The 144,179-nt window shown below is 40.7% G+C and overlaps 3 protein-coding genes and 1 long non-coding RNA gene across 4 annotated transcripts in view; 2 read left to right on the forward strand and 2 right to left on the reverse strand.

Moving 5' to 3' along the window:
- Window positions 1-7,555: 7,555 nt before the first annotated feature.
- On the forward strand, window positions 7,556-90,299 carry LOC128442265 (uncharacterized). The gene is made up of 3 exons (XR_008338816.1): window positions 7,556-7,588; window positions 30,147-30,227; window positions 90,263-90,299. It is a non-coding gene; the product is annotated as an uncharacterized LOC128442265 (long non-coding RNA).
- On the reverse strand, window positions 8,146-21,431 carry LOC128442262 (Krueppel-like factor 15). Its single transcript, XM_053424643.1, has 3 exons — window positions 21,156-21,431; window positions 17,858-19,467; window positions 8,146-11,404 (listed from the first exon to the last, which is right to left on the reverse strand). Exons 2-3 carry the CDS (start codon window positions 19,366-19,368, stop codon window positions 11,236-11,238), a joined length of 1,680 nt encoding a protein of 559 aa, XP_053280618.1. The 5' UTR covers window positions 19,369-19,467; window positions 21,156-21,431; the 3' UTR covers window positions 8,146-11,235.
- On the reverse strand, window positions 83,722-116,185 carry LOC128442263 (copine-8). The gene is made up of 6 exons (XM_053424644.1): window positions 115,888-116,185; window positions 112,679-112,719; window positions 90,224-90,270; window positions 86,809-86,912; window positions 85,669-85,708; window positions 83,722-83,802 (listed from the first exon to the last, which is right to left on the reverse strand). Exons 1-6 carry the CDS (start codon window positions 115,965-115,967, stop codon window positions 83,722-83,724), a joined length of 393 nt encoding a protein of 130 aa, XP_053280619.1. The 5' UTR covers window positions 115,968-116,185.
- Window positions 116,186-127,746: 11,561 nt separating this feature from the next.
- Window positions 127,747-144,179, forward strand: part of LOC128442786 (LHFPL tetraspan subfamily member 4 protein-like) — a 23,905-nt gene continuing 7,472 nt past the window's right edge. The window contains exon 1 of the mRNA XM_053425361.1: window positions 127,747-128,155. Coding sequence (XP_053281336.1) covers window positions 127,747-128,155 — 409 coding nt within the window. The remainder of the gene's footprint in view (window positions 128,156-144,179) is intronic.

Below are 144,179 nucleotides of genomic sequence, written 5' to 3' on the forward strand. Positions count from 1 at the left end.
ATATATTTCAGTTAATTTTGAAGTATTAATGTACTAGTTGTGGCTTTCTGTTATTGTGCTTATGTGTGTGAGATGACTCAATAGGCATGTCTTACTGAGATACTTGACAAGTGACATGATTAATGTCGATGATAACAGAAGCTTTTTTTTTCCTTGTCCACTGTGAAGCGAGACTGTTCACTTCTATGCTGTTTTTCTGGGGCCCATTTTGATCACGTTCCAAACAGACATATTTTTGCCAGTCCTTCTTTTGATGAATGTAGCATGTGACAAAGGAAAACAGTAACAGATGAATGGAAGCTATTGAGCAATGTCTCATCTGTATGTGTTTTTGCATCTCGCTAGTGCTAACTTGATTTCTAGAATTTGCTTTTTAAACTTCAGCTTCAGAGGAGATAATGTAAGTGTTGTATGTTGCTTGTCATTGCCGCTCCCCGAATAGCTTTGAAAAATGGTTGGGGGAGGTTTGGGTTATTACATTTCATTTTCCCTGAGAATTGACACCTTAATATGGTGGCAGGGTGTGTGTATATCCCGGTTACTTGGGGCTCAAGCTCCGAGTTGGATGTCCAGTCACCTTCCTGCTACAGGAGGAGCAGGAGTTGGTGCGGGAGCTGGCGCTGCACCAATTAGATGTAGTTGGTCATATTGTCCCAGACAGCACTGACTCTGGAACCTAACTCTCGGAGAATGCTAAGTTAGCTCCTTTTCTGGAGTTGAGTTAGGTGGGTGTAGGAATAAAGCTGAGGTAAGAAAGGTCTGCCTGATTTGAGCCTATGTGATGTTTTGTTTTTGGACTCCTGTCCTCTTCAAGGTTTGGCCAAAGCAACACTGTGTTTGAGCTCAGGATGCCGCCAAAACACCCTTGGCCTAACATCAATGATAAACTTTTTGGATATATTATCTGATTGGCCATATCTGTTTGACTCTTGGGAGAACAGAGGGGCAGAGTGACCACAGAACATGCTGGAAACGTTATAAACAATGTAAACTGTATTTCATCTGGCCTGGAAACACCTCGGGGTCCCCCTGGAGGAACTAAAAAACATTACTGTGGAGAGACACGCCTGGACTACCTGGACTAGCTGTTTCCACAACAACCCAACCCTAGATAAGGAGCAGTCAATCTATGGATTTATTTCACACTTGATAGCTGCCAAAAACCTAAGTAGCTCGGAGCTAGCTTTCACTAGTTTAAAGTAAAACTACAATTTATGGTTTCCAGTGATACCACAACAGCATGTCACACCAGTTAGAAATGCTTTGAAAGTCTTCAGCCTTGGCTTGGCGGTCACGCTCCAATCCCAACCTCATGAACGCCTGGCCTCTCTGGCCATCTGCCCACTGACTCTGAGACAGCTAGAGGTGATTTTAATGAAGCAGAACAAACTTGCAAAGACAGAGAAAGAGAGAGAAATAGGAAAAGAAGGAAGAGAGAAAATGATTGATTTCTCCTCTCTACTCTGCCTACCTCACTGGTCAATGCCTGAAATATAAAACATATGTGAATGTGGACTGAGAGATGGGGGAAAGAAAAATATAAAGAGGAAGACACATAATGGGGACAGATGTTTGTAGTGAAAATGATTGAAAATGGTTTAAAAGCAGTACAATCAATGAAAAATACAAAAATAGACCAGAGAAAGTGAAGGTATGTGGGATTGTCAAGTCTAGTTGGGGGCTCTGCATGTCGACAGCCCAGTCCTTTTGCATTTATCACATAGGACATTTTGACTCCTTTGACTGAACTGGGCTTTGTTGACTTTACCTCTCGTCCAGTGGGTTAGTGTCAGACACCTCAGAGACACATTGTCACTGTGCTGAACTACTTCATCTACAGTTTATGTTGAATGAGTTTGCCAAAATCATGCATTTCTTATAAATGTCTCTCTCCCCTCCCACTTCAACGAAGTAAATGCATTAAGGTAACATTTTATGGGGCTAATTTCATCGAGAGTGGTAAAAGCGTCCTACATGAGGTCATTTCAATGATTAGAAGTATGTGTTTCATTGCCAAAGAAAGCTAATATTTTACAATGTTAAGTAAAACATCATTACATTACATAAGATTTTCTTTAGCTGACGCTGTTGTCCAACTTACAATAAGTGCATTTAACATTTTTCTTAGGTCGACAAGGTCTGTAGCTCTGATTGAGTCATGAGCTACAGGGGTTCCATCCGCTGGAAGGCCCTTTGGCTGTGCTCTGATCGCCTAATAGCTCCCTGCCAGGTGAACTCTACAGGATATGAACTGTAAGCAGTTAACATGTCTGAATGATATTATTATTGACTGTACTATTTAAGTGCTCAAATAATAATGATCAATAGTTACTCTTGACAATTTCAGAGTAAACGCAATGTGTAGTTAAGGCTCTAGTATTTTGGCTTGTTTTACATCAGAAAAGCAAGTTTGTCTCTGGTGACGACAGCAGGGTGCAAAAAAACAGGCATTAATAGTGTTCGTTAATCATTATTACATTTCAGAATGGTACGTTTTAAATAGATGAACAGTAATATTACATAATAATCTGTAAATAATCTGCATCATAGTTTATTAGTATTTTAAGGAGGGTACATCTTGTTTCAAATCACATTATGTTGTACATTCATTTTTATATGTTTTTTAATAGTATAATATCTTTCAACGTAAAAATGCCCACAGCAATAGCACTAGGTATCCAAAGTGCTTCATTATGCTAGAGTAACGCACAGAGGATGAGGTCAGTGTGGGATGACATTTAACATGTGTGTCTCCCCAGAGGGTCCTGAGGGAATTATTTAAAACACGTAGCATCTCTGATGCACAGGAATAGGCAAACTGCTGGAGAGTGGAGTTCATCCCTTCGTGCTGTCATAAACTCGGCATGCAGTAGACTGGCAGGCTTCCTATAGCTGACGCGATATATATGTCTACACTTATAATTTATCACCCATTCGTGCACCTGGTGTATAAGGTGTGCAAGCGGATGAGTGTGCTTTTTCTTTTAAGTGTGTGAGGGGGTTACACCAGCTTGCGCTTGTATGTTTAAAAGAAGCACTGTTTACCAATCCCATTGTTGCAGCCTAATAAAATGAGCAATGGTGGCATTTCAGTGGGTGCATGGAGCAGAAAAAAGGAACATTGTGTACCTGGGATCCAACCCCATATCCCCCAAAAACTTATTAGAATTTGTTTTTCATATGCCGTACAAAAGTGTTCAAACACATGTTTCATTTTCTTAGACCTCTGACACTAATGTTAAGAGATGCATCTGTAAAACACAACCCAAGAAAGATAAACGAGACAAAGGGACAGAAACTGGGTCAAGCTGTCAGGGCAGTTTGAGCCAAACTGAACAGCTGTAGTGGATATAATGTTCCACATCATCATGAGGAAGCATAAAGACAAACAGAATAATTAATCATCATGAAAAAATAATAGATAAAAAGAAACTGGGTTGAGATGACACTGAACCCAAAGTATTGCAATGTGTAAAAATACAGCGTGCAAACACACGCACATATACACATACACACAAACACACACACACACACAAACAGACATACAAATACCTCTCTTTTGCTGAAAGTCTGATTTCACTGACGTTGCAACACACTTGTTACACGTGTTCTCATTTGTTCTTTCATTAGCATTTCATCCCTTTCATTCTCTCACTCTCTCAAGTACACACACCACCACACACACACACACACACACACTACAACTGAACTTGGCTAAGAGTTGTAAGCTGTTACGTAACAGATATCACCTGATCCCACATGTCAAATCGGCACATGGGCTGTTGTAGTTCGCTGCAGGGTAACTTGCGGCTGACCTTCATATTTATGTAGGGTATCTGTTACTCCTGCTCCCTCAAACACATTGACTCACATTGAATACCTTTATATTTAATACAATACTTATTTGCACTATATCTATATTCCTAAAATATTAGTCGAAACTTTTTTTTAATAAATTAAGAAGTAGTAATCTTTATATATATACAAAGATTGCTACTTACTATTGATACTGTATTCATCAATACAATATATATATGAATAAATTACCCTTATATCGCTATCACCCTGAACTTTCCGCCCTATCCTGTCAATTTTTTTTTGAATTTTAATGAGACCCAGAATGGGCTGTATTAAGTTATTCTTCACACTAGTCACTAATGATGAATGGGGCAGCTTTTCTTTGGTGAAGTATCTGATGTCAGATGGTATTGACGATGATGCTACTATCCGCTGGTTTTCTAGGTTTGAGTCAGTTAGTCTTGCGCAGAAAATAAGTATTTGCAAAAGTCAGTCCGGAAAAGACCTCCTGACAGCAGTAGTCTGTGACAAACATGTTCTAAATCCCGAGGACGTCGTCATTTTTAAAACTTGAGCAGAGGGGGGTTGTTTAACCAAGCTTTAGGCTCATTAATGCTCTGAAGCCAAATGATCACATGTTGTAGGTTGTTTGACATTCAACGGCTTACCAAATAATTTTATTTACTTTTATTTACTTTTCACGTCCTGAAACCTATCTTCAAATGCATGAAGTCTCACTACCATATTCAGATGTCACAACAGGTTTTTGTATTTGCAGAGTAGGAAAATGCACTTTCCAGTTTCACTTGTCACAGCATGCACATGGCTTCCAAAGACCGCAATTGGAAAAATTTTATTTTGTCCGGTGCAAGCAGCCCACTAGACGCAACAAGGTTCTCCTTCACAAATTCTCTCTCTGAATGATGTTTCAGCGTCTTAGCTATTGGCTCACTCACCACAAAACTTGCCTGTAAAACATTGTCCCTGTCAGAATGTGGTCTTGTGAAAGCTGCCTGTTGGGCACCCAATGTCCGCCCAAGAGCAGTTACGTTTTCCAGCCCATTTGTCCTTGAAACTCATCCAGTCTGGCTCCATGCTTCCAGCTGTTATGACCCTCGAGATTGGCCTCTTTCATCACTGTAGGTATGTTCAAAAAAACAATAATAGTTTTTTTTGCAAGTTCAATATATATGTCCTTTGTTGTTCTTTGCCATGATGCTTGCCAGCGATGATGTGTACACCTGACCATGATTTGGACATGCACACAGCTGGAACGGACTGTCTTGAAGGACATATTTGTGTACTTATTAACTATGTAATGTAATCCTCATTAATCACACAAACATCAAATTATTATTGTCAGGAGATGTATTTGTTGTTTTTTTGTCTTTAAGAATGTGCCCCGCTGGCCAGATTAAACGTTCTCATGGGCTATATATCCCCCAGAGGGCGGACATTCCCCTAAACTGTACTACACGTATATCACAATATCCACAAATTATTTCTCAAGTTTCCAGTTGTCTGTACATCTATGGCTACAGCACAGTGAAGAAATGCTAGTATAGTTAATGCTGTATGGCAATCCATGCTAGCCTTATTAGCCATATTGTAAAAAGCTTTAAGATGAAAACATAGGGATTCAGTAAAGCTCACATCTTACTCACTTACTCTAAGAAAACGTTGTATAAGAACTTTACATATTCATCTTTTGATAAAAATATCTATTTTAGGGTTTAACATTGGAAAGGAACACTCCCCTCCTTCTTAAGTTAAATGGTTTGTCATCGTGGTTTATGATTGCAAATTTCCAGGTGCTAGCTAAGGATTGACATAGTAAATCTGTTCCCTAACTTATTCTGCCAAGAACAATAAATATAATATGCCTGTTCCACACATGTAATTGGAAGGAGGTGAAGACAATTAAGGTTTCAAAGGTTAATTCAGAACTTGTTCGCTGAAAATCCTGATCTCGGAAATAGCTGCGAGTCAACCTCAAGTTCACGTTGTTTTTCCTTGCCAGAGATTCATGGCTTGCTTTGTAAACACACATTCACAAAAAGAGCTACAATTACCCTTATGTGTATCTCTAGTGACTGTCTCACTTTTTCTGTGTATACCTGTAAAACAGTAACATCTACCCAGTTCTCAATCAGGTTCTTAATTGATCTGTGGAAGATAACCGTCCTACTTTTGATAAATGGACTCAAACAAATTAATATGTGAATAAACATGCGCAATGTTAACCTTTCTGGGTATTATTATTATTATTTTTTTTTACCTTTAACTCATCATTGTGTGCTGTGCCAACATTCATACATTAAGCTACCAGTATTTTATCAGACTGTGATTTAATCCTGCCGTTGCATGTTCTTGCATGCTCAGTCTGGCAGTTACATCCATGGTGTGCAGTTTAGGTCCAGATGTGCTGAATTAAATACTCCTGCTTCATCCCAGAATGTCTCTGAGCCTGCACCGGCTCATAAATTAACATGATCTATATCCAAAACAGACTCTGCAAAAGAGAGACACAGCTTGCTCTTGCTCTTTGCTGCTACCTCTTTCTTGGCCGCTACATCTCGGCTTTTACAAAATGACTCAGCAAACACCCTTACAGACAGAAAACAGTCAGGACCATTTTTTTTTAATGTTGTAAGGAAGGGGGAGGAAGTAGTGAGCAGGAAAAGAGGCTGGATGAAAGGAGAGCAGAAAATGGGGCTGTAATTTCCATGCAAATTTACCATGTGGTACAAATCTTACACTGAAATTCCTCACATTTTCCAGCTTCATCTTCCCTCGGCAAACTACGGGAAACGGTTTGTTTTGTACTTCTTGCTGAGCTACATCCGGATTAAAAGCACAAGGACAATGTATCTGATTGAGTTAGGCTACTGTTCAAAGCAGCTTTTGAAGCCTGTTTAAATGTCAAATAGAACTGAATGTTTTGGTTGTGTGACCCTAAGGCCAGGGAGAGCGCTCCCTGAGTTACGTTTCTGTGGCGGACACAGAACATCTTGGTTTTCGTTTTGTTGCCGATGACATGTGTATCTCACACTTCGTTGCAGCAACTCGTTACTGACAGATTCTGCGTTTTGAGTATTTTTATGTTGGATGAACAGACAGAGAAAATATCTTATGTTAGTCATGTTGAAATCATATTAACTTAACTTTTAGCACTGCTGATCACCAGTAGACCAATAGAAAGAGGAGTATTGACGTGTGAAAACACGTGTGAGCCGCCTATGTTCAGCGAGTTATCCATCATGAACATGCAGCACAGACTACATTGTGGGTGGAAGAAAACTTTTCCATACCAGTGAACCGGAACTGTTACCAAAATGTTACAGGCAGTGAAATCAGAAATACAGTATGAGCTGACTGACACTATGCTCCGGTAATAGATGGTTTTGTACTCGATAGATAGAAGATACATAGGGTGTATTACCTGCTTGTAAAATTGTAGTTCTAAATCTGAAATATACTAAAATAGTAGAATTGTATCTTCAAGACTTTAATATCATGTTGTCAGTAGCAGAATTGACGTCAATACTGGCTTTGACTGCACATTCAGGGCTGTGCTTATACATCATATCAATGTAGTAGCAGTATTGTCCTGACATAATGATCAAGTTCAAAATTATAAATTTTACAATTAGTGTTGTGACCTATGACGTCCTTCCCTCACCCAAAAATCTACAGCAGTGGCTACACGAAGATCCATCCTGCCCACTTTGCTCAGGTCCAGCTACCCTCAGGCACCTCCTCACTGGTTGCAGAATAAGTCTCTCCAAAGGTAGGTTAACTAGGTACTCAAATGCCTTGCAGCAACTATATTAACATAGAGAACTGTTATGCCTTGCTATCCAACACATACGTCCCTAACATCCGCTGGTGGTCACTGGTGGTAGGCATTCATTTGTAAGGTAGAACATACAAAGGATATTCTCCATCTTGTCCTATGTTCTAAAATTTAAAAATTATTAGGTGTCTGATCTACTCAGTGGCAAAAAAGTTAGTCTTTCCAAAATTATAGAGAAATCACCCAAAATGATAGATGTTAGCATCATATATCAAGCTATTTCAGGTTGTTTTAGATTTAGCAGAATAACATAATTAGACTATGCTCTGTAAAACAAAAAGAGGAGGATGAATGGAGTATTCTATTAGACACTTGTGTAAAAATCGAAATCTGAAATTATGTCATCCTGTTCATCTCATCAAAGAACTAAAACAATAACATTGACTTTTTGTAACTTTAATTATTCCAGATTTAACATGACCTGAATCTTACATTACTTCACTCACAAAATCATTGACTTGTTCTAAAGGATACAAGGGCGGCAACACATCTTTGCTTTAAATGGTTTTATTGTAAATGTATTTTACATAGTAGAACAAAAGCAAAAATATAACATTTCTTTAGCAACTATTTTTGTGCAGTGTTTACAGGACATAATTTAAAATGACTCATGATTCATGATACAAAATGCTACACTGCTGTGTTGACCTGTTTTAAATCATTCCAGTCAAGAAACCATTAGATAAAATGTTGATTCATGGATTCAGCATGAAATCTTTCACGAGTCTTTTTAACAATATGTCGTGTAAACACTCGACAGAACTTAAGTTGCTAAAATCTCTCACTATATATTTGAATTATCATGTTATGTACACTTTCTTTACATATTTTTTAAAAATCTTTCATAATCGCAGAAATCACTAGAAGAATATTTCTGTTCTCTTTTCAGATGCATATACATTATTTACATACATTCATGGGCTCACATATGGCTCCCATTCAGAAAAGTGTTTCTTCTGATCGTGTGGAAGGAATGCCTGCCAGAGTTAATACACTTCCTCCACACAGCGTCACGTGCTGCAGACCCAACAACACTCAAAAAGGTTATAGGTTTTGGCACATCAAATATTTCCAGGAACATTTCTTTTTCACATCCCTTCCTCGAACCATTTCAATACTGACTGACGCCAACCGATCCTGGTGGCACAGTGAACCATCTCGGTGCAGCAGTTCGTGTCCCTTCAGTCACTCGTTTGGTTTAATTCAGCTGAGATGCAGATACATAGACACGTAATAGCACAACAATAAGCAAAACACTCACGGTTCCCTTACAGTACAGGACAAAGGCAAGAGATTTGATTTACTTGACAACAACAATTTTCAGTTTTCTATTAACCTTTGAGAAAATTGCAATAAGTCACAGAAGGTAAGAGCAAAGACAATTAACGAAGGGAACCTTTACATTTGTCCTTTTTGGAAAGAAATAGGAGGGGAGGGGGGAACCTGATATTTGTTAGAGAACAGGCTTCGGTGGCAGCGAGTTGAGCCGCTGATCCCCTCTGAGAAACAACAGGTGCAAAATATTCCACATATTGGGACCAGTCTGTATCACCTTTGCAAGACAAATAGAAAATCCCTTTCTTTTAAAATGAAACGTTTCATTCATAAGAAATTAAACAATCCTGCATGTTTAATTACAGCCTTTCTCAGTCTAGGGTGACCAGTAGCTTATGGTGGCTTTTGTTAGCTCGTGTGAGCATATGTGTTGACTCATTTGTGCTTCCTTTACATATGAAAATAGATAACGTCCATTTAAAACAATGTCCACATACTTCCATGCATCCTTTACATTGAATCCATTTGAGGGCAGCACTGATTCAGTTGTTTCTGACAACAACAAAGGTGGAGATAGAGGCAGTGGAAAAAAGAGAGGAAAAATTAGACGCATCACTGTACACAGCAGTTTAATATTTCTGACAAACTTCAAATCGTAGATCAAGCATAAAAACTACTATAAAAATGTTGCAATTTTTTTATTTCTATGCATCTCTCTCTCTTGAACTATTGGGGACACTTTCCCTATGATGTTTAAGTGGTACTGCACCGCTACATCCCAATCAGTGAGCTTTCAGACAGCGTGCACTCAAATGGACAAAGTTCACTCAGGAAACAGAGAGAAGACTCTGCGCACAACCACATTTAACGCTGAGCCTTTAGTTTTGGTTTAATGCTTGTATTTAGTGGTGGTGGGGTGATTTGTCATTTGATATTTTAATGAAAGACGTCTGGTCTCAACAAATGGTCAACAAGTTCAAGATAAATTCATTTAAATAGAATAAGAAAATGTTTAATTTCATTTAATATGAAAAATGTATGACATTTTTCTGTGTGAAGAAGGGGAGAAACTAGATTTGATTCCTACTGACACCGTACTTTCCCTTTGTCTTTTAGCTGAATTAACCATGTAGCATTATTTTACATATTTTTAACAACAGTGAACAAGGCGAAATAAAGTAATGGCTACATGATTTGTCTTTACCTAACAGAAGAAAACTAGAACATAAAGGTTGTGATTTATCATGAGTTGAAAACAGAGACGCGGACGTGCTTCTATAAATACTTGTTTTCGACCTTGGCTTGGAATATTTTGCAGATAATCATGGGATGTAGCTGCAAACCTCACTCTGTTTGATCCCCCAAAAAAGGGCCATAAAAATGACAACTATTCTGATAGACGGTCGTGTTTAACTAAATGAGAACCAAAAAAAAACATTGCTGTATGTTAGTGAAGTCAGACCACAACACAACTACTCTAAATACTGAAAATACTCACTCACCAGTGCAAATTAGACATTAAAATGATCTTTGTTGGTGGGAGCAGTAATTCAACATGAGCTTTGTTCTTGTGTACTAACAACACTGTTGTTTTCCTGTAACGAGACTCAAAGGCTACAAAGACACAGAATGAAAGATGAAGGAATGTCGAGGCGTCATTTAGTCTGCCAACTATCGAGAAAGAAACCGCCTCATAGATCACAATGCGTCTTGATAGGTTCTTATTGCTGGTGAGGCATTAAAGTTTAAACCAGACTTTTTAACTAATATTACTTTAAAACAACGGTTGGCTCCAGAAAAGGGAAAAACTGAGGGTTTAAATAGTAGCACACTCCCCCGTCTCACAACCTTTACCGATATAAGGCTTAAGGCTCGAGCATCAGTAATCACACACACTTCAGAGTGTCAAATTCCTCTGAATGGCAGTTTTCTTCAAATTGGATTAACTACAGGATTCGAGTGAGACAAATAAATGTTGTATATACAAGAAGCTTATTCCACCTGTGAGGGTGTTAGGTCAAGTAACAGTTTTCTGCTTTAGTTTAGGTTTTACAGTCTTTTCCTCACCACCCAATAAATTATCACAGTACCATGAATGTACGTCACACGCACATATTCGAACATAAACACACATGAGCTTTAAGAGTCCAGCACAGACTTCTTTAAAGGGCGTTTGGACTTTCACCTCCTCCTCTGTCTCTCCCCTCTCTTGCTCTCTCTCTCACGCACACACACAAACACACACACACACACACACGCCACCTGCCCCCTGCTTTGCGTCAGTCTTTTTGAGTGGGTCAGGGGGGTCAGTTTGCAGAGCGTCCTGTCCTACTGCTTCGTGGAAAGCGGTGGACTTTGAGGTGTTTCGACAGGTGATCGCTGCGGGCAAACTTCTTCTCGCACACGATGCACTGGTACGGTTTCACCCCCGAATGGGAGCGCCGGTGTCGGGACAGCTCGTCGGACCGGGAGAACCTGTCAGGAGGAAACCCAGGGGCTTTAATTAATGACTTACTACTCAGTACTGGTGTTATATTGCATAATCACAGTTAGCGAAGCAAATCAGTGATATTTCACAAAGGAAAATACATTTTCAGTTTCAAATCATCCACTTCTGAGCATTAATGCACCAATCAGTATTTTTGCGGTGTTTCCTATATTTGAACAAAATATTATATTCGATGCTCAACCTGCAAACTGACATGGAAGCCATGTCAAGCTGTTTTATATGAGGGTAATTGGAGAGGTGTACGTGTTTTGCCCTTTGTCTCTGTGAAGTTAAAGCGGCGTCCCGTATTTAGCTCCACACATAGGCACCGCAAATCTGAGCCCGGTCTATTCCTGGCCTGCTCTGCTCTGGGTCTCTATGGGCTGTGTCCAGCTTGGATATCATGACCGTGAAGGGTTAAGTAGATGATAAACCACAGGGCCTATTGTATGTGTACGTGTTTGCACACGTGTCTTTGTGTATATCTCTGTGAAGCTGTTAAAATCAGATTAATCTGTATCACGGATTGATTTCTGGGCGCATTTCCAGTAGCAGCGGCGGCGGCGGCAGGCTGACGGCATGAAGGAGATAATTCACTGAGATGTGAAGACGTCACTCACAGTTATGTCAAACCATTTCCACTCCAGACACGGATTACACAACTGGCCTATTCATCATTTTAATGGCCTGGTAATAAAAGGAAGATAACCGACACGGCTTATACAGATAAGCTGTGGAATGTAAAAGGCCAAGAACAAAATACAAACACTAAGTCCTTCATTCAGACTCATCTGCTTCTAGAGTTGACGCACATTTGGCTGCTAAATGTGTGCTGTTCTGACATTAGCTCTTAAGGGTATGCGCAGGGAAACTGACCAAAACATTACAGGGTTCGCCACAAGATGCAAAAAGATGTAAAACTCAGAAACAAAAAGGCCAGACTAGAGTTCACAAAAATGATCCCCAAAAAAGTTCTGCTGACCCTAACAAAAGTCGACATCTGTCAAAATAATGGAAAGAGGAACATGTGGAGATAAACGCAGGAGCAGCTCACGACCCAGAGCCCCCAGCTCATCTGTCTGACATGGGGCTGGTGCTGCTACAGCTCGAGCACGGCGGAAGTGACAGGATGAGTACATCATCAGTCTGTGCTCAGGATCAACCAGAGCCTGATAAAACAAAATTTGCAACTGTTCAAACACTCGGTGTGGACTGTAGATTACTGCTGTTGACAGGGAGGGCACGGCCACGCACGAATACTTCAGCGGTGAACTTCCATCTTCCGGTCACTTCCAACCTATCAGAGCGAGGAGGCGAATAAAACAATCACTTCGTGTGGCGAGGCAAATCTAAGCTTGGCTTAACGTGCAGTGAACTTCGACCTGAGCGATTCGCTTCACGTTCGTGCATGTGTGACCTGCTGTCGTGCACTGGTAAAAGGACTGCTGCCTCAAGGATGCTGCACTGCTCCAGTCTCTGTAAACACATTTTCTACATAGAAGCTGTTCCTAAGTCCAATCATTTGCTCTGCCGAGAAGGTGATCGGCTGCAAACCCGCCTTCCCTCCGGGACCTGTACTCCTCCTGGAGTCTGAAGCGTGCAGATAAGATTGTGGCCGTCCCCTCTCACCCCGGACACAAACTCTTTAGCTGCTTCCAGACATGCAATGAACTCTGGAGATCCTCCGTCTTTAGACACAAATGTCCGGGTGAGAGCCTCCGGAGTTACTGCCTATAGAGAATTTGGTGTTGTAACTGCGTCTGATCAGAGAACCCCTGGCTGCATTGTGAATGTGTGAAAGGAAAACTGCAGGGAAGTAGATTTATTGTATTTGTAAACCTACTTGGCAACAAAACCTAATGGTGATATGGTTCAGTGCATTTTAACACTTCTCCACATCTACTACAGGTGACAAAACAAGTGTGAGTTGCCTTTTAATCAAACCTTAATTAAGGGATTGTAGAAACACCAAGAGGCACGGTATTATTAGAAGATGAGTCAGAGACCGCATCAGTCTCTTTATGTTGGATTTTATGTGACAGCACATTTGTTCCTCTAGGTAATCACACTGTGAGGCTGTATCTGCTTCAAGCTGCAGCATGATACATGCGATGTGCATGGCTATTCTTATGACCCAAACTGGGCCTGAGCCCAACTACAACATAATGTACCGGAGAGGATCTTTCAACAGAAACGTATTAAAATATGCAACCTGGGTTATGTTCTTCCAATCCACCTATTACCGGAGAAGTTCGATCCTGTGCCAGTTCTCGTTAACAGCCTCGCCATCAGCCTCCCTAAACTCGCTACAGCTCACCCCCCCGTTTCTCTTTACCTCCCACTCCTCTTCCAACTTCTGTGACTTCCCTCTGCTCTGTTCTAGCGAGGCCGGTGGAGGAGGTCACTAAGTTCATTACTTGGAGGGTGGAGGACGCTTGTGTTGATCACACGAGTGTGTGTGTGTTTTTCACATGAGGACTGTTGGTTTTTGCACATAAAGTCCTCCAGGCGGTTTGGCGTGGCTACGGCTCTACACACGAGTGTGGGGCCTGTGGGAAACACATATGCAGGTTTTGTTCTAGCTTGTCCCTACAGTCTGCTCGGCAGCCAACGGAGAACTGGGAAAACAGCCTGGAAGGTGGGGCAACAGGGTGGTTGCACACCTGGAAAATTACAGTAACAGAGATTTATTTTTCCTGTCAGCTCAAAGCTCTTTGTGTCACCTGTCACTGTGTTTATAAAGGACTCAATTTCAACTGTGTATGCATTCACAGAAAGATCACATTAATGCATGTCTGCACTAATCCGTGACAGAAGTTTGCCTCATGCATGCAAAGCTACATGCAGCATAAATACATATTTGACTGGTTCCCCTTTTTTTTTTTTTTTACTAGAGGAACCAGATTCTTTCTAGCTCCACAGAGGCTGTTTTCTTTATTCTCTCAATTTCACTGACCTTCCTGAAGAGGTCAGAAATCGAGAGGATGCTGATTTCCCTGATGGCTCAATAATACAGTTTAAATATTGCACAGGTAAATGGTCCCTTTTACTCTCTCTCTTTCTCTCTCTCTCTCTCTCTTTCTCTCTCTGTCAGTGTCAGTAGCTAAAGGTAAATCAAACTGTGGCAGCTCTGTCACCACTTAAAAACACTGTTTTGTTAAAATGAATATATCAGCTGACAAGTACAACAAGCCACTGCCCTGACGACAGACGTCGGGTGTTTTTACAGTAAACTGTTTGTGTTTGAGCCCTGTCGTCCCATACAAACCCCCATGCAGGTCTAACATACTGCATGCTTGTGTGTGTGTGTGTGTGTGTGTGTGTGTGTGTGTGTGTGTGTGTGTGTGTGTGTGTGTGTGTGTGTGTGTGTGTGTGTGTGTGTGTGTGTGTGTGTGTGTGTGACTTACTTTAAGTGTTTACATGTGGCTTTGTCTGTGTCTGTACATCATCCGACCATCACCAGAAAAAATACAGTTAGAGAAAAAGAAAGGGGTAAAGGCAGAAAATGCTTTAAAGAAAAGGCCGGAAAACGGGTTGGCGTCGAAGGAGATATAACTTTCACTGAGTTATGTGTTGAGTAGAATTCCAGCCAATGAAATACGCTCCTCATGACTTCAGAGGAGCCAACACATGCATCTAAGGTTACCGAGGGTGAGGGGTGCTCAGCTCACCTCCCTTTCCTGGCCCAGAGGGAGAGGAACAAGGAAAGGGCAACTTTATATGTACTTTACTGCTGCTCTCATGTAAAGATTATAGAGGTGCAGCTTTGAGAGGAGTTGGAGTATTATGTTTCAAGGTCAGCTGAAGAAAATGCACTGCCCTCTGTGCGTTTCTTCATAAAAGACTAATGCAACCATTTCAAAGGTGCAAATATACATCATTATTATTAGCATAAAACAAATCTGTCTTCCTGAAATACCGGAAATACGCTTTTGTAATGTTTTTTTTTGTAATGACAGTAGGAATGCAGTGGGTGTGTGAAAGAACAGACAAATCTGAGGTATAGTTTCCCATAAATATAGTATGGTTAAGATATAGAGGCCTAAGAACCTACATTGGGTACTTTCTAATCTAGCGTTGACGGATCTAAAGACAAATCATCATGTGCACTGCAAGAGACTTGCGTGGCACAAACATGAACTACTGTTGACTACGACTGAATGTATTGACTCATGAAAGCAGTTTGTGAAAACACAGCAGCGGATATAGACAGGGGATCAGGTAACAGTTTTTTTCCTCAGTTGATATCTAATAGTGGCCATGACGATACAGCTACTACTGGAGTGTGTATTGCATTTCATCGTTTAGATATTTTCATGGGTAAAGCTAAATGACATCTGCGATCAGCAAGATATATTTTTTTCATCTCAGATTTATGGATCCACATGTCAGCTAAAATAACACAGATACTCTGCATTCAAATGATACTGCATCCTCAGTGACAGGATTCCTGAAGATAGAGAATATCTGACAAGCGTAGCTCTGGTGCTGAATATGGTCATTTCAGACTTTTACCATTGAATAAATAAAAGACACATATAAAATCAGACACAGCTCTCCACAGTTTGCTGGAAGATGCAGCTTCCTATTAATTCACATTCATACTGTATACAGTGATTCATTTTAATCAGTATATTTTTCTACAATTTGTGACTCCCAAGAGTTCAAGGATTTCCAGTAAAAATATTTTAAAGATGCAATGAGCTCATTTAAATTTCCCTTTTTGCTGCCTCACTGAGAGACTAATAAGATGATTGAGACTCGTCACATGTCTGTGAAGTCAGGAGTCAGTTAGCTTAGCTTAGCATAAAGACACAAGGTGAAAACAGCAAGCCCTGGCTCTGTCCAAAGTTTTAAAATCTACCCACCACCACCTCCTCTAAACCTCACTTTTAAACACATTATATTGTATTTGTTGAAGCAGCGCACAAACAAAAAGAGTAAAACGAGAGTTGTGTTTCTTTAACATTGAGTTAGGAGCTTTAACACTTCCTGGGCAAGGAGCACCAGAGCGCAGTGACTTGGAATCGATATTTTCCCAGATTCACTGCAGGATAGTGTATTAAAGTATTTCCAGACATGTGGAACTATTCCTTAAAGTTCCATGCAAGTGTAGTATACACTATACACTATAATAGTGTATGTTGCTCTCAGGAAGTACCCTGATCACTGACCTACCTGACCACTACTACCTGAACTTAACATGTTTCTAACTTCACATTTAAATCAATCCTTACCATGATTAAACCTTGACCGCTTGCCCTGCCTTAACCCTGCCTCTGTGTGGACACAAACTATAGCTCCCTTGGGCAATACCTGCATGCATAGAGGTGTAATCCATTGACCAACATGATAAAAGTTGGCATTTTTGATAGAACAGTTCAAATTAAGGTTTTTCTTACGTGGATGACGGTAAATATAACAGAAGACAAAAAAGCAGCTTGAGTTAGTTTGTTAGTGTTAGTCTTTTAAAATGTGTCACGGAACAAAAATGAATTCTGGGTGCTCTGAAGTGAAAACTTATAACTGGATTCTGCACTAATCCAGTGTATCTCTACTGTGGCTGCAGACAGTGAGCAAACAAGTGGAATAACTAACAGGGTACAAAGTCTGAAAGCAACTTCAAAAGGAGCTCTATCTAATCTACAACTTTACCATGGTACGAAAACACAAAGATAATGGGACACACAGCCGGTGTGTATGAGAGAGCAAGTTCTAACCATCTCAACTGGACTTAAATATTACTTCCCTGAAGATGGGCTGTTACCTTTCCTCTATGAACTAAACTAGGCCTTGTGAATCCTTTATTGTATATGCCCTAATGAATCTGTTCTACTCTTCTGCTAAACAACATTATCAAATCAAACTGGTGCCAATCAAAGGCACTCACTGTGAATGAAGTTAAAGACTTGGAACCAGTTTCCTTTTGGGTAAAAAGGATGACAACCTTGCGGAATGTTTTAGCCTCAACAAAAAAAGACAACTGCACAGTGTCATTGCAAGATCTTAAATGAAGCACCAGGCTGTTCGAAGCTGCAATGACCCCTCACAATACAAATCATGGTTCTTTATTTGACAAACTAATGTGCAGCACTCTGTATATGACTGTAAAGTCTAGGCACATCTGGGACAGTCAATTATCATCTTCTGTCTGTCTGTAAGTGTGTCCACAGCGGAAGTTGATAACTGTGGTTGCTCTCTTTAATCTCTGAAGTTCACATAAACATATAGAAGAGTTCACGCTGAAGAGGCATTCAATATAATCTCACCACATCCTTTCATCTCCATCCCCTTATCCAAACTTTGAACAGAAAAAAAAAAAGAAATGTAACTACGTTCTAATTTGCGCAAGTCTGAAGAAATGAAGAATGGTCTGATATACTCTAGTTTATTTTTGACTCGTTACTTTAATTTGATCTTAAGTTAGGACACTTTCTCACCTCCATCCACAGCCAGGCCACGTGCAGGCGAAGGGCTTCTCCCCTGTGTGCCTCCTCAGGTGAGCTTTCAGATGGCTGCTTTTGGTGTACATCTTGTTACAGCCAGGAAAAGAACACTTGTGCATTTTAATTAGGTCTGCTACAGCACTCTTCTGGTACCTCTGACCTCCAACAAGGACCCCTGCAGCCGAGCCCCCCAGCCCAGCTTCTCCAAGGCCATTGGGTTTAGCTGCAATGGGCACTGGCGCAATCCGGACAAATTTGGATGAGGTAGCGCTTCCGGTTTTACTCGAGCTACTCATGTTCGTTGGGGAAACAAGCTGAGGCACCAAAGCAAAGGTCTGTCCCTGGATGTTCACCAGGAGCTGCGCAATTTTGATATCCGATGGGGCCTGAGTTGGCTGGGACTGGGTTTTCTGTGGTTGGGTTTGCTGGGTGACGGCATCTGATATGGCACTGGGGTTGGGTTCTTGTTTGATCTGTATGGGCTGGATTTGTAGGATGACTGGCACATTGGAGGCACTGGTATCTTCTGATAAGGAGGGCAATGATTCATGGTCCTCCTGTTTGATCCCATCAACTTGACTACTAGAATAAGTATAACTACTAATGCAAGTAGCATCCACTGTTGATGGTGGGCTGTCCATGTCAGACGCACATGGTGAATGTTTGGTCTTTGTGTCAACAGGAACAGTCTGATCTGAGTTCTGAAACATTGATAGAATTTCTCCCGCTAATGTCCTTGAACGTTTCGCCTCAGCGTCCTCTGATGTTGGTGACATTGCCTCATCACTCCCCTCCTCCTCTTTCTCCATTGCCACCATCATGTTTTCCTCGAGGAACTCCTCAATCTCCTCCAGCGTGGGCTGAAAAAGGAGCGCCGCAGGATCCTGCAGCTCATCAAGGAAGACGGGGAACTCGTAACAGTCCTCCTTGGCCTGCTGCTGGAGGAGACTCAACCGCTGCTCCCTCTTGGACTCCCAAGCCAGGCCCATGGGTAAAAGGGGGGGAGTGAGAGATGAAAAGGAAGAGAGAGGTGGAGAGGAAACATATATGGAGGAAGAAAGAGGGGAATTGAGAGAGCTGCTGTGGCTGGCATTTTGGTTTAATGAGGTGCTAAGGGAGTTCTGTGAGAGCAGGAGGTCCAGCAAGCTTTCCTGACTCTCTCCTCCAGATGAAGAGCTGGAGCTCCCACTGCTTCTGCTGCTCCTGCTATCGGAGCTCGAGCCGAAAGCGTGCCGCGAGGCTGGCGATGAGGACTCTGGGCTGGAGCAGAGGGAGGATCGAGGGCTTGAGGAGTCACTGAGGTCATCCTCTGAGAGACGAGACGAGGAAGAGACCATCAACCCTTGGTAAGGATGGTGGTGGCGATGGTAAATGCATGCATCAGTTACCATGATGCCCGGCGACACGCCACCATTGGCGTGGCGACAGAGGCAGTTGTAGTCAGAGCCTAGAGAGCCAGTGTAATACAGGAAGGTCTCGTCACCAAGCGGCAAGTGATCCACCATTCCTGTTCGGATGGGTGGCAGCTGACTCCGGTCTGCTCTGAAGATCAAGCTGTTCTGCTGGAGATCCACTGAATGCTGATGAAAAAGTCTTTATTTTTCCTGCAAAAGAAATAGTATTGTGTTTATCATTTATTCCAATGAAATAAATTATCTTTAACTGCATTGCAGGAAAAACCACATGATTTTTTTTTTTATTGAATTTAAAGACATATCCACCATCAGGTGGCACCTACTCTGACTGAGATTATATTTATGTATATTTCAATCAAAAGTGATTTTAGATTTTACAGGTTTGTGATCTTCATGACTACACAGTGACACTGGGAGGCTGTCTTAAACTGTGAGATTACTGTTTCTCGAGTCCCTCAAGTTTCTATGAACATGAAAATAAAGGCCCCCTTAGTGTCTTTCAACTACCTGCTGCTTTTGCAAAAGAGCTGCAGCTGATGGCACTTCAAAAGGAAAGTCCACCACGTGTGAAGGAATTTGAAGACTGTGTGTGTCTGTGAGTGTGTGTGTGTGTGTGTGTGTGTGTGCGCGTGTGTGTAGACGGTGCAGCTGCTGGATCAGTCTTCAAGCTGACTATGTGGAATCAGGGCTTCCCACTTCTCCCCACTGAAGATACATGTTTCATGCTGTCATTTAATATGGTCTTCCTATTAAATTCCCTCCTCTAGTCCATATATCAGCTTTATCTGAATGAACAATCAAATACTTTCAGTGATACATAACTCATAGATACATGCAGGACATAGTTATATACTCTCAGAGGTTAGAATAAAGATGCAACCTTAAAACTCCCTGCAGAGCATCAAGAGGCACAGTTAGCACGCAAAGGGTTCAGTCAGTCACTCAGTGGAAGATCAGCAGATTTCACCAGGATGATGACTGAAGGATTTAGTGTCTATTTTTATCCATAAACAATGCACAAACAATGCACCACGTCCACACTGACCTGGATTAGAAACAATGCTTGACGTAATCAAACGGCCTCACATGCAGGGAACAATAAACATGACAATATAATCTCCTTTAAAACCTTAAAAAGGCCACATGTGTTTTGCAAAATAAAGATGACTGAGTGGATGAAAACAAAATGAGTGTGCGCCCTCTTGTGTAAAGTTAGGAAGCAGGTCTTTCCTAAGTGAGGTCCGGGGACCTGAAAAGGACTCCATCTGGTTTTAGAAATATATTCATTCTGTTACCGCTTCAATTAATCAAAGGTTTGTTTAATTCAATATATAATCGGTAACTTTAAAGGTTCATTAAATGTCTGTGTGCTGCTGCTAGACAACTACAGTGAAATACCGATCTAACGCCAACAATCTGATATGGTTTCTAACGTGATAACATCACATGACATGGAGGGTCTGGGATCAGCTGCTGCTGGATTCCTGATGAGAGGAAAATAGTTTGTGTATACTTTGGCTTGACCAGGTGTTAAGTCATTTGCCCTGAAGTAACCCTGAAACACCAGCCGCAAAGCTCTGACAGCAGTGAGATGCGCTCCTGCTCTTCGACAACCGATTACACATGGCCAGCTGTGACATCGGGTCAAATCCCAAAGAATAAAAATGATCAGTATAAGTTTCAGATGAGGTGGATATGAAGTTAGCCCTGCCGCATATATGATATGCGCCCCCGAGGGTATCTTTTTCCAGAGGGACGCAGCGTCGTGTTCAGAGCCCGCCGCGCTGTGCCATGCGTCTCCACAGTGCTCCACAAATACAGACAGAAAACACGCACTCAGGCTACGGTTCGATCACACCACCTTCATCTGCTCTTACCTGTGCATGTGAGGAATCCAAAATCGCGCTCCTCTGCGCACAGTGCTCCTCTCTGGAAAGTAGCTGTCAGTGCGTAACAGTGCGTAATGGCTATAACACCGCCTGACACGGTCTCTTCATAACTATGTCTCCAAACACACACATACACGCGCTCTCCCTCTCTCTCTCACTCACTCTCTCGCTCTCTCTCACTCTCTCTCTCTCTCTAACACACACACGCACACTGTCACTCTCCCTCTCTCCAGAGGACTGGTGGTTCGCTTAAACGTCACATGATCGGAGCTGGGTACATTAAACCAGTCAAATTAGGGGGTCGGCTCATGAAGGCTCGCCTGCTCGGCCCGGCGCCATTGGCTTACGGTGAAGGGAGGCCGGCCTCAGGGTATGGCGTCAATGGAAAGAAGGAGAGAGAGTGTGTCTGTATGTTTTTGTGAAAGAAGGAGGTAGGATGTGTACTACTGAGACCTGATCATAAAGCCACCTTCATATCCCTGTAGCAACAACAGATGACGTGTGGATTGTGTTGACACTCCGTAACATTTTACTATTGAATACCAGTGAATAATATGACCTTTAAGGCTTCCAGTGAGTGTGTCGTTGTGTTGATTGTTGGTTCAACGACTCTCTAATAAATATAATAATCAGCACGGCTTACAGTGCAGTTTCATTCCCTCCATAGGAATGAGTAGTTTCCATTGAATATTACTACAGAAATCTACTTTATTTAATACTTATCGTACCAGTGCAGTGCCTGTTCTAAACCAGTTTCTTTTTAATGTTCTGCTCTCTTGTCCTTTGTTAAAGATTCGGAGGTACCTCAGAATTATTCCTTGTCATTAGTGAGTCATCCTCAAACAGTTTTACTATAAACTGTCACTTTTTATGTTTAATTGTGCTGGATGTTGTGTGCAGAGGTTTTCATAAACAGTCTATGGTGCAGAGTGAAGTAAGAACACTTTGTGTTGATTCTACCTGCTTTATCTGCACTGTTTTTCATTCAATTAAACATTATTTGCTTTATTATTCTTCATGTATGGGGTCCATATGTAAGTTTGAAGGATTTCCTAAACTGTTGTTATTTTGTTATATACTTGATATAAAGCATTGCAGCAAGGCTCTTACTTTCAAGACAAATTGCCAAACAGAATTTTTTTGTATTTTTGAATGTTCTGGCAATTTACAATAGACACACCAAGTGTGGAGCTGATAAGATGGATGGTTCTCAAGATATTTTTTAAATGGTGTCTTTATATTATGGTATTCAATTAGAAATCTAAGAAGATTATATTCCTGAAAAAAACAGAAGAACACAAACATCGACATTTTGCTTTCGTGAGAGACTCTTATACCATTCGAGCACACCGAGCTTTTATTGCTTGTTACAGATAACCATTGCTAAATAAGTGGCTGAGTGACCAAGTGGATGAGTGATTCCATTCACTAGGTAAGTGAGTGTGTTTACATGCTGCTTAATAACATCAGTAATAGAAGTTTTGCTTTCATTCCAGCTGAGCAGACCTCGTATAAACACCTCCGCCCGGGCTGAAGTAACTTCACTGGCTCCAGCCTAATTTGATTTGCCCACGTATAGGTCTGATTACCTCTCAGTGTGCTTGGATAAATGATCTACCTTCAACTTGCTTGTAAACATCAAGAGTGTTTCATTGTGTACATGTGTACAGCACAGATACAGTGGCTGTTATATTGTGTGGGTACACAATGTTGCACTGAGGACCCGTGTTTTGTATGACAGATTACTGCTACTACTGCTCACTGCTGCTGTGCTGTGATACTATTACCAGTGCTTCTGTTAGTACTGAAACTTAAGTGTTAGCAGGGATAGCTGTAGCAGTAGTAGTTGTAGTTGCACTATTCATGGTACCTGTTACTTTACATAAGGCCTGCTAGCAGACACATTTAGTAATAGTTGAAGTGTCGTATTGAAACAATATAAGCAGTATTTGTACTTGCCTAATAGTAGTAGTACAAATACTGCTACCGCTGTTTCAGTATGACACCATACTATGCTCCTGTGGCTCTCACTACTAGTACAGTACAAATGCCACAAGTACTATGCATACTGAAACTACTTACTATTACTTCTACAACTATATATCTGCCCCTGTTATTAAGACGACCATTTAGTTAATGGCTGTACTGCTACTGTTAAAGTGTCCAGCACCAAGCCTACTGGCAGGTATAGTTGTAGGTGTAATATCAAAACATCAATATTAGTATTTGTATTTCTCCAGCAGTAGCTTGCATATGTTTAGCCATTATAGTTGTAATTGTATTATTTGTGGCACTTGTTATAGTACATTAAATGTATTGGTTTGACAGACATTGTATGCAATCACTAGGCCTATTTCTACTTCTCCTCTGGCTATACTGCCACTTTAAATGTTACCACCATCACCACACCGCTCACTGAAAATAAAGGAATCTCTGTCTGTTTGACTGTATTTAGATTTTTCTCAACAGCCGCCCATTCAATCAACTTCAAACTTGGCGGTCTCAAGTTGAAGGTTTTTGGATGAGTAGTCATCCATTATTTGGGGCGGAGCTGCAAGATTGAGGTTCTGCTAATGCAACTACCAGGCAATCTCCTGTTTCTTGCTTCGAATAGCAATAAAGAACATTTTTTAACTAGAACATATATAGATCAGCATGATAACAACTAGCTACAATGACAGAAACCATCTTTGGAAAACTGTCTTTTTTTAAGTTTGCTCCAGGTCCTGTTTGTTAACATGGTAGGATATATGAGCGTTACTGAAGCCGACAAACAGGGGGAGATCAAGATATTTTTGCTTGACTTTTTGGTAACTGACATGTCGACCGTCTTCTAAATTCCATTTAGCTGCTTCAGTTTCAGGGTCCTGGTATTGCTGGCGCCCTGTCAAACAGCCAGGAATAGAATGAAGCTATTTATTCATTTAGTTGATCACACCTCTGCTTTTTCTGCTGGGACTTGAGTCAAATTAACTGCTGTGAAAAAGAGCCGGCTTGTATGATTCCTCCCGTTGCTGCTCTAGCACATGAATACCTTTCAGGATTTTGTCACAGATAAGAGTTTGAGCAAAAACATTTTTCTGTGTGTTTTTGCTTTCCTCCCAAATTGAATGGAGTATGGCTCATTTAACAAACTCTCAGACTCTCTCAGTTGATACTGACCCTGAATCAGAGGTCCTGCGAGGTTGCTCATGAAAAAGTTCTTACAGAGAAGCAGGGCCGCTGCTGTTCACTGTGTCCAGTCAACACTTCTCTGTTTTACCCCACAGATTACATCTTTGCTCATAATAGTTGGCTTGTTAAAGATATTAAGAAGTCCTGGTATCTTGTTAGGCTAGTTTTTACTGAAGCCACTGTATCTACGCGAACACTTTAAGAGATATTTTTAAGTGTGATTTGACGTTGTGTTTGAGGAAATGCTGGGCTCAGGGTGATTACTCACTCGCACAGTCTCATGTCCACAGAGGTTCTTTTCTCTACTAATTGGTTTCGGCTGCTCTATTCAAACTCACAAACACCTACACATATGCATATTATGTAAGCCCCAGATGAACTTAATGGATCAAATTGATTTATTTCCTCTGGTAATGTTTGCAAATTGCCAAAAGTATAATGGTAAAAGTCTGTACTTCTTGGGTGCATTTTGTAAGGTTGTAACGACCATAGATAATATTCATAAGAAGGCTGGCAGCACTTGAAGGGAGATTTGGGTAAATACTCATTAAGCAGTGTGTCAAGCCAGGGCAAGCTGCTTGTCAAGGTTATTATTTCACCCAAAAATAAAATCAAAGAAAAGCATCAGAGGGCCTATGAATACCATTTTAACATACAGTATACCCCCAATCAGGCTTTACTAACCTTTTATCTTGTAATAATCCTATTGCATAGATACATCATCAAACTTTTTTGATCCCGCGCCTGGGAAATTCACTCTTTACAGCAGCAGATAGTCAGAATGGGGTAGACAGGAGAATACTTGAGAGTATGAAACAGAATAATAAATTAAATCAAATAAAAATACAGAGAATACAATCATAATATTCACCTATCATTACTTGAGTGAAGTGCAGTGGCTGATGATGATCCCACGAAGATGCTTACTGTGTTTGTGCATTATCATGAGAGTAAAAATAGAATGTAGAAAATAGAAAGAGACGCATATACATATAAATGCAGACTATTATAATTTTATAGGCAAATAAAAGTGCAATTACAAAATATATATTTGGTGATAAACCCATTTGGAATTAAGGTTTTAGATTAAAGTTTTTTTTTCCAACTGTTTGGTGTCTTGTCCTGAGTGTTTGAGCTGTAACCAGCGTTCAGCTCAGCAGCTGACGGACCCCTGCAGTTTTACACCCTGTCACGTAAACAGGAGTTCACTGGGTGATTGGAGCAGGTATGATGTTGTGTCCGCGTGGATTATTTCGCTTACCCTAACACTTGATACAAAACTGTCACTGACACACAGAGTATAAACAGCAATAAACGTGATTTGTTGTTTTCATGTGGTGCTGATTGGTATATGATCACATCTTTGCCACATAAGTGGAAAAAACAGATTGTGGAAGGCTTATATTTGGCTTTTCTCCTCTGAGACGTTAAAAATACTATTCCAGGAAAAACAGTTTTTGCAGGGTAGTAAATCTATTACAGGACACTTCACCCTTTGCCTGAAGTTTCTGCTTTTCTCAAGTACCAACACACACACACATACACATTTTCAGACACTCTCCTGAGACGTCCGCAGCACCAACGTGAAATGTTTATAAAAAACCAGGTCGTTGTTGGGAACAAAAGCTCCCTCTGAGAATTTCGCAATGAGTTTTTAATAAAGCTGTGAAGGTTCCAACTCCCCCCCCCCCCCCCAACACAGAAATCACTACCACTGCCACCGACACAAACACAAACACCCCTTCTGTGTCTAATGCACTTCTTACACAGCTACGTTGGCTCTTAGTTACACTGGCAAGTCTCATCCTGTTTGATGGATTAAGTGTCTTTGCCTTTTGCTACCTTGGCTTCTATACTGACGCACATTCAGCACATAGCAGGGGTTCTCAAGCTTTTGCAAGCTGGGCCCCCCCAAAGCTGGTTAGGGGCATTTGGGGCCCCCCCGCCCCTCAATTTGTTGAATTTGTTTGCTGATACAGTGTGTGTGATGTTAATAAAGTTCTAATTGCAACGTCGTGGTCTTGTGAGTGTGTTTGTATGTGTGGCTGTGAGCGACTTGCAAACAAATAATGAATAAGGCTGTGCTAGGCAATGGTTCCTAACAAAACGAACAGTACACAATGTAGACAGGGACAGCACAGAATAGTATTCAAGTGCTGGTGTTTTATTTGTTGCAACACAGTGGATGATTGAAGATGTAAAGGAAGGTGTTAAGGAGAAAAGGGCCAGCTGCAGTTGGAAGAAGTTTGCTAGCTAGAAGGCTTCCTCTTGGGGCTATGAGCTTTATAAAAAAGACTGTGGAGCAAGTTACTCCTTAGATTAGGCCATGAATAGGCCTGGTGCAAGTGCAGGAAGGTTTTACTAAGGAAGGAGTGAGTCTTTAGTGCAGCTGTGGCTGAGGGGTAGAGTAGTCGGCAGTTCGATCTCCAGTCTGACCCATCTGCATGCCGAAGGGTCCTTGGGCAAGATGCTGAACCCTGAATTGCCCCCATAGAATAACAAAGTGCTGCGAATAGATGCAATGTATGAATGTGTGTGTTATTTTTTTAATTAAATTTATTTATTTTTGTCTGTGACATTGCGCCCCTCCTGGAGAGTGTCCGCGCCCCCCACTTTGAAAACCACTGGCATATAGAATCATTCACATGGAGCTAAAGTACAGTGTACAAACAACCTGCTTTGCCACTTTAACACAAGGATTTTCAGGCCAATCTTAGCTTATCACAGACATATGAACGTTGACAAACAGTCAGTGGCGTATTCCCAAATGAGTTAAAAGTCCTTCCTACAAAATAATTATATTAACTAAGGACATATAAGTAATGTAATAATGTTGGTAGCATGCTAGTTAGCCTGGAATGCTTAAAAGTGTAGATCTTAACCCTCAGAACTTTTTAACAACCATATATACGAATTGTATGTGTGAATGTTAAAAGCTACACTGATTACAGTTTGATTTATAACCAGTGTCAGTCAAGCTCTATTTTCTATCAGGATTCTATCTACTAAAAGTTGTAAATGTTCACATCACTCCAATGCGGCAGTGGATGTAGTGTGAAGCAACGCGTGACACCTTGGTCAGAAGCCAGTCGCGTCAGGTTTCAAGGTTAGAGAGCAATGAACCATGACCTCAGACACAATGACGCACATGAAATGCAACCGATTACACAACAACAAATTCATTTTCAATTTCATACTTTGAACTGTTTGCTGTCACCGCAGCCGCTTCTGCTCAGTTAGTCTACGTATGAAAACAGAAGAAAAGACCAGACAGAGAAGAGGAGAAGAAAGAAGAGAGACCCACTTCCTGCCTTTGTTTGTTCTCCTTCTCCTTTCATTTGTTTAACCTATAAAAACATGACCAGGCAGCTCATCACCTGCCTTTCAAGGTCTTGAACCAATTCAGTTGTCAACAAACCAGCCTCCCTCGGCTGACACACTTGTTTTTTTGACAGGGAATTTTGTTTTCCCTCTCAAACGATCGTTCATAAGCTGAATCCAAAACTTACATTAGACAAAACAGCATGAATCCAACAGTGTAATGTATAAAAAGGTGAGGCCCTCTTCAAGCAGATATCAGAAAACAGATATTTCATTAAAAGCACCAGATGGAGTGGTAACATCTCTCTCTGCGAGTGGGAGTTAGATAAATACCTGATGCTAATGTGGATGAGAGGCAGTTTACTCACACCCGAACACACCGACAGCCCCAGAGTATGCAAAATCCAAATAATACCTGCTGTAAGATGAATGTCCCTGCTTTGTTGTCTCTGATGATGCTTCCTACTGGCTGGTGGAGAGTGGATCAGGTGTGTTGTTTTCCATTCATTTGACCGCATTTCTCAGTCCAAGGTTACTTATTACTGAGTAGTCCTACACAGGGTAAAGTTTTATAGGTGGCAAACAATGTCAGGTTAGGCACGTTGTTTTTCATCTAAAACTTTTATCTATATTCACAATGTAATCAAATAATCAAATGAAAAATTCTATGCTAAGGGGATCACACATAGTGTCAAATGACTTTATTGCATCATTAAAAAAATCACCCCTCCTCCCTCCTTCACGAGATACAAGCGCCCAGATTTTTAGCTATCCATTACCTCTGTAGAAATATGGCAACTGGAGACGAAGATACAATCTTGCAACCATATCGTTTTGAACCAGAGTTAGGTGGGCCGAAGCCTGGCTGCGAGAGCTCCCAGCGCCCCAGCTCCCCAGCACAGCCCCGCAGTGGGAGCAGTGGGAGCTGGAAGTGGCGCAGCAGCAGATGCAGAATCCACACTGTTGAGTCAACGTTTAGAGGTGTCCAGGGGTCTCCACCTTGACGATCGGCATGTTTATGTGGCCACTTAGATGTCTGACGGGTAGCAGCAGCTAACGCTAGCTTGCAGCGTTAGCTCGCTAACGCACTCCACCGTCTCCCCGGTGGAGCCCGGCTCGGCTCCTTCTCCCTGGGGAGAAAGGGTTGAGCACGTTGGCTCCAGCTAATGATGGTGGGGGGTGGTCCAAGGCCATGTAGCGAGACTCCCTACATGGGCATGGTTGGAACATTACGTATTTTTTGCTCGTAATCCCATTCAACGCCATCTAGCGTATCGTTTCTGACATAGAGGGACCACAACAAATCGCGAGAGTTGTTCTTTTCCAGAGTTTTTGGGACGGTAGACATGCCAGATACCCAAATTATCGTGAAGAAGCACTACAAAAGTGGAATTTTCATAATATGTCCCCTTTAATGCCTTCCAACCACAGCGTGACTACTGGGGGCAGGAAACAAGCTGTGTGCGTTCGATAGAAGCAAGTGTTTTTTGAACCAGTGTGAAGCCTTGACTTTGGCATTTCGTTTTTGAAATTGGAAGTAACCAGATTTGCTAGCTGTCAATCACATGATTTCCATGACGCAAAGCATACCATCCTCTATCGTCTATTTTGCTCTAAATTAATCCTTAGTTTACAAAATACTTGAAACTAGAGATAGAGCCCATACACCTCTGTTGAAAATGTTTGCAGATGTTATAAATAAAGTGAGAAGTAGAGTCATTTTCTCAATGACTTCAATAGAAACAGAATTATCTGCTGGTCATTTGAGAGAACACACGTTTCAGGCACTTCCTCATTGGCTTCAGTTTCCATTCCCAAAGTGAACATCCATTTTCATAAAGGCCATGGACAGAAGTTAAACATGGGACTATTAACCAGCCTACTAATTTACAGCTGAGAATTTGCATGTTGTTACGATACGACAAAAGATGTGACTATAACTGAAAAAATTATGAAATCTTGAGTGATACAAAATACTGAAGACCTTTTGGGTATCTCTTCAATTTTTCCCACTGGAAAAACTAAGACAGAGTTTGACTGAGGAGCGAGGTGAACACTGACCTTTAAAAGTGTCAAAATGGGGCTGAATATACTGTTAATCTTAGGGATTACTACACATTGATATGACCTTTTGAGCCAATGTGCTATAAAACATAATAAGAAATCCAATAACACCACCATTGTTTCCCAAAACCTTTATTTTTTCCAGGGGCAGAGGCTAAGTTAAGAACTGCTGTCATGGCTATTGCCATGCTCCACAGAGAATAATATGCCTCCAAGTCCTGGATCTGTAGTCCTAATCCAAACTGTATACAGACACAGAGAACAAAGCTCTGCCTTGATTCAAACTCCAAAACAAGGGTATAAAATATCCCAGCTTCTCCTTTGTCTGTTGTGTTCTAAAAATGGCTCGCATCAGTGCGTACACCGCAGCGGCCAACTCATGATTTAATGGCTCTAACTAATGTCTCTGCCTATTCACAGATTCCAGTGACGACAAGAGACGGAGACGTAGAAGTGAAGTATTTGTCAAACGCTTTTGGACCACTGCATGCTCTCATAAAGGTAAAAGGTTTTGAGGAGTTTTAAGTGAATTGACTTAAAAGAGGAAAATACAGTATCTCATCCAAATATGCTGTTCAAATAATTGTTCGCCAATTAACGTTTCATGTCGTGTTTGTTTATAGTGTAGAAAAAACTTTATTAAAATAAGTGAAAGTTTTGCAAGAGGTTACGCGGTGGACTAATTTATGCACCGACCACAGAGCAGTGTCATCTCCTCATCCAAGTCTTTGTAAGAAAGTGTAGTACCCCAAATATCAAACATTTCTTTTAACAGCTTAGGACTCGGCCCCTCGGGAGATATATTACATGGATTTACACAGCGGATGATTGTGCTGACATGTTTCTCCTGGGTTTATAACTCCGTCCATAGCACTGTAGAGCTGTGACAGCATAACAACAACAAAAAGCTGTTTTATACAGCAACTCGGTGGTGAGGTAAATGGAAAAACAGAAAGGCCACACTGTTGAAATTGGGAGAACTACTGGTACTTTTATTGAGGCTTTTAAAATTCGACACAATTACACTTCTCTTGATTATTTACTTTGCATTACCCTGCAGTATGGACAGTGGAATCTGTCACTTACAATTAGTCGTTCTATACTCCTGGAAGTGATCATATGGCCTGAGCTGAGCTGCACTTAAACTCGGCTCCAGTTAATGTTTGAGGAAACCACTTTGGAACGTAGACACAGAACCCTCTGTGGCCTTTGTTTGAGACAAGTAGTTAAATCAATTTCCTAGAAAAGTTGTTAGGCACAAGTTCTCCAGGAGCTATAGCTGCAAACGTCAAGTGTGCCTCCTTTTCTTCCTCTTTTTCAAGCTTGAAGGCTCCATTTATATTTGCCCAAAGTTTCCCTGAGCTAAGCCTCGCTGACCTATTACCCAAAGTCCCACAAAACCAGGTTTGTTCAAGTCCCTTTAAAAAAGCACACACACACATATACACACACACGTTTGTGCCAGATGTTGTTCCTTGTTTCTTTCCATATACACATAAAAAATATGTTTTGAACCAAAGAAAAAAACGTTTGTTCTAATGACATCAGGATCTGCTTGTTGTTGTGCAGAGCTGCAGCAAAGTGAGGTGCATTGTTAGCTAAATGAAATTTAAAGGCTGTCAGTGTTTGACAGATATCCTGCCGTCACGTTCCGCTTTGATTAAAGCTCCTACAGCGCAGTCCTGCGCTTCCTGAACTGCCGCTCAGTCTCTCTGAATGCATCCACGCTTGTCTGCTTCAAAACACCTACTTCAGCAGCATTTTTTCTTCCAGGCACGGCTACTGGTGCTTTAAGTCATTATGTATAATAGGCTCTCACAACATGTCCAGCACCAACAGTTCCTCTGTGCAAGTGCAGTGATCTGTGAAGTCCTCTCTGCTAGTGTCTACATAACAGCATACGTATACAATAATAAAGAACCTGTTCAGTGAATCCCTATGCAGGGAATTATGGGGTGGGACCTGGAGAACTGTGTCTGTGGCTATATTCAGGGAACATGTGGTTTTTGCACATGGCTCAGTCCATCAGCCATGAACGTCTCTACTTATTACTGACCGTTTTAGTTCATATGCACAATCTGTAGCTTTGTCTCAATTCAGGGGCTGTATCTTTGGAGGCTGCATTTGAAGACCAATTGCGTTAAAGTGGTGCAGCTAGGGAGAAACTAAGGGTTCCATGGGTGGATCCTTCTCTGTCCACTCTGTCCCCGAGTTCATTGCCCTTCAGTGGCAAACCATTTCTCAAAGAGGTAAAGGCGCAGTCAAGTGATGAGACTTAAGTATCAGGCTTTAAATAAACAGAACAGTGAATAGTACACATGTTAAAAAACCAAGACCTCATTTGTACTTTGGGTTTAGGGCTAAGTAGCTAATTGTAGCATTACATACTGGTTGCATTGCCGTTGTGAACGTTTTACGATGCTGAAGTAAGCTTTTAACTTAAAGCAAAAGATGATTTAGCTTTGTTTTCCTGCCCTCCAGGTAAATCCAGCGAACTTGGATGAGTTCCAGGAAAACAGTGCTTGGACAAAGTCAAAATTTTGTGGTGATAAACCTAATTGCTTAGAAGTTGAAACATCATTCAAAAATAGAATTTGTGAAGGAGTCTTGTGAAATTATCTGAAGTGAAATTAACACAGTGGCAAGTGTGTGTTCCTACTGTGCGATAACAAATACCTTCTGTGATATCTGAATACTCTCGCCAGTCTGCAGAACACAGTTTAATGTGGAACCAGCTGATTGGTCCGAAAACCTCTGAAATGTAATCAATGAGCTGCAAAGCAAACGGGAGTTTAAGGGCAGGCTCAATAATATCCCCCAGCTGAAGTTTTTAAAACTTATGTAAATCTTAAAGATTTCCTAATTAGGAGGAGGAGACGTTTGCATTTCTGTGAATCACACAAAAAAGGGTCTGAACTGACTCTGTATGGAGAGGTGAGGAAGCAGGTGAACGTTTAGTCACTGTCAGACTTCATGGTGACAGTAAATTCCCTCTGAACTGCCTTCTTGATACCTGCACCTTCTCTGAGCAGTGGAGGTCGTGACACCAATGCCAATTAATGCCAGTGGTTTTCAAAGGAAGTGTTCAGCAGTCACATATGTTTATAACATCAGGTTATCCACATTCTTTTCCATATACTCATTCTCCACTCTCTCCTTATGCGACTGACCTCTCACTCATACAACCACGAAACAATGTCAGTAAATTAAGGAGCTTTTGAGCTAATTGACCAATAATGACAGTAAGAGAACATCCACAGATGTGGGATATGATTCAGTAATTGAATGAACCCATATTAATCTATATAACCTTTTCACTTGGAGAGATGTTTACTGCTTTTCATTCGGAATTAACATTACAGAAAGCAGGTAGGAATTGGTTATTGGTTAACTCCAAAAGTTAAAACTTTCTGAAGAATATAAAAATAACTAATAATTTTTTATATCCGTTGCGTGATAGAAACATCAACACGACCTCTCACTCGTGGAAAATCCCCCAGAAGATCTCCTACTGTATTTTCACTTGGGGCTTATTTCGATATTATTTCGAGTTTTTACTGGGGGCTGGCTGGATAAACCCAAAGGCCTCTTACTCAGACATTTGAATCCTCACATATCAGGATCTTCTGACATGATTTTGAAATCAGTGCATGTCTGAAAGCAGCTGAACAAATTTCTTGTCCCAAATGCCTCTCTGTACACAAACTCTTGGATCGCGAATATATGCTAGACTGCAGGTAAATCAAAACATCTACTGATTGCATACATCTGATGCTTTTCTGGGACATAACCTTATTTACACTCTCCCTCTCCTCCACCACAAATAAATGTTCAACCACGGAGGAGCAGTCTTCAACACGAGATGGAAACTGTTACAGGATGTGGCAAAGAATCTTTGAAGGCCGTAGATCAGGTATGAGGTAAACATGTCACCATTATGTATGGCTCTGTGTAGGAAAAGTGCTTTAATGTGTTCACTCAATCAAATGTTCCGATGGGAGGCAGCTCAGCTCGGCGACGTGTTGCGCTGCAGAATGAATCAGCACCGGGAACACTGTAATAGCCCTGCTCGCCACCTTAAATCATCTCTCCACGAACACACGAAAACATTCAACAGTGAGATTGTGTCGCTTTAGGTTTGGCAATGTTGTAATGCACTTCATAATCTTCAGGAGATGGGAGTAAACATAAACTTAAGTCACAGCCCAATATCAAAAACAGAGAGACTTGTTTTTATAGGTTTATAGCTGAAACTTCAACACTCTTCTTAATTGGACATTCATAGAAACGTCAACGTACAATATAGATTTATTATTACACACACTTATTGAAAAGGGTTTTCACAACTCTAGTCTAAGTGGGAAATATTTGATCATGTACTGTTCTTTATATACAATGTTTACTCATCTTTATTTTGAACACTTTTGAATAATAAGCTGAATAGAGACATGTTCGTACAACCATGTGACCGAGACGAGAGAGACAAAAATGCTCGTGAACAGATAAAATCCCACTAGAGGCTGGTGCACCCTCTTGTAGAGACCATACAGGACTGGATTCTATGACCTCACTGCAGGATATCAAAAATACACATATCTAAACGAGGATGTCCCAGAGCTCCAATTACCGAATATACCAGGTTTCTGCAGGACACTGCACACACAAAGTTTGCTCTGAACTCCAACAAATGGAAATATACAGTGACACCAGTAAAATGCATATTATTTTTGAGATATATTATATTGCCATCTCTGTCTTTTTTTTGGTGTTGCAATGACGACACAAAATTTAACACTGTAACACACTTGTTCCCAAGCATTGAAAATCCGGGCAATTATTGTGTATTTAAAAAAACGTATATGCTTACATGTAACATTCAACAGCATAAACACCCCTCTAATGCCGACACCATCACACTGACGTTTACATCTCTTCAATAAGTGACACATTTCACCTTCAAAGAACACAGCAGTGTTTTAATCAGCTACGGCTCTGTTATGTTGTCAGAATTCCTTGTGTTGTTACGATAGTAAGATCAGCTGCGTCATGCGTGTGCACTGTATGAATTGAGTATAGGATTGTTCAGCAGTCATGCATAATTAGAATATCCTGCTGTACACAGTATGTACACTAGGTGGCAGGCTTTGCCCACTTTGTACAAGGCTTCAGTCTGCCTTGGAATAAAATGTCACGTCATGGCAGGGGAGAGTGAGGGTCATGCATAGGGCAAACGTTACAATGGACGTCAGGTATATTGCTTTTCTGTGCATCATCCCATCATTGAGATCTCGTTCCCAAAAACAACATGCACACAAAGACCAATGGAACTAAACTAAATAGAGCACCGGGTGATCATCTCCCTCTTTGCTGCCTTCTAACCTGCCACTATCTGTTTCTCCCATCTTTCTTTTCCCCTCTGGCATCAAACACATCTCAGACTGCTCTCCTCTTCCCCTGCGACCCTGTCCATCTCTGTCTCATTCCTCCATGCTGTCTGATTCTTTTTTTCTTTCTTTCACACACTTACACTTTCTTCTCTGTATTTACTTCCACTTCTGCCTGCACCCTCCTCCTAGTCTTTTTCCTTTCCTTGCATCCTTTCCTCCTCGTCCACCTTTCTCTGCAGGGCAGCTGGAGAGTCTGGCATTTCTCGAACAGCAGGGGTGAGGATGGGGAGGGGATATCTGCACCCAGCTCCAGCTCATGCTGGGCAAAGAGAGGTGTGTGTGTGTGCGTGTGTGTGTGACTGATGATAATGAACATGTGACGGAGACCCCACACTCAACCTGCCAACACTTCTCTGCTACCGTCCGTGTGAAGTCCACCACACAAAGAGTCTCCCAGGGTCCTCGTCTCCACTTCATCTGCTTGGATTAAACTAATTGCTTGGCACGCTCAATTTCAGTTTGGAGTGTTTTGGCACAGCTCTATGATAAAGACGATAGCAAAATAATGTGGTGACCACTCACTCGAATGAATTACAGTCAAACTGTAGCCAAAGAAATACCTCAGAAGCACTTGAGGTATTTCCAAGGTGGTGTATATTGCTCATCACGGACTCTGCTTTCATTTAGGGACTAGCTTATTAAAATTGGAGTCACACACTTCCTGGGACTCGAGCCAACTGAGAGAAGTGTCAACTCTTCTGAATACAAGGACACGGATGAGAACTTGTTTGTGTGTGTGTCTGCTGAGGGGAACTAACAGACATATTCAAATAGTCAGGCTGCGAGTGAGCAGCCAGCGAGGAGAGAAGGGGGTGGTCATGGTTCAGTCTCACTGGCCTTTCAGCAAACGAGAAGGGATGCTATAGAAGAGGGTGAGTCAGAGAAGAGAAGATGAGGAACAACAGCAGGTAGGTCAGCGATGATCGCCTGCTGCGTCAGTCTGATGTGCCTCTTTAGCTTCGGCGGTGATAAGAGAGAGAGAGGCCGAGCCACGGGTCGTTCTCCCTGCTCCTCTAAAGTGAAAAATAATTGTATGGGAAGTGAGGGGTTGACACACAGAGGGGGGAGGAGGAGGGGGGAGACGGAGAGAATCAGGGTGGAGCGAGTTAGAGCTGAGTTGCTGTGTCGGGGTCAGATTTGCCGGTGCAGCCCCGGTATGGGCGAGGAGGAAAGGGCCGGTCGCGGTTCAATTCCTCGGCTTTTCATGAAAGACAGCAGCTGGTCGGGGATCTCAGCGAGGACGTCTTTAGCCAGCCGGGCCATGCTGAGGACCTGGTTGCCAGATCTGTCGATGTAGTCTCTGAATGGGACAAACTGGAGGCAAAGAGAAATAATATTTAATTTTTGTTTTTTAATTGCATACACAGCAGATATTGAGGTTGCGCCATCAGTTTCAATGCTCTTTTTAATAAACTGAGGATTAAGTGCCAAAATAAAACTTTTCTTGCTGTTGTGCTTTGATTTGAACGTGACATTTAGAGCCTCCTCTCATGAAGCCCCTCATTAATTTGACCTTTATAATGGGTTTCTTTTATAGAACTAGGCAGTGCTTTACCTTGACAAATAGATTGCAGTTTGTGCAGGCAACATTTTTGTCAGTGCTGGACTACGCAGATGTGATTTACATGAATGCTGCTACACATACTCTCAAGCCAATGGATGCTTTATATCACAGTTCCCTAAGGTTTATTACAGGTGACAGTTATCAGACCCATCATTGTATCTTGTACCAGAAAGTAGCGTGGCCTTCACTTGCCACACGTAGGGAACAACACAGTCTATTTACAAAGCAATGCATAATAAGCTAACATTTTCATCCCTTTTAAAAATTAGAAATCTGGATCACCGGATACACTTCCTCAACAACACATCATCCTTGACAAACCCTACATACACACGGAACTGGGTAAAACTGCATTCAGATACCAGGCTCCTCATAATTGGAATAAACTTCAGGACTCAATTAGGCTAGATCGTTTTTAACCGAAGAAAAGTTAAAGTTTTTTTTTAAGGAAGTTTTCGTTGATGTGGCTGTCTTATCCCGTTAAAAAAAATTCTACTCCTCTGTATTATAATTAAAGGCACAATTGTAAATGAGAGCTCTGCTATCAATTGGTTTATACCCTGTCTAAATAAAGGTTATCTCTGTATATCTATAAAGTGTCAAACTGCAAAAGACAGTAAGTTGTGACTCTTACCTTTTTCCTCAAAGTTATATAGTCATAAAGGATATAATGCTTAGGGGTAAAAATATGTTCACCGACACATGCGACATAACAAGAATCTCAATTTATTGCGTTGCCTTGGATATCTTACAATATAAAAACAATACTATACCAAAAGCAAGAAAATGAAATACTCTGAGGGAAAAGAAAGTTCTGTTTTTAGTTAAACCTGCAAGTATATGAATGTTCTACAGTGATACACATGACATTACGATTAGTGTTGAAAATATCCAGCAGGGTTCATTCAAGCTGCTTAAAGGCTTATTGAAATTGCTTGAGAATAGGAGATTATATGTAATAAATGAATCCATGAATCATTTTGGTCTGTGTTGGTTGCCATTCTTATTCCTGAGGCGCTCGTTAACACATTCAAATTTATTTTTCTGCCTGACATTTAGATATTCGGAAAACTATTCAATTTACCATAATGGAAAAGTCAGAAAACCCAGAAAACAGAACTACAGACTTGTACCAGCATATATTTCTGAAGTAAAATGGCCTGAAAGAATAGTATCAATTTAACACGGTACTGCTACAACAATGTCATATTCATTATGCACAGTTTGACAAAAATATCAAAATCCATGAAGAAGAAGGAGAAATATCATCTCGATTATCCAACACATTCCTCTTCGCTGTCAAAACCTGGCACCTATAATAGCCACAAATCAATTTGACTAGTGTGTTATGCTAACAGTGGCTTATGCAGCCTGGAGCTGCTAGCCTCAAGCAGAGCTGAGGAGCAGGCTCCACAAGCTTTCTCCCCTATAATGCCACTAACACCAATTTTTTTAGGTATCTTGTAGTCCCCATTCCCATCCATAGACCATTCTGTCAATAAAGATGGGCGACGTGACTGCTCCCTAAAAGTGAAGCCAAAAGCCCCTTGATCACCATCTGGTGGCTAGCTGCAGCATAGGTCATAATTACCTCCTACTCTATGTTATGTCATTGGAGTTCTTATCACACTGATGTATGTTCAAGTGCTAATTTTTCTGGTAATTTTTCTTTTCTTTTATTAATAATAATGACTTATTTGATGCCGTAAATAAGAAGTGAAATGTTATTGACACCTAATATTGGGAGAGTGCATGAATCAGCAGATCGTCGCTATAAAAGACTTCATCCCACTATCGGCACTGCGTAGACTCTAACTCCAAAACATGCAAGATGGCAGCGTTTTGTTCTTTTTAGGATATTTTTGCTTAATTTCTGAGAAGGCGATTGATGCATCGTCCATCTTTTTAGTCCCAATTGAAGCTGTCTTCATTCAAGGACATGAGTCAGACATTTCACAGCTCCCTCTGGAGACACGAAAGGTATTATGTAACTTGCTTTTTTTCAAATGCAGTCACATTCCTCAGCACATGCAAACAGATTATTTGTTATAAGTTAGAAATGGTCTCTTTCACTTCGTTTCAAGGTTTATTGCAGTTTTATTTGCTTTGTGTAAAAGAGATGATACACTGAGAAGTACGTTTACTGGAGTGCACGTAAGTAGACAGAACAAGAACTGCATTTAATCTCTCACTTTGTATTTAACCTTGTGCTACTTCAGTCTTTACACTGACATGTTGACATCTTTAGACCCGGTATGATGTTGTCATGATTTTTACACATCAAGCCATATGAATATGGCCCTTATTTAGAAATTAAAAGGACATGTAACTGCCATCACATTTATGTAATCAGGGTTAAGGACTGCAGGAGTCTGTATCCAATCCCCTAATGAAACCTATTCATTTAGATGTTACCTTGTGCAATACACTCAAGAAAGGATTGTTATAAAACGTTGCATATGTTATTTAAGATGTTGATACTTCAATCATAATCAGGAAATATGTAACTGCAACAACGTATAACAACGGGCTGTTACTTTTCCAAAAATGAAATTCCAACGAATTTGACATGACACACAATTTGTAGTCGAACCCAACTGGATATACTTCCTCACGTCTCTTCTCCAAGGATCTGGTGTCTGCACAGGACAGATTTGCTTGCTAACATTCTCGATTTTCATAGCAAAACAAGGTCACATGACCGACTTCTTAATTTACTGATCAAGAGGGCACTCAATAGGTAAAGCCGACAGCGATTGCCCCCTCCTGGATCAGGAGGCCAGCAACCTCAGACATTCTGACGAATACAAACTTTTCCCCCAAAGTTCGAATTAATATTTGAGTTTTAAAGTAAAATGTACTGCTAAATTGACAGCCCTACAACGAATACATTTCAGTCATAACGAGGATACTATTTATGCAAGCTGAGTAATATGACTTGTATATGCATTACAATGAGATAATGATCAGTGTTGCTGTGAAAGGAGGTAGTTATCATATTAAATCAATAACAACCAGCAGGCATTGAAATACAGCGTAAGACTGCATTTCAATACAGAAAGGATTTCTGTGCATGCAAATGTGATTACTGCTGTTAGCGAACTGAACTGGAGACAGCACAGCGAAGAAATTATAGTAACATCAATACAGCTTTGGAATGGAAGCATCAATTATGCAGCTATTAGCCTTGTGTGGGGGCAACTATATGTACGGTTTAATATCTTGTTATTATTACAATTAATTTATTTGTTCATCGAAAGCAGCATGAAATATATTTTGGTCAAAGCCATGTAGGTTTTGATTGATACAATTTTGCCAGTTTAAGGTGTATAATTGAATCAGTGTTGAGGTGAGAGCTACAAGTATACAGCCATTGTTACAGTGACATTTTTGCAATCCTCTGCACTCACATGCCTCCTCTCAACGTCTAGACACCACACATTTATCACGGGTAGTGCTCATTTATCATGGTCATTTATCGTCCCTGAGTCTCTACCAGCTGACGGCCCAGTCCTCTCCACAACTGAATGAAAAAAATGATAGTTCTCTGTTGTAAGAGGCCTTTTGTCTACTTTCCATCTGTTGTCTCATATCTACTTACTGTCGCCAGATTTGTCTTTGAAAATACTAACCACCTTCTAAAATTATTTAATTCACTGCTACACAATTTAAAGAAAGAGGGAAATCGGATTTTTTGTTGTTGCTTTATATATATACCCTTTAAAGACTTTGCTTTATTGTACAGGTTATATTTATACTTTACAGCAGTTTAATAGCATTTTGTTTTTGTAAATAATCCCATCAAATACAGTAACCACTAGATTTAGGTTAACGCCCTCTCTTCTCCTTGAAGTGAGGATGGGATGAATAAATATTAACAACAAAATTATTAAGTTCTCTACAAATAATTTTTTTCAGTTCAAGTAGACTTTTACTCATTTGTTGCTCTGTTAGAGAAACAGACAGCTAACCATAACCATTTGGTGTGAAGCAAATTTTTCTTACATGTGCAAGATCATTTGAGTAAACTAGCGCTTCTCGTGTGAGCAATGCAAGTAAACACAACCCACAAATACAGTATTTGCCTGTTCTCCAGAAAAGAGGAGAGGAAGACTACTGTCTGAAATGTCAAGCTGTGCTGTACCTGTTGTGGAAATGCCAGAGAAGCCAGCGCCATGTGTCTGTAAGACCATGCAGAGACCATGCAAGCTGACCAGCGGCCAGTTCATGATCTGCTCTGGTCAGTGACAGGCCTTTAGTTAGTGCAACATCGCGTCAGACGCATTTTCCTAATTCAAATACTTCAACAAAAGATATAGACGCAAATGTCTTGATTTTGCATCTACTGGCACAAGAGATTTGTGTCAAATTGCATTAATCATTTTGTATGTAATCTCATTGCGCAAATGTGAACCCAAGCATAATGAGCTAGCCTGACGTTGTCATACTCACAATTCTAGTCAGAATGTGAGTCTGATACCGCTCCATTGGGCTGTGATTATGGGGCTTGTTTCAACCGAACCAGAAAAAAAAAAGCCTCTTGTCTCAATTGGATAGACCGACAACCAATCAGAGCAACGTAGTATGTGACGTATGTTAAGCAACTCATTGTGAGTTATTTACTAACGCCGGGTTCACACTGGACGCTGAAGCGCATGCTTCTGCAACTGCGTCGGCGGCGTTTCACGCAGCTGTGTCGCAGGACTCTTTCTCATTCATGCTTCCCCAACCTTCCCCAAGCGCTGTGCGTCTTATAAAGCAATTCCCCGCCAGAACACTAGGTGGAGTAATGTTTTTTTGTCGAAGACGACCTTAGAGACGCCTTCTTTCTTCTTCGTCGATTGTTTATTTACATCGCCACTGCGGCTCCTCGTAGCCTTTTTCTGGCAGACAAATCCGCCAGTCAGTGACGGGTTATACAAGTGATCATACTATCGGATCTCTTTTACCAAGTGCTCTTCTATTTGGTCCATATTCGTTCTTCTAAATCTTCCCCTTCTGTTGTCCTGGAGTTGTAATTTTACCAATGACATTATTAAATGTCCCCCTCTGCCCATCCACTACAGCCACACAAGCAGTTATAAAGATAAAAAGAGAGAGAGGGGGGGGGGCTACGTATTCTCCACATAGGCTTGAGTGGAGAATACGTAATTTACCCTCGACACCCGACATTTAACGGAGCTAACAGCGGAGAAGTTCTTCAACATGGATGACATTAAATTAATAATTGAAGTGGAGAAGTGCAGTGAGTTGTATGATCCTCGGAACATGTTGTATAAAGACAACACCAAGAAAGACAAATGTTGGGATGCTGTTGCTTAATGTTGGAGCAACAAGTAAGTATATGCTTGAATACTACTGGATCAACGGGTGACATTATTAGCGCTGCCCAGCGGTTCAGCGTCGCTTCAGCGTCCGGTGTGAACAGCCAAGCGCCGGGGCGATAGGGATTAGCGCGGCGCTTTGGCGTCGCCTCCGTGTTCTCTGTTCCTCTTTCAAAATGAATGCGCTGTCGATGTCTTCTAAAACAGACTCAAATGCAGCATCTACACATCTCAGCTCTCCAGCGGCAGGCATTCAACCTAAGCGCACTTTGATTACGTGGTTGATTACGTTACCGTTGATCATCTGTCAATCATCGTATAAAGCCCGCCCTGACAATCTGATTGGCCCAGTCGATTTCCTACCGGGCATAATTTCTCATCAACGGAGCGACTCCAGACCGAACTTCCCGACCTCAAATGTTGTGGGCGGGGCTAAGTTCGTCTGGCATCCAGGCTAATAATGATCAACATTTCTTAACAAATCTTAACAAGCTTATCAAAGCTTAGATTTCTGTTGTATGATTACTTGTTGTCACCCTATCCACAATGTCCTGGTGCGACAAAGAGTCTGTCCGCACCACAGGAGTTTCTAACTTTTTGTCATGTCGTCTATCTTTGCCTCACCATGGAGGAGGACGATTTTTTTTTCTTGGAAGGAAATCAGGATGTGTATGTGTGAGGATTAAAAAAGCTGTTACGACACCAATGTCTGCACAATCCGCATTAACACTGAATTTTAAAAAGTCTCTATACAAACCTCACTTATAAAATACTATGTGATACCTGGGAATGATGCAGGTTTGGGATTAAATGGGTTTAAAATAACCTGTTGACCTGATTTATTTTATATTAAAGGTTTGGACTGTGTGGATGTGTAAAACCAGAATCAATAGAAATGTATCATACCCTTGAGCAATGCACTGCCTTTTCAGTGGCCCACAGATAGATCTTTTGTATGAGGAATTTCCCAGTTTGAGTGTGCGTTCTGAAAGTAACCCCCCTCCTCCGGGGATACACATGCCCATGCTGTGGCTGTAGACAGAAACATTCCCAAGCCTTATCTGCCAAGTTAAACTGAATTATGATGAGTACCTGAACAATGTCTCTCTCAGCAAGACGTCCTCTGGAGGATACCCTCACTTCGTCCCCATCCAGCTCCTCCATAGCTATAAGGGCAGAAAGTTTGAGACTGTATGACAAAGTACCAGAATCACATCGGAAGAATATAAAGAAGGTACTAGATACTGTATTTTCCTAATGTAATTGCTCAAGTGGAAAACAGCATGGGGGTAAGGTATTCAGCAGAGAATGATGAAATGCTTTATGCACCAAAAATAACATTCCACAAGCATAAATTAAGCACAATTAAACAACAGGTACAGGAGCGTCATTTCAACTATCGCCACATATAGGTGGACGTGCTTTCTTCCATATTGCTCTCTGATAGAATTTTTTATCTGAGGGGGATTGTTCAAAAACAACACCTGCACAGCAGTGTTTATCCTGCATCTGCAGTCACTCACACACAAAAGAGTCTGGATATGTGGCGCTGCCGATGGAGAGGTGGCCGAGCGCAACGTGAGGTTAAAGCTCCAAACAGACTCAGACAGAACCAGAAAACATGAGGACAAATACCAGAACTGACAGCCTAATACTCAAGGTGAAGCATTAGTAGCTTTAAAACTCTTAGAGGCGTGGTCAGACAAAGAGGTCTGGCGATGAAATGTAGGCACACAATGAGGCGCTGTTAAGCAGGTTTGACTTTGTGACCTCCAAACACGCCTGAGTGCTTTCACTGCCAATTCCAACATTCGATTGCTTAAACAAGTAGAAAATGACAATGATGAGGCGTTCTGATTTCACACCTCGCTAAGCAGCACACACACACACACACACACGCACGCACGCACGCACGCACGCACGCACGCACGCACGCACGCACGCACGCACGCACGCACGTGCAGACTCAAATAATCATGTACAGTCCCCAATGAAAAGTCATTAATTGATCTGTGGGCTGTAAGAAGCCTGCACACTTGACTTCATTGACTTTCTCCAGCAACTCTCTCAGGAAGGGGAGCAGCTACTGGCGTACTTGAAAGGGGAATTACGTTACCGCGGCTGCAGTGGTTTCCCGTTAGCTCACCAGCCACTGTCGAGTCTAAAAGTCAAGGTCAAAGTCAAACGCTGCCTCTCACACAAAGCGTGACATATTTGAGTCAAAGTAAAGGTTATTGATTTTAAATACCACCTTTTTTTCTTTCAAATTTATTCCGTGCAAACTTTGGTTTGACAATCAGATTGTACTCATATTTGCATGCCTTACTCCACCAGTGTGGCTGCAGAGCAAATATCGTCATGAGGAGGTCCCTGTAGCATGTTTGTTTAGAAGCATACAGGATATTTTGATGAGAAAGCTTTTAACTGTATAAATGCCCTATCGTCTTTAAGATCTGCCAGTGTTATGTTTACAGCTTTTACACAAAAGACCTTGGGTTTTAAATTACTTAAAGGAAAAATTGTGTTGATACTGAAAGTTTGTATGAAGAGTTTGTTTGTTTGTTTGTTGAAAAGGAAAATAAAGTGTGCTTGTTACACTGTACACTCTCACAGAGCAAGGCCAGTGTTAAGCTGTGGCCTTTCTGCCAAGAGCTGTATATGCTTGTGACATGAGCAGACAGCGAAAGCGGTAGATACAGAGACTATGCTGAATCCTGCTTGCCTGTAAAGGATGGTAAAACTTATACGAATGTTTTAACTGGCCACAGACAATCTGCATCTACAAAGTTTATATATTTTCCTCTCTTTCCCAGTGCTGGCTGCCCCTTGATTGTCATGTTGCTGAATACCATGACAGGTGGTATGCCAATGAATTAAATGTATCATCAGTGTAGATAGTGCATCACTTATGTGTTTTTTTAGAGGCACCTAAATTATTGTGGCACTGAGGAGAGATGACAGAAAATGTTTTGTCTTTGTAAATAAAGGTGATTTCTTGTCAGCGAGTGTGACCATCCTCTTTTCTGACAAGTATATATAGACTTATAACTAGAATGGAACACTTACCATCAAACTCAGCCGGCCCAACACCTACAATGATTATTGACATAGGGAGTGATGCTGCCTGTGCAGGAGAGAACAGGAAAGACCATGAATTTGTTAAATCCTCAGAAAGTGTAAAGACTAAAATATTGAGTGAATTTAAGTTTTAGTTTTAATAAACCTAGTCACAGGTGAGGTTACCTTTAAGAGTTAATTGTAGTTATAACAAATATCTGTGGTAAATCCCTAAGAATAGAACTGATTGGATCAAACCTCTCAAACATTAGTTTTGACAGGCTTCTACAAACTATTGATTTCTTCAAAAAGTTACATTTATCCCAATGAAAGCAAGTAATGTGTCCCCTTTGATGAGCTATGGCTGCTCCCTACAAGCTGAATACTGGGGAAATTGTTTCCATTCTAAAATCAAAAGCATTACTGTTATAAAAATAAAACTCACAAAAGAAAAAAAGGATGCTGAGATACACATCATTAGCAAATGTAACTGAGTGAAAAACACTGCTATCCATCAGTGCCTGAGTGCATTTGTAGTGTGTGTGTGGGTGTGTGTGTTTGTTTACTCACATTGACCACAGCCTCTTTGGTCTGGACCATGTCCGATATCACTCCATCTGTGATCATCAGCAGGACAAAGTACTGAGAGCCATCTGTAATCTCTGCTGCACAACTGGGAAAAAGTGCACGCACATGCACACATACACACATTCACATGAACACACACACATTTACATGACCACACACACATTCATACCTTGGTTAGAGCTGTGCCTGTACACCTGAGTAGCAGATTACTAGGTAAAACACTTTTCATCAACATTTTTCTCTCGTCTTCTCAAGCTTAGGACATATGTAATTATATAGTGTAACATTGTGTAGAACTATGTTCGTGCCTAGATCACAGTAGACATTTAGGCTTAACACTTGGTGTAAATTATGCCATTTCGAGTGGAATTTGAATGGCTGGGCTTATGGACAGTTGGATGACAACACAGAAGCAGTATGGTTGCATTTAATTTTTTTCCTATTCTTTTACATTTGAAGATGTGGCACCATTGACTTCAATTGTATTAGATTTGGCCGCAATGCTATTCACCCCTCATAATGCGAAAGTGTTTTGTGGTCTTATACACTTCACCCACCCCTTTCATTTTTGAGTGAACTATCCCTTTTAGGGTATGTGTCCTTAAGGCAGCTGATGATGCTACTGGTGTTCACTTTTTATACAACTCCTATGAAGTTCAACATTGTAATTCCTTGGTGCAAAAACACCCTCAGCATATAGGACCTACAGTTTGTTTTTCCGCTGTGCTCATGGCACTCAGTTGAAAATAATTAAACTTTTGCAACATTGCCAAATTTGTCAGAGTCAGGTCTCTCTCACTGACCAATAGCAGAGAGGAAACTGATGATTTTGTCACCAACAACCCAGTTAGCTGTATTGCTCAACCAATATTAGCATTAACAGTTGACTTCTAAAATAAATTTTGCAAGTTCAATGTCAGGCTTCATTTTGTTATCACCAAGAGCTATTCCCTGCAGTGAAAAGCAACACCAATGTTCAATCTTGTTTAGTTTCTATTTTTACCACTTCATTTTTTCAACTGAAGTAAGCAGTATAACCATCAGGCCCTTCTCATTGTAGCATCCAACCCGGAGCTATACGACCATCTGAGACAGTTCTGCAGTATACTTGACTCTTCCACGTGTCACAAGCTGTCACAAGGGCTGCCATCAAAAACAGTAACTATTGTGCCATTTCAAAATGATCAGGTTGAATAATTTATTTCTAAGAGATAATATATTCTTGGTGAAGCAAATCGGGTTTTAAGTCAGTACCCAATGCAATTACGGCAACAGACAGCATCTCCTTTTAAATTTACATAATTTTTTAGAGAGAATATGAACATTTAGCAAGTTAAGATGCATCTGTTTTCAGATAATACAATTATCTCTTCCCCTTCCCTAAGTCAAGCTACTTAACCTCCAAAATGCTTACCTTAAACTGTAGTTTTCATTTAAATGTATTTAAACTCATATATAACTATAACTATATTTACATCCAGCTTTCATGCTTATTCTTTTCAAATCAAACCTTACTACTTAAACAATAGCTGGAAATCTATGAGATTTATTCCATGCAGTTATCATAAAGTATAGCTAAATCGAAATGGAATTTTATTCATAAAATTTATAAATTTTATGAATAAAATTCCAGTTATAATGTATATGTGAATCTGTTTTACATGAAGGTGACTTCCATGCACACAAAGGATTCATCATATCTATCATTCATATGTGTTTTATTCTGATTGATGGATCATGATCTCATAAGAGTCATTTATGTGTTTTATAAGTCGATGAATCTTGCTCAATATACACAGAATGCTTTATACTACATGTGCCTTCTTATATGTCAAACAATTCTAGATAAATGCTACTCTACTTTGCTCAAATTTCTCTAAACTGTCTTTTTCCTGTAAACGCTATACCACATCTTGGGAATGGAATAATTTACAAGACAAATTTAATTTGGAAATATAACTTTCATACCAGACATCCGAAGGCCACTTTCAAAACATAATTTCATGAAAGACTTTATTCAGTTTTTCCCGATCCATCTCGCATACCTCTCACATTTAAAGTAGTTATAATGTATATGTGAATATTATGAACAGATTATTTTTATGTGACTGTGTAATATATTCCACAAGGCCATTTTGGAGAGGTAACAGAGATGCAATGTACTATCCCATTATATATCTGGAGTCCAAGTTAGTTTTTAAATAATTAATAATTGCTATTCTTTGCATGGTGTCTTTGCAAGTGTTTAGCACCTTTAAAACTATCCTTAACCACAAGAAACTGCCTAAATGTTCTAAAAATCTTGTTTCACTACAGCAGAAAATGTAATGTATATCCATAATGCAGTCTATTTACTTGCAAAGTGCTTTCATCCCAACTTGTTTACAATTAAAAATAAATCTTGCCCTAAAATAAAATGTATGACTGTATCATTGCTCTAAACTTCATAAACTTACTTTGCCACTTTGTTGATAACAGGTGCAAAGTTGGTGGGTCCATAGAGCTGCACCGTCCTCAGGCTCTGGAAATAGGCCTCCAGAACCCCCTCTATTCCCACACAGTTTGGATTATCATCGTCACTGCTCTGCAACACACAGCATACGGCACACTCATGAAGTGCAAACATTACATCAGGCAGTACCTGACTTCTGCCTCCACAGCAAGCACTAAATGATGAAGGCACTTACAAATGAGGTTTACATCCAAATAAATATTCTTCCTTTCTGTCCTCTAGTGGGGAATTTTTTTTTAAGTTTCCTGGGTATTTTGTCCTCACTTAACTTGTGGGTGTAAAGGGTCTTCAGAGGGCAATAAATAAACAACTTTCTAATACTATTGGCAAGTTCAGGAAGTCCATGTTAGTTCAATGTTGGTCCGATAGAGACTGAGAAACAATTAATTTATCATATAAAGCACAGCAGAGGCCGAGTTATCCTGTAATTTTTCCCCCCGTTATTTGGGTGCCGCCTCCTTTATTTCCATAATGCAAGTTGACAGGGTCATTACTTAGAACCTCCCTGCCTTGGTGGCTGCATCTTTGAAACTCTGTGCCCCCAGTTTGTATCCAAATCAAAACTGACATAACCCTGATCACCTCATCTGAGTTTAAAATAAGTAGGCAATGCATCTCTGGTTTAAAAAACTATGAAAAAACGATTTTTGAAAATCTTTCATAAGGTACGAAATGACTTTGACATTTATAGGCCTTAAGGACATTGTTAGTAGCGATGAACTGAAAAATATCTTTCCAATAACTCCAGTATCTTCACCATTCTATTCTGCAATTCATTAAAATAAGAAACATTGTAAAAGGGTGGTTCTTTTTAAAACATATGGGGCCGGATATGCGTGCATTTCTGTTGTGTAGCGTTTGTGTTGTATAGACACTCGGGCCATTGGAGCGCACACACAGCGCACACAGGCAGCGGGTCTGTGCTGTATCTGGTGTGATTGTGACCATCACTGCCCTGGAGAGAGAGGGTTTACTTTAGCCTCTCTCAATCCAAACTTGCTACCACGAGCAGAAAAAAAACGAGTATCACTGTCTTATTCCTGCCGTCTCCTCCTCACCACACAAACTGCAGCTATCATGGCTCAACGCTGTGGCATTAGCGCCTACCTTTCAAACATTCTAAATAAAGACGCAGTCACAACCACTGTAATTATTTTCAGGGTTTGTAAATCAAATTGAGTTTGCTAAATTAAAGTATTTGCATCTACTCCTCCCAATATTTTGCGCACCTGGGTAGAAACGCCCGATATTGCCTATTCATGAAGTTAAACTTGCTAAACAGACAGGTGTTATTCTGCACAAAATACTCAGTCCAGATCATTAGTAGATCAGCTTGCAGGTACATTTGCGGTTGAAATCAAGTTTGCACACTTTTTTACACATGCAAATCTTTAGTAGATCAGGCCCACGATGGAGTGATATTGATTTTGACAACACAAGTGCATACTTGGCTTCACCACAGCTTAGCATCCAGTGGTTTCTGACTGGTTGCCCTCATCCCTCAAGAGGATGTGCAGGGGATGCTGGGAGAGTCCTGCTGGCAGGAAGATGAGCCAACTTCTCAAATTGTGCGACCAGCTGCTGTCACAGCGACAGCTCCTGGTCCAAACCACACCCTGCTATGAGTGAACTGTGCAAGTGTGTCTTGTGTGTGTAAATGTGTTTGTGTGTATGTGTGTATCTTACCAGTGGAAATGCATGGGAGATTTTGCCATCAGGTGGCAGCTTAGCACCGAAGCCATAGGCAGGAAAGAGCTTGTCGCTGTCGTAGTCCTGGATAATCTCTCCCACTGCTTTCAGGGCCATGGCATATGCGTTCATCTGGTAGGGACTCATATAGTGGAGTGAGGTGGGCTGCGAGGGGTTACCTTGGAAGACACATACATCACACTGTGAAGTCAATGATGATGAATGTCCCTCCTTCCCTCCGTTTGTCTCTCCCCTCTGAAATGCACTATATCCCCAGCGGAAATAGAATAGAAGATGACTAATGCCAGGATAATACGATATTCTGCATTTCCCAAAAGTAGCAGAGCATTTACATTTTAATTGCTGTAGAGACAGCCTAATGGTGTTGGCAATGATATGAAGGCTTCTTGGCTTTAAAAGAAAAACATTTATACAATTAATAATGCTAACAGGATTATCATGGGGAGTTTTCACTTTATGCAATCATTTAAATAGATTTAGTTTTGGCATCAGTAGAATTATTTCACACATGAAAACAAAGCTGAGTGTTGCTGTGCTCTCCCCTTGGGATAAGCCCGTCTGGACTCTCACTTCCATGTAAGAAACGAGTGCCCTGCTTTTAAAGGGGATGAAAGGCAGGAGTATGATTTGATTAAGCCTGCTCCCAACACACCTACAGTAGCGGTAATGCATTCCCCCAATCCCATCTAGCTTCCAGCCGTGCCACAGGTGTACCGCGCGTCTCTGGCTAAAAGAACCCAGCAAAAACATTTACCACACCCTGTGCACATTGCACTGCTGACTGCACTTCCCAGCATGGTGAAAATAAGAGCCTGAATGTAACAATCTATTCAAGAAAGTGGTTTGTCTCCCAGTACAAGAATGAGTGCACCTGCAATAAAGAAGGTCATGTTACTTTACAAATGGGAAACGGTGAAAATGCTTTTCACACCAAAGTGTTAAACTGTTTCCACTCTGTAATACCTTAAGATAAAACATAAGACTCATGTGATGTCATATATATCTTGTCAGAGATAGAAAATGCAGTTAGTGAGATTAAAATAAGTGATATGATTGGATTGCACATTGAGTAAAATGAAGGAAAGGTGCATTATATCTCAGTGGCAGACACATTAGAGGCCCCCATCTTTGAGCAAGAAAATTGGTTGAATTTCCTTATGAATGACTTATTTCTTGGAAACAATATAGAGTATATCACTTACATATGACATTGCATTGAGCTGGACATTCAAAAACCTTCAGCATAAATATTATATCATAATCTGGATACATTTACATTCTGACCAGAGTCACTGGGCTCTTCCTCTGGAAACCATCAATGTCCATATCAGTTTTCCTGCCAACCTGTGAAGCAGTTATTGAGATTCTTCAAACAAGTGAAAATTCTGACCTTCTGGTGGTGTAAGCTAATAAGTCAGAACATCTGCAGTCATGAATAATTCATCTTTTAAAGATCATGAATGACAACCTCAACTTGATGATGCTTAGGGACACCTACTTTTAAAAATTCCATCACATTATCTATACCGGGGGAGAGGTGGGGGTACACCCTAGACAGGTCACCAGCGTATCACAGGGCCAAAATACAGAAGAGCCATTCACACGCACATTCACATCTGTGCTGAATTGAGAGTTTCCAATGAATCTAACCCCAGTCGGCATGTCTTTGGACTTTGTGAGGCAACTGGAGTCACTGTAGAAAACCCACACAGACACAGAGTGAACATGCAAACTCCTCACAGAAAGACCTCGACTGAAGCCGGTTTCCAGCCGGGGAAACAACAGCGCTAACCACCGCACCACTGGGATGCCCTAAACTTTCAAAAAGAAAATATGCAGAATCTCTTTCTCCAATAGTCCAGCTGTTTAAAGCAGGAACTAAAAAAGTTTTGGCCTCTAATAACAGTTTTTTTCTTGGCAGCTAAACAACAAAAGGCTGATACAGTACAATCTACTTTTTTTGGTTGCACTTACGCCTGGCTCTTTTGTGGCATTGATTAAAACACAAAACCTTCTTGCTGTGAGGCAACAGTGCGAACCACAACAACACTGTGCTGCTTAATTTTGGTAATAAAAAAGCAGATTCTCATATATAAATGTCACATTATTCCTTTACTGCTGATTATGTAAGCCAACTGATTGATCACTGGCAGTTCACACGGGTGTTCTGCAAGCTGTGAGGACCTTGAGTCACATTTAATGATCATTTGAAAGGGTTTGGGGATCACATCTGTTCTATAGATGTTTTGATGCAACGGCTGGAAGACAGGGAAGAGCTAGACAAATGAGCACAACTCAATGTATGACATATGCAAGTGAATTTTGTGTATCCTAAATTGCAGAACGTACGTGACCTACCATTAGATGCGGTGAAGTCTATAGCCACTGTGAAGTTCAGCTGGGTTCTATTGCAAATAAAGAGGAGAACAACAAAGAGCTTTAAACACATCAGTGTAATTTATACACGGCGCATCTCCAGCACTTCGAGCACACCAGTACAATGCACTGTAGTACAATCACTTCACTGGTTCACTGGCTCAATATTGTGGCATGGCAGTGTTCCCATTCCGAAGGCACAACTAGGTCGAACAAATTAAACCAGTAATTAAAAATGAATTAACTAAATAAATGAGGTATTTACACATGAGATCTATCAATACAAACTTCTTCAAAACCAGGGTCTTTCAGAGCCAATATAAATTAAATTTGATGCTGCTTACAAAAAAGCTTTAGGTAAACTCAATCAATTATCGTATCACAGACACACACACACACACACACACACACACACACACACACACACACACACACACACACACACGACAGTGTCTATTAGTGCACAGTGGGACAGAAGGCTGATTATTATTCTACTCACCCTCCTCGGATGAAATCCACAAAGGTATACTCGGACTCCACTTTGAAGGACAGCAGAGTTACCTGGCAAACACACAAAGGCACGCAAACAAACAGACACACACACACACACACACACACACACACACACACATACATATACACAGAGTGATAAACAAAGAGGGAAGGGTGGAAGAGGGGCCAGTGCCAGGAAGACAGGAAGGTAAAATGACAAACAGGTGCCAAACAGTAAAAGATTGAGTGTGAAGAAGATGTAAGAGTTAATGATGCCTGCTACAATGTATAAAGTATAAAACAATCATGAATACAAACATTAAGAAAATGACAGGTATGGCGGAGGTGGGTGTACTCACAGTCCCAGAATTAACGTATTTCTTCTTTTTGCCTTTCTTTTTGGGATTTAGAACCTGCCGGTGATGAGAGAAGTAAGTTAACGGTTGACAGGGTACTTGTAAAACCACTTCACATGCTGGATTGATGCTGATAATGAACATGAATTATTCAACACATTCCTGATAATGGTGAGAGCCCATGAATTGGAACTAATTTCACTTTTAACTGTGTGTATATATGCAAAAGTGATAGAGCTGGACTTCGGCAGGTGAAAATAAACAATATATTCATCCATCTCCTGTTGTTACAAACTGAGATTACGCACCTCTGATGTCTTATTTATTCATTCTTCTGCAACAGATTTATTAATTTGTTTGCTCGCAGCAAAGATTATAATAAACCTTGTGTAGAGTGTAATTGGTAATGTTTCTATTTATCAACTTTATTGTGATAAATTGTACAGACATGTAGAAACAAACAAGTTATCCACAGTGTGGATGTGTTGCCTGAACACAATGATTTTATTGCCATAACTGTGTTATTTTGCCGAAGTGTAGTTTTCGTTACGGTAACATTTAAGACCTTGTCAAAAAATTATTTTGTCTGACCAGCTTTACTTAAAACTGCAGCAGATTTAAAAAACCCTTTCAAATACAGCCTCTATCCGCGCAAGCATCACAACTGTATTTGGTCATTATTGATTCAGAGCTGTTAATAAAGTCCTAAATCTAAAGCTTTTTAGACAACATCCACCCACTATTAATAAACATAAAGTTCTTCCTTAAAGAGGAGGATACAGAGTGGTCATTCTTACTGATTCATTTGCAGGGAAACAGGGAGAATGACCCAAATGCATCAAAGGTGAAAGGAAAGATCAAAACAAGGCAGTACAAAGCAGGTAGTATATCTAGTCAAGAGTAACAAGGAATCCAGAGTCCGTCAACAGGAAAAATGGGTGTAACCAGAGCTAAGGTAAAAAAGCACAGAAACACCGGGAACAGAAACGTTTTTCAAGAAGAAACACAGCTGAACACAGGGACTTAAATTCTCATAGTAGGTGAAGGGGGATACAAAATACGTGAAAAATATCTTCAGTATATTAAAAGTCATGATGATAATTTTTCTGAAAATGTGTCACAACTTATAACCCCATTCATTCTTGTCAGAGTGACTTTGAGAAACAACATCCAATCAGTTATTAGATTAGAAAACTGAACGTTTGTCCGACATTTGGAAATTCCCTACTCTGAGATATCGTGTTTACAAAGAAAACAGATGTTTTTTCGCAGTGACCCTGCTTTGACCAACAAATGCTAGTCATCTAGAGTCTTTGTATGGTTCTTGGACAAAACTTGCCGGGAGACATTAACTGCAACTGCCAAAGTATATTTGGGCAAGAAACATCACATTACAGGCTTAAATTTCTTCAACGAGCTCCATGGTGGCTGAGGTGAGAACCCACTTGACATGATTGGAAGATGGGATAATGAGCAGGGTGCTGAGCCTCCAGGATTCACCGGCTGTGAGATTGGAATAAAAAAACTAAGAATAGCTAGCTTGATTATGAATTTTTTCCTGTCGTTACTCAAGAAGGAGATCTTTTAGCTTGGGAGCAGGACTTAAGTGAAAGCATTCAAATCTGAATCGTGAAATCAATAAGTCCTGCTCTCAAACTCTGAGACCACACTTTAATAAAGACATGGTTCTAAATTGAACCTTGAACAGAATGTGACAGCTGATAGTATGAGCGAAAATGAAATACGAAAAGTCTAGTGGGAATTAGTGCTTGCGTTGAGGAGCTACTAGCTCGTGTTGAAAAGTAGGAGATAGTTAGCCTGGCGTGTTTGCTCTCTTTTTAACACAGAATAAAGGCCTAACAGCACAATGTGTTGAAATCATGATGAGTTGTGCTATAACTGCAGGAACATGTTTTCTATCCTAGCTTTTCTCTTTGTGAGATGTTCTTTGAGAGAGCACCTTTACTCATCATCTGTTGTAGCACCTATATTACAGTTCATCAGTAAAAAAGGTTGTATAAGCTTTTGCGGAGGTTGCAGGGATTCCCCAGACGCTGGACAACCAATCAACTGAAGTTACAATAACAAAATCAACTGAATAAGTGTTTGCAAGGACAACAAGACACCCACACGTCGTGTCTCACCTCATAGACGTTGAATTGGTTCTGGCCCCGAGACAGCTCTCTGTAGCTGGTGGTGAACTCGCCAATGAAGTCATGGCTGCAGACAAACACCCACACAGACAGGCGAGCATTAATATAATCTAAAATAAATTGTCCCTCCACATCTGTTTCTTCATATTTGTGCTTGTCAGTCTCCTGGCCATTCTCCTTGCTGCATTATAACTTTTCCATTTTTTTTGCCACAGCTTTTCAATCCAATTGCATCCACATTATAAATAATGCACTAAATTTCCTTACAACAGCTGTGAGATGTCATTATGAATAATGAGGTTATGGTGAGTGGTTATCCTGAGATGCTTTTACCTTCCATCTCGATCCCAGTCAAAGACATCTATCTTCACGGTCCTGAAATAGACAGAAGGAGTTTTATTTCTGCTCTTCAACAGATCATATGCTGTCAGCAAAACCAGAACGTGAAGTTTCTAACTGTTAAAAAGAAAAGTATTTTCACAGTGTCACATTGGGACCAGAGCAATTACACGTTAACTGATTAAATAATGTCACGCCGAAGAAGATTAAAGTTGCAGAAGGTACAGATGGTTATGTGAACTCTGAATTCCCAGGCCTATCTGTGCCCCTCTAAAATTTTCCGGGGGAAGTAAGTAAATTGCTTTGCACTGTATAGTGGGATAAAAAAAAAAAGAAGATGCAAATGAAGACAGAATTCGCCTGCAAGGTTTTGCACCGATTTGCAAAGAAATTCCCTGAGAGTTGAACCTTTCCCTGTTGAGGTACATGGCTGTGGAGAGGAAGATTATTATTGGACTCTGGGGAATCCTGTCTTGTGTGTCCCTAACCTCCAGCTTTACAGATAGAAGCAGAAATGAAGAGCTGCTTGGCACAGTCACATTGGAGAAGGTCATAAGCTGCTGATTTACACAAGGTTTTCTAATGAGAAACCTGCTCACTGGTTTACAAGGGACAAGTGAGAAGCGGCAGATGCATTGTTCACAGAGGTAGAGAGAGCCGTCCCTCAAACCAAAAAGTCGGTGGTTCCGGCATTCCCCTCTTCCAAAGGGTCCTTGGGCAAAATACTGAACCCAAAATTGCCTTTGACAATTTTGTACCATTGTGTCTACAATGTATGAATCATGTTTGACTCAGACTCACTGTCTGTCTGAAAAAAGCTTGATAATGATACTTTCACTCATGCTGTTACCTGCACTTCTAATGCTATTAACATTTTGAATAGTTTTTTTCTTTTGCCTTGTTTCCTTTTGCCTTGTTTCCACTCCACTCAACACGTTTTCACAATATGAGCACCTGCAGCTACAAATTGGTCCTTTACAAATTGCTCATTATTTTTGCATTAAAAATATTACAGTTGCAGAATAATGCACTGTTGCTTTAGATTTTTTTGTATGATTTATTTAACAAGTTTGATGGAAAGGTTTTATTTTTTTTATTATCCTGTCACTTTAATGCCATCTGGCATGTTTCTTCCTCCTGCTTCCAGGCTTCTTGCTTGGCGCAGCTAACTTTATTCTGGAAGTAGCTTCGCCTGGGGTTTTATTATAAAATAAAGCAAAACATGAGCATTTCTAAAGGCGATAATTTCACAATAATGTAAAAAAGAAAATAAAGACAAATTGAGAATAATGGTCCCTAGTCCTGTGTGAGTGCAGGTACTTCAGTTGTGTATGCATCGTGCACCTGTAGACACACAAGCCTGCTGTCAGAGCCGCTCAGCTCAGTCCTGCCTGACTCTGAATGTAAAACAGTGCTGTGTGAGAACTGAGTCAGTCTTAATAACACCAGCGCTGGTCCCTGGGACACCATGACCGACTGCTGGCATTATTCTGACCGCCCCAGCAACGGGTGATGTCATTCACATAGAGGGTTTGCCTGTGCCCTATTGGTTCTAAAGAGTTCCCCTATACTTCATCTAATCAGAGAGAATGGGGTGTGCTTTTCCAGGGCAGCGATGGAAATGTAATCAGCGATGGAAATCAGGTGGCCCATGCTGTCTGTACTATGACATCTCCCCTACCAGTTTCTTTGGTGTCTACGAAGTTAATTGCCTCAGGATTATGTTTAATTCGCTCACCATTTGAACGCATGATACAGTTGTGCAAAATGTTTCCTGACCTGTCATAGTCTCCATTGCAGAGAGCTCTCACAGGGATGGTGAAGGGCTGCCACACCGGGTTCAGTGTGTTCTTGATCACCTCTGTCTTGTGGCAGATGGTGAACCTGCCAGCAACATAACAGATGTAAGGCCACAAAAGAGAGAGCACACTCACATTGCTCAGATTGTACCGATGAAGATGCTCCCACATCTCTCATCTCCCGCTCCCTTTGCAGCTCTACAAAATCCTTTGCACGCTGCTGTGTCTTTAAAAAAGAGTCCGCGTAAGTATATCTGGGGGACATGACAGAGCTGCAGATGGAGTTTTATTGCTACTAACATCTCCCCCCGGCAAAGCAGTGTTAAGAATGTAATAATCTGAAAAGATGGATATGCTAAGTTAATTTGTATAAGGACCAAGTAAAATGAGAATGTGGGGGAATAAATGGTGCTTTCAACACCACAGGGCTCATTAAAAACGTAAGCTCATATTTTTCCTGTACAATGTTTATGCACTGTTGTCCCACTTAACTGTCACAGGAACTGCCAAGTAGGCCCATCTTTGCTGTAGATACTTTAACTGTGCAGGGTCTACTGAGGGTTCGGTGCTCTGATCAACATAGTGCTGGCAGCATTCAAATGTCCCTTAAATAATTAAATAAAATGATGGACTGATTGTCTCCATTATTTAAGGACATTGATAACTCAAAAATATATTACTTTTGTGGCATGTGTATGACATGATACATTCAATATAAAAAAAAGTTTGAATAAACTACAGCACTGGTTAGGAACTGGATCAATCCAAGCCATGGTCAAAATCTCATAGCATGATGTCAACAACATTAAGAGAATATCTTCCTCTTTCAAAGTCTGTTTACAAAGTAAAAGCCCAACATTTGTTTTGTTTCTGCTGAGGCTGAGGGGTAGAATGGTCGTCCCCCCAACCAGAAGGTTGGCTGTTCAATCCTACGTCTTCAAAATCTGCATGGAAAAGTGTCCTTGGGCAAGATACTGAACCCCTCAAATGGCCCTGGATAGATGTTGAATGAAATAATTAATATATATAAGCCATAAAAGCGTCTGCCAAATGACATGTAATGAATTACAGACTTTTTTTTTCGACAAGTTGTGTATTTGGGTCTGAAGATTTTTGGATTGCTCGACATGCGATGAATTAAAAAACAACAGAAGTTCAGTCAATCATCTAAACTTATTTATGAGCCAAACACGTGAATAAAAATAAAACAACGTCAGTATCATTTCATGAAAAACATTGGCTATGAAATCTTCACTGCAGATAAACCAGCTAGAATGAACACTAAGTTTCCTAACTTCACACTGCACCATAGACTCTGCACAAAAACAATACAAAGTGATCTTATATTGTAGAATTGTTTGAGGACGACTCACTGTGGAATAATAATAATAATTCTGAAGTAACTCCAGAGAATTAACACAGACAAGAGAACAGTGCATTACAAACAGGCAGGTTAAGAACAGGCACTGCACTGGTGCATACAAATGAATAGTTACTTTAAAGACAGAAAGACAAACTAAGTAATATAGTGCTGAGATCATTTTTTGAAAATGACCACAATGACCAACAAGCCACAGGGGTTATTTGTCATCATTACCTGTATTACATTTTCATAATACCTTTTCAAAGTCTTGTATCTGTATTAGTTCTTAGTATTGGTTGTTTTGAATAGAGCTTGCTTCTAAAAGCTATCTTAACCTGCCTTTTAAGAACATAAAAATTAAGCCTAAACTAAAGAGTTCAATAAAAAGTTGTTGAGGTGGTTTTAACGGTAGGAATTTGAATGAAAAGTAATAAATACGTATCACCATATTTCCTTATTCTTACTCAAGGTTGTATCATTTTTTTCTATGAAGATGGAAAACTTTTGTCCAAAATGTGAGAAAGCTTTCGATCGTTATACGAGCACATCGGAGACGGTTGCTTGCTTCAGGCTTCAGTTCCGGATAATGAGGGAAAAAATCTACAGAACATCAGATCTATTCGTATTGGTTCAAAGCTGTTCATATCCAAACAATAAATTATTACTCATTGTTCCTGCCGGCAGGCCATGAAGGTCCTGTATATTGCTATCATCTCAAGAGTCTGACAGAAGCTGGTTAATAAAGACGCAGTTTAACATTCAAGCACATTGTGACAAGTCAAACTCACGTTCCATCCTCGTTACTGCGGTAGAAAACCAGGAAGGGGTCTGACTTGCCAAAAAAGTCCTTCTTATCCAGCTTGTTGGCACACAACTGCATAGTGGCAATATCCTGAGAGAAAGACAGGCAGTTTCAGTTCAACCTCAATTATTCTGATGCAATTTAATTTCTGAGCCAGCAACTTGTTTTCTTCGGGACCGAATTTCTTGGTGATAAAGGAGCAGCGGTTTTGTAAAGCCCCATGCATCGTGGTGATGCAAAGTGGATTCAAAACACCATACTCAAAATGATTGGCATACAAATTTACAGTGATTGGGATCCTGCACTTAATTTATATTACACACTTTATTATTGGGAGACATAGATTTGTATTATGTTTTTTTTTGTGATATAGTCAGCCAGAGGGAATTGCTTTATACATATGTATGTCTAGTTTGAGCAGTTAATGAGGAGCTGTGCTATTCCTGCTTCGGTGCTGGGATCGGACTGGACAGACTGACAGACACACAGAGTCCATCATTGACACATAGGGCTTGTCAGTGTGCATACATGTGGGCTGCACACTCTCACACATCAACACACTTATCAAAATTCCTGAGCTGCATTTGAATCTTGTCAGGGGCCAAACCTCCCAGAGTAACGATGGTAAACACAACGAAGATAAACGTGTTCACATAATGGTCTCTGGACGACACACTCACACACACACACACACACACAAACACTTAAACACACACACACAGGAAATTCAGTTGGTATCCGACTGCCTCGTGGGTATTAATATATCAGCGTGGAAGGTGAATGGAAAATTGGAGGAGAAATATCACTTAGTTCATAGCAGGAAACCAACTTGACAGTTAATTTTGAACACATTAAGAGTGCGGAGCGAGCCGGGAAACACACATCAGCGGTGTTCGGTGCTGAACACGGAAAAGATAACTTGAGGATGGGGCTCCGGATGAAGTTATTTACAGGTTAAACTCCTGCACATTTGTTCCATTTTATGATAAACTTTTGATAGATTAGCCCATCACTACATGTATTCGGTGTAGTGTGCTTGTGTTTTTGTATGTCAGGGGAGAGGATTGCAAGCTATTACAAGAACAGTATCAGGGTGAATAAAAAATGCAGGCAATATGAGTGTGCGCGTGTGTGTGTGTGCGTGTGTGTGTGTGTGTGTGTGTGTGTGTGTGTGTGTATGTGCACTGACCCTGCAGTTACTGAGCTCCTCTGCAGTTAAGATAATGACTCCACACTTCTTTCCTGGAATCCCACTGAGAACGCAGGGAGAGAGTGTGAGAGACAGAGGGAAAGATGGAGAAAGAGGGTAATTGAAGCATGACATAAATTATACAATGGCCAAGCAGATGGCATTTATAGCTATCATTATTTTGATACGTGATCGCACAGCATGCAGATTGTCATATTTACAAGAAAACGCTCAAACATTACCCTTACTTGCATAACATTACAACATATATATTTTTAAACTTTGTATCAAAAAGCAACAAAATCACATTTGTCTGAGCAGCTAAAGCCAAAAGCTTTCAGCCCATTAAGAACTCACTCTGGCTCCTGCAGTAAAGTGGTTTCAATGTACACTTTTTAATGCCACCATTTAAATTGAAATAAAACATCTTTCCTCTACGACAGGGGTTTTCAACTGGTTTTGTCCCAGGGACCACCATTCTGACTAGAAAGTAATCCACGGCCCACTGATTTGCCTACGCGCACGTGTGCCTGTGTGTGTGTTTGTGGATAGAAGGAAGTTTTAACATTTGGTTTTCCATGTTGCTTTCAATTAAAAACCTCAAAACAAATCCAGAAAATCTGTGTAAAAAAACAGCAAAAAGGTTGATTTCCAGTGCTTAGAATTTTTTTTTTTTAAATGCAGTTTGTAGTTGTACTACCTGTCAGAACCATATGTACCTCAATATATAACGTTCATTAATTAAATGTACAGACATGTAGCTGACATATTGAGAGAACGTGAAAGTAACAGTGATCAATAACAATCAACATAAACTGGGGCTTCGACTGAAGAGGGAAGATGACAAAGTAATGCAGAATATGTCACAAATGATAATCATACAATATCACACAAACAATTGAGGCCTACTTAAGTTTAACCTTATGATCACCAGCAGCAAATCCCACCTACTGCTAGTGTCGGGGGGGAGGGTGGTGGGTGAGTGGTACTTCTGTGTGTGTGTGTGTGTGTGTGGAGAGAGGGGAGACCAATCAGTGTGATATCTGGGCATAGTGAAGTCCACACAGCATATCTATTCGTGGCAAAATGGTAGACAGTGACAGTCTCATGTCATCCTCTGGTTTAAGCCTTGCCCGGTACTTATTCTTCAAGTAACGCCAGTGTAGAAAAAACGCTCTCAAACAGGTAGGTTGTTGGAAAGGGCAAAAGACACCTCATTGCTTTTGCAGCAAGCTGTGGAAATTCTGTCTGGCAACTCATCCAGAACTTAGCAAGGGGCTGTGTGTCATACTGTGAGTCTCAGAGCTCTCCTAAGAAATTGTTTCTCAACCAGCGAACATGGTTACGTTGACTGTTATTGCAATTAATTGTTTTGGCTATTATGCCAATTTATTTGTCTTATTACAAAGTATTTGTTTTTCGCTCTTTTGTTTTATTTAATAATTTCATTATTAATTCTGCCCTTTTGGGCCTTCTTTTTGGGAAAAAAAATTCCCATCATCAGCATTTTTCAGAGATTAAAAAAATTGGCAGGTATATGTTAAAAGAATCCTTTTTGGCAACCAAAGACATTCAATGGAGCTTTTGGAGATTGAGTGAGTTGCACAAGGTCACTTTGGTAACACGGAGGGAAAGCTCTCACCTGTCCAGGACATCATTACTGTTTAACCTAAATATGCATCTTAATACAATAAGTAAGTTAAAAACACTTTTATGCAAAGGTCACTCAAAGATGACTATCTGAAGTAATAGCTGGGCTGTTGTTCCTAGTAAAATGCCAACCACCATTAAAACCCCACGAGGAAGAAAAGAGTTATAATAATATATGAATGTCCTTATGTATAGTTACAAACAGTTATGGTGATGAGAAAATAATGTCTGCCTAACATCAGAAGCTTGATAATATTTCTTTATGAAAGAATTATTACATTGAACACTTTAGTGGACAATGGAACTTTGAACTTTGAAATGTTTGAACACTTAAATGCCATGCAGTCAATAATGAGTGTTCATCATCAAAATAAATGCTAAAGCCACTTTGTTAAAGTTCAGAATTGGTGGATTGAATTGTTTTTACTAAGGCAATTAGTTTCCTTAAATCAACTGAGTAGTGACAAGTGGTCACAGCTTAAATTTTGTAATAGATGTTAGTGTTCAACCTTTTTTATACATCTTGGAAGTATTTGTACAAAGAGGGTGCATTTGAATCACTCAATCATACAAATCAAATAACTCAATCAAATTCATATCATTAACTTTATTTAACTAAATTGCTAATGTTTACTTCTAATGTAATGTAATGTATTCAGGCCAGTGTTGGTGCCTTGAATTTGGTGAAAGTTGTCTATTAGAAAAAATGGGCTCCAGCATCGTGCTTTGGGGCACCTCTGTTGAGAGAGGATGAGATAAGGATGTCTGTCCACACATTGACACATTGAAGGGACGTCCAGTGAGATAGGATTCAAACCAAGAATGCACTTTGCTCAACATGTCTATATCGGAGAGTATGTATAGCACAGTATAGCATAGAACGTATCAAGGGCTGCTGATAGGTCCAGCATGATAAGAAAGGAGTAAAGCGCTGCAGCTGTAGCTGCCTTCAGGGCTTCACAGATACCCGACCCATTTTAGTGTGGGGCCGCTCTAAAGCTCGATTGATTTGGATCAGCAGGGCCTCTGTGAGAGGAACTCCGAGACCCATAAAAAAAATAGCCCTTTGATACCCTTAGATAAGAATCTGCAGTGTTTAAAACCATCTTTTTAAAATTGAGGTTTTACTTTTTCCTTGACTTCCCTGGCATATTCCTATGTTTCTTGGCTCATTACAACCACCTACTGTCAATCAATGGAACTTGTCTTTGTCACAGAAGACATTTTGACATAAAATTGCCCATATTCTAATGAGCTTTTTCAGTTTCAGGGTCCTGATACTGTGCATGCTGGCTGAGCAGCCAAGTTCCCATCCATATTTGGCAAGAGAATGTGAATTAATGTGGGTTTCCATCCACAACTGTTAGGTGAATATCAGGTGCTTGGCACATTGGGACAAACAGCTGGTGGCGCTAATCCTTCAGTCGAGGGCGATTAAACTACTGCAGAAGGACAACATCTCATCTCAGAAAAGTGTGGACCAGTGGAGTCCTAGAATAATATTGCATTGTTTTTTATGAACAAATGGAAAATGTGCATGAAACTAGGCAGCTTTAAACTCACCAATGGTAACACTGCCTTAGGTAACTGGGACACTTGATGAAACAGAGCCATCATAAATAGTATTACAATGTGACAAGAAATATGTGATACAACATTGTCTTAGCAGGAATGTGTTTGGTGCATAGATGAAAACAGAGTTGATGTATAAAGACTAGTCTTATAAAAGCAAATGGGGAACAGAGTGGGAGTTGGATAAGAAATGAGGGGTAACTTTGTGACTATCAGGGACTTAAAGCCCCAGCCGGCCTCCTGTCTGTCACCGAACTGTCCCCACAAGATGTGGTTAAAAGGAGAGGAGGGAGAAAGGTGAAATAACACACAGAAAAAAATCTGAGAATGGAAACAGAGAGAAGACAGCCTTAGACAGAAGTAGCCATCATTTTGATTCATCTTAGGATATGTTACATTACATACATATATCGGATTGATTATCATAAGATGGAATAGACCGTTGCACTGGGACATTATTCTGTTCATGACATTGGAGCTTGCCACCCTGAGCGGAACATCAGAGATAAATAGCTGCTGTGTGGATATGGCCTATGGAAATAGAAAATCAGAGCATCACTCCATCATAAAATAAATATGGAACCATTATAGGCAGTAGAACATACACGTCTTGGCCTGAACAGACATGTGCCATCCTCGAGTTGCGTCGAGGCTTGGACAAAAAAAAATATGAGTCTGTGTGTGTTTCTGACACTTTGTGTGATCTGATGCTTTCATGCGCTGGTCAGAAACTCTGACTTCTCAAGTCTAACCACTCACTGGATCTCAAATAAGTGCATATAGATGATGGTGACTGATCGGCTACAATCGACCTCATAGTCACCTCCGTTTTTTTTAATGAAAAATCATGAGTTTGGCTCATTTGAGGTGTCCTGGGAGTAGAAGTGACCCTTGACCACTAGCACCCACACTTGTCATGTTTGACAAGAATTAAGCTGTAAACAGACATATAACTCTGTAAATTACCTGAAGCCATTATGATATCAATCCAACAATCATTTATTGAAATTATGTCATCATATTTTTATATATTGATTGAATGTGAATGTTAAACATGTTACCTACTTTGGTTTAGATAAGATTCTATGTTGACTTTATAATTCAAGTTTGAATTGAAAACTGGACATTACAGAAATACAGACACGATGGTCACTGTCTCCACTGAGAGCCTCTGCAAGGTGTGAACTGATAACACCGAAACAATACTGATTTCTTTGGTCAGTAAGCACCTAATAGTTCCTGTTAGAAACCAAACAGAAAACTAGGCTCTATTTTGTTGTTATTTTGATGGATAGATTGGAAGATACTATTTTGGGCATTTTAACAGGGGAGTAATGTCTGAAATGGGGAGAGGGAATGGGGGAAGATAGGCGGCAAGAGGACTCAAGCCTCCGTACGTATAATAAATGTTAAATATATAAACACTGCTGAGAAGCACTGTGGTTTGGGTTTAATATAAATTCAAGCACAATGGAAATTAATTTAATGTTAACTTCTTCTTCATCCAAGTGCTTTGATTTCAACTTCTCATTCCTTTTAAAATGTATCACGAGAAAATGAAAACCCACCGTTTGCTGGGCTGGTACTAATACCGTATATAAATATATATCTACACAAGTAGCAGATTGATTGAATACATTATTCCTTCATTTATTTCTCACAAGTCTCGACACTTTGCTTCTTGTAAAACTGTGGACTTCATTGATTTGTAAGGAGTTAATTGGCTCAGTAGATCTTGTAAGGCAGTTTGAGTGCAGTCATTAAAAACTGTCAGCTGATGATCACATCTCTGACTCTTCAAACCTTGTGCTAAACTGAGGGTTCTAAAATGAAAACAATTGAGGCCATACACTGCAGGAGGAGGCTATAAAAATATATAAAAGCGCTTCAAGCTTGAAATTTCCAGTGTGAAATGTCACTAAGAAATTGCATTGAATGGGAACTGTGGAAGTCGAGAAAAGATCTGGAAGACCAAGACTGATACTACCCTGATGTTACTGCAAAGGAGCTGCAGGAAGGTTGGGCACACAGGAGTGCTGGTGTTGCACCGCGCTATACATGCAAATTAGTATCTGTAGAAGCCAGAGTTGTGCTGTGGACATGTTGAGTGCAGCATTGTTAAACTTCACAGGCACTTGGTTAAGGTCGGGGGGAAAATCGTGGTCTGGTTTAATGCAGAAGAGCTCACATTAAGTCACAGACACCTAGTGTTTAAATTTACATTCAACCCAAACTACAGTGTTTCCCAAACCTTAACCAAGGTGCTGCAGTTGGATAAACAGGAGGCTGGACTGTGGGTGTGAGGTTCATCTCCATTATAGAGTCCAAATTTAAACCCAAACTGTGGCTGAAAACTCAAGCCAGAGAGAACTCGCAGACTCACACACACACCAACACTGACTGAGCTGATGTTTCTTTACCTACATTATAGTGGACACTGAAATTGTGGTCTGTGCATGGCAGGCCACTGTGAGTGTCGAACAGGGCGGATCACAATGTTGGCTCAATATAAGTATGGCCGCGTTCATCAGCCCAACCAAATACAGTTCTTAATCATTTGTTGTATGTTTTCCATCATAATTGGTTTTATTGAATGAGAACAATGTCTTAAGAGTGAATCTGAAAAACAGAGAAATTACGACTATTTTTGCTTTTGAAAAGCTGAGAGACATCCCTTGTTTCTACATTTGACAGCTCCAGTGACGGCTGCACTGCATTGTGTGGCACAATGTGTTTGGACCTTGATATGAAGACTTTTCATTCTCACACACACACACACACACACACACACACACACACACACACACACACACACACATCATATTCATACAAAAAGGATTCAAACATTTCTCAGAGGTTGAATACAGCTTAGTGACTCATGGGTACAAGAAGCATCTCCTACGCCAAACAGCAAGACTATCTATAGCAGCTGATACAGAGCAGAACTTTGCTAGTTGTTTAGATTGTGTTTTACTAAGTCCTGCCAGTCGTAGTCCACTGACCGAAAGCTTATGGACATGCCCCAGACTTCCAAATATCAATATTACCAGCTTACATGTATAGCCTAGGTCTCTCATTTTAGCAGCAATGGGCTGGTATTTGGTCAACTTGTCAAGGAAGGCTATGTTCATATAGAAGTCTCACACACACACACACACACACACACACACACACACACACACACACACACACACACACACACACACACACACACACACACACACACACACACACACACACACACACACACACACACACACACACACACACACACACACACACACACACACACACACACACATCATAATAAAATCGTTCTGAAGATGCCACCCAAACTCTTTTTTTTTCAGTTTTAATTAGATGTACTCGTTCTCTTAATGACTGCCCTTTGTGGGCTTTTCTGGAGGGACTTAAGTTTTCATCTGTCGCCCTGTACAACAGTGGTGTCCAAATTCATCTGTTTGGAAACACGCGGCCTGAGCCAAAGCCAGGAGGCAAAGCTGCCTTCAACTGAACCTAAATATTTCAGCTGTGTCCCACTTCAATGTCCCCATAAAACAGAATGAAGAATAACGACTCCCATCAATGGACCACTGACACAGATTTAGTTAGCTTTCATATCGTAGACCACGGCGAACGAGCAAAACAGCTGACAGAAGATCAGAGGAAAATAAAAACAAAGTAATCATGTAAGAAACATTGATTTAACCACACAGAGAAAAGAAGCAAATAAGGAAGAAAGAATAATGAAATAAAGTTAATACAACGAGAGAGCACGTTAGCCACTCGCCTTGTCTCATACAGACACAGCCTACCATGACGTATGTTCAAAGTCGATGGATTGTCTTGCTCATGCCGCCTGCCAGCTGCAGCAGCAGCTACAGGGAGGGAATTATTTATGAATTTATTTACACAATGTGTCCAACTGCACAGCCACCAGCTATAGCCCACTGGAAACAATAGCTGCCTCGGGTCTGGACTATCTGTCCGATCCTCGACTGCTCACTGACAGAATATTAATGACATTCTGCTCCTCTGTGACATATAACAACCAGTTAGTCTATTCTGTTACTCATCACAAGATGTATCTGAGGCCTGGGAGCACTCTGTCAGAGCTGTGCTTCCAAGAAGCCAGTGTTGTGTTTTCATCGCTGTGAGCCTGACTTGTATCTGCACAAAGAAACAATACGGTATGTGTTGATGTACCACAACCTGCCGTAAAAGTGAGCCGGCTGTGGGCTATTACACGATGTGCCCTGGCTTTTAATGAAGAGACATGATGTGTAGACTCGTGAAAGAATGCTAGTTAACCTTGAGGTCATAGCTGCCATTTGAAAAGTTCAGAGCGTGCCAGCACACATGTGAGCGGTGATGTTTCTTTTTTTGTTATATATTTTTCTGGTTACTTATTAAAACAATCTTAATACTAGACCCTATACTGCCCTATATACACATATGCATTATGTATATATACACACACACACATATACAGATACACACACATAAATGAATATAAATACATGGTATGAATGGCATAATGTTTTTCTTTTAATAGAAGGATAGCAAATATGATCCAAACCTTTCTAGATAGTTTAACATTATTATCCATATGTAGAAATACAATATTACCTTGTGTTACATGGCTTACACTGTCTTCTGTTTCAGTCTTAGGGTGGGTTCACACCAAAAAGTCTAAATGTCCTCTGCCAGTTGACATTTTGGTTGCAAACAGTGTGGTAGCTCACAGGTCATCAAAACAGGAAGAGAAAACATTTTATAACCAATGAAATGACAGATATACTGGTATGCCTCCTGTCATTGGTTAAAAACAGAAATAAAATACTCCAGAGTGTACACAGTCTACATCGACTGCAACAGATCTTAAAGCCACTTGGGGGGAAATAAATTAGATTTAAAAAAAAGTCAAATGAAAGTTAAATTTGTGAATTTTCATGAGTGAACTATCTATGTCATTCTAGACGGAGATTATCAGGAGATCCGCCTGTCACCTGGGTTGTAATGATTAATGTGAGAGGCTACTGTTGCTTACGTTTCACACATTAGAAAATAAACAACCACTGAGACTTGGAGGTGGAAATGTTTGGTAGTGTCTACTGTGAACTGTGTGGTATTCAAAGAGGTTTCTTAGCTTATTAACAAACAATAAGAGGCTTGTTCATCAAGATCTTGGGTTCAGATTCAAAGATTTTTTTTTTATTCTCCATGTGAGTTTTTTGTCATTGAATTTAAACATTTTTCTTGTTAAATTAGGAATTTAGCCTGATTAAAATATGAAAATATTAATTTTATATTATGGCTTTCTTCTCATAATTTAACAACAATTGTCTCAAAATATGATATATTCTTTACTAGTGATATAGGGCCTAGTGTTGATCAATTCTCACTCACTTATAAACTACTTAATTTTCATCTTCAACATATCTTGACTATTAAAAATACAGGTTTGGTGCATCACCTGGGTTGACACACAATTATCCTGTATTGTAAATAAACACCTGAACAAGTTGAACTCATTAATTTAGCCTTACAAACAAAGACATGCGAGTTAAATGAAGCCAGGTGTGTCCAAAGAGCTTGTCAGTCTCTATCTGAGTGAACCTCACAGCAGTCACCACACATAGATTCAGCTCCTCTGTGTTACGTGCCTGGTGTCAACGAGCAGCGACAGGCAGGCACGGACAAGCCAGGGGGGGGGGGCACATGACCTTATGTGACATCCTTGTGTTACCTTCTGCGTGTCAGACTGAATCTGCCGGGACATGCGTCATAATCTCATGTGCAGAGTACATGTCTGCAGAGTTAATGGTTTACTTGCTGACAGAGGCTTTTTAAATGGGACACTTACACATGCACATAAAAAAGGTCCTCGTCTGGTGACTGGCTAGGACCTGAGGGACATTCTGGACTTGGAAACCTGTGTGAACCTCGGTGACATGAGACAAGGACTGTGTGGTTGTTGTGGCCCACACTCTCCTCGGTGTGTGTTGTTGGCACAGGCACAAACACAAACACCCCGTACATCCCGCCACATACACAAAAGCCCAAATGGACAACAGGGTGTCCCGTAGATTTTATTCAATCTATGGCTGTAATGGGGGTCCACATCCATGAAGGTCACCCTCACGCACAACAGATCCAGAGTAACATTTACACAGAAAGAGACCTAAGAGTGAAAGATAATTTCTCACATATGAGAAAGAACTACATTGATGCCACAACTGCAGCTAAAACTACTGTATGTGGTCTGGCTGTCTGCGTGGACGGTGAAAACATTATGCACCATAGAGGTCGTTAGCGGTTGCAAGAGAATGTGGCAAATAGCGCTACAAATATTGCTGCAAACACCAAGGTAGAGAGGTCTTATATTATCATGAGAAGTGTAAAAGAGTTGGTTCATTATAAAACTGTGACAAGGTAGAATATGGTGGGCTACCACAGTCTACATAATTACTGGAAAACACTGCAAATACATCATATATTAGAGGACTAGAGTTTGGAGTGTGGAGGGAGGGAGAGAAAAATATCTCTGCATGAAGGGGGTAGAGAAATTACAGTCTCCATGATAGGTGTTCGATGAATTCCCAGTACTGATGATACAGAACAAGAGGATCCCAGAGGACGGCTACAGCTAGGACTAATTGACTTTTAACTGGCATCAACTAACAAAGACTTTAGGTAGTTCTTTAGTTCATAGTCACTGACATGATTGTAACTTGGTGTTGCTGTTTCTACCATTATTTGTGAAATTTATTTGTTTATTAACTTTTTTCTTTCATAGATGTTTTATGATAATGTAGAAAAAGAAAAATAGGGCATTATAAATATAGAATTAAGTATCTACCTACTAATTCCACAAATGTCTCTCTGTCTTTGATGTGTATTGTAAATTGCCCAGTTTGGTGCAATGTGGACATGCCATATTTTCAAAAGGAATACAAATTAAATAAACAGGCTTGTCGCTCTGTAGTTGAACATATCTTCTATGTTCTCCAATAAACTACAGCGGCTACAGGTAAACGTGGATCAACATCTTGATAATTCGATTATTTTTATCATTATTTATTTCACATTCACGGTTGATCATGGCAGGAACAGAATCACTTCCTTTTTACCAAGTTGGCTCCAAGGTAAAAGTATAAAGTTTGTTTCGTTGCCGTATTGATTTAAACTGCACGGAATAGCATAGCTTTTATTTTGAAAAGTTGTGAACTTGGGTCTGAACCATAGGGTCTGAACACTGTGTCAACTGCTTAGCAGAACCCTGAAAATGTAACATGTAATGTATACAAAAATTTAAGCAGTTTGTGATAACTCATGTAGAAAGAACACAAACTTTTCTAATCTCCTTCTGCACCATAGACTGCTTTAACACAGACAAGAGAACGGAGCCTTACAAACAGGAAGGTTTAGTACAGGCCCAGTAGAAAAGAGACTATCTAAACAAAGAATCACAGAGTACAGTGCAAGAGTGTTTCTTGATATCTTTCACATGAAAAAAATCCTAAATAAAAAGAGGAATTCTGAATGAAACAGCCAAATGTGTGAGACAACCAACACGGAAAAGCTGTTCTCATCACTCTGTGATGATTATCTCATCTCACCACAGTGAATCCTTTTGTTATTCCAACAAGTGGTGTAGCTCACAAAATAGAGGTGTTGTCTGTATCAGTGACTGCAACACAACAACACTGTCACATTATTTGCCAAGATGCTCAAAGCTGGCAAGCATGAAACTAGCTCAAAGCTAATTTCTGCTTGCTCAAACAGAGCCATTTACAAACACAACCTTGTTTTAGGAGATAAGGTAACCGCTAACTCTTGCCAGTTGGAGAATGAACCATTGTAAATCTGTGTTGATTCATCTGCTCTGAGGCAGATTTTTGTAATCAGAAAGTTGGACCAAAGAACAAAGAATGGTTTCATTGTCTCTGTTTTATCTAAAAACATTTTCAATGAATTGAAAAAGGTGATGCGGGTAGTCAGTGAATCAACAGAGGTGTAATAGAGGTCCAACAATACTTTTTGTGAGGCTAGATTAATGGTCTCATATTTGATTCTTCAGAAGGAGAACAGCAGCAGATCGGTGTTTTGTCTTGGTGCCTGTCATAGCAGAACAGGCCAGATAAGATGTGGACCACCACACCAGATGGCAGAGTGACGATATGATTCTGCAGGACATAGACCTCACTGGACAGAAAGTGCCGACGGATGTATATGTCTCTGTGTGTGTGTGTGTGTGTGTGTGTGTGTGTGTGTGTGTGTGTGTGTGTGTGTGTAAAATAAAAGCACAGGTTTTATTGATCGTCTTCTTGAGCTTAATTGTCTTAAAATCAAACCTACTGGTGTCGGATAAGAGGTTAAAGAATAAAGTCAAACGAACTCAACTTATAATTTAACATTAGCACACCTTGTTTTCACCTGAACAACACAATTTGATGAGAAACAAGGACTTACATATGCATCTCTCATCTTAACCATCCTACCGGCCGGCGACAGCTCGTACTTCATATCCAACTGTTTACGTCTCACCAGTCAAAACTGAAACTAGAAACAATTTCGGTCTTCTCAGTATTATTATATAACTGCAGCAGCAGAAGGAAAAGTGATCACTAGCTGACTTTCAGAATTTATGAATCCAACACTATATTTATGGACAGAAGCAGAGTTGGCAGGAGGTGGTTTGTGTGGATTGCAACTAGCCAATAGCATCATATCACAAGAATAGAGTGCATATACAGCACGTCCACCGAGGCCTAAAAGTTTCCTAATGAAACCACATTTAAATTCAACATTTGGACCTGCAACAAATTATATTTAAATCACTCCACTGACCATGACTGATTTTTGCATGCTCCATGAACTGTTATCTGAGAAGTCAAGGAAAAAATGTCATACATGCACCGTTAACGAAACTGAAAAAAAAAATCATAATTCCCACCAAATATCTCCAGGTTTCGTAATAATTCGTAACATTCTAGCTTAAAACCAAACATGCAAACCAACAAACAATGGAGCTCAGTATAGAGCTCATTCCTCTGCTTAGGCCCACCTGTCTCAAATTAATTCAGGCCACAACAAATTTCAAACATAGATAGTCCCCTTAATGTGCCCTTAATGTGCCTGATTCATTCATCAAGATCCATGAATTATTCCTTTCGAAAAAAGAAAATGTTGATCAATGCCCATCTAGCAATGTTAATGAAAATAGAAAAAAAATGTCCTTGATATGCACCCATCCTGGATCCACACAACAATGTGATGGTTTCTACCACATCCTTCCACCAAGGTCATTCATTCAGTTGTTCCTTTGTAACCTTGTGTATAAACAAATCAGCCAAACAAGCAAACAGACAGAGGACAAAATAAACACCCTTGGCGGAGTGAAAAGAGTATTTCCTCATTATGTAAACAGAAAATATAATCTGGTCACAGTTATTGAGTTATATTTAAATGTAATTTAAGGACGGTTGCTCTAACAGCCACAGTTGTTCTTCAGTGGTGTTGAGCGATTCGAACCACTAGCTTCAAACCACTAGCTTCATGTTGGCATAGAAGACCATCAAAGAGAGGGCAGAGGCAGTGGAGAGGGACAGAATCAGAAATATTGATCATTGTTGCGCCGTGCATACATTTCCAGAAAACACCAAGAACCATGATTAACATTAGCTTACACGTGTATGGATAGTATTAATACAACTATGCTATTATTACCAATGCTACTTTCAGTGGCATATCTGTTCATACTGTCCACACTGCTGACAGCTGAATACTGGTTTTATATGCCCGGGGTGAATGTGATGTTGTCTTGTAGTTTCAGGGCAAAATGTCTAGAGTTTGTTATCTGGGAAATCATTGCCATTGTGTGTCCTGAGGTACTCCACAGGATGTGCTAGAAATGTGTGGTTGCAGATCCAATCCACTCCCTGAACTCTCAACAATTAATATTCTGTGCAATAATTAAAACACATTCATTTGTGGGGTTTTGACAGGAGGAGCAGTTTTTCATGGGCATGGGTTAGAATACAAGCTGCATTCAGGGACTGTTTTGTAACTGGGTATTCATATCTGCTATGTGAGCTGAATGCTTTAATTTTGAATTAATTTGAACATGACCTCTAATGTTCGTGGCTGAAGGTAAACTCAGAACAGATCTGATTCTTACAATGGGTCATCCCCAATGTGTCATGCGCAATGGTAGGGCTGATGAGAGCTGATTCGAAAGGCCAATTACTCATGAGAGTAAGGTGTGTGTGTGTGGGGGGGGGGGGGGGGGGGGGGTAAAGGGTTAGACACAGTTCGACAATGCCACAAGCGTTTAGCTTGAGGGGTGCCGACTCCTGAATGGTGACTCGTCGATGAAGTATAGCTTTTCGTATTCTGAGAGCATACCTCTTATCTACTTAAAAAGTGAGGAGGGAGAAACTTCCCTAGAAGAAGTTTTCAGTCTCTAATTCATGAATCACAGGGAAAGAACAGTGAGATTGACCACCAGCCGCAGGCATCCACTGCAGCAGTCAAGGTTTATTTAAGACTGTGATGATGAAGATGAGCTAGACAATAGTGCTGCGGTTTTAATTCACGTTTTTCTAGTACAAGGAGCCGAGAAGAGGCCCATCTCCCCAACCACAGCTTGTGAGGAGACAGGTCGTCCAACCAACCCGGGAAAACATAGAAATTAGTTTTTTTTTTAAACGACTGAGATTAATTTGCTCTGTCGATCAGAGTGTTGTTTATTAAGGGTTTCTGTTTCTACTGTTATTCCGATTTACTGGACTTTCTTGTCTCTAAGTTCACAAGTCTTTCTTATGGAACTAGGCTGTATATATTCTTATTATCAAGAGACTGAGATAATGAGGCTGTGGAGGAATTAATGGCATCAAACGCAGCACTGCACTTCCCTGGGCCAGTAACAACAGTGTTAGGGCAAATATTTATTGATATTATTATATATATTATTTGAGTAATAATAATAGATATTAAGGAGTAAATAATAGTTATACCACTGTTTTTATACATGCGCAATAATAAAGAAGCAACACCTGCAAACTGAACTGAAGCTCATAATCATATAATTATAATATCAGTTATTAGATAAGTTTAAATTGCAATTCTATAATTTCTTTCTGTCAGTGTGTGAAAGTCCAGATCATTATGAAGCCTACCACACACTGAGAATATATTGTAATTGTGTATTCTTTATATTAATTAAGTTATTTTATAGGAAACAATTGAACATGCAGTAATAAAATAAATATGTCTTACAACCAACTTAGTTTGTGTAAGTTATTATTGAAGTAATTTAAATATGTAGACACATTCCGACATTATAATATACAAAATATTTGGTATAAAAAAAACTACATTTGTAGTGTAACCAAGCACATACAGACAGAGAGACGTTTGTGTTACTCTATGTATGTGTACGTGTTTAATGTGTGAATGACACCATCCCACAGATCACATCCCACTCTGCCCCCAATTACACACCCTGCCCTCTGACACCCTGCACCAACACACTGACCAGTATCTTGCAGCCGAATCCACATAGGTATAGTCCCTCCAGCACAACCCTCCCGGCAGACATCGTATTTAGTTCACCATCCACCTAATCAATCTACATCTGGGTGACTGGCAGCCTGTGGGATTGTTATTATATTGGCCTCATTTTCACATTACATCTACAAAAGGGTGATTTGTCTGTTTTGTATTTTTCTTGTTTGCTCATGGTTAGTTTTAGCTCATGGTCAGTTTCCTAGATAAAGGAAACCATACATTATATAGTATGTGTGTGTATACACACCACAGATAGTTTCTCTGGACGAGCATGAATGTTGGTAAAAAAAATACCTCTGGTGTGTAGTCCTTCAGCATGGGAGCCCATATAATGCATCCTGCTGAGCTCCCCATTTATGTTTTTGAAAGGGTATATTCTGGATCATTGTTGTACTTTTACCGCCTCGGCAAGTAGCCCCCTCGGTTACCATAGCAACGCAGGTAAGTGGAAAGGAGTGCTTCGTTTGCCACGCAGCGTGAGGCCCGTTTTTAAAACTGTTGACCTATAAAAATGTACACCCACCAACACGAGGAGGCTACCACAGCCATATAGGCCCTGGACTCTCTCGGTATTGGTGTGTGTTTGATGAGAGCGAACACAGGAGAAAAATCTATACACCATTGTACAGTTTGTTTTATATACTGGGCCAATTTTGTCTTTATCCAAGAATTTTTGTGTTCTTGTCTTGTTCCTTGTGTGCACTTTGCAGAGTCTCCTAAATGACAGCACACAACCGTTTCTTCTCTTTCTGTCTCTCCCTGTTTTGTGCAATAAAATTTCCTACACTGTACATTCTCTTCCTTTTTGAAGCGCACAAATTCCTTCAACCCAACTTTCTCTCTTCTCCTCTCTTTTGTATATCCTTCATACAATGCATTTCATCCATTTCCTTTTGGAGAATAATGTTCCCTGTCTTCCCCAACTCATCCCTACTCTGCAGAGTTTGTCTGTCACCCTTCACGAACCTCTCTTTTATTTTTCATCTCCCCTTTTACCTCCCTTTCTACCCCTCCCCTCCCTTGTTTCTCCCCCTGGGCTTTGCTCTGTCTGATCTATCAGAGGCTCCAGACAGATGTCTATTCCCTGCAGGAAGCCATCAGAGACACTGACCGTATGGGAGGAATAGTGATTGCGTTCTGTTGGTTTTGTCCTTTTCATTTTTGTCTCTTCTTGTATTGTCAGTCCTTTCCGTTCTTTTCATTTCACTTTTTCGCTCTTGCCGGCTGTCAAGAGCCAGGTCCCTCTGCTTGCGGTGGCGAGGCGAAGGACGGTTTAGGGGAACTAGGTGTTATTGTGAAAAAGCCACGGACAGGAGGTGCATCAGGACAAAATTAGGGAATAATGTGACAGTTACATATCTCAGCTGTATTGGTTGCCTCCCAGCAGCTTGTATCAGCATTTTATTTTTATTTTTTAAATCAAAACATCTGTCTCTAAAGGGAAACGAGGCCACCGGGTATTTTTGTCCCAGGTATTTAAATATCTTCTTAGGTATTGCATGATTAAGATAAAAAAACAAAAATGAGTGTTGGGATTTTGGGAAATCTCCAAAGCTTCAGTTTGATATTTGCCATGGTTCATTTCTGCAGAGCAGAAAAGGAGCACTGGTGCTATGAGATTTCTGAGGTATATTTATAAAGCTGCACCAATCAATATTTTTAGATTAACTAAGAATCAAGAGATTATTTTTATGTGAGAGGCAACACTCAAAATAATGAGAATTAGCTGACTCAATCTGTAGTTCGGTCCAATCCTTTGATTGAGGTGGCTCGACGACTATTATAGCTTCTTTTGAATTCAACAGAGATCCTTTGATTCTGACCTGATTCATGACAGTGTTGATGCCTTTACCTTCTTATCATATCAGTGCAAATCAGAACAACATGAGATATAAAAACCTAAGCCTCACACATTTACTGCCTCTCTCCTCGCTTCTTTAACGGCCAAAACACTCTGACAACCCATTCACTTTTTCTTATCTACTTAACATATAAACAACAGTTTATTCATGATCAGAGAAAGAACAAAAATAATAACCTTGATAAAAGTAATCAGCTTATTTACAATTTGTATTGCATGGACAACAAAAACCTACCTAGGGTATTTTATAGTACAAGCCCCAGGAGTTGGTGGAGACCAAAACAGAGAGCTCAGAGCTGAGGGTGAATACGTTATATTGCCAGGTGGGAAGAAAACCATCTACAAATGAATGCTCATGTTACCTAATATCAACAGGTTGAGCAAATAAAAAAATGTTAAAAAAAAACGTATAATATATAATGTGATATGTCAATGTGTCTATAGCTTATTCTGCAGTCGCCAAGTTAAGTATGATGTCCTTCTTGTTTTTATTAGATTTGAATATGTGCAGTTTTTACATTCACTTGAGCAATGTGTGCACAATAATGCGCGAACACATGTCAGCTGTCAAGCAACACTAGACTGCCCCAGCACGAGCAGTGAAGAATAAGACTGCAAGCTAGCTAAGAATCTTGTTAGTTTGAAAACGTTTTGTTTGGAGTACAGTGCTTTTTAAATGCTACATGGCCTCAGTGATCGACAAAATTCATTTAGAATTGTCAATGACTGACTGCCCTTTCCAGTTACTGGTAAGTTAATAAGTAAATAACCTTCCAAGGTATATCTGATGGCAAGTACTTGAATGTAATAAAACAAATATTAACCGATAAATACAAAGAATACTGTAACATCCAGTTCAAGTGGATAATTTAGCTTAGTGGCTTCAAAAGTTACATTTTGATTTAAAAAGTTATATATCATTTGGACTTGCACATTCACTTGTTCAAACTAATATTAAAATTCCAAGGTGGTTTCCTACGGTCATACCTCATATTGGTGGATAGATCAGGCTGTTAACTGGACAGTGTTTGAGAATCCCCCTTGTCAGTGTCTTTAAGCTCCTTTGTCCCCGATTAATCACAGAATGATTCATTATGACAATCCTTCAGAAAGGGGTCTTATTGTATGTAATCTTTTACTTATGACACTTTTAACATTTTTCTTCTCAAGGTGAAATCCATTACTGGATACATTGAAGATATGATTAATCCCGTAGATCCTTTGGCAGGTTTGTGATGAGTGTGAGTAATTGTCTTGTCTTTGAGAGTCCATTTAATCAAAAAAGGAGGACGTAAATCTATTAATCTCTTTCATATAGCCAAAATGTGTGTGTGTACGTCTGATTCGTGATTGCTTCGTGCGACTGCTTTTTAACCCAACAAACTATCCGAAACTAAATCTATAATTTATTTTATTTTGAAACAGACTTTGGGCTACATTTATATTTGCGTATATTTTCATCACTTTCACTTTATATTCAAATTATGCCCAAATACTTCGTTGTTCTCTCACTCTCTACTCCCTTTGTTTTTCTCTTCACCCCTCCCTCACCCAGCTCTGTGGCATACAGGCTGAAAGCAAACTACAGCCGGCTGATTGTTTGGTCTGTCTGAGCATGATAAGCTTTCTAAAACATGTCAATAGTGCTACTGGCAGGGGACGGATGCAAGGGCCATAAACTGGCCCCTAGTTGACCTGACTCATCCCAAAGTCCAGTTGAAGTCAGTGATAGTGACTCATATGAAAACTAAAACCCAGAAAAACTTGCCATGGACAGACTGGTGTTTAAATTACACAAGGATTTGTTCATAGGCAAAGCTTTTGCTCTTCGTCGAGCTAAACCTCCATGAGCAACGCCATAGGTACTTTTCTGATTGCAAATTAGCAAACTAGCAAAATTGGAGAGCAAACTGAATTTGTGGTGAAAGTATAACGAGAATGGAAACTGAAAAATAACTTGAGTTAGAAAGTTTGCAACAGTATGTCTTTGTGCTTCGGACTACTGGTTGGGGGGAACACATTGATGATACATTCCCATTTCCCCAAATAATTAAGTACATTAACAGAAAAATTATCAATATGAAAATAACAATTAGCTGCAGCCTAAAGGGATAGTCCACCCAAAAATGAAAATTAACTAATTATCTACTTACCAATATGAAAATCTGATATCGTCCTCTGCAGCCGTGTTTGCACATGGATCACAGAGGACATTTAGGACAAAATCATAGTGTAAATGACACCACAGGAGAAGTATGGAGGTAATATATGTATTCTTTTTTTTTTTACGTTTGAGAATGTGGTCACCATTTACTTAAATTGGATTGGATTTGGCTGCAACGCTGTTTACCCCTGTGTTTTGTGGACTCAAACACTTCTCCCACCACTACATCTGCATATTGGTGATTAGATAATGAGTGAAGTTTCATTTTCAGTAAACAATCCCTTTAAAGAGAGCACAATGTAGCCAATCTCAAGGATGTCTAAGATACTTTGGGAACTATTCCTGGCTTTTTTAGTTACCCTGACTGAATCAGCTTTAGCTCTCCTTAGAATGTCAGAGGTGACCACCTGGCGGAGCACATGTCACCTCCATCTGTGACATTTTAGAGGAAGACAGAGCCACAGCTGAAACTGTTCAGGAAAACTGCTAAAAAATAAAATGTTGCAAAATATCGTCCATCTGTCCTCCTGTTCCATTGGAGATTGAATCTATAAATTTAAATTTAAAATGCACAATAATTTGTCATTGAAGTCGTATATTAGTGAAACTTGAGGACATTTAAATGTCAAAGTCAAACTTTATTGTCACTTCTGCCATAAGTACAGATCATAGACAGAATTGAAAAGTTGTTCTCTCTAATCCTTGATAAAGTAGACAGAACATATAAATGCGCAACATATTAAGTACTCAGAACATAGTAGACAGTACGAGATACGATGCATTCATAAGATACAAGCTGGATAGCATAAGAGTAGTTCATCCAAAAATGGAAAGAGAATGCAAAAATATATGGGAAGTAATGTAATGTACATCCACATGATGTGGTAAATAGCAGTTAAAGATAGCAGCAGTTGTATGATAGAATCATTTATTAAATTACTACAAAAGGTGCATGTTGGCATTGAAAATATTCAGTAACAGTTCTTGTTCTGTGGAGGTAGGAGGAGGGTTGGCTGGTGGTGTAGGTGGATGGGGGGATTTGATATTTGGTGGGGTGGTTCAATTACATTTTGGGGTATAATGGCAAATCATAATCTACATTATCTCAAGGCACTTCACAAAGAAGTTAAGTCCTTAAAATGTATAGAGAGGTAGGATGTGGTGGTCTGAATCCCTTTCCACAGGCCTTTGTGTGTCTCTGCTGTCCTTGAATTGCCGGGTTATTTTCATGGTGTACAAACACGTGGCTTCCTGCTGCAACGGGAAAGGTTGGCTTTGGCTGTTCTCAGCTCTGCTTCCTCACTGGCTCTAAAGGCCCAATCCAGGTCTACAGCAGTCTGTGAACCTCTCCAGTCAGCCGAGGCTTCTAGTTAGCCCGCAAAGTGATGGTTTTGGTGAAAGTGACATCCTTGATGCATTTGCAAATGTAGGCTGTCACGTACTCTGTACTCTTTTAGGTAAGTGTGTTGATTGTGTGTGGTTGCTTGCTTGAAGATGTCCCAGTGTGTGGTGTTAAAGCAGTCCGGAAGTGCAGAAGTGTCACCTTCCGGCCTCACCTGCATCTCTTCTGTACTGGTTTGTTCACTATCCCCATTGGCCTGTATGATGGCTTCAGCATAACGGTTATGTGGTCCCAGAGGCCGAGGTGGGGGAGGGAGGCAGCTCTGTATACTGTTTTGTTGTAGGTGAAAACCAAGTCCATTGTGTTATTTCTAGAGCTGTGAAAAATAACGCGTTATGATTAAATTACAGGATTAATTCGGTTTTTTTTTTTAACGCATTTAACGCATGCGCAGAAGGACCTTCCAATTCCGCCGCCTCTGCACTAGTTGCCGCTCTAACGCCGGGTTCACACCGGACGCGGAAGCGACGCCGAAGCGAGGCGTAAAGGCAGAATAGTCCCGCGACTGCAACCGCGGAAGGCAACGCAGCTGCATCGACGGACTCGTTTTGGTTTATACTTCTCTAACGTGCTCTCTTTTTATCTTTATGACTGCTTGTGTGGCTGTAGTGGATGGGCAGAGGGGGACATTAAATAATGTGGTTGGTAAAAGTGGTAAAATTAAAACTCCAAGACAACAGAACGTGAATACAAAGTATGGGATGCATATTTGATCATTTATATCATATAAAATATGTCATCTATATCGTTTAAAATCATTTTTCAGTGTGTTTCCTGTCGCGATACGCTCGCGTCAAGCGGAAAAAATAGACTCGACGCCGAAACGATCGCTTCACGGCGCTAGGCAGCCGCGGCACAACGCTACGCTTCAGCCTCCGGTGTGTTCAGCGCTGCGGTTTAACATGGGAGTGGATGGGAGCCAGAGGATTGGCGCTGCGCTTCGGCGTCGCTTCCGCGTCCGGTGTGAACCCGGCATAATGCAGTCAGACGGCAGCTGCCATTCAAACAAACAAACAACATGGATAATTCTGATGAACCTGAGGACCTTCTGGACGGGAAGATCGTGTTCCAAAAAAACAAAGATCGAACATTCAGTAAAACCAAGGTGATATGCACACTCTGCAAGAAGACGTTATCGTTTCACCCTAGCAATACCCGCCTAACCACCGCAACGCGAAGCATGTGTTGGTCGGCGAGGGGCGTTCAAGTGGAATGCGCCAAACCAGACTCACTCGCCGGACACATTGTGCAAAAGAAGCGGTCAGCTTTACTGTCAGAGAATTTGAACAAGTTAGTTTGCCTCACCAACTGGCTAAAGAACGAGTAGCTAAGAGGGCCTTTAGAGGCATTAGATTGTATCATGGTGTGGTTAATGGTTGTGTGACAAAAAATATAAAAAATGTCAACCATCCTATGGCTAAGAAGCTCAAATAATTTCTGTTTGATTTAAAAAAAAAAGTTTTATTCAACCACACAATGGCTAAGGAGCCCGAATATTGTTTAGGATGAAGATTATATTAATGTTCCATATGGAAAAGCAATGATAACTGCTGAAGAACTGTTGAGTTGCAGCACAAAAGAAAAGTTAAATGTCATAAATCTTGTTTTCACAAAAATATTCCGAGAAAATCGGTAATGTGATTAATCATGATTAATCCATAGAAACCTGTGATTAATTTGATTAAAAATTTTAATCATTTCACAGCTCTAGTTATTTCCTCTGGTAGAAAATCAACATGTTGGTGGAGTTTGGGTAAAGTGGTTTTTGGGTTGGCATGGTTAAAATCCCCCGCAAGAATGAGAAATCCATCAGGGCGGGCTGTCTGTTTCTCACTGACCGGTTTACGATTGCAAGCAATGGACCTCGTTCTTCCTTTTGCTATGTGACAGAAGTGTTTCTATTTTTCGTTGTTCATTGTGATTAACAACTAAAAAATTTTGCGAGCTTCAGTCCCTTTTGTATAACCTATAAAAGCTAAATACTACTTTGGCCACCAGAGCTCAGTTTGCAGTGAGGCATCAGCCTAATCTGGCCCCTCACACTCTGATCAAACAATATAATAGATGAGGCTATTTAAACTGGCTGAGTCTATAGCACTGCATTAGTGAGAGGGCGCATATACTGTTGATTCCCACATCATCCAGCAATAAATATGGAGCAAGAGACAGAGGAGGACTCATTCATTCTGCCCAGCTGAAGAAATAATTGATGCGAATAGTTCCTTTAATGAATATCATTAAAATCCTGAAAACGCTGGAATTACCAGCTCACAGTTGTGCCTTCGCCAAGCATCGAGAATGCAGTTTACATCCATATCTGTCCGGACTCACAAAATATATGAAGTATTTAATACAATGTTTAATTTAACATTTAATCCAGTATTTTGATATTGTCATTCTATCGTAATGAATAAATTATAGAGTTAAGTCCCCAAAATTGTTTTGTGAGGTTACATTGAATTGACCTTTGACCTTCAGTGACAACAATCTAAGCAGCTCATCTTTGAATCTAAATGTACGTTTGTGCCAGATGTAACGAAATTCCCGGCAGGTGCTCCTAAGATACAAGGTTCGCGAGAATGGGACGGGCAGACGGACAGACAACATAAGTATAATGCCTCTAATCACAGCTGTTTCTGGTAAAGGGGCATAAAAGCTGCAGTAGTTTCTCAACCATACCATAGACAAGATGTTAGCAAACTTACGAGAGGGTCCTCTCCTGTCGTCCTCCTGCGGAGCCGATGATTTCTCCAAGGGTACAGAAGGTCTGACCCAGAAAGTCCTGCAGGGGGGAAAAATAGATTTAATTGTATGACAGGGGCCAAGAGATAGTCCTGGTTTCACAACAGGCTATGGCTAATGGTAAAAACCCATAAATACATAAGTTCAGATTTAGAACGAATGCCACGCTTGATTCAGGCATGGAGCCATTCTTAATTTTAGACATCTCAAAGCCACAGCAGTGTGCTCTGTGATGAAAGATTCCAATTTAACTTTTTCCTCAAGACTTTAAATAAGCAAAGGGGAAGCAGCCCATTGAGATATGTGACCACTCAGGAAATAACTATGCACATTCTGAGCCTCCTGCGCCTCAATTGATAAAAATTATCGTTAAACAGATGAAGCATCTACAAATATGAAATCAATTGGGGTGGTAATATTAGAGTTACTAGAGTTCCATTAAAGTTTATTGTCATTGTAGTATCATTTTTAATTAAACACTAAATTTATGGTTTAATTTCACCTTTTATATAAAAATGCTTTCACCCAAATAGATCGAGCCCGGGAGTTGGTAAGTCAGCCGCTTGTTGATCGACTTATTATTCTAAAAACTACCAAATTGCAGGCATGGAGCCAGTCTTAATTTTACACATCTCAAAGCCACAGCAGTGTGCTCTGTGATGAAAGATTCCAATTTAACTTTTTCCTCAAGACTATAAAGAAGCAAAGGGGAAGCAGCCCATTGAGAAATGTGACCACTGAGGAAATAACTATGCACATTCTGGGCCTCCTGCGCCTCAATTGATAAAAATTATCGTTAAACAGAAGAAGCATCTACAAATATAAAATAAATTGGGGTGGTAATATTAGAGTTACTAGAGTTCCATTAAAGTTTATTGTCATTGTAGTATCATTTTTAATTAAACACTAAATTTATGGTTTAATTTCACCTTTTATATAAAAATGCTTTCACCCAAATAGATCGAGCCCGGGAGTCGTTAAGTCAGCCGCTTGTTGATCGACTTATTATTCTAAAAATTACCAAATTGTGCATGAGGTGCCCTTATAGTAGAGAAGAAATTGTTTGGTTCCTTCCGTCAGAGTTTTCATTAATTCAAGATTCTGTACTTTACAACCAGCCCACACACTACAGAGGAGAAAACATTTGACGACATAAAAAAGCAGGGAGACGATACTACAATATAAAACTCCTGCCAAGGGGCAGAACACTGCACCCTGATGTTTTTCGCGAGTGGGCACGAGCAGGTGTAGGTGTGAGTCCCACAAAGTGAGCACCTGTGTAGCTACAATGAAGGTCCTGACATAGTCCTGACATGCACAATCTGCTGCAGGGGTCCGGCTCAAACAACAACAGCTGCTTTTTTGCTTTGAAATCGAGTTCTTAAAGTTGCTTTACCTGAGCGAATGACATAATGCAGAAAGACAAAATGAGGAACAACACTATGGTGGGAGCTTCGAGGAGGGAGCTGTTGGATTTTGTCCTTGATGGAATAAGATGAAACAATGAGAGAAAAATACAATAAAATTATAGTGGATAAAATGCCCAAAAACGTATCTTCTGGGGTCTAACGACTAAAAGGTGACATGATGTGAAGTGTAATGGCCGGACTCATGATGATAACATAATCTGTATGTAAAGCACTCACCTTCTGCTCTCCCATGTGGTTTATTTTGTTTGGGAAGACAAGAAAACTCTGTCACAAGATGGATTCACAGAGTGCGAAAGACTCAGTGAGATTTATATTCATGATGAAGCTTCACCATCATCAGCTGCTGCACTCATTCACAGTAAATTTGCTTCAACAATATGAGTAATGCTGAGTATGAACGTGACAGATTTGAGGCCTGATGGAAGTTATCAGCTCTGAGTCACAGCTGTCATTTGAGTTTAACATACTGTACTTACGTATTTGGAAATGTTGCAGCTTCTCGAATCCACATTGTACCTGCGAGAAAAAGAGAGGTGATAAGATTGTAAGAACTTGCAGGGCTGCATTTGAAGTGATTTGGAACAACAACATGCACAGATCCACTGACTTTAGTCTTGTTAAACATGTTAACTTCCAAAAGCACCATTCGCCTACTGGTCTTCTTATACTATTAATCAAAAGTAGCCAACAAAGAAGAATTGTACATAATGCCAGTATCTCTTAGTTTATAAGGAGTTCAACATACATTTTGTCTCTATAGCAAGTTAGCTTGACTCAGGGGAAGGAAGTAGACAGTGTAGCCTCTTTTCCACTGGTGAAATAACACCTGCTAACATCTGTCTTTTGTCTGCAATGTGAATGGATACAATCAGCATTCAGTCCCGTGTCAGATAAGTCTGTAGTAGACACGGGTTGAAATCGGCTCTGACTCTCAGTGATGGAAACATGACACCCAGGTGAACACGCTTATTTGGCAAGACAGCGAGGTGAGAGAGCACCTCAGTTGTCGGTTGCGTTTGTGATGACGAACATGACGCACCAGGGGAAAAACAGTAAAGCAAACTCCTCTACTGACAATGGGAAAAGAGGAAACCGTTTTTGGGGGGGTTACTGTTACCTTCTAATTTTGGTGAATAAGAGGTAGTTCTTTACATATTGTTTACTTATTTGTACCTGTAAGTTGTCTGACTCTAAGACTCTAGGCACTGTAGCTAGGTCCTCTTATATAGCTCTTAATGCTAATCATCTCTGGCTCCTTACCCCACACATAGAAGTTGGATTTCTTCGTGCTCTCACCCCCGTGTGTATAAGGACCCTAATGTAAATCAGTGGGGGTTACAAGTTGTTTTAGAAAGAAGCCTTTTTTAAATGCCCTTCCCTGATTAGATATTTGATTAGACTGGCTTCTAATGGAGGGAACATGAGCGTTTCACCAATCTGAAGACTTGCAGAGAGAAATTATTCAAATGTAATCAAAGTCATCACTAATTTAGGTTGGTTGCATTCAATCCACATGAGTATAGCAGGATTTTAGAATTAAATGAGTTCATATATATATATATATATATATATATATATAGGAAAAATATGAATAAAAAGGCTTTCATACTACTTACACATCAAACCTTATATTTTGTTTCTCTTCAAACAAGAAATCCAGTACAAACTTCCTCACGAAATCTGGATTGCGAGTGTTGTCTATTACCTCTGTCCGGCCAAACTAAAAAAAAAATTGAAACAAAATGGTAATTGGTGGTAAAAGCAGCATTGATTAAAAGTCAATATGTGTTCAAAAATTCAATATATGTTACATGAAGTAAATAGACCAGAGATTGAGTGAATACATTTCATTAGATTCAGCAACAATCCATATTACACCATGGATTACAACCCACAAAATAGAAAAGGGCTTCGCCAAAACATCACCAAACTGCATTACACTGAGCGTCATTGCCCTGTGTGCTAAAAGACGTGTCCCCACAGAAATCAGACTCCAACATTAGAGGAACATTAGAGCCAGGACTCCACCGAGGGAGCCCATGAGGTCCCGGCCCCAGCCTCCCTCCGGGGTCAGGCCGTCTCTCCATCTTCGTGACAATCACACCAGTAATCCCCCCGGTGGACTGCCAGCCTCGCCTCCGCGGCCTGGCCTGACAGCATGGTGTAATGAGCTATTGATCTTGGCACTGCCTCACCACAGCCTGAATACCTTGACTCATGTCTTTAGTGCCCAGCGCACATAATCCACGCTATCAGCTGTGTCCCCAGCCTATCCATTACCAAGGCCTTGCAGAACCTACCTGCCATATCGACCAGTCGGGAAAATCCCAGGATATTTCCTTGTTGTGTTTCTATTTTCGGGCCTGGAGGCCTTTGGTTCACAATCTCACTCAGGTGTGATTGTTTAATAGGTGGTAGGGCATCGTGGGTGAAGATTAGGGAATTGCTTTGTTACTGGGAAAGATGCTTTTTGTTGGCCTAGAATAGGTATAGCATCAGAAGAGTGATTAATAAGATACAACATAGACTGCAGACTGTGTATGACTAGAAAATGTGTTGACTAGAAACAGTGTGTACAAAGGTACCATGTATTTATTTTAGCCATCTCTCAACCCACCCATTGGATTTACTCTTATTCAGTAATCCTTTGAGAAGAACCATTTATCCAGGATCAGTAATGCTCTGGTTAACGGAGGAACCCGCTCGAGGCCAAAATAATAGTTGAATAACAACAACAGTGGTAAACAAGAGAGGGATTTGTGTTTAAAGTTGTTTCCCTGTGTGTAGGTGCACCGCTGCTGTTTGTTAGTTTGCAGGAGATTTGCCTGCATTTTATTTGTTTAAATGAAAAGTAGTTGATACAGTCGCATTAGTAAATGAAGGAAACCAGCAACTGTCAAGCTGTCAACTGGGAGTGTCATGAAGCTTATTTGATGAATATTACTATAATGAGCATTATTAGTAGTCTCATAGCCTTTTCAGTGTCACGTTAAAGCAGTGAGAAGAGGAAAAAAACTATTACAGAAATATCTCTTTGATAAGGACAAATTGTTTTTACATTGGTGAGAAAATTGTGCTTATGTTGCTCTTGCTTTCAGACATGCACTGAACTCTGGATAAGGTTCAAGTGAGAGGCTACGGTCTTTCAGCGGAGAGACTCCCTGAGTAAAAACTCCAGATAATGCACGAATGAGCTAATGTGAGAAAACAACAGGAGGTTCTGTAAAGGATTTACTCATACATGTATAGTAGACAAGGATGAAGATGTCAAGATGTTGGTGGTGAGGACCTATGCAGGTGTCAACAAACAAAAACAGCTGTAAACAAAAACATGTGATCTCCAAAGCGGAATTTCTACATTACATCCTGCTTCTGTCTGATGCACCACCCCTCTACGGAGCCTCTTATGGGAGAGAAAGGTCCCCTTACGTTGTTCATGTCTGTAAGGCAAACTCCGGACCCAATTCTGTGGGTACCCTCCAGAGGTCATGTCTGAAATAGGTTTCAGTATGGAACTGATACATGGCCTTTTTGTAGGAATGATCTTGAACAGTACACTGACTGCTAACAAGCTGGGTAGCTAACGTAACTCTTCAGCTCCCCAACTTTCTTTCCTCTTTCCTCTGCTGTTTTTCATCCGTCTGGCTCTTTGTGGATTGTAAATGCTTTCACTCAGCAAAGATTTGTATTGGCGACGATAAAACTCAACAGATTGTAATCAGCTCATCTTGACCCTTGCACAGATTTGCTTCACCTACCTTAGTGACGAACGGCCGTTTCCATTGAAATAAACTGATTTCACCACAGCATTTCAGTTTTAAATGCTGGTGAAACTATGAGTTTATACTGATTGAAGACCAGGCAAAGCAGTCCATTGGCCAACGTATAATTAATGGGAGCCTTTAAACTGGTGGATCGTATCCAGTGGCTGGGAGAAATTTTAGCACTTGTGATCAGAAAGCAATTTAGTGCACAGCCTGATGCAAGTAGAATCAAAATGGCAAAAAAAAAAGAAAAAAGAAGAAAAGAATTACGTTTCACAAACCATTATAAAAGAAAAACTCTTAATTACTTCTACCTCAAAAAAATAATTGCATTGAAAAACATTGAGTGAAAAGCATTGTGTCAAAAGCATTGCAAAGGATATGTAAGGTCCACATTCAGTATGTGCTCATGGTGTCAGTGTGTGCGGCTGGCACTGAGATGTTTGCTCTGCTGATTGCAGCGCAATTCAAGCCGTGTCTTTGATTAAACCCCGTCACATGGCATAAAAAGGTGTGAGGTGTCTTGAAGCGAGGGGATCAGCCGCGGCAAAGCCCTCACCGACACATCAGTGTTGACTTTGAATTTGCAATTGGGTAAATACACCAGCCAAAGACATGACACCAAAGGCAAATTACAGTCGATAAATGAATATAAGGCTAAAAGACGACATTGAAATGTGTCTGTGTGCCAGTGAGAGGTACTGAGTAGAAAAAAATAAAATCGGGAAGAAATTCAAAGAGGCAGTAATGAATGGAAGGTCACATGAACCTGCCGTTAAAGGGAGTGACAGAGGGTGAGACAGCGAGAAGTCTGGGGGAGCAGATGGTGCATATTTAACGAAACTGAAAAGGAATCTCCATTCTTTTTCTTCCTCCCCAAGTGTGAATGTGAATTTATTTTGTCCAACATTGGAAACCTAATATAACGAGATCCTTTTTATTTATTCATTCTTTAACCTCTATTGTTAATTCATCAGCCGGGGTCACTTATATGGTTATATTTTTCAGAGTCTATTTCAGAGGGTGGTTGCACGTGTGAGGTCAAGCGGAGGCTGGCAGTTTAAATTTTCTACAACGGTGTTCTCGAGGGTTTGCAGCGAGTGACTTCTAGACTTCATCTTAATAACCTCCCTCCCTCAGTCCTGAAAGTCACTAGCATCAAGGAAAACTGTCCTGAAGTTGATACTCAGTTAATAAAACATGCTCACACACAGGTAGAAAGAATGTTAGATATTAATACCAGAGAAGAAAAAGTTTCTTCACTCACCTCCCTCCACTCTTTGTTTCCCACCGCCTGCAAATACAGGACGACCACTGAGAGGCAACGGGGTGGAGAAGAAGCCGAAGGGGAAGCGTGAAGAAAATAAGAGAGAAAAAGGTTTTACATGTGAGTACCTGTAGCATGGGACAACTATTCAAAGGGTCAGGTAGGAGAATCAACATGAGCAGCATTTAATTTGATCGAGAACAGCTTGAAGCAAAGCTAGTAAATCCTTAATACAACCCTAGTATAACACGGCTGTGAAACAGAAACTCAGGACTATTAAGGGATTTAATGTTTATTTAATAGTAATCGATACAGTAATGAACGTTTTCACCTTGAATAAGCCAAACAATATTACAGATTAACTTTAGGAAATACAAATCAGATGCTATATTATTGGGTAATTTCCTCATTTTCAGGTATGACTATAACAGGAGGTAATCAATGCCTACATTTTCTGCCTCCAGCCAGATCTCTCCCATACCAATATGTGTAATTACAAAAAGGCTGAATTGCTTTAATGGTGGCATAATTATACAGACCATATGAAACATATAGTTTGGGTCCAAGAAAAACAACATCAGTAATATCAACATTTGTCCTAGAACAACATGTTTAGGTTCAAGTGACAAAGCCCCAAACAGCGGGTGGTAATAATGATCCCTGTCAGGAGCACAAGAGGTGTTTGGGTTAAGTTGTATATGAATTACCAAACGTTCACCCATTCCCATTCCCTAATGACAGTGTTAGTTTCCCTTCACATACACCTAACCAACTTTGATTCTAATCCATAGCATTTGTATCATTTTGAAAAGCAAATGCAAAGCAAATGCTCTACTGCTAAAAAAAGCATTGGATTTGAAACACTTGTGTAGTCCAGGATGGCGGCATAGTTCTTTGAATGGTAATGTCAGATTGCCCACCATATTTATATATGCTTATCCAGAGCAGTGCTAAATCTGTCCAATTAGACAAAAAGCCGGAAGTCAAGAAAAGAAGACCCCTGAAATAAATGCTAGTTAGACATGTTAGGGTGCTGGAGGTGCTAAGAGCGGCAGTGCTCTCAGAGGGGATGAGTCTTTGAGAGGTTCTTGAGGAGAGAGCGAGGGATGCCCCTCTGGGAGCATTTATCAGCTTGTTGGGCCATCAGGGAGCCACACATGAGAAGAGTCTGGGCTGTGATTGCCATGTGCAAGGATGACAATTTCAGACGAAGTTCATTAGAGAAGCGTAAGTAGATGGGTGCAGACCAAAGGGTCTGAAGAGAAGTAACATGTGTCCTTTTAGGGTGATCTAAGACCAGATGTGTCACCTCATTCTGGACAATCTGCATTTGCGCTTTACTGCAATTATATCACCAAGGCTGATTAAGATCAACGTAAATCTATCAAAAAGTTTGGTTTTCTTCAAAGGAGACATATGATGCTCATTTTTAAGTTGATGAATTCAATTTGGGTTATCATTTAAAAAGGATTACATGCTGTAATGTTTCAAAAACAGATCATTTTAGTCATTTTGTTCATTGCTTCAGCTCTTCCTTTCAGCCTCAGTCTGAACACTTGGTTTTAAAGGACCCCTTCTGATGAGGCCAAACTGCTCTGATTGGCCAGCTGGCCCTCAACTGCTTCCAGTACATGTGGAAATGCTGGCCTCCACTCCACTTTCACTTTACCTGGTTTTGTAAGGGGCGTGCCAAACAGGCCACAAGGCCTGCATTACGCACATATGACATACGAAGGCCAAAGATGCATTAAGTGTCCAATAACTAGTTCAGTTTCTGTCCTACTGTGGTTTGGTCATCAAATATTAGCATTTGTCTTCTGAGAAGATACGGAGTACAACTGCATTAATATACAACACCGCAGAGAAAGACAATTATAGCCCACATAGTTATCGTGTTGTCACGTTAGAACCAAACACACATAAAGTACGTATATGCACAAGCAAACAAACAACACTAACTAAAAGCTCTTTGAAATGTCTTTCTAATTGGCCAAGAGTGGCTGTTTGTGTCTAGACAGGCCCCTTCAGCATCTGTGAAGTTTGGACATTAGCTCTAATGAAGTTCAGACTCTCTGGACTGGCAAACGATTAAAACCACATTTTGCCTCCTAATGAGCAATAACAGAGAGGAGATAAGAAACAGGGCAGCAGCCAAGGAACCGTTGGGACATTGTGTCTTTAGATATAAGCAATATTTTTGACGTCAGATAATATGGAAAGCGCACAATGCTGCTCAAAAGCGTTTCGTTAATCTGAGTATGATAAGTTAATTAGTTTGTGAATAATGTTTCAGACTCCAATTAAATTACAGAAGAAAAACCTGTCAAGTACACAACAGGGATTAAAACTGTTTGTACAGTCATACCGCAATACTCTCTCTGCCCCAACAACTGAAATAATGATGTTGAAGAGACGGTCTTTATCTTATATGAAACTCATATAGGACTTTGTTGTTTCCCCCAAGGTTGCAGAGTAACATCGCATCAGCCTGAGAGCGGGCCCCGACTAATACACCTTGAGGTTACATCATTGTCGGCCATGTCCGATGAAGCTGACTGATTGCCTGCTTTATGGAAAGTGACTGAGAAAGGAAAGAGCCCATCTGGTCTGCGATGGAGCGACCAAGCCGCAAAGCAATTCCTTGTCATTCCAAACGTGACTCCCAACTGCAACTCCTGAAAATGACTTGGCTGCAGGATAGGGACCCAGGTGAGTTTGAACGTGAATGAATCAGGAGCACAAATCACATCAAGTTCTCAAGTGGACCCACAGCGCGGTAAAAACGGTACAGTGAAGGCAGGTGCTGCAGTGACAGGGAAACAAGGTGGAGATCCAGCAAACAGGGACAGAGGCACAGATATTTTGAATGTGGGGTTGCTCAATTTCTTTTTCTTTTTTTAATTCACCACTGTATTTGTTCCCATGCCAACTCTTGATGTTCAAATACCATAACTAACCTTTACTGAAAAGATTTCAAATATCCACTTAGTAACTGCTATATTGTCTCTGCTTGGTATAACCTGTATGTAATGCATTTGAATACCTGGATTAGCATTTCTAATTTTATATTTTTAAATATTGTATTTCAGGCCATAATTTCAAAATACAGTTCTTGCACACCAGACAGTCTTGGTGATCACTGCACACCAAAAGTCAGAAGTCACACATACTCACGATGTTATGATGATGAAGTGATGGACAGTGTACTTGATTTTTGCCTTTTCTTCTTTTATACTCCAAAGGTGCAGGGTGTGCTGACATGATAAGTGGGTTTAAACTGAAGCAAAGCAATTTGTGCCTCATTATCCTCTCAACTCGTCAACTGATTCCAGTAATCTCTCTGTCTGTATTTTGGAACACTTATTTTGAGAACCATTCATTTGATCGGCTTCACCCTTGGTATGACTGTTGTTAAGGGCCCAAGGAAGTGCAGTGTAGAATTTTGTGGGATTCGGACATGTTCTACATTCAATATTGAAAAACAGGTGACCAGTGCTTAACAGCTCGTTCACAGCAATGACAACTCATTCTCCAGTTCAGGGTAGGGGAGAGTGGGGTAACGTGGGACATCGGGTGATGTGAAACCCCCCCTGTATCTAGGCAACGGAACACATTTGTGGTCATGTGACTATTATGTTTTCAAGCCCCTCCCATTCCCCCCTTGCCATGAAGGAGAAGTTGGTGCTGGTGCTGTGGAAAGCATGTTTTTTCACAAAAATTTGTTTTTTGCATGTAAAAGTAAATTGTCTTGCTTTGAACTTAATCAACTGTTGTGTCAAAACAAATTGAATCAGGTAGAAAAACTTATATCATACATGTTGATGAACTTCCAACATATAAAACCATGTGATTGATGCTAGCTGAAGATTAGCCTGAATTGCTAAAAGATGTTGTTTTTCTAAAATTGTGGCTTCGGGGTAAAGTGGGACAGTGTCTCACTTTACCCCACCATGAAGCACAAGTTAAGTTTAGTCTTAAACATATTTTAGTGTTATATTCCATTATATATGTTTTATTTTTAATGTCATAAACATTGTAGAAAAGCCATCATGCCAAGAAACTACACACCAGGACAACAACCTGGGGCCAAACACCCCTCGCAGAGATGGAGAGTGCAGCCGCTGAGGTCATGCAATGAAAGAAGTCCTTAAGAAAAGCTGGAAGGGATAGAAATATTGATAAGACAACCCTCAAAAGATTCATAAAGAAAAAAGAGAAAGGGGAAGTAAAATCAGTAGCCTGGGGTGCAGTAGCTGAGGTAAAGAGAATATTCACAGATGAGATGGAGGAGGAACTTGCCAAACACTTGAAACAACTAGCTGACCAGTTCCATGGCCTTAATCCAGTTAAGTGCCGTGAACTGGCATTTGAATACGCAGAGAAAAACAATATCCCTGTCCCTGTGCAGGTAAGCTAGGGTGTGCAAGAGATCACATGAATCATAATAATCATAAATGTGCTTAATTGACCAATCCCCATGATTCTGTTACTAGCCCGATGTTAGTTTTGAAATGTGTGGTTGTCAGGATTTTAACTATTACAACATGTGTTGTTTTGGTAGTTTTACAGTGGAAAAAGTAAGTGGACCACTTTACCCCGTACCTGGGCTAAAGTGGGACACAAGACCACTTTTTTTAAAACAATCATATTTTCACTGCCCTTTGTCCTGAAGACATTCTGATCATTTCCATTGCTAGAAAATCTCCTGAATTAATGGGAAATGTGTCAATCTTACTGATATATCATTTTAACTCGCCTAGAGGGGAGTAAATGTAAAAAATGTCCCACATTACCCCGCTCTCCCCTACTGATACTGAGTCCAGCACGTTTTCTTTCTTTACTTCTGGAGGCTCAATTACTGCAGGTGACTTTAACAGCTTCAGAAAGGAAGCTGCAACCTTGGTTTAGAGTGAGCACTACAAGCCGATAGCTGATCACTAATCAATCTCTATTACTGATTACCACTAATTCTAGTCCAACTGTGAAGCAAAGCTGGAGCAAGTGAGTCTCATCCCAGTCTAAGTGCAACCGTAACAGTATCCACAGGAGTCTATACTGTCTGAGCCAAAGCTCCCCCAAGTGATCTCTTAAGTATACTTTGGTATACGGCCTCTGCATGCCAAGTGCGCATGAGAGCTACTATTAGTCAAGTAAGTCATCGGTAAGCTTAGTGGAGAAAACGTGATAATCAAAACTAAGGGCAGCAGCAGAGGCAACAACTGTTGTATTAATATTAATAATTCACTGCCACTTTCATCTAAATCATACTTTTCAACACAAACAGGGTGTAACGTGCAAGTAGACTGAGAGAAATCTGAATCCCTACCATTACTATTTCTGACCCATCAGTGCTCAGTGTAATTGAAAGCGGCAGAGTGTACTCTTGGACTCATGTGAGTCAGACAAGTGAGCTGACAGCTACAGTCACCTGTGTGGAGGCTTTGTCGACAGGGGATTTCTCGTTGCCTACCTCCTGGATTTGCACTGCAGGAAAATATAATCAGAGAGAAGGCAGGCATGGTCAGGAAGCCACGGGCATGGTTACAGGCTGAGGGCACAGGCTGCTCGATGTGAGGTGAAACTGAGACGTGGACGGGTAGTAAGAGCCTAGTCCACTGTGGGGCTTGAGGAGAATAGGGAGGATTAAAAGATGGAACAGTAAAGAGGACAATGACGATTAATTAGGGAATAACAACTGAGAAAAGGTATATAAATGAAGCAAGGGGAGGGATGTATGGGAGAAAAGAGGACAAAGCTGATTGTTTGAAAAATAAATGCAGAAAGTAAATCCGAATCTAACACAGTCAGGCGGGAGGAGATTTCAGCCGGAGAAGACGAGTCAGGTTTTAAGGGCTTGGCTGTTAGAAGTCCCCCACAGATACACCTCTCACACAGCAGTTTAGGTGAGGCAGGTTGGTCACACATCCCCGCTAACTTATCGATCTGCTGCCAAGAGAGGGATGAGCCAAGAGAGCCCAGAACCTTTGGAGACTGATTCTTGAACCTCAGGGGAGCAGCCATGACAAAGCCGCTCAGCTGGGAGCCAGTATAGAGAGAAACCCAGCACCGGGCCGGGTTTTCTGTGAAAATCCAGCGTTCTTATGAGCTTAATTTCCAAGGCTGCGCTGCAATGGCAAAGAGCACCTCATCAGTATTAACTCAGATGGCATAAATTCCCCCTGGGTTATAAAAAATCCAGTTCTGATGTTGTGTGTTTTATTCCGCATGGGAATAATACAAATCATCGGAGGGGCTATGAATACCCTTTGTATCTTTTTATAAAGTGGAATAAATCATTTCATAATGTGTTCAATATGGATATAACAGTGAGCTGGCATAATGCTGGCATAATTTTCCTACTATGCATTCATGAATTTACAATAATGAGAAAATTAAGTATTTTTCAATCTATGCACTTTACATTGTGTTTAAGAGAGGCCTCAGAAAACACTGTTGTGCCAAACACATTTCAGCACAACAGCATGCTTGCTCCCGCTGTTGTGCTTCCTCTTTACCGTCCATGCAGACTCTCAGGCCTCAAGGTTTCAGTTGCAGTAGCGGCATCAATGCAGTTCTTTCTCTCAAGTTAGAATCTATCTGTCACTCATCAGTCTGTGACCTTTGTGCAAGGCCATTAGTACCCACGTAACCGCCATCAAATTGTGTTGGTAACACTGGAAAAGCTGGTTTCAGATACAATTTTCGAATGAAACCTCCAAATAATATGAGTTTGAATTAGATTTGATACATTTTTTTTAACATTTTTAGTAGAAGAACATATTAAATGTGGTGAGTGTGGGAAGGCCATTAATGTCTGGATCTACAGGGGCTGCTCACTTTTTCCTCAGATCTCATTAGGAGTCCTTGGACATAATCAGTGACCTTTATTGAGATGCCGTGACTCAGACCTTGCCCTTATTCACCTCTGCAAGTTTATGTTGAATCATAATCAACCTGCTTTTTAGAAGTGGAACAAGAATTTTCTTTACATTGATTTTTCTTTCAATTGTTCATGCCCATGCACTGCTGTAAACCCAACAGAGACAAACTGCCACATTTCTAGAGTGGAAATATAAGCCAAAAACATCTTTATCATATGATCTACACTCCAAATCAGAATGTAATCTTCCAGATGAGTCATTTTAAAACCACAGCAGACTCAAAAGCAGATTTTTGGAGGAAGACGAGGAACAAACCACACCGGCTGTGCATTAAGAAAACATGAACTCCTACCTGCTGATGAGTCAGAGCCCTCCAGCATATAAACTATATAAATGAACAGGAAGTAGCCCATAGTGTCTAAAATGTGATAAACATGACTCACTAACTTCGCTAGGAGATATTGCAAAGAATAATCACAATGGATTCAATATACACGCTGTAATTGTATTTCATTTCGAATACTCCTGGAGAGGTGGGAGTGGGGGAGGCCGTCTACTGTTTCGAATGGAGTAAAACACCAATGCATGTGGATGAAAGCTGTCAGTACTCCACCAGCGAGTGATGTTACATAAGAGAAGTGGGATGCTTCATATGGGAGCCTGATAGCAATTCAGATGGTGGTGGATAGGAATAAAGAGCCAGATGAATATTGTGTGTAGCTTCAGGAGTTGCATAATGAGAACATGGAGGAGTTAAAAGATTACCTCGTTTTATCCATTGTCTCTTCTCTTAAAAGTCTGAAGTTTTAATGATCTAATGTCATCCCAGATTTTTGTAGTACTCTACTACTAAAATCACATCAATTTTGTATTTGATCAGCATTTGGAGCTAGAAATGATAGTTTAGTGCAAAAGGGTGACGTCTCTGACAGAAGAGCTGCACAAAAATACAGAAAGAAGTACACTCCTAGCTATTGTGGATGAGAGGAAAAATATCTCATGAATTCCATTATTTTTATCTCTAGCCAAAGGAAAGTTCCATACAGAAGCGTTTGTCTGACCAATGTCAGAACTTTTTTTTTTTTTTTCCCCTTCCAGCCCACAATCTCTTCAGGGATTTTAATTCTTCTTCACTGCTACAGTCAAAATAAAGAGGGTTTCTTTCTGCACGGAAACCCTTTGCATCTTTCCAAGGGTAACATCAGTGTGGTTAAGGTCACACATGCCTGGAATATGTTTAAACCCCAAGTCAAGCCTAGACTTAATGTGACTGTGCAAAGGGTCAGAGTATCCGATTTACGGCAATGAAGAGAGACACGTGTGACCGGATCTTTGTTCTATAATAAACATCAATCATCACCATAGATAGAGTTGTGCGAGTTTTTAACCTCTTGAAAACCCCGATGGAAACTACAGATAGGGACAAGATAACATGTATGTTTTGTCAATATGGACATGCTATACCCCGAGCTTAAAGAGATAGTTCATCAAAAAATGAAAATTCACTCATTATCTACTCACCATCGGAAATGCTAACGTCCCTAGCTTAGCCACTTCTGTTGGACTTTAAAGCTTAAAACATGGTGTAAGCGACCTCGCTTCGAGTCGAATATGAGCGCCGGGGCTTACAGACACTGGCAGTATGGATTCATGCTATTGTTTTTTCTGTTGTTCTATTACGTCTGAAGATAGGTCACTGAGCAGCTACACTGTTAACCTCCGAAATTCACTTCAACTAAACACATTTATACACCAAGCAACTAAATCAGCATGATGCAAAACCACCATCAGTACATGTCCATATACTGTACGTTTTGCTTTAGTCCATGTCTGTGGTAAAGCTGGTTATCCAGTGTCTGAGAGTTACTTTGAAACAACAATGTGTTGCAGTTCCTGCCACCTACTCTTGATCCTCTTTTGGTTTAGTGGCGGTTCTAACTTTACTCTACTTCACTTCATTAGAATAGAATGTGGCTCAGATAATGTTCAGATGTTTTGCTATGGATAATTAGAGTTTGGGGGCGACAGCTACATGATTTTACGGGGCCTTAAAACGTAAAAAGTGTCGGTCAGGTCTGCGAGACTTAACGACACTCTTGTTTATGCTCAGCGGTAGCAAACTGTTCTGTTCAGTTCACCAACAAGCATGAGAGGTGAGATTTTAGCGCGTTCCTGCACAGCACTGACCATAGGCCGTATATAAGATATCAATGGCATGTATAAATATTTTCCCTAAGGAAGAAAATGTGAGAGTGAAATCAAATATGACTGGGCAACTGATTGATTTGATCATTGTTCAACGAGTCGATATCAAAGCTGCTGTGGTCTGAATATCGATTTCAGGCTCTGGGCCAAGTCAACTGACAGAACATTGTCCACTCAATGTTCTTCCTTATGTTGATTATAGAGAGAATCAATTAGGGTACAACTGTTTGGATTTAGAAAAGTTAGCAATATGACAGGAACAGTGGAAATGAAAGATGCCTAAATGTTACAATACTTTAAAGAAAAACAGACAACTGTCGTAAGAATATGAGCAGCAAAAGGAAAAGTAAAGTATTTGCAGCCTTCTTGTGTGTGAAGAGAAAGAGCACAGAACTGGAAATAAGTCGTCTCTCTGCCTTCAGTGCTTCTATTTATTCTTGTCTATCTAAAACATCAATAACAAAAATCACTATTTGCGAGCTGCATCTGAGTTTTTCACTTTAGACAGAAGCGCACATTGATTGCAGACTTGTACTTCCTCCATGTGTAGGCAGATACCGATGGGCTTCAGGTGATTTGATGGAGGAGTAAGAGAAAGTCAAATTTAATTTAAGCAATGACCAGGCAACGTGATACAGCGTCCCCAAGGACAAACTCTGAGCCATCAATAAATTAGATAAGAAGAAGTGCATCAGAGGCTTGCTGTGGTTTGGCAAATTCTTGTACAAAAGTGAAACACACAAACAAGACGCGCGCACACACTTTTTGCTCAAAATAGTTGGCCAAGGTTGATGACTAAAGCTCTATAAAGGACTGACATCGGTTTTAATCATTTTTCGAGGAACCTGAAAAAGGATCTGACCATTTCAGGATTAAGATACAAAGCAGTGACACGAGACTGCACTGAAATGAGAGGGAGTATCACTACCAGGACTTCAGAGAATCATTAAGTATTATCTGAGGTGAAGTGTAGTGACTTTTGATTCCTGACTTACTCATTAGTTTTTTCCCCGTGCTCTCCATGGTTCCGTCGCATGTCTCTCGCGGATCCTGTACTATAGATGTGTTAATGATCAGTGGCTGTGATCCCTGAAAATCTCACAAAATAACATGCACCCGCAGCCTCAGACTCTCTCAAAGAATTATTCTTGGCCTTTGTTCACTGGTGGTACACAGCTTGGTTTCTCCAGCTCTGCCTCCAGATTTCCAACAGGCAGATAGAATCTATAAAAGAAATCTATAGTCTTCAGCAAGACATTTTCACACTTGACTAGGGAACAGATTTGTCTTATAACCAGTGTTAAAAGTTTAGTCTGGTTACTTTCTAATTAATTGATTTGTTTTTTTAATTAATACTATTAAATCGGTAAAATGAAAAAGTTAAATATACCCATCAATTGAGTCAAGATTGATCACTGCCATTTAATTTACAATGTTATAAAACAGATATACAGCTATCGTATATTAGGAGCAGTAGATGTCAAAATGTATAAGCGATGCTCACAAAGTAGATCTGCACATATGGACACATGTAACATAAAATATTAAAATTGCCTACAGATTCAGCAATATCTATAAAACTCTTTAGACTGGGGCTGCAACAGGCCTTTTTTAAAATAATTGTATAGATTAGAATTCAGTCTGTTTATTTAATTAATGAATAATATCATGGTTATGACTCTGAACCATTTACTCTTTCATTAAGAGCATGTTCAGTTTGATTATTACCTTGTTGTGTTTCATGTCCATCCCTGTTTCAGTTTGTATTTGACCTGTTCCTGTGTTTCATGATTTCCCACTCTGTGTTTCACTCTGTGTTAAGATTTATGTTTCTCCCTGTGCTCTGTTTCCTGGTTTATTTTGTAGTTTCGGCTCCTTATGTGTTTTCTTTCTTCACTCCCTGTCTTTTTCCTGTTTCCCACCCTCGTGTCGTGATTGTCTCCACCAGTCCTCATGTGTTCCACCTGTGGTCAATTGCCTGTGTATATAAGTCTCTGTGCTTCCCCTTGTCCAGGCCCAGTTCATCTTGTTTTAGACGCAGCGTTCCAGCGATCTCACCAAGTCTTGTCCCGTCTCAAGTTTTTTCAACCACGTTTGCCTGGATTTTGACTTCCTGTGTACCGAACCCTGCCAAGTAATAAAGACCCCTTGATTTTGAAAACTGAACCCTGTCTGCGAGTTGTGCTGTTGGGTCCCAGTTCTAGTACGAAACCTTACAAATAAGTGTCATAAAAGAATGAAAGGTGGTAATGGTATGTCTCAGGGACTCAAGTTGACATTTTCATTTAACTGATTTCCTTGCACCAATGGTAATAATAAACAAATTAAACAGGATATTTTGAGGAGTTGTGTCTTCTGATTAAAACAAAGGCAAATATTAACCTTGGTATGTTTGTTTCTCTTTCATTTATGTTTAGGATTGTTTGAAATAATGGAAGCTGAAAGAAAACCAGCATCATACTTCTCAGTAGTGTCAGAAAGTATGCTGCTTGTTGCTTTCTTTTTCTTTCAGCTTCCATTTGTCAGGCCGGGCGAAAGGCAGGACTCAGACGCAGAGCGGATGTGTAAGGAGAATGTTTATTAATCCTCCACACAGAGTAAACTATGATACAAAAACAAAAGCGCTCCAAAGGGAGGAAAAACAAGGCTTCATTCAATAAACCTAACTAAGACTAAACACTGAAACAAAAAGGCTACAAAGAATAATCACTCAACTGAGGTAAATCTATAAGCACGAGGCTAAGCAAAAACTTAAACTATGACTCTAGTATCTATGGTTCGGGCTTCAATGACGACAAAAGACGACACACTGGCACAAGACAAAGGGAGACACAGACTATATGAACACATGGGGAAAAAGGGAACAGGTGGACACAATCAGGAATCAGGGGAGACGATCAGACCGGTGACACATGAGGAAGGGCAAGTCACCTGAAACGAGAGCAGAGTTACTTTTCAAAATAAAACCGGAAATGACGAGACAAAAAACACAAAACAAGACATCATCTCAGCGCGGTGTGACACCATTATTTCCATTGAAATATACCAAGGTTCATATTTGCCTTTGTTTTATTCATAAAACATGTCTCAGCATTGTAATTTAAATGCCAGATGTCAAACTTGACTCAGAGATAACTGATAGGTATATTTAACTTTTTTCAATTGACTAATTTAATTGTATTAATTGATAAATATATATATATACTGTATATACCGTATACACATATCCAGCATATTAGACTATTATATTGCTGTTAAGTGTACTACAGTAAATTTACACTAATTTATAGCAAACATTATTTACACTCATATTCATATTGTATACCATACCCTCAAATATATGTATACATCTGTTTTAATATATCATACATAATGCACAAATACAGTTACCCATGCAATTGTCCTGTGCCAATGCAGTTTACTCAATTACATTTTTCTGAAAATATTTCCCTCTGTAGTAAAAGGTGTATAATATTGAAATATTCTCTGTATTTCTATTAAATTATTTACTTTCTATTTCTTTGCCTTTTTATTCTCACACATTCTTAATCTTACTCACTGTTGCTGTAACAACTGAATTTCCCTAGAGTGGGATCGAAAACGTTTTATTGTATCTTATATAATTACTTATAAAGCATTAATATAAGATGCCCCTATTACAGATGACATCATAATTTATTCATCTGCACTCATGCGATCAACTGATTGCACCAGTGCAAGAAATGTACTGACTTCCGAACTATTTTACCTTCCTTTCCACAACTTCACTTACTGATTGAAGGAACTAATGATGCGATCTTGCTTTCAATTGGACTGATTGAGCAGATGATCAGACAGAAGAGTGACAGCAGCAGCAGCGCTGAATACTTTAACTCAATACTCATATTTAAATATCTTTCTCTTTCATGAGGAAGAAATAGTCTGAGGAAGTAACAATGTGTGGACCCAGTCACAGCGCAGTCATATGCTTAACAGTCACAAGGGACTCAGAGAGTGTTGGAGCCTTTCAGTCCTGCCTGATGTCTCCCATCTCTACTTCCATCACTGTACGCTCTGTGGTTTGGTTCAGTCTGGGTTGTTTCCATCTTGGCTGTTATTCTGGCCTAACTCAGTGCACAATGACACATCAAAAAAAATAGTGACACAACTCGAGACCAACAAACCCATTCAATTTTGGTGCAGATTCCAGATCGGGGGAAGGATCCAGGAATTTGTTTTAACTTTCTTTAACTTTGCGAGATAGGTATGTCAAGACTTTCCTGAATTGCTCAGATAATAATTCATGGATCTTGATGAAAAAAAAAACAGCCATGTTTAGGGGACTGATATGAGTGTGTACAATTTAGTGCAGAACCAAATGAAAATTTGGATCGAGTGAATTTAAATTTGGTTTAACGAGGGGGATGTTAGGACTTGGTGGAGGTATGCTCTCTGAGAGCCCTTCTAGTTTAGACTCATAAAATTTAAATATGTTTCTGTCACTTAACCAGGAGAGCCCAGTGTTGGACAAAAAGAAAATGACATGATGTCATACAAGAGCAGCCGGAGAAGGTGGGCAGTGGAGAGATTCAATATTTAATAAAACAGTTTTTCAAAACTTTCCACTAGTGATTGATTTCAACCAGCATCTATAAAACAAGAATCTAAATCTAAAACATCATCAGCATCAATATAACAGATTTTAATGGGTTGAATGATGTAACTGAGATTGACATAGAAGATAAAAGAATTAAAAAAAGGTAAATAAAAATATTTTAGTGTTTCTCCTTAATAAAAGCCATGATTTTAAAGAGCTCTCTTTGGTGCTGGAGGAGCAGCGGCGATGCGCTCTACACATTTGCTCAAAACATCATCTGGTCGATGATCACCACCTCCATCATCTGGCTCAGGTGTATCTCCATCTCTGAGGCAGAACAATAAATGACCTTCCCCACAGTAGCAGGCTGCCACCTGAAGGGACTTTCTCTCACACGGTAAGCCTTTGTGTTGTGCCTGTTGGACCTGGCTGCAGCCCGACCTCACACTGGTTCACGATATACAGGAATACCCACAATCCTCTAGGATGCAGAGAACATGCAAAGGTTTTTTTTAAGAACCCAACTGAGGTAACCATCAAATATGTTCAGAGAAGACAGTGGTGGTCACACTATCTATTCATTTGAATAGAGTAAACCTATTTTCTGTTTGAGTCAAACTGAGCATTCGCACTTGGGAAAATTATACAAGCCCAAACTGAATCTTACAATTTTGCAGATTACAGGCATGTGCAGTATAAAAAATGAAAAGAAAGTCCAGCCAACATGATCGAACTCGGGGGTATCCTCACTCTAGTGTGAAAGTAATAATATGGTGCAATTGAATTTACTTAAGTTATAATGCAATCCACAGCAGGGGATGAAGTCTGACATCATATATAAATGAATAGTTCCCTCTAGGAATCTGCTGACGAAGCAGAAGCAGCACGTCTCAGTTGTCTCTGTCGGGACAACTAATGTTGTTCTTTCTCTCCTTATGAAACATATTTGAATGATGGTCAAATTTAACAGAAGAAAAGGCATTTGCATTGAAAACATTGCAATTAATATTAGCAGTGTAAATGCATCACCACACAAACTGAGACAGACTTTCTTATTAATGGAAAATAATTGATCAGTATTTTACAAATTCCTACTATTATAACACAAGGCCTTAAAAAGCTGTATACTATATTTATATTTCATGCCAATGCTGTTCTCTGATGTTTTATTCATTGAGTAGCAATGACGTATGCAGTGGCAGAGAAAATTACCCAAGTGGTTCCCAAAAAATGCTAATTTTGCTGTGAGGCACATAGCTGTATATACACTCACCAAGAATTTCTTCAGGAACTTCTGTTCTCTCAAAACATTGGAAATGTTTGAGACTCTGCCGATATCTACACTGCACATCTATGCTGTCAATCTCCTGCATAATCACATCCCCAAGGTTTTCCGCTTAAGTACACTCAGCTCAGTGTCACGCTCAAAAAACCAGTGTGAGACAACTTTTGTGTTGAGACATGGTGCATTATCATAACTGAAGTATGTATCCATCCCAACACTAAGGGCCTAAAATGTGCCAAACACCATTCCCCACACCTTTGCAACATCAACAGCAGCCTTGACTGTTGACATAAAAACAGGTGACAAATTGTGACTTGACCAATCTACAGTCTTATCAGGAATCCAGATTCAGACCAGATTATGTTTTTTAGCCTTCAACTGTCCAGACTTTATCTACTTCCACCTCAGATTTCTGTTTTTGGCGGACAGGAGAGGAACCTGACATGGTGTTCTGCTTTTGTAGTCCATCCACTTCAAGGTTGGACATGTTTTTTATGGTGAGATGCTTTTCTGCTTATCACAGTTGGTTATAAGAGTAAGCTCCAACCAGTCAGGCCGTTCTCCTCATCAGAAATCCAGCTACCCTCAGTCACAGAGAACACATGTTTTCTCCATTCGGATGTTTGATGTGAACATTAACCGAATCTCCTGACATGCAGGATTTTATGCTGCCACAAGATGGCTGATTGCTTAACTGCATTCAATATGCAGACTCACAGGGTTTGTAGACCAGACCATCTTATTTCGGCTTCAGCCTTATGTACTCGTCTTCTGAGGCATGCAGCCCCTGAATTGGGACATAGCCTTAGTACTCTCCACATAACTCCGCCTAGACAGCCGACAAGGACTGATGAATTGTGACTGATTTCAAAGTGATAAGTGATAATTTCAGCACCTGAACTGCCCTGCTTTGTGGCAGGCTCTGAAGACGCTGTTACCCTGCTATTGTTTGTTTTTGACCTGGCTGAGTATTGTGTATTTTTGGTCTCTGTATCCTGCGAAGGCTTTTACGCTGTTACACAATGAGCCGACCTGCCAGACAAGTGAGTCTCATTAAGCACGTATAATTCAATTAAATCAATTAGACGTGAAGTGGAAAGAGAATGTAACACTAATTGAGTGGGTCAACCTCCTGTCTCTTGTATGGCACCCACACTGTTAATTACTTCCTTCCAGTCATAAACCACAGTCACATTACTAGCATGGCATTTTGCCCCATGTGTAAACTTGCTGCCAAATATCCGGCAGCTGTAAAGGCTGGACACTCACAGCAGGGATCAGCTGTGAGAGTAAACCACTAGAGTGTAATGCTGGGCATACACTGTTCCCCTTCACATGCTCTTAAATTCCACCTCACACTGTACGAGTAAATTGTCTGAGATGGAGAGAAGCTCATAGTTTTTTAGCTCACACTGTTCGTCCCTCTGGCCCTTCTATATGTACCACAGTCTTTTAAAATAGCTGTCATCAAACCCCTACTCAAAAAACCCACCCTAGACCCAGAGGTTTTAGCCAATTACAGACCAATATCTAATCTCCCCTTCGTCTCTAAAATCTTAGAAAAAGTTGTTGCCAATCAGCTGTGTGAGTTTCTCCGGGAAAATAATATATATGAAGACTTTCAATCGGGGTTTAGAGCCAATCACAGTACAGAGACAGCCTTGGCAAAAGTCACTAATGACCTTTTAATAGCCTCAGATCAGGGACTTGTGTCTTTCCTCGTTCTGTTAGATCTCAGTGCAGCATTCGACACAATTGACCATCAAATTTTATTACAAAGACTCAAACAGTTAATTAACATTAATGGAACCGCCCTTAACTGGTTTAAATCGTATTTTTCTGATCGCTCCCAATTTGTGCAAATTAATGATGAGTCATCTGTGCGCACCAAAGTTAACCATGGTGTTCCACAGGGCTCTGTGCTCGGCCCAATTTTATTCTCATTATATATGCTTCCACTAGGAAACATTATCAGGACACACTCGGTAAATTTCCACTGCTATGCGGATGACACCCAGTTATATTTGTCAATAAAACCTGAACAAAGTAATCAATTAACTAAACTTCGAACATGTCTCAAGGACATAAAAACCTGGATGACCCGCAATTTTCTCTTATTAAACTCAGACAAAACAGAGGTTATAATACTTGGCCCCAAACACCTTAGAGATGCATTATCTAATGATATAGCTGCGCTAGACGACATTGCCCATGCTTCCAATGAAACAGTCAGGAACTTGGGAGTGATCTTCGATCCTGATTTATCCTTTAATTCTCACTTAAAACAAATTTCTAGGACCGCTTTTTTCCACTTACGTAATATTTCCAAAATTAGACATGTCCTTTCCCAAAAAGATGCAGAAAAACTAGTCCACGCCTTTGTTACATCGAGACTGGACTATTGTAATTCATTATTATCTGGCTCCAGCAGTAAGTCGTTAAAGACTCTACAGCTTGTCCAAAATGCCGCAGCACGTGTCCTGACGAGAACAAAGAGAAGAGAGCACATTTCTCCAGTACTAGCGTCGCTACACTGGCTTCCAGTTAAATCTAGAATAGAATTTAAAATTCTCCTCCTCACCTTCAAGGCCCTTAATAATATGGCGCCTTTTTACCTTAAAGAGCTGTTAGTACCTTATAAACCCGCTAGAGCACTCCGCTCCCAGAATTCAAGCCTACTTGTCGTCCCTAAATTCTCTAAAAGTAGAGTAGGAGCCAGAGCTTTTAGCCATCAAGCCCCCCGGCTGTGGAATAATCGACCACTTTCAGTTCGGGAGGCAGATACCATCTTTTCATTTAAGAGTAGACTCAAAACCTTCCTTTTTGATAAAGCTTATAGTTAGAGCTAACTAGTGCGCCAGAACGTTACTTGTTCTATTTTATGACACACGGAGCTTCTCTTTCCAGCTTCTCCTTCCTCTTCTCCATCCCTATCCCCCTTCCCCGGAATCCCTTTGCTTTATCACCCGCAGATCCAGGGCCTCTGTGGCCGCACCATGGATTGCGGTTTGTGGATCGTACACCGGGGGTCGCGGTGGTGGATCCATTGTGGCGGATTCTGGGCTGATCGTGGTGCTGGTGGCGGACCCTGTGTCGCATTGGCATTGGGCACGGGCGGTGGACCAGGACCGCGGTGGTGGCTTGTGATGGGTCCTGGTGGGCGGCGGTGGACGGTGACTGAGGACTGGAGTGGCGTCTGGTCTGGATGGTGGATCGTGGTCTAGATGGTTGCTGAGCATGGACTGTGCTTACAGCGGGACTGCTTGGCATGTCATGTTGGGGTTGTCCTTCGGGATGTCTACCCTCATCAAATGCTGCTAGAGACTTTGATTATTGATGATGTTTTCCTGCACGTGGCATCTATTGCACTTCTGTCCATCCTGGGAGAGGGATCCCTCACATGTGGCTCTCTCTGAGGTTTCTACATATTTTTACCCTGTTAAAAGGGTTTTTAGTAGTTTTTCCTTACTCTTGCTGAGGGTTAAGGACAGAGGATGCCACACCCTGTTAAAGCCCTATGAGATGAATTGTAATTTGTGAATATGGGCTATACAAATAAAATTTGATTGATTGATTGATTCTAGACCAGCTCTGGACAGGTGTTGTTGTCAAAAAAGAGGGAGTCGTTTGTTTGCTAACAAGTGAGAAAAATGGTTCGTTATGATCATATGTGTTTCATTCTGTGTGGGGAAACATTCAAAAAGAGGAGCATCGCTAGATGGACACGCAAGTTGCTTGGAAAATGTGAGCAATTTGGTTAGGCCATTTTGCGCAAGGAAAGAAAACTACATTTGAGGCTACTACCTAGCTTAGTTTACCTATCTGGCAATTTAAGAGACGTGGTCAAAAGTACTTAGATAATCTGATGAGAATCACTTTGTTCAGATATATCAGTTCACATAATGGACAGAGAAATATTCTGTCATGCTGTAATTTCCTGGATGGCAGTGAACATGTTGTCAGATAAGAGGTCGTTCAGTCAGTCAGTTAAAGTCTATATGAAAGAGAGTTGTTCCATGTAGAGCCTTGTGTTTTTTCTCTAAATGATTAGAAAAGTGGCAGTTAGCAAGGCAGGAAAGGGTCCTGCGAGGAGTGATGCTGGTGGGGGCGGATTGTAAAATACTATCCAGGAGGACTGGTTTGAGTCAAACTGACACATCACCGAATTACCAACCAGGAATATGCACTTGCTTTCATTTGTATGTAGAACATGTCCAAACCTTTCTGCCAAACAATTAACACAGCAGATAAAACACTGTGTGGTTCTGTGTTTTAGTGCCAGTGGAGAATTTCACACTGCTTATATAATTATACTGTATGAAACCTCAGGATGATCAATGCCTTTAAAAGGAGATTGTGTTTGCATTAAGGAATCACAGAAGTACAGTAGTCTATAAGCACCAATTTATGTTACTGCCAGTGATCCAATCGATATAAACTTAGCCCAGACTGAATGCTTCCACATGTGGCTGCTTGGTACTCTATGGGTGCTCAAGAACGGGACCACCAATGTCTCTCCAGCTGTGGTGCACTTAACAACAGGGAGAATATATAATCACCTCCGTTTATGTTGGCCATATCGAAGGAAAGATTCCTGCACTACTTCTCCTGGTCTGTACTGGGTTGAGCCCAGATGTTCCTTCAGGCTGACCTCACATCTGCAGTCAGTCAGACATTATCAGCACGACCTCAAGACCCACCTGGGAGAGGTGTTCGACAGCTGTGATCTCCAGCTGTGATTTGTGTAAGTGTAGTATAAATCCTGATTATCTGGCTGAGTTGGTGAACATTTGTCTGAGTAGGTTTTGTTGGCTATTGACACTTCCTCAAAAGTGTAGCCAATCTGTCTCGATCTTCCCCTGATGGTTGGCTACAGTATAGGTCATAAACCCGCCATGTTAGTACATAGGACATGAACCCAAGTAGAAAAGTCAAAGTACACGTCAAAAAAACTTTAAATCGCATGGAACTATCCCCCTGATCGAACTATACCCATAATCGGCAGAAGATGAGTTTGTAACAAGAATATTTTGGAGTCATTTCTGGATAGCGTGTGGGAGTGGAGATACGTTGTCCATCTTTATATACATTCTATCCTCTAGGCTGTCAAAAGCATAACACTGCTTTCCTGTTTAGAAGCAAGAAGTGCTAAACATAGAAAACTTTACAATCAGGATGATAAAGGGATACATGTCTAGATCTTGTAACAGAGCAATTTGGATTGTGAGGTGCTGAGAATTGGAGAGCCTGTATTAATCTTCACAAAGCTTTTTGGCTTGTTGGAGTCTTTACAGGGGGACAAATGCACTCAGTCTTGGTGTCATCACTTCCGCGGCTTAAACTCTTCCATGTTCCATATTTTTCTGTGTGGCCTTGTCTGCCACAAATTTTGCTCTGTAACAGGAATCAGTGACCGATCTTATTATTATTATTTGATATATGATAAAACACACAGGAGCTGGGGTTTTAGATTCTCCACCTCAGAAAAAAGTACTGGGTCCACTGATCCCCTGAGACAGGCAGTTATTTTTTTTATGTTTAGATGTATAGACGAAAATGTCAAGAGAGCTTTCGGTGAAAAGTACCGATGCCAGTGTCAACACTGTGTTAACAAGAACATGTAATCTCGGCAATGGAATTAAAACGTTCTGTCCTGCTTCTGCCTCTGCACCATCCGTCACCTGAGCACTCTGTTCCCGTGTTGGTGTCCAAGCCTAGCTCCTCAGACAGCTCATGTCTGTAAACAGCTTATGAGTATAAAGTGTGGACTACGTTACATATTATGAATTCATTATTTTGATAATGTCAGCATGTAGTACGTCACTACTGTTTCTTCTAAATATATAAATACATACCAGATTTATTATATTAGTAACGCATCTGACTATAGGGCAGATGGGCAAAACTCGACACAAACTATATCAATGCATGACTCGTATACACCGCACACTCATTCTACTACTACTGTAAAAAGATGTAGTAAATTCTTTCACTCGTAAAAATATGATGTTTTTTCCATCTAAAACAATGTGACACAATCAGCTGTCCCAAACTGAGACTCACATCAAGCTGATCACCAAAGCATTGATTATAGAGTCTGACAAAATGCCTGCACACTTCTTTTAACATCGATCGACACACAGAAGGAGTGCGAGCTGTCATGACGTAAAAACCAGAAATCTTAAAATATCCACCACCATTGCATCATATAAACACCAGGTTCTGGCAAAACTGCTGGTGCTCATAACCCATTTTGCACTCTCAGCTAACCAGGAGGGATATTCTCCGTCAGATAGTCGACATCTTCCACACAGTGCTTCTGTGAAATGTGCAGTTTAAGGCACAGAAATAAGATTTTTTAATCCATCAAATCATCAGTAATGTTGGTATGTTTTCTAAGCACCTGCATCCTAGAAGACAAGAAACCTGGCTATGCCATAAGCCACTGATTGCTCTTCATTCTGATTGTCTGCTTGGTGTGCTGGAGCTTTTCAGTACAGACCAAGCTACTTTAATGTTTGCATGAATCTGAAATGCCAGCATAACTAATAGGAAAGAGATCATTTTATTTTATATGTGTAGCTAAATTAGCCACAGGGCAAGGTCTCCATTCTTTAAGAAATAATGTATTCAATAAGCAATGAGGTTTACAGGCTATAGAGTTAACAGTAAACAAGAAATTACTTAAATGGCACCTCACGGAAGTAGAATAAGGAATTGTGTGTGGATGTTGGGATATACAATTGACCCCTCTGTAAATTGTAGCCTCTGGTTTAGAAAAATCCTTGCTCTGCCACCGGCTATTTTTAATCTGATCAAAAACGTGCATGTCATTTGGCAAGTGGCCTTGGTTTAAAGAGGATAATATCATTTAAAATGCACGGTCTTGCAAGTTTCCTGACTGTTAGACGTTGTTAACGTCTTATTTGGAAGTTTCCTTAGACAAAATTCTCTTTCATTTAGGTTTAGGATTGCAAATTTAATCCTACCCGCAATACCAAAGAGAACAAAAATCGTTAACTCTTGTGTCTCCTCTGAGACTCTATGTGACGGGTGAAAGCCACAGAACTTATTTCAGTGGTAGACTGGGTAAATACATTTTCAGGGATGGGATTTTTGACCCCTCCATTGTGTTCCCACTCTGAAAGCCACCCTCCCTTAATTCCTCCTTCTCTAAATTTCCCGACGCGTCATATACTGAAGGCCAGACAATCTCACATCCTGACAACCTTCAACCTTCCCTTTTCAATCTATGTCCTTTACTGCCCCTTTCCAATTTGTATCAGCAGTGTTGTCACACCCTAATAGGTCTGACCTTCTTCAGGTTATTTACCAGTACCGGAGCAGAGTAAAGCATCTTTCAGGTTACTGCTTTTCTTGCTGTGAGAAAGAATAAATAAATATCGACTTGATCTGGTTTTAATTGATAATCATTTATTCTTTGAAGCAGCCAACAATGTTCTTTTAGCAGCAGAATTCCAATGCAGATTCAAAGAGTTTATACATACCAGGATCAGACTTGGAGAACGTGTCCACATCCAGGAGACTCCTGTGAAAACAGAAAAGGTGAAGGTAAAAATGTATTCTTTCAGCCATTTGTATTATTTGGAATTGTTCCCCTTCGTTCTTTGCTCTACAAAATGTCTCTACAAAGTCTCATCTAAGTCCCTTAAGGGGCAGATTTGAAATTGTTCCCAAATCACTGTGAGAACTGACCATCTCATCATATTGTGCTGCCGAACCTAAAACTAAAACAAGTCAGGCTAATGAAGACCTTAAGGAGGAAAATGATGAGGAAGGAAGAATAAATAATTGAATGAACTCCCCACTGTAAACAATGCCTGCCATATGAAAGTGACTCTGGTCCTTGGACATACACTGTGTTTATCTTTCTACTAATTCCAGTAATCTTGGAATATCTCCAGAGCCATGTGTTTGCTCCACACTTGGCAGGTGTATTGTTAAGGGCCCAAGGAAGAAGAGGTGGGAAGTAGCAAAATACTTAGTTGTTACTGTACTAAAGTAGATTTTTCAGGCATCCCTGCTTTATTTAATTGTTTTAATGCATTAGAGGGGAAGTCTCTTTTACTTATTGCAAAACATTATAGAAATTACCTCCGACAATATTTTTATTAATTATGTCCTGACACATCTTTTCTTGCTTTATCTGCATTTTCCTGTAATTCCCTAAAATGTTATTTTAGCCAAGAGTGGTTTAAGTTGTAGTCTTCAAATTATATGAATGTGTCATGAGTCACTGTTTGCTTTGCAGAGATACAGCCAGTAGAAATAGTCTTCAGAGGGGAACTTTTTGCTTCCATACTTGAGTACATTTCAGAGCCTCTGCTTTTGTACCTTCACTTCACAATTTCCAACATGTAGCTGTACTTCAACTTTTAATTTTTCCACCTCTAGAAGGCAATGAGGTGTCACATTTGGTGTATTAATAAAGTTTGAATAAACAGGGGATTAGCTATGTGTATCAGCTGTGGCTGAGACTCATCATGACAAGAGGTGTGTTCACAATAACAACTGATTCTCCAATTCAGGGTCCTGAGTCAAGCTTTAAATAATGCCATCAATTTAAAAATATAGTATGACTGATTTTATTGTTGACCATATCGGTCAAAGGCTTCTGGTAAATACTGGGAATATTTGGATGTGAGACGCAGACAGAAATCAAATCTAATATTTGAAAAATGTGGCACCGCAGTATTGCACTTCCATGTGCAGTATGAAGTTTGCTTTGGTTACATTAGTAGACTTGATTTTTTTAAATAATTTATAATGCATATTTAAAGGGGACACAAATGTTATCGGTTTTAAAATTTGTTTTCTGATTTATCTGAAACATTCTTAGCCTTTTTCTTAACGTCTTAAATTGGTTAAGGACTAGATCAAATTTAATAAACAAATAAAACACTGTTTTGGTTAATATTCAGAATGAATGTAGACAGAAAGAGGTATTTTCTATGGGATTATAGCAGAAAAATTAGATAATCTGCCAACCAGCATCTCATTACAAATAATAGTATGTGGGAATATTTAGTCTGTTCAGTCCCCTGTTACACGTAATCCCCTTAAAACCACAAGTTGTCATGTTTTACATTCATGAATTTACATATTAATAAATGGGTTGTAGAGGTCCTGGTGGTTCTGACCAACAAGATCAGGTTAGCTTTCTTCTTCTGCTCTGTCTTTATAGATACCCAGCTGCTGGCTCATGCATTTCCTCTTATGTAACTAAAGATCTCACAGAAAATCAAAAAAAAAAAAAGCATGAAAGAGACCAAGAAGTACAAAGGCACTCACTAGAGTCCTTCACAAATCCGTCTCGTTCTTATAATAGAAAAATAAAGGCAAAGAAAGTAGTCTGATGATCCAACCCGCACGAGCTGCAACACCAAAAATGTCTCAGATTTTTCACATCAAGATCCAAACAGTATTTTCTGGGAAACGGAGTAATACAAAAAAAGCAGAAGCCATAAAAAAACAAATCTGCTCTAGAATTTCTTGTTTCCATCCCTCATTATAAGCAATTTTTTCTTTGTGAGAGGTGTTTATTATGTATAAATATTCTCTTTATTCTTATTTTATTCTATTGGCTTCTTTATTGACTTGTCTATCTCATTTTGAATCTCTGCTGTAAATGGGGAATGTGATATCAATAAAGTGTTATCATATCTTATAACTTGCAAATCAGTAGTACTTTTTTGTAATCCTACTAAAAATGTTGTCTCTTAGTATCTCCACCAACAATCCTACACATGACTTTTCTCGTTCTTATAGTAGGTCTTTAAAAAGAAAAAAGAAATTGATCTGATAAGGATTTATTAGTCTTTAAAGACAATTTAAATATAATGGGTTCTTCCCAGGCCCAGGCGCCATCCCTCATCAAAGCTTGTGGATATTGATTTAGTAGTTTTTTGTGTATTCTTAATTGCTAAAACAAACAGGTGAAAAATCACCTCCTTGGCAGAGAAAATTAATATACACTGCTGTGCAAAACAATAAAGTAAACTTAACGTCAATACCAAATGTCTGAAATGTCATTTGGGCTGTTTTTAATATTTGGGGGGATATGTAACCCATTTACTGTATCTCATCTAATGGGCTAAGCCTCCGTAAGAGGTGTCAGAGGTTTGGGCTTGTGTAACTCAGGTGTGTGGTCACTTCCAGTCTAACTGATCTCAGGAGGGACCATACAGGAGCAACAACCATTAATTATTCAGGAGCAGATCAAAAAGGCAGTCAGAACACCACCAGGCAGCCAGGCAGCCAGGCAGGATGACAGTCGGCACAAACCCTGACTGAGTTCCAGTGCTCTGTCAGTCAGTTGGACGGTCGGAGAGCAGAGCAGCCAGAGCAGTCAACCATTCAGCCATGTCGACCTGCCACAACACACCAACACATTCCACTGCTTCATGCATTAGGTCAGCCATAGAGCACAACCCGTTGTGGTTGCTTGTCCTGTGAATATCATCTGTCGGGGGTCACTGCATGGCGTGAAGCAAATCAGGAGCCAGTCCATAAAGGGTGTTTAATCGCTTTGATGCATAAAGGCGGCAGGTGATGAACCAGTCACAGATACCTGAAGGCAAATGTCAGGCATGAAACACAGCGAGGGGTCTGCCCACAGCACCTGATCTATACAGCTCTTCAAACATAAAGATAGATAGATAGATAGATAGATAGATAGATAGAAAAAATACCTTACCTGCATGATACGGTAACTTCTATTTTAGTTGCAGGGACTCTGGTGTTGAGAGGGTCAAATTCCCCTATTGATGCCATCATCTCGACTCAACAAAGACGCATCAGCCAAGAAAGAAGAACCAAACCAAACTGATCATTTACAACAGGACTGTGTTTGCAGTAAATCCATTGTCGAGGTCTTCTGGAGTACAGCGCAGCGGAGGAGAGGAACGACCAGAGAGAGAGAGAGAGAGAGAGAGAGAGAGAGAGAGAGAGGACTGGCAGACGAGAGAGACGGAGAGGGTGAGAGGCGGTGAAAGTTGGTGAGGCAGATTTAAAGTTCATCCATCCTTCGTGCGCTCACGGTGCGCGCCCCGCGTCTGTCCGGTGACAAGGAGGAGGAGGAGGAGGAGGAGAGCGCAGCCAACCGGAGGCTCGGGCAACAGCACAGTGCTCTCCTCGCTGTCGCTCTCTCTCTCTCTCTCTCTCTCTCTCTCTCTCTCTCTCTCTCTCTCTCTGGCTATAGCACTCCGTGTGTGTGTGTGTTGGGGGGGGGGGGGGGAGGGGGGGCTGCGTGTGAACTTCTTAACTAGACTGTTAACGAGCTTGTTCATGGAACGTGTTTCTCGGCTGAAATGTGCAAAGATTGGTCAGTAATACAACGTTTCTTTCCCATACATGTTCTTTACGCCTTCTCAGCTGGAATTTGAGGCACCATTAAATAGCTTAAGCTGTATATTGAAGTGTTTTTAAAACATATGTTTACAATAAATTATCCTTTCAAAGTCAAGACTGGATTAACGAAGAAGACAAATCCTCAAATAACATCTGAGAAATATTACATTTAGAGGCTGGTGACATGAAGTGTAAATTTGACCTTTTTATGCTTCTCAGTGACCAAAACAATAATATTTCATAGATTTATATCTTTACTTGGTCAATTTCCATAATTGTTTAATAAACGGATCCTGTCAGCATCGTTTGGTTTCTGGTGTCTGGGGAAATAATGGACCTGACATGTATGGTGGGATCAGTAGGTCCTTAAAAAAAGACATGGTTGATGTGTGTCATCTGAATTACATTTCCAAGCTTCTGAAGAGTGAGCTGAGCTGAAAAGTGCTGCTTTTTGAATGGGGGGTAAACAAGGTATTTGGGAGTAACAACAAAAAAGATATGTTAATGTTTAGTGAGAGATTAAAATGGTGATGGAAGAAGTACAACAAAGAGGGTTTTTAGAGGGAAACACAAGAGACCACGCCCACTCAGTCCCCCGGAAAACATACAGAATAAATCATTATGTGCAAAAATAGACGTCTATGGATTGGTTCAGAGGTAATGGACAGTGAGCGTGATTGTATCCTCTCCCCTTTAGCCTTGTCACACATCAGTAATGACCAATAGATATTTAGCAATGTGTGTGTGTGTGTGTGTGTGTGCGCACCCGCAGATCCATTCAAATTTGCAGCTGATCAGGCAGAAATTGAAATTTTTCATGGGTAGCAAGAGGAATGGGGAGTGAGGTAGAAACGGACGGAGACGGAGATGGAGTAAGAATGGGGCCAGATGAAGAAGAAAGAAAACAAGTAAATGAAAGAGTGCAGTGAGAGACAGAGCTGAAACTCTAGTTATTTACTGAATTTCCACTCAGCCATCTCTGGGTGACCTGTAAGAGGATGTGCGATTGGATGATTAAGTGGACAGTGTGCGTGTGTGTGTGTGTGTGTGTGTGTGTGTGTGTGTGTGTGTGTGGTGTGGTAGCTAATTATCCAAGGAGGAGAAATCCTGTTTAGTTTTCATTTCACTGCAGAGAAAAAGCAAGTGGTTGACCAACGGTGAAAGCCTCCAGTACAGCTGCATCTTGCAAGGTCTACAAATGTAGTTGTCAGCATGTTAACCAAGGTTTACACAAAAGAAAAGAATCAAATACCAAATTATAATCAGGTTTTGTGCTGCAAAGATAGTGTGCAATGACAAATGTATGGACTTCAATGTGAGTGGCTCTATAACATCTCATATTTGGTGTTATTTGGAGGTTTTTAGAAGTTTTCTAGCAACTTTCCAAAAAGTAAAAAATATATACATGGGCAGAATTGTAAATCTTCATTTGTACAATTGTTTTGTTTGATGCACATACCTACAGTATGTGAATGTAATAAACTGTTTTAGATTTTAGAAGTATTTGTGCATCGTAAACTGAAATATCTGATTATGCCAATGAGGGCAATGTTAGTTTGTTTATTAAACCATTAGTGGGAGAAAGATTTGTAACCTCAGGTATGCTGTGTTATTTAGGATTCTCATTTATATGCGTTTGGAATGTGATTCAGATGAGTGACTTAACAAAAGTAATCATCTACATTTTTTGATTTATTGAGCAGCAGAACACAACAGTTTGCCCCTCAGCGTTACACAAGTTCCCTCAAAGGGGTTGCACACCCATTCTGTCCAATTCATTCCACACCACCAAATCACTGGGTTAACCTCTTGAGACAGAGCAGTGACACCACCTGCTTGCTGTTCTATTGTACTTTAAACTACAGTAATAGAAGATTCATTCGAACGTGGGTGGGGTTCTTATTCGAACTGTAACGACCTCTTCAAAAGACACAGCCAGGAGCTCATCAGACCGTCCGAAATAGTTTGCCTCATGATCCAGTAGAGGGCGATCACTGTCAGCTTGACCTATTGCCGTCCCTCTGGACCTAGATTAAGTCAGTAAGGTTAGGGTTGTTTTGCAATGAAAATGGAGGCTGCTAGCAAGCAGAGCCGTCCTGAGCAGACAATCATGACACCAGAGCATGTGAAAGGGAGGAATTATTTTGTGTCCTGCACTGTAGACAGGAAAGTAACGTACATAGGTGAGGCCATGGGCATTCGAGGCTGTAGCCCCACACCTTTTTCTTGTGGAATGTGCCCGGCCACATTTGCATCGTGAGCAGCACATGTCATCAGTGCCTGTGTGCGCAGTGTGGCTCTGTGTTGATATACGCCTCTGATCGGAGAATCTCCTGCTGCTCTATATAAATGTGACTAAGAGACTCCAGAGAAAGTCCAGTCCCCATCGTGTGGATATTCTCTTCATGTCTGAAAACGGCTTAAAGAGTCTTTTAAAGGTATTGAGCCACAAATAGTCTCCAAAGGAGCTTCATCGATCTCTGACCAGAAGGGATAAACCCCAATTTTCATGAAGGCATCCCCTCATTGGGTGTTTTGATGATGGTAGTATAAAGCACTGCTAAATACGTTGGTCTAAAATCTCCCATAGGTGTGCACTGTCATTCTGGAGGAGACCCCCTCTCATTAGGAAATAACTGTTTCATCACAGGATAAAGGTTAACACTCCAAACAAATTACCCATATACCACTGAGAGTGCAAGTAGCCCCAAACCATGCGGCAAAAGGCAGTGAACAACAGAACCAGCGGACCCCCTCAGTGTAGAGGCCAAGCATTCAGCTCTGTACTGTTCACTTGGAGTACGCACGTACAGTACACTCGCCCACTTGTGGAGAATATGGTGGAGGATTACTCATCTGACCACATCTCTGTACGACAGCTCTGAATTCTCATATGTGCATTCATCTTTGTTATGCGGGCTGGCGACACAGTCTGATCACCTCTTGCTTCCGTTTTTTTTCATGCCAGTAATGCACATGTAACATAATCATCGAATGTGCACTGTTGACAAATATCCCTAACAGTGATTACTGAGATCTTTACATCAGATCTAAATGCCGATGTCATTCACAGTTCTTGTTGAAACATAAGCATGATGAAAATTAATAAAGTACGCCTCTCTGAAATGAATACTGCGTTTGCAACACTTTTGTATTTTTTTCTTTTGACCGATATCTTTAAAAATGAGATTATATGATTCAAAAGATCTATGATAAATAATTATTTTTGACTTTAATGTTAACTCTATAGTACAGCACAGTCAGTTCAGATAGTATGATATTATGTATGTTTCTACTTTTTATGTATCTATTCAAATACATTTTGAAATTAATTTCAGTACGTAATATAATGGTGCGTTCTAACCGAGTGGAAAATAAGTTTTCGCTGTTCCCAAAACGCGCAGTGGGATCATTTGTGATCGTAAAGCACAATTCACAAGGCCTATGTGTAGACGTGTACCCTACACAGAAAGCTACACCGTACCTTGAATGTAACAATAATCATGGCGACGCAGAATGCAAAAGTTGTAATTGGTGATTGGTAGCATTGTATTTCCAGCAGACAGTATTGACGTATCTCCTGCTTTGCCTCACTCTGCACAGTAGCATAGAAACTCCACACCCACTAGCATTTCGTCATTGTAATGGCAGAGAGACGCACACAAATCTACGCACAACTATGAATGCTCAAAATGGTGTAGGGCCCGTGTGTAGCCCCATGCATAGGCTTTGTGCGTTAAGGCCGATACAGTACGCACAAGAAAAACAGAACCGGTGAGTGCCTGTTCTCCTCCAGAAGAGGGGGGGGGACAACTAGCTGATGCAATAAAGTTCTGCTTTGTGCATGCTGTGAAAACACCAGAGGAAGCCAGTGGAAGAGAGGAGAGGAGAAGCACTGGCTGAAGTAACTACATCTGCTGCGGTATACGTGTTATGGAAACGCCGGAGAAACCAGTGTCGTTGTGTGGGGGTCCTCAAGCCGTAGACTCATGGAAGCAGCAGCTCATCTCGTTTCTGTTGCTTTCACAATTTTCTCTGATTAAGATGTAATGAGGGCAGCAAATGAGATGCCTCGTGGTTATAAAGTGCACATCAACCCCACAGATAGAAACAAGCATGCTCTGATTGGAGCAGGGCGAGCATTAAAACATACTGTATACATTCTAGACGACTGCGTGAGCTGAGGAAGTGATGTTTGTCGCTGTCAAACAGAGAAACTAGGAAAGTAAAACGTATCTGGGATTCATGAAAGAAACTATCAAAGGAACAAGTGCAGGGCTCCCTATTTAAAAAATAACAGCTAACAGAGTAGGCACTTAACTTTGTGTGGGACTTTTCATTTACTTATTAATTCCACAAATGTCTGTCTACCTTTCTGTCTTTATTTCTGTATGTGGAATGCATATCACACAAGTGGCCCAGGGATTTGCAGTGCTACGTTCTGAGCAATTTGGACACACAATATTAATAAAAATGTAAATAAACTGGCGAACAGTGCTCCGTAGCCGTCAATGGGAAAGGGGCAATGTGCCACCAGTCTGTAGACCAAGTTGAACATGTTTTCTTTTATGTCCTTGGACAATACAGCAGGGGTTGGTCTGGGTCAACCCATAGGTTTGACAATTAGATTATTCCTTTCACCATTTCAGACTGACACAGACAGTCCCAGGAGTCACAGATGTTGATCTCATCATGGCAACAACCATCATAGAAGCACTTCCTCTTTAGCAAGCTGTCTTCACATTAAAATAAGATCCTTTGCTGATACAATGTATGAAAAAATAACACCAGTTCAGAGAATCATTCAAACTTATACAGAAATTGTACACATGAACTGTAATAAATTCAGTATCATTAGGTCTATGTGAATAACATTGACTGAAAAATCGTCATTGCAGATAAACCAGGTAGGATGAACACAAAGTTTTCTAAATTCACTCTGCACCATCGATTGTTGATACAAATCTCTGCACACAACAACAGAGATACAGGATATTGTAGAACTGTTTGAAGAGTATATTGTAGAACTGTTTGAAGATAACTCACTGATGACAAGGTATATTTTTGAAGCAACTCCAGAGCTTTAACACAGGACAAGAGAACAGTCTGGTTTAGAATGGGCACTGCACTACTGATGACTGACTAATGGACATGGAAACATTGTGTGTGCTGTTTCTGAGTGTTTAGCCTTGCAGAAAATGACAACAGCCTCGATCCCTGTTTAAAAATGCATTTGATGATGTGACAGCATGTTTGATTTGCTAGGGCTGCATCCAAATGCCCCCAAAGCGCTGCAGCCCACAGAGACTTGCAACACGCAGCCTGTGATCAGGTGGACCAGCCACGCTACTGAGGAGTCCACTGGAGCAATAGCTTAATAAAGCAGCCGAAGCAGAGGGAGAGAAATATTGAAGTTGTGAGACAGCAATCCCAGACCAGCCACAAAAGACGTCATAAACTCATGGCTTGTTCTCAGTTATTGTTTCAGGGTTGCGGGTCAGCATGTGGAGTGAATTCTGATGACCCCACTCCAAGATTTGGCCTGCAGGTCGTTGCTCCTCAGTAGAAACAAAGAGCAGGAATCAAATATGTCTGTTCACAGCAATATTTACTTATTGTTGGGAAACAATAGAGAGGGTTTTTCCCTCTCAAAGGCTGAGCTTAAAAAAGTGCCATAATTACAAAGAACGGAAAGCTCTTGACGCTGAAACTGTATAAAAGAGGAAAGTCAATTGAAATAGAGCCGAATGCGCCCTAACATCTCCAGGTTTGATAAAATGCTCCCCTCTAGTGTTTATTCCTTATCATTGCAACTCAACTATGTCGTGCTGAAATCTGTCAAATATCAGCATTTAATTTATTCTATTAAAATCTATTTGAGCATCTTCTCATATTTGAGATGATCTATTTGAGTTTTAAATTAATTTCTCACTTACTGTCTTGTTGTCTCTTTATCATGCATATGTTGTATTATTCAGAATGACACTGTAAGCATGAACTAATCAAAGCAGGCAAATAAACCGGAGTATTGGTAACTCACAAAAAGAAAGCTCCATTTAATAACTCCTCCTAAAAGATATTATTATATTATCTAAATGCACAACAACTGCTGCAGTTGTTACTTTTATAACTCACATGTAATCTTTTCATTGAGCACCTTTATTTGTTTACTGCCCAACTTTTCTTTTAGACTGCATCTCTATAGTGACCACTGAGGCTCTGTGTGATAATAATTGCTAAATCGTTTTACCTTAAACACTTACTGCTTGTGTCTTCTGACATAAACACATTTTTACACTCATGTTCATAGACATCCTCCATCATCGTCCAAACATCATCTGAGCCATGTAGGTCTGTCTCTACCCAGACATCCTGCAGCATAGCACTTTAACAGTTGTTTATTCTTTTGTTGCTGCTGTGACAGAATTGTTGACCATCCTCACACATCTGCACACCATTATATAATTCTTGCCAGTCACGGATGTGCTTTTAGAGTTGGTAACGCAAGTAGAGGGATATATACGGGGAGGCTGTGGGAGACATCTTCAGACTCGGGGGGGGGGGGGGGACAATTGCTCATGTTACTGTGTTGGCGTTTGTATGTTGTTCCACCTTCTGGTCTCATTGATGCATCAAGTCTACATTAAACCCGCTTCTAGAGAACTTCCATCACTGTAGTAGCGTTTGATTGTAGCCACTGAACAATTGTTTCTACTTGTTTAATTTGAAGGAGTATGACAATGAGACTGCATGGCTTAGAAATTTGCTGCATGATCTATAGGGGGAAGAATAGGTCACCCAGCCATCCCACTTATCCTTTGAGGGTCATGGGGGGGAACCGGGAACCAATCCCAGCAGACATTCATTAGGAATGAATTAGGGGTAGGGGTAGAGAAAGAGACAGTCCAAAAGTACTGAGAGAGAGAGAGTTGTTTTTTGTGTTTTCATTGTAAATAAAATAAAAGTGAATATAAACAGCCTTGTTCTTGACCAGATATGTATATGCACTGGTTTTTATGGGCTGTTTTCATGCGCTATATTAAAACAATTAAGATCTAATTTCAACCGAAGTCGACACTTGCTGTTCAATGTTATTCCAGCAGATGGCAGCCTTATATAAGGTCATAAGAACAACCATGCGCGAGGTGCTGATATGGAGACGTGACCGGAAACACTAAATCTAAATTGTGTCTTCAATATGCCACATAAATAAATAAATATCACACAAATCATCACGAAGGCAAACTAACAGCAACGCGCCAACTCGCATTTTTTACAGCTACACAACACTGATGTTGTCCTCACATCAGGCAGCACTGTCTGTTTCTCACTGTTTTAAAACACCCACAACCATGCGGTCATTCAGATACACACAGACACACACTCACAAACACACAAATCACCCCCCCCCCCCCCCTAACTCTCTTTCCTCAAGGGACGTGCCCTCGCTCGAGTCTATTTTCTTCCACAGACATGTCCTCACTTGAGCTGCTACACTGCACCTTCTGCTCTCACTCTGCCAGTTTAAGCACACACACACACACACACACACACACACACACACACACACACACACACACACACACACACACACACACACACAAACACACAGACACACACACCTGTTTGTACTTCTATCCTATTGAGGACAGTCATTGACATATTACATTCCATAGCCCTATACCCTGAACTTAACCATCGAAACGAAATGCATAACCCTTACCTGAACCTAATTCTAACCCTAACCCTAAAACCAGGTCTTAACCCTCAAACAGCCCATTGAAAAAGAAGGACTGTTCAAAATGTCCTCACTTTCCCAAAGTGTCCTCACTCTGTAGGGTCTATGCTTAAAATGGTCCTCACAAGCACAGGAACACAAACACATACACATACATTTTCTCACAAATGACACTGGCACACATGAGTCCTCACACACTCTTCCATGTTTACGCATGACATACAGAAGCACACAGAAACATGCACGCACACACACAGCTTGTCAACAGTGCTGCTGCTGAGAACAGATGACAGGCGGCCTCAGGATGAAGAAAGATAATGTGAGCGCTGTGGAAGCAAGGGGGCAAAGTGCATGTTTGTTTAGACAGCATCCAGATGTGCTACCTGTGTTCTGGGCGTACTGTATAGCCAGGAGACATGACAGAAGGATTGGTCAAAGTGCATTATTAATCAGACTTCTATGTGAATTGTCAAGGATCAAGAATCATTATAGGACTGTGCTATTCGTGCTCCTCCAAGACCTCTTCTGCCCATTTATCTCTTTAAACTGCTTACTGACGGAATTTAGGTCCTACAGTAGTCATCACATGCAACAGTGTTCGTCTGTTGAACCTCTACAACCCACGCTCTCGCTGTCTTGACCTACTTTTACATGAATATGCAGCTTGAGGGCAGATGTGTTTCTCCCTAGAGTGAGGAACATACCCTTTAATGGACAGGAAATGAACGCTTCAATAGCTAAAGAAACATCAGCCCCTAAAGAAAACAGAAAGGAGGTGAGCACTATACGCACATTGCTCTGGAGCAGGAATTTAGAGCTTTTTCATGTTAACATGCTGTGGTTGGAACCATGTACCTAGTGTATAACTAAAACTAGAATCTGTGTGATGACCAAAGAGATTCATTTGATTGGCTGGAGATTAGCCAGGCTGGCAGTGTGTGAGTGGCGGTTGGTCTGTTGGTTGGTTCACCACTTTGGTCCATTACATTACATTTCATTTAGCTGAAGCTTTTATACAAAGCGACTTACAATAAGTGCATTCAACCATGAGGGTAAAAACACAGAACAAGGAGAATCAAGAAATAACTATTTATTCAAGAAAGCCAAACTACAAAGCCCTATAAGTAAGTGCACTTAGTGCTACTAAAGTGTTAGTTTAAACTTGTATTCAAGGTATAGTCGGAAGAGGTGTGTTTTTCGTTTGTTGCAAAAGATGTATAGATTTCCGGTTGTCCTTATGTCATTGAGGAGCTCATTCCACCCGCAGAGCGGAGTGAACAGGCTGGGTTGTAGCGTTTGACCATGTCCTGGATGTAGACTGGACCTGATCTGTTCGCAGCACCGTATGCAAGTACTAATGTTTTTAAACACAGATCCTCTCCAGGTTACCCGGTTAGTGCGCTGAGAATGAAACTCACCTGACTCTTATCCTACACAAGAACAGCCTGCTTTCGGATGGGGCTCAGCCACAAGCGAATAGTTTCAAGCCTGGCAAGAAGTATTTTTGCATGTGAGAAATCCAGCTGCCTCGCAAGGTTAGGCGCTCTTAGGATAAACAAGAAGGACTTTTGCATGATGGTGCTAGCATGGCTAAAGACACTTGTTCTTAGCCTTTTGGTAACAAAGAAACAAACCTTTTAAATGTGGAAAATCTTTATATACAGAAGCTATAAATGCTTTGATAATCAAATCTCTATACTTGTGATAAATTAAAGGTAATGGAGCAGCTGTACATGCACTGAGATGTCCAAGCAGCCAATGTTTTGTTTGTGTAGTGTTTTGAGTTTTTTAAAGTTTTGGTCTATTTTGTTAAATCAGTTTTATTGTCATTGATTTATTATGCACAGTCTTATTTTTGTTGGCCTATCTAACCCAGGGTAACTGTAGATTATCCAAATCCACCACATATGTGTGTCGTAACACTGAGTCCCCTTTCCTCAATTGTAGTTTTATATTTGTCAGTTTCTGTGAAATTCAGCCTCTCATCTTTATTTGTTGCTTCTTAATCATTTATCTGTACACAACTGCGGGGTTACACAATGTTCTCCTTTATTTTACAAATGATAATTTTTGCTGTATCTTAGTAGCCTTCAACAGTTTTATCTACTCCACTACATTTTAGAGGGAGAAATTGTGTGTGTGTGTGTGTGTGTGTTTGTGTGTGTTTAAGGAAGGACCAGATATGAACATAATGTGCTCTGGTTTCCTTTGCAAACTCTGGTTTAGTGCACAAGAAACCTTTTTTTTTTAAGGAATATTTGTTGTAGTCGTATGACAGTGCTTGACTCTCTCATGGAACCGTCCCCTCACTCAACCCCCTGTTTTCCCTGTGTTTTACCAAGCTGGGGTCCCCGTGGACTAATGTTGGTCGTTTTGACAGGATCATGGAGAAGCTCATCATTCATTTACACCTGAGGGAATATTTGAAGATTTGTTGGTCTAATTTTGGAATTCAGACACACACACACATACACTCACTCACACACACCCCTCCCCCCACACACACACAAAAACGCACACACACACACACACTACCTTCGTTGCTGTCGTGCCCGCTTACACGTGAATGCGCCCCATCGTTGTCATCGGCAGCAGCCCACAACATCAGCATCTTCCGGGGGGCGCGCAGAGGAGGACGGAGAGGGAGGAGAGAGAGGGAGAGGAGACATACTGGATAAAAGCTGCGAGAAGAACCGTGATGATAATGGAGTCGAGGCGGTGGAGGATATCGGATTTACGAGAAAGGACTCTTGAAATTTGACGGAGGGCTCGTGTTTGTCACATTTCCTCGTTTTTCTTTTTCTTTTTTTTTTCTTTTGAGGTTTCGGTGCGTGGGGTTTGTGGATGCTGCGTGGACACTAAGGAAGGGGAGCACCCCCACGAATGCCTCGGAAGGTAGAGACGGGCTCCACCGCTGGCGTCAGGCAACACAGCGCGTCTGATGTGACGGAAGGTAATAAAGGACATCCTGCAGAGAAAAAAGCCGATGGATGAGGATGAAAAACGGCTTTAGCCCCCCGCCCACCGACGACTGTGAAATAAAGAAAATCCTATTTTGACGGATTTGTATTTTTAATCATTTATGGTGTAGCCCCGAGGAGCCTTAGACAGCAATGTTGAATCACTGGTCTTGGTAATTTATTCATTACTGGTATAGGTAGACCATGATTTTGTATTGCTTCAATGTAGCACCCCCTCACCCCCCCAGTCATTTTTATTTTTTACAATGTTAAGTCTTGTGAGATCATATGCATATTTTTATCCTATGGTTATGTAGGCCCATTTAACAGTCACATTAGAAACAGCCAAAGCAGGGGAATACTGGCGCAGGATATTTGACAAAGAGGGGAAACACAGAGTGAGAGGTGTCCAGCAGTTGCTTTGTTTGTTTTTTATTTACATTTATTTCTAAAAAAGTCTAAAGAGGACGCAGTGGAAATAGATAAAAAAAAACAAAAAACACCAAACATGTTGCCTTCCCAAGAAGCCTCCAAGATCTACCATGACAATTACATGCGCAACTCCAGCGCCATCGGGGTGCTTTGGGCCATCTTCACCATCTGCTTCGCCATAGTCAACGTGGTGGTGTTCATGCAGCCTTACTGGATCGGCGACAGCGTCAACACGCCGCAGGCCGGCTACTTCGGCCTCTTCCACTACTGCGTGGGCACCGGGCCGTCGCCCAGCCGGGATCTCACCTGCGTGGGCAGCTTCTCCGACTTCAGCTCCATCCCGTCCGGAGCCTTCAAGGTGGCCTCGGTGTTCGTGCTGCTGTCCATGGTGCTGATCCTCAGCTGCATTGGCTGCATGGCGCTCTTCTTCTTCTGCAACACCTCCACCGTTTACAAGACCTGTGCCTGGATGCAGCTGCTGTGTGGTAGGTACACATCCCACCATACCGTCCTCTACTGTCTTTTCACTCACATAGATCCACCAACAGGGGCCTTGTGGGGGGGTGAAACCCTTCACACACAGATCAACAAACACCGCACGAATAACCAAAGTGAATTGAATCATGTGGTTTATTTTGAAAAATAAATAAAAAATTCCAATTGATGCAGTCGTGGTGTGAATAGTCATAATACAGGTCCACCTTAACATTGAACTGCATTGCCTTGAATAGATTTATAGATGTATTGATAGATAAATGTACTTTATTGATCCCAATGAGCAAATTATACCAAATATAAACAGAATGCTAAGACTTCAAAACTGTAGGTACAATATATATTTTAATGCATGAAAAACCCTGATAAAAGGTTTAATACTGTCCATGCATATCAGCAAATTCCCACGCGCCTAGATGAATACAACAAGAACTGTGTGTCTGTACTAGTGTATGTGTGAGTGTGTGTGTGTGTGTGTGAGTGTGTGTTAGTCCACTAAAATGAATATGATGGAGTGTAACGGTTGTGTATAGGCTCAGTCTTGTTACAGTTAATTAGGAGTGGTGTGCAGATCCTCTCCACTCCTGCAGCAGAAGCAGTAGCAGCAGCAGCAGCACAGAGACAGTAGGAACTCATTTCAGCCGTTATTCACGGCGGACCGAGAGCAACAGCATACAACCCCCAACCCGCGTTACCATTAATATTCCGAGGCTGCACCACTGCATCTGTTAAAACAAGAAAGCAAACAAGCAGCTGGGGATCGCTGCTCTGTTCGGATGAAATGCAAATGTCATTCATTCATCCATTTCACGTCATGTACAGCCATGCAATGTAATGCGGTGTGCATGGCACAATGGATGCGCGGTGCCCCTTTGATTTTTGGCTTTCACCACAATTCTGAGGGATTGATTGGATTAGTGTGATTTTTCTGGAAGGTGATGTTTTTCGTCTTGTGATCTTGTGGACATATTATTAACACTTTGCACAAGTGTTTGAGTGTTTAAACGGTGTCCTCCCAGCGCATGCAGGAGAAGTATAGCCACACACAGAGTTGTTCTACCTTCACAGACAACTGCATGGGTTTAGTGCTGGAGAAAAACATTTACAAATGGGGGAGACTTAGGTTTGTGAATGTGCCAAAGATAAGACCCCTTTGCAGATGTTAGCACTAAGAAGGAAATGTGTAACAAAAAACAGGATTTTTTTGATTTCTTCTTCAAATTGGTTATCTTTAGTAAAGTGAAACTCTCTTATCTCCATTGAGCTCACTTGGTGTGTTTTTTCTCTCAACTGTTTTTGTGGTTGGTTTAGTGGACCTGAGCAAATAGTAAATTACAGAATCTGGAATCAGATTCAATTCTCCTTTTCCAATCACTCAATCAGATAATTGTCCTTCCTCAATTTGTCGATCAACAGACTAACACTTTAGCTCTCCTTCTTGTCTTTTGAAGTTTTATTCTACTTTTAGGACATTCATGCTGGTTATGAGTTTCGTCATTTTGTCTTCTCTGTTGGTTTTCAGTGCCATCACGTTGCAGATAAATGCAGTGTCGTTGTGAGAATAAGGCTAAAACTAATGTTTAATCTGTGGGGATTCGATGCCACAAAGCCACGCCATGCAAAAATGACCACATCAGCAAGATTTCACCTTTGAGTGTTTCCCTAGTTGCGAGGCATCAGGATCTCTCTCATGCGAGTCTCCTGGGTATATCCGACTCCTTTATAAAGCTGATCAATGTGATAAATAGGCCAGGCAGAAACAGCGTGGGAGTAGGTTTTCTGTACAGAAACAGTCAGCATGCTGAATGTGAGAAAGTGGAGAAGAGAGATCAGCACTTTTTTCCCTTCCGTATTGTTATTTTCCTCATCCTCATCTGCCCACTCTGTCCTCTGTTCTGCAGTGTGTGTGGAAAATGGTTTGTTGTTCCACAATCAGCACGAATTGCACTGAACAGCAGAGGTAGATATGGTACACCCTTCATCTTCATCAACCCTAGTCTACAAACTATTAATCAAGTAAAATATTAGTTTGAAAAAGTAAAAAATAAAAACTGGATATCACCATGTAAGAATTCTCACTTTGGCCATAAATATACCTTCTTTTAACTGTATGTACAGATGCATCATGGCTGCCTCCAGTATCCTGCCTCGCTTGGTGTGTAGGTTGTGTCCTCAGAAAAGAATGCGACAATTATACGATTTGTGTGCAAGAGGCAATACCAACATGAAGGGTAGGGGCAGTAGGGAGTCATCGACAGGGTCAGTGGGCACTTCATCATCGACAGAAATGGCGGAGCTGCAGTGACAGAACGAGAGAAGTATACGACTTATTGGATTTAGGAGTCTTATATACCATATACAAATGTCACGTAAATGTTTCTGTCATGATCTTAACATTGGCCAAATGTTGATCACCTGAAATGTCCCTGTCTTTGTTGATGCTTGCAAAATGTATGTTTTCGGGCAGGTTAGTATGGACAGGGATTGATTCAAAGCTAAAATGCTTGTGGGGAGCAGAAAACACTGCTTTCAAATGAAGAAGCATTAGTTTGGATGTAGCCTAAGTTTCTTCCTCACATGGATACAAGGTAAAACCGACCACTGTCACTGTCTGAAACCTCACAAGTGCAGCATCAGCGTTTTCACTGATGAATTTGAGGATAATAAACACGATGTGAAGGAAGAAGCTCAGGTGATGAGGAGTGATCCATAAAATCGCTGAATGTGATGACGCTGTTGACACATCGGGCCCCTCTCAGCTCTCATTACGCTCACATTTCCACCACCTGTCACCAACAGACTGAAAAGGTCGGTGGTCGATATCCTTGTGACAGGAAAGCAAAAGCCTGTGTGACAGATATGTTATCAATGGTTGATACGCAATTTATTTTATTCACATTAATTAAATCACAAGCAGGAGATTCCAATTTAATTTCAATGGTTTTGTACATGTTTCAATCGGTTTCTGTAGAGAAAGCTTTCTGTCTTATTGCCAGAGGGTCCACCTACAGTACATCTCTGTGTCTGGTTGAAAAACATGTGAGAATGTGAAAATACAAGTTTTCCTCATACTCAATGTTACAGTAAAGCAACTGGTCATCTAGTAGAGTTGGATATTAACTTTGACTTTTTAGTTACACCTGTGTTCTCTCTAATTTGCGGGTACAGAGCATGTGAAATTTGTTACTGTCCTTCCGGTGTGTGATGTGTGGCTGGGGTAGTTGTCTAATAGGCTTGGCAGACGACCTAATGGTGTTTGCCACCTTGAAGACGATGGTTTAATCATCCACTCTGCCATGCTGGGTGGAGCAGCAGGTGACCTGGCACAGCGCAGCGACAGTCTATGACAGCAAACCCAGTGACGGCCAAGTTGAACCGGTTGAGGCCCAGATCTGGGCAAAATGGACAAAAGGTGTCAATCATGGAGCAGTTTGGTACCTGATCATGAACGTTGGCTGGTGTGTGCTACAGGAAGAAGAATATAAAACACAAATGTTCACCCCCTGTATTATTATCTATAGCGAAGCCTGATTGCTGTATTTACCAACAAGACAAAAGCGTAGTTTTACATGGATACAGATTTAACTTTGATCGCAAAGCTACTGGAACAGCTGAGGGACAACAGGGAGGAAACCTCAAGCCAAGACATTTTCTGCAAAAGAAACCAAACCACCAGCAGAAATGTCTCTAGTGTTTACATGCTGCACAGCTCCTGCGCTGCACTGTTTGAAATCCAAGAGGAATTGATTGTGAAACCCTGCAGCGCTTCAGCAGGGGCCGGCATGGTGAGGGAGGATTACAGTGGTTGGTGATCCAGCTATCTTTGGGCTTTACTCAGATATTTCAGTATCACAAAGCTGGCTGGGTTTTAATTGGGTCGGATCACCATGGTAGGTCAGGTTAAAAGATGTTTCCACCTTTTTTTTTCAACACGATTTTAATGTTTAATCACCTGAAAACTCAGAATCATCAGATTTTCTTTAAATTAGAATTAGCCCTGTGTATCTAAGCTGTGAGAAATTCTGCTTCTAAAAAGTCCACATTGTTGCCAGACCATGTTTATACAGGAGACAAGATCAGACAAACCAAACACTGGCTCCACACATAATAGACCCTCTATTATGTTACTTGCAGGCCACTGTAGGTTCTCCCACACACTTGTGAAGGGAGGGGGGTTCAGTTGGTTGGAATCTGCAGCTGCTCCGTAAATCCTACAACTGAACCTTCAAAACAATACTATACTATGAAAGCTGAAGCAATAGAAATAAAAAATCAACAGCATTCATTTGATTCGTATGCAAAATTCAGTGGGATTAAAATGGAACATTGCATCGGGACCAGGCGAACACACCAACGTATTCTTTAAAAGTGTATGAACAGTGGATGATCACTGGAAATAAAGAGTCCACTAATTTGTCAACATTCTTTGCACGTAGAGTAAAAACAAGCGCAACAATATAGAGAGACTGAGAAAGTATAATAAAGCACATACTATTAATATTCAAAGCACATATTTTTCTTTGCACTTTTTTTCTTGTCTCACTAACTATAAACGCACGTGATTGGTGAGTGTAATTTGAGTCGTTGATGCATTTCACCATTTCACTCAATCTAGACTGAGGTTTATAATACCAATCCATTATTATAACACATTAGATTAAAGGTAATAATTCCACCAATTATTTATCACAGCAGCCTTTATTTTAATCTTTGGATATTTCCTTTTTATCATTACTTGTTATAAAATACTCACATTTTGCTGTCATTCTTATTGTGGCTAACATTTAATCTAAATATAAGTAGAGGATCTGATAACGTCTCATATTTGAACCCATCTGACCTTGATCATAGTCAGCTGTTCAGGAACTCCAGTTGGACAATGTTCAACTTGCTTCCTGATACAGACCCCATGATCCACTCAACGGGGACAAAGCAGCAACAGTTTATCGATTGTGCGTAAATGAATAAATTATAATTATTCTGAAAATTTACAGAGTTCTGAGGTCAGCAGGGTGAGGCACAAACTGTAAAAAGCATCTTCTAGTCAGGTTAGAACCATTAGTGCAGGAACACTCGCATGGAAATAGGTGACTTTCCTCCTTATCTCTTCCAGTTATGTCCAACCTTAGTGAGAAATAACAGGGTCACTTTTTACTAAGAATCGAGACTAAGAAGCACAGAACAAAAGGGGTGTGGGGGTGTGTGCTGACCTTTGTGCTTTTCCCCAAAGCACAAAGGTCAGCACAAATGGTGCTGATGGAGGTTTTCTGAGCTAAGAATAGTTAAGCGCAAAGAGCTCTGAGGGACTTCAGGAGTTGTTTACCTTCCAACAGTTACATGTCTCCCTTCTCTCTTCCCCTATCTTCCTCTACCACTCGTCTCTTTTCTCCTTCCTGTAGCTTTTGTTTTATTCCAACTCTCTTGCAGAGATGAGGTACCGCAGGAAAGCTCAGTAGCCCACCAGCCGTTTCATCCTGATGACTCCCTCTCTCCCTCCTCTCCTCCATCGGCTCATGCCTCCATCCCTCCTTCACGACTCACCCTGTCTGTTGCAATATTAAACAGAACTAAGCAGGACATGGGGCCGTGGCACAGGGGAAGAGCTGCCCTGGGAGAAACGACCTGTCAGTGACTGTTGGGTTTTAATGTGAGAGTATTTGTTCGTAAAAGCGAAGCGTGTTTGTCAGAGGAATAGAATAAAGAGCGGTAGGAAACTGTAATGCAGGAATCTGGGGACCTTGGTAGCCTGGGACTCAGTCATAAAAAAAATCTTTCAGCAGCCAAAGAGTCTAGCTGGCCAGAAGTGCAATCCTCAAGTGACGGTTATGTATTCACGCACATTTACTTTGGCCTTCTCTGATTGGTTAGAAGGGTGAGGCTCATTTAAAAACTATAGAAGGCATCAGGGCTTGGTTCTAAAAGTGAAAATCCTATAAATGTTCTGAATGGTGTGATGTAATGTGTAATGTGTAATGTAAGAAAGATGGGTTCTTTTCACAATGTCAAGAAGTATCACACTCACAATCATCCTCAGTGTTATAGCAATGGCTGTGACCGGTGGAGCTTGTGGTTTCCACAGAAATGTTGACCACAACCTCGACAATCAAGTCGGCTATTATTAGATGGTTCAGTGTTACATTGAGTTTACCTCTGAGCGACCGTAATTTCTTTGCTGATTATCGTTCCAGTTACTCCTAAAGCTTTGGGGTTTACAGGATCATCTGGAATTTAATTGAGGAGGAGGCCCCCAATCGTAAATGTTTGTTGTTTACGATAATCGGCTCTGACCGAAACCCACAAAAGCCAATGAGAGCGAGTTGACCAGAAGAGTCGCAAACTGGATGTTGATTACTCGACTAAATACAACGATAAAACTCACCTTCAGGTCACGCTGCAAAATGTATAAGCAAATCCGCCGTCTTAGCCGTATAGCTATAGTCATCTTTCTTATTTGTTTTACACTGCAAAACAGAACACACAACGTCTGTTCTCCTTCATGTTAGTTTTCTTTTGAAGTCTTGTTTATTCACTCAAGTGCCTCAGACTCCTGTTCAGAAGGTGCCGGTAATGCACATAAAAATTGTTTGCAACAGCCAGAACACTTGCATGCAACCTGCACCCTTCCCATCCCTCCACACTCAGATTGTTTACTTTGCTACACAAAGGAATCAAGTTATTGCCACCCAATGTCTGCATTGAAATAAACTGTCAACTAAAGTTTCACTAAGGGACACTGCGGTAGTGTTTGCTGGTTTTGTCTATACCTTTCTTGCATTAAACGACCAATGTGGCCAGGCCATTCTTGTAAACTGTCTTTTGTAGCCGTCTTCCTCTTTTGTTTCAATGCTCAATTTCAAAGTGTTGTTTTCCCCCTTTTGTCCCTTTTTGAACATAGCCTACAAATGTCCATAATGCAGCGGTGTTAAGCAAAAGAGGAACAGAGGGAGTGTGTAGCAGTGTGTTTGTGTTTATGTGTGTGTGAGGGAGGGAGAGACAGAATGGGAGTGAGTGAAAGAAAGTAAATGAATGAATTTGTGTGTTTCATGCTGATGATATACTCCTCCTTTCATGTATGGGTGTGTTTGTGTGTGTGTGTGTGTGTGTGTGTGTATCTGCATGTGTGTCTGCGGGGCCACACACACATTTGTTCACGTGAGCATGTAAGACAGCGGGGTAAATGTGTGTATGATGGTGTGAGAGCTGCATTATTAATGAGAGCGTTTTCTCTCTTCTTTGGAGCCTGTGTGTGTGTGTGTGTGTGTGTTGTTTTTCATTTGCTCCACTAGTGAATTTGTAAAGATCACGCACATGTGTTGGTGCATGTGTGTAGCCTCGTTTGTATGGCGATGCCAGAGTACAAACTGTATGTAGATAAACGCGCCCACGTGCATGTTTCCAGCAGAAGCTAAATAGATGCTGCAATTTTCGATTTAAATATATAGAGAGAGAGAGAGAGAGAGAGAGAGAGATGAGAGAGAGAGAGAGAGAGAGAGAGAGAGAGAGAGAGCTCCCTCTCTCCCTCTGAGATTTCTGCCCTCCCCTAACGTACATGTTTTAATTATTAGGCGCTTAATAAATAATAATAATTCCAAAGTCACCAGGGTGTTTCTAAAAATATCCGGGCAGCTGAATAATGGATTCCTTTGACCCTCAACATTGTCACTTTGTGTCTGTTTGTGTGTCAGAGAGAGAGAGAGAGAGAGAGAGAGAGAGAGAGAGAGAGAGAGAGAGAGAGAGAGAGAGAGAGAGAGAGAGAGAGGAGAGGAGAGAGAGAGAGAGAGAGAGAGAGAGAGAGAGAGAGAGAGAGAGAGAGAGAGAGAGAGAGCCTGAAGCAAACATTGCTCTACTATACATCATCCATTCTTCTCCTTTATACATATACTTTACACCTCCATTTCAAAAGCTTATACTTTTCACTCTCTTTCAGTAACTCATACTCTACGTTAGGCTACAGCCATACGTTTTCATTTGAAAACACAGTTGCTGTTCCACTAATGTGCATGGGATACGCATACTAGTATAAATGGGAAGGAAGGTGCATCTCACTGGACACAGAGAAAAATACTGTATATCCTTGCAATTTAGAGTCTGTCCAGCATTACATTTTCCGATCAGGCGTGCTCACAATAGAGAAACCTGTGAAGTGTTCAGGTGAGGGCTGGTGCAGCATGCAGGAGGCAGGAGGCAGGAAGTAGGTACAGGTAAGCCTATGCTAGGCTTCATAAGAACACGGAAGCTGCACTAGAGCCAGTGTTTGGTGTTTTCATTCTGAGCTACTGTAGAAACATGATGATGCAACATGACATACCTTGTGGAAGAATGTGGATTTGGCAATAAAGGGCCATTTCTATAGTAACGGAAACAAAGTCTTAGTTTCAGGGGATTATACATTAATTAAAATGATAAATATCACATTACATTTCTGTTTATAGAGCCCCCGATGATCCCACACACTGGACTTTTCATGCAGTCAATACTGCATCATTTGTTTATCAATGAGGTCAGAGGGTTTCTGAAGTGGACTACATTACATTCAGAGGCAAATATTGGTAGGTTGGGCTTTAAATCCCCTGAAAATAATTTTGGCTAAGCTATAATATTTAGCATTTAGCATTTATTTTGTAAAATTTCAAAATTTTTGTATACAGTGAAGATCTTACCAGGAGTATGATCCTCAGTTTTGAATCCTAAAATATAAATAATATAATTAAAAACAAATAACAAAAAATGTCCAGTTGGTTGCTGGAGTGAAAGAGAGTAAAGACGGAATGAACGAGGGAAGAGGAGAGGGAAAGCTCCATGCCAAGTGGCCCAGTGAACTCTGACGGCAGCAACATCTTGTAAAGTGCCCCCTCAGCAATTCACACACTCACGAACGCACACACACAACTTGATCCCACCTCCAATAAAAGCCCTGTACATCAGCGAGGTGGACGTCCATTAGATAGATGGAGGACAGCGGGCCAAGGTCTAGACACGGGAGTGAAGGGAAGGGCAGACCTCAGGCATCTCTATTACATTACAGGCAGTGCACGGTGATTTCTTAATGCAGTCATGTTCACACCTTTCCACTCCGCTGCTCTGTGTCGGACTTCCAACCGCAGCAAGCCGCTTCCACACACAGGCCAGTGGTTTAATCTGTTTGATCAGTAAGACTTATTGGTAGCTTCTCAACTTTCACACCGACTCGCTATTTAGAATATTTGACTTTCAAAAGGGTTGAGGTCATTTCTATATATATATCTAGAAGACCATGTGAGTCTCCACTGGAGTTTATACCACAAATGCAGACAGTAGTCATAAGGAGAACTGAGTGTAAAGTATGAGGGGCCGTGAGGGACATTATTCAGAATATCCTCTCACACACACTACTGAAAAGCTCTCACAAACACATATGAAATGCTCTCACACACAGTACTGAAAAACTATACGCTCACACACACAACTGAAATGCTCTCACACACACTACTGAAAAACTATACGCTCTCACACACACTACTGAAATGCTCTCGCACACACTACTGAAAAACTATACTCTCTCACACACACTACTGAAATGCTCTCGCACACACTACTGAAATGCTCTCACACACACTAGTGAAAAGCTCTCATACACAATAGTGAAATGTGCTCATATACACAACTGAAATGCTCTCGCACACACTACTGAAAAGCTCTCACACACACTACTGAAATGCTCTCACACAGACTAGTGAAAAGCTCTCACACACACTACTGAAAAGCTCTCACACACACTAGTGAAATGTGCTCATATACACAACTGAAATGCTCTCACACACACTACTGAAATGCTCTCACACAGACTAGTGAAAAGCTCTCACACACACTACTGAAAAGCTCTCACACACACTAGTGAAAAATCCTACTGTGTTTTTTATTTATTATTATTATTATTTTTAATTTCATAAATAATTTTGGGCGATGGGTGCCCTTTTTGGGGGGTTTGAGCCGCTGCCCCCCAAAATGTCTGTGCACGTGCCTGCTCCGCGGAGATGTTGACGGTGAAGCCTGTGGAGCTTACCGGCCTCCCCGGAGGGGCCGGCCGGCACCGCGGCGTGGTCAACTGAAATGCTTGTGGGCGCGGCGGAGCAGTGTTTCGGTTGCGGTGAGGAAGGACACACGGTCCGAGGCGGAGTGACCCTGCTCCGCCCGGTCCTGATAAAGCTACGAGTGCTGGTCCTCCGGCTGGTCCTCCGGCACCGGAGCGACGCGACCGGCCAGCACCGCGTGGGGGCCGGCCGGGCAGCGGGTCCCCGTCGCTCCGGTACCGGAGGAGCAGCAGGGGACCCGCCCCAGCGCTCGTAGCCGCATCAGAGGGTAACTCCGCTTCGGACCGTGTGTCCTTCCTCACCGCAACCGAAACACTGCTATGCGGCGCTCACAAGCCCCCCCCTCCTCACATAACTATCCTTGATCACCTTCCGTTTCAACTGAAACACCTTCCGTTTCAACTGAAATTTTCATATGTGTGTATGAGAGCTTTTCATATGTGTGTATGAGAGCCTTTCATATGTGTGTATGAGAGCCTTTCATATGTTTGTGTGAGAGCTTTTCATATGTGTGTGTGAGAGCATTTCATATGTGCGTGTGAGAGCTTTTCACTAGTGTGTATGAGAGCTTTTCAGTAGTGTGTGTGAGAGCATTTCAGATGTGTGTGTGAGAGGATATTCGGAATAATGTCCCTCACGGCCCCTCATAGTAAAGCACTGCCTGTTTAACTTGTGTTTCCATAAGCAACTGTATTCCACTTACAAATTGACGGATGAATTATTAAAAAACATTTTCATTCTGCTGCACCACTTATGACGTACATGTATGACAACAACATGAGAGAGCTTCTCAGTTTCTGGCACGTTTGTGACGTCAATGGGAGAGTCAACTGTTCAGAATCAGAATCAGAAACAGAATCAGAATCAGAAGGTATTTATTGCAAAGTAGGTTTACACCTACCAGGAATTTGCTCTGGTAATTGGTGCATACAATGAACATAGAAACATAAAAACACAATAAATACAACACACATAAGAAAAGCAATAATGCAACAAAAAAAAAAGTACATGTTTACTCAATATTTACTTCTTATTTACTCACTTTTTCTAATATTAGTAACATTTATTTAGACATAAACATATCTAAATAAAAATATATAAAAGATAAAAGATATAAAAAGTGAAGTAAAAAGTGAAATGCAAAATGTAAGACAGTGAACAGTGTCAGATTGCAATATGCAATGTAATGCAGTATAATATAATATAATATAATGTGTTAATTTAACACATCCTTGAGGTGTGGGGGCGGAATAAAAGTCAGAGTCAGGTGGGGGTCCCGGGCCTTGTTGATAAGGTCAACTGCAGCCGGGAAGAAGCTGGTCTTGTGGCGGGCGGTTTTGGTCCTGATGGCCCGCAGCCTCCTGCCCCAGGGAAGAACCTCAAAGAGTTTGTGACCCGGGTCGGAAGGATCGGCCACAAACTTACCTGCACGCCTCAGGGACCTAGAGGCAAACAGGTCCTGTAGAGATGGCAGATTGCAGCCGATCACCCTCTCAGCAGTTTTAGTGGGTTTTCCAGCATCCACCTAGCATATCTCTGCTAATTTGGGGAAAGAAGAGGTATAGTATTCATGCTTCTCCCTGACATGAGCTGCTGTATCTTTGGTTAGTTCTACAGCAGCAAGTACACGGAGAATGGACATCCAAATTTGAAGTGTTAGGTACTTGACAGACACATGTAGGTAACATTTCAGGCTTAGGCCCTTCTTGATAGGCATAACCTTAACCCTGAAGGAGGAACTGTTCCCGAAACCTTACCTGAGAGGAAATTCAAAAGTTTGTGGGAGCATCAACTGGTATGCGGAAGTTTCTTGTGGCAGCGTCCTAGGGGAGAGCATATATACACCATCATGAAGTAACTCAGTCAGCACACATGACACTGTCGGATGGCGTCATGCTCGCGTACACAGACTCAAGGTTTTTAGAAGGAATACTCTGAAGCCTGGAGCTGCTCCCATCACAAATACTTCACACACATGCCTCTATATAAAGCTCACTGATGGTATTTTCAGAGCTTTTCTAAATCAGTTTGGGCTGTTTGTCTAGAATAAAAAAAAAGGATCTGTTATGCAATACGTTTATAAATATCTTGAGGGAGCTATAAATAAATCAGCTCGCAGTAAATTTAACCAGTAGGATCGCAAAAGTTTCTCGGCGAAGCATCGGCGTGTGTTTTCAATAGCGTGGTGCACTTTGATGCCTTGTTTGTAACAGCTGACGGGCTGTGAACGCCTCAATGAAAAGTAATGACAAGAAGTGATGAAGTGAGATGAGGTCAAAATGAGAAAAATGGAGTGGAGCAGCAGTTGCCACCCTGCTCTCTGTCTATGTCATCGTACCACTTGTTTCTCCCTTTCCATCCTCAGCCCCCTTCGTGTCTCCTCGAACCCGACCGACCCCCCTCTCCATCGGAGCCCTCTGTTCGCCGCTTTGATGTTCCCCCCCCTTACTCATTCAAAATGCAGTGTCGTGAGACAGTGGAGAGGGGGAAGCAAGAGGAAAACCCCCAACAATATCAAAGGGCTTTTCTTGGGTTTTGGGGAGGAGTGTTTTTTTCTTTGTCCACTGTGTAAGATGAAGGAGAAGGGTAGATGGAGGAGAGATGGTTCCTCCTGTCATGCCGTCCATAAACAATGTTTCTCTAATAGGCTAAATATCCTGTTTAGAATTTATGTATTGATAATTCTCTCCAATTTTATAAATAGTTCCGTGAAGATGGACTTTTGGGGATCTACACAGAGAAGGGTATTATGGGTTATCACCGGGCTCACAGTAGAGGAGGCTTTCAGTTTGATTTATCTTCAACACAGAACCTTTAAACTACGTCAGTATTTATTGTTAGCCCAGCCAGGATGTAATTTAACTCTTAAATAGTTTGCTGCTGAGCCATCAACCTCACAGCTTGTAAGGCCTCATTTGGTGCTGAACTGAACAACAGTCAATGCATTTCCTTATTCGTTCTATGTACTGTGCAGTGCAATGAGGATATTTACTCTGAAGGTGCATTTTTACAGGGCCACTGTGACTTTAAGATCTCACGACTCAGGTTCAAGGCCCAACCTCAATAACTCTGGATGAGCTTCATGCCAGATGGGGAAACATTCATCCAAAATCCATAAAACATGTTACATGATGCTCATTACACAGTTAATGATTTTATCACCTCTCTTCTATGTTAATATCTTCTGTAAGGGTCATAAAAGAAGCTGATAACATGATGATTTCCCATGATGATTACCTCCATCGCTCCTTTATTCTCTCATTACTTACAGGATTATCGTCATTATATTCTTTCTCATTACATTCTCTCATTATACCTGCAATTATTTTGTCAGATGAGCGGTCACATTTTCGAACTGTGCACATCTCAGCTTGAAACAAGATTCCTCATATTTGCATGGTTTCCTGCTTTACACAGACAGGTGGTGACTAATCTCCTATCCTCCCTCATCTGTTGCCATGAGTTCACCACCCACCATTTTCTCATGATGGATAGCTCATATAGATGAAACACGCCGTCCTCAGAGGGAATCGCTAATGTGACAAGGTTCAACCATATGACTAATGGACTTCACTTTAATACACTCAGATGCACCACCTTCATTCCTCACGAGCACAACACTCTCATGCAGCTCGGCACATTGTTGAAGTGCATTCATGCTTTAAAGTCCAGCTACAATTAAACTGTGTGTTTATCTTTTGCTACAGCTCAGATTTCTGCTTTGTAATGTCCTGTTGTATTTATAGAATAAAAAAGAAGAAAATAGCTTTGTTCATTAAGCTTATGCATGATTGGTAGTTTACGATTCTCGCCTTTGTCATACACCTTGTCCATATGTGCCCCCAACCTCGAGTCATTACCAGTTATCAATCATGACGTCTTTTTATCTTTAAATAACTAATTAAAACCAAATTTACTAGAAAAAAAATGAGCACCTGGACAAACAAGATTAGAAAGAATGTGAACAACCTTAAATGACAGACACCATCTTTGAGAACAATTTATCTTATCTATACTTTTTGGTTTTTACATAAGAAGTTCTCATCTCCCACCAACTCAGCTCTCATTGTTATTATTAATCTTCCCCTTGAATGAGAGCTACAAGGGGAAGTGGCTGAAATTTTCCCCTACGAATTGGGACAGCGCTTCATGAGCCTGACACGTTATCAATAGCCATCGATGTAAATAAACGGAACAAAAACATTTGCCCGGCATGTCATCGTAATAACATTGTCGAGTTTTTGAATAAACCCATGCTATGGCTTACACTTACTAAAGGGACAAACCTACAAAATAACATCTCTGCTAATGCAGGTGAATCAAATTACCAGGTAAATACTCAGGACATGTTTTCCTGCTTCTCCTCTGTACTGTGGCAACAAAGGTGTAGTACAATGACATTTTAAAACCTTGGATGCTCGGCATTATTTCACATATAAATCAAAAGGTCTGGAGGCAGACCTGCCAGGTAGCATTGTTATTAGAAGAGCAGTTGAGTTCAGTAACCTCGCTGCTACAGGCTTGTTAAATCAAGTGCATCGTGTATGTTCAAAGAGGGGGGGGAGACACTGACATTATGGGAAATATATAGGATTATCACACTTAAATCAGCAATAACAATGGAACATCAACATGCTAACTACTGAGACATTGGCAGGTGTAACAGTAGGTTTAAGGTTGTTGTGAAAAAATTGATATTACAATTATATTAACAAAGGATCGGGACAGTCGACCCCTGTGCGTGAACGTGCAGAACGGAGGGGAAGGGCTAAGGGGTAGGGAGAAAGGGAGGCGGGTTGAACTTGGATTGAGCCTTACTGAGCCAGTTACATTGATTGATTGATTGATTGATTATTTATTTAAGCCTCGGAAAACACATTGAGGAAGAAGACCCTCATTTACAATGGTGCCGAGGGTACAATGAACAGTTAACACATTGAGAAAATAAATAAATAATAAGAATGAAATAAATATGCATACAGTTGCAATCAGAAATATTCAACCCCCTCACCTCAATAGACATTATAGTGATGTGGATGACAGATAATGACAATAAATGACAAAAAAACCTCATCAAACAACAAAAGATATTTATTGATGCGTATTTTAGTTATTTTGACAACAGAATTTGACTTAACTTTGAAGTTCAAATGAAAAATGTAACTCTTTCAACACATGTGCATGTTCAGTATTATTCAACCCCCCAGCTTCAGACGTTTGTTTCCCAACCTCTAGCTTTTATAACTTCTAAAAAAAAATTTTGGTAAGTGCGGGCAAGCTTCTTACACCTCTCGATTGGAATCTTTGCCCATTTTTCAAGTCCAAAAGCCTCTAGATCAGTGATGTTTGATGGCTTCCATGCTGCAACTGCCTTCTTTAAATCCCAGCAAAGATTTTCAATCAAATTTGAATCTGGTGACTCTGAATGCCACTCCAGGACGTTCCAGGATCTTTTTCTCAACCAAGCTTTGGTGGACTTGTAGGTTTTGCTTTGGATCATTGTCTTGCTGGAAAGTCCAATGATCACCAAGGTTTAATTTGTCAACAGAAGGCATCACATTCCTCTTTAAAATGGCCTGGTATTTCTGTGAAGCCATGATGCCATGTACACAATAAAGATTGCTAGTTCCTGCCGCAGAAAAGCAGCCCAACATCATCTTTGACCAACCTCCATGCTGGACTGTGGGGATGGTATTCTTCTGGTCCTAAGCCTGGCCTTTCACACGCCAGACATACCGCTGGTCCATACATCCAAACAGTTCCAGTTTGGTTTCATCAGTCCATAGAACTGTCACCCGAAACTCAGTAGTCTTATCCAAATTCCTCCTGCATATTCTAGTCGACTTTTGATGTTCGTTGTGGTCAAGAGCTGAGTGTGTCTTGAAGCCGGCCATGAAGTCCTTTTTTATTCAGTGCACGTCTTATAGTTGCCACTGACGCACTT

This window comes from Pleuronectes platessa, chromosome 6 (assembly GCF_947347685.1).
Source record: "Pleuronectes platessa chromosome 6, fPlePla1.1, whole genome shotgun sequence".
Classification (NCBI taxonomy): domain Eukaryota; kingdom Metazoa; phylum Chordata; class Actinopteri; order Pleuronectiformes; family Pleuronectidae; genus Pleuronectes; species Pleuronectes platessa.

Excerpts from the sequence above, each read along its gene's own strand:
- LOC128442263 (XM_053424644.1), bottom strand. The coding sequence starts at position 115,967 with ATGATGGCATCAATAGGGGAATTTGACCCTCTCAACACCAGAGTCCCT. Across the intron at positions 112,720-115,887 it reads GAAGTTACCGTATCATGCAG|GAGTCTCCTGGATGTGGACA; the intron begins GTAAGGTATTTT and ends CTGTTTTCACAG. Across the intron at positions 83,803-85,668 it reads GCTGCAACATTTCCAAATAC|GACTTTCTGGGTCAGACCTT; the intron begins GTAAGTACAGTA and ends TCCCCCCTGCAG.
- LOC128442262 (XM_053424643.1), bottom strand. The coding sequence starts at position 19,368 with ATGGTGGATCACTTGCCGCTTGGTGACGAGACCTTCCTGTATTACACT. Across the intron at positions 11,405-17,857 it reads TGGCCTGGCTGTGGATGGAG|GTTCTCCCGGTCCGACGAGC; the intron begins GTGAGAAAGTGT and ends TCCTCCTGACAG.